General features: G+C 32.2%; 22 protein-coding genes across 25 annotated transcripts; 13 read left to right on the top strand and 9 right to left on the bottom strand.

The window, feature by feature from the left end:
* Nucleotides 1-1404: 1404 nt before the first annotated feature.
* On the top strand, nucleotides 1405-7059 carry LOC25484488 (damage-control phosphatase At2g17340). Of its 3 annotated transcripts, none has more exons than XM_039828719.1 (14): nucleotides 1406-1629; nucleotides 1940-2097; nucleotides 3407-3593; nucleotides 3676-3741; nucleotides 3829-3895; nucleotides 4007-4075; nucleotides 4362-4502; nucleotides 4795-4926; nucleotides 5019-5105; nucleotides 5287-5361; nucleotides 5436-5513; nucleotides 5663-5740; nucleotides 6716-6778; nucleotides 6886-7059. In XM_039828719.1, the coding sequence occupies exons 3-14, from the start codon at nucleotides 3418-3420 to the stop codon at nucleotides 6958-6960; spliced, it is 1107 nt and encodes a 368-aa protein (XP_039684653.1). In that variant the 5' UTR covers nucleotides 1406-1629; nucleotides 1940-2097; nucleotides 3407-3417; the 3' UTR covers nucleotides 6961-7059. The 3 variants fall into 3 exon arrangements, with proteins under 3 accessions (XP_039684659.1, XP_039684653.1, XP_024629497.1); XM_024773729.2 differs by having other exon boundaries at nucleotides 2027-2097; XM_039828725.1 differs by lacking the exon at nucleotides 1940-2097 and having other exon boundaries at nucleotides 1405-1629.
* Nucleotides 7060-19549: 12490 nt separating this feature from the next.
* Nucleotides 19550-20828, top strand: LOC25484493 (uncharacterized). The gene is made up of 2 exons (XM_013613336.3): nucleotides 19550-19781; nucleotides 19894-20828. The coding sequence occupies exons 1-2, from the start codon at nucleotides 19725-19727 to the stop codon at nucleotides 20503-20505; spliced, it is 669 nt and encodes a 222-aa protein (XP_013468790.1). The 5' UTR covers nucleotides 19550-19724; the 3' UTR covers nucleotides 20506-20828.
* A 4158-nt stretch (nucleotides 20829-24986) lies between these two features.
* On the top strand, nucleotides 24987-25892 carry LOC112418618 (F-box protein At3g49450). The gene has a single exon (XM_024775050.1). The coding sequence runs from the start codon at nucleotides 24987-24989 to the stop codon at nucleotides 25890-25892; it is 906 nt and encodes a 301-aa protein (XP_024630818.1).
* A 490-nt stretch (nucleotides 25893-26382) lies between these two features.
* On the top strand, nucleotides 26383-30955 carry LOC25484494 (uncharacterized protein ycf45). The gene is made up of 9 exons (XM_024781249.2): nucleotides 26383-26588; nucleotides 26673-26735; nucleotides 26934-27011; nucleotides 27139-27359; nucleotides 28104-28176; nucleotides 28273-28557; nucleotides 29032-29175; nucleotides 29836-29886; nucleotides 30727-30955. The coding sequence occupies exons 1-9, from the start codon at nucleotides 26433-26435 to the stop codon at nucleotides 30796-30798; spliced, it is 1143 nt and encodes a 380-aa protein (XP_024637017.1). The 5' UTR covers nucleotides 26383-26432; the 3' UTR covers nucleotides 30799-30955.
* Nucleotides 30956-33243: 2288 nt separating this feature from the next.
* LOC25484495 (reticuline oxidase) lies at nucleotides 33244-35369 on the top strand. The gene has a single exon (XM_013613338.3). It carries the CDS (start codon nucleotides 33630-33632, stop codon nucleotides 35274-35276), a length of 1647 nt encoding a protein of 548 aa, XP_013468792.1. The 5' UTR covers nucleotides 33244-33629; the 3' UTR covers nucleotides 35277-35369.
* A 2023-nt stretch (nucleotides 35370-37392) lies between these two features.
* Nucleotides 37393-38504, top strand: LOC25484496 (uncharacterized). Its single transcript, XM_013613339.3, has 2 exons — nucleotides 37393-37722; nucleotides 38169-38504. The coding sequence occupies exons 1-2, from the start codon at nucleotides 37529-37531 to the stop codon at nucleotides 38371-38373; spliced, it is 399 nt and encodes a 132-aa protein (XP_013468793.1). The 5' UTR covers nucleotides 37393-37528; the 3' UTR covers nucleotides 38374-38504.
* A 146-nt stretch (nucleotides 38505-38650) lies between these two features.
* LOC25484497 (probable fructokinase-5) lies at nucleotides 38651-41467 on the top strand. The gene is made up of 5 exons (XM_039828737.1): nucleotides 38651-39194; nucleotides 39774-40184; nucleotides 40352-40486; nucleotides 40943-41059; nucleotides 41172-41467. Exons 1-5 carry the CDS (start codon nucleotides 39012-39014, stop codon nucleotides 41307-41309), a joined length of 984 nt encoding a protein of 327 aa, XP_039684671.1. The 5' UTR covers nucleotides 38651-39011; the 3' UTR covers nucleotides 41310-41467.
* A 174-nt stretch (nucleotides 41468-41641) lies between these two features.
* LOC25484498 (22.7 kDa class IV heat shock protein) lies at nucleotides 41642-42678 on the bottom strand. The gene has a single exon (XM_013613341.3). The coding sequence runs from the start codon at nucleotides 42555-42557 to the stop codon at nucleotides 41973-41975; it is 585 nt and encodes a 194-aa protein (XP_013468795.1). The 5' UTR covers nucleotides 42558-42678; the 3' UTR covers nucleotides 41642-41972.
* Nucleotides 42679-46883: 4205 nt separating this feature from the next.
* Nucleotides 46884-47300, bottom strand: LOC25484499 (F-box protein PP2-B10). Its single transcript, XM_013613342.1, has one exon. It carries the CDS (start codon nucleotides 47298-47300, stop codon nucleotides 46884-46886), a length of 417 nt encoding a protein of 138 aa, XP_013468796.1.
* Nucleotides 47301-48953: 1653 nt separating this feature from the next.
* Nucleotides 48954-49954, top strand: LOC25484500 (22.7 kDa class IV heat shock protein). The gene has a single exon (XM_013613343.3). It carries the CDS (start codon nucleotides 49180-49182, stop codon nucleotides 49759-49761), a length of 582 nt encoding a protein of 193 aa, XP_013468797.1. The 5' UTR covers nucleotides 48954-49179; the 3' UTR covers nucleotides 49762-49954.
* Nucleotides 49955-51485: 1531 nt separating this feature from the next.
* On the top strand, nucleotides 51486-52408 carry LOC25484501 (22.7 kDa class IV heat shock protein). The gene has a single exon (XM_013613344.3). It carries the CDS (start codon nucleotides 51639-51641, stop codon nucleotides 52224-52226), a length of 588 nt encoding a protein of 195 aa, XP_013468798.1. The 5' UTR covers nucleotides 51486-51638; the 3' UTR covers nucleotides 52227-52408.
* Nucleotides 52409-54312: 1904 nt separating this feature from the next.
* On the bottom strand, nucleotides 54313-55255 carry LOC25484502 (22.7 kDa class IV heat shock protein). The gene has a single exon (XM_013613345.3). The coding sequence runs from the start codon at nucleotides 55055-55057 to the stop codon at nucleotides 54560-54562; it is 498 nt and encodes a 165-aa protein (XP_013468799.1). The 5' UTR covers nucleotides 55058-55255; the 3' UTR covers nucleotides 54313-54559.
* Nucleotides 55256-59972: 4717 nt separating this feature from the next.
* On the bottom strand, nucleotides 59973-60830 carry LOC25484503 (22.7 kDa class IV heat shock protein). The gene has a single exon (XM_013613346.3). It carries the CDS (start codon nucleotides 60754-60756, stop codon nucleotides 60166-60168), a length of 591 nt encoding a protein of 196 aa, XP_013468800.1. The 5' UTR covers nucleotides 60757-60830; the 3' UTR covers nucleotides 59973-60165.
* A 1643-nt stretch (nucleotides 60831-62473) lies between these two features.
* LOC25484504 (pheophytinase, chloroplastic) lies at nucleotides 62474-65290 on the bottom strand. The gene is made up of 6 exons (XM_013613347.3): nucleotides 64802-65290; nucleotides 63879-63990; nucleotides 63518-63618; nucleotides 63245-63433; nucleotides 63095-63164; nucleotides 62474-62917 (listed from the first exon to the last, which is right to left on the bottom strand). Exons 1-6 carry the CDS (start codon nucleotides 65197-65199, stop codon nucleotides 62615-62617), a joined length of 1173 nt encoding a protein of 390 aa, XP_013468801.1. The 5' UTR covers nucleotides 65200-65290; the 3' UTR covers nucleotides 62474-62614.
* A 2541-nt stretch (nucleotides 65291-67831) lies between these two features.
* Nucleotides 67832-71303, top strand: LOC25484505 (isoflavone 7-O-methyltransferase). Its single transcript, XM_013613348.3, has 2 exons — nucleotides 67832-68653; nucleotides 70815-71303. Exons 1-2 carry the CDS (start codon nucleotides 67874-67876, stop codon nucleotides 71115-71117), a joined length of 1083 nt encoding a protein of 360 aa, XP_013468802.2. The 5' UTR covers nucleotides 67832-67873; the 3' UTR covers nucleotides 71118-71303.
* A 9134-nt stretch (nucleotides 71304-80437) lies between these two features.
* LOC25484506 (isoflavone-7-O-methyltransferase 9) lies at nucleotides 80438-82376 on the top strand. Its single transcript, XM_013613349.3, has 2 exons — nucleotides 80438-81260; nucleotides 81851-82376. Exons 1-2 carry the CDS (start codon nucleotides 80475-80477, stop codon nucleotides 82148-82150), a joined length of 1086 nt encoding a protein of 361 aa, XP_013468803.1. The 5' UTR covers nucleotides 80438-80474; the 3' UTR covers nucleotides 82151-82376.
* Nucleotides 82377-88706: 6330 nt separating this feature from the next.
* Nucleotides 88707-90475, bottom strand: LOC112418619 (uncharacterized). The gene is made up of 3 exons (XM_024775051.1): nucleotides 90426-90475; nucleotides 90147-90316; nucleotides 88707-89134 (listed from the first exon to the last, which is right to left on the bottom strand). Exons 1-3 carry the CDS (start codon nucleotides 90473-90475, stop codon nucleotides 88707-88709), a joined length of 648 nt encoding a protein of 215 aa, XP_024630819.1.
* A 507-nt stretch (nucleotides 90476-90982) lies between these two features.
* On the top strand, nucleotides 90983-96942 carry LOC25484507 (PHD finger protein At1g33420). The gene is made up of 5 exons (XM_013613352.3): nucleotides 90983-91618; nucleotides 92805-92931; nucleotides 93693-93908; nucleotides 94326-94940; nucleotides 95787-96942. Exons 1-5 carry the CDS (start codon nucleotides 91282-91284, stop codon nucleotides 96613-96615), a joined length of 2124 nt encoding a protein of 707 aa, XP_013468806.1. The 5' UTR covers nucleotides 90983-91281; the 3' UTR covers nucleotides 96616-96942.
* Nucleotides 96943-103191: 6249 nt separating this feature from the next.
* On the top strand, nucleotides 103192-105444 carry LOC25484508 (peroxidase 47). The gene is made up of 4 exons (XM_013613353.3): nucleotides 103192-103527; nucleotides 104154-104342; nucleotides 104567-104729; nucleotides 104834-105444. The coding sequence occupies exons 1-4, from the start codon at nucleotides 103276-103278 to the stop codon at nucleotides 105211-105213; spliced, it is 984 nt and encodes a 327-aa protein (XP_013468807.1). The 5' UTR covers nucleotides 103192-103275; the 3' UTR covers nucleotides 105214-105444.
* A 2690-nt stretch (nucleotides 105445-108134) lies between these two features.
* LOC25484510 (zinc-finger homeodomain protein 4) lies at nucleotides 108135-109025 on the bottom strand. Its single transcript, XM_013613355.3, has one exon. It carries the CDS (start codon nucleotides 108899-108901, stop codon nucleotides 108326-108328), a length of 576 nt encoding a protein of 191 aa, XP_013468809.1. The 5' UTR covers nucleotides 108902-109025; the 3' UTR covers nucleotides 108135-108325.
* Nucleotides 109026-111207: 2182 nt separating this feature from the next.
* Nucleotides 111208-113005, bottom strand: LOC25484511 (extradiol ring-cleavage dioxygenase). The gene is made up of 3 exons (XM_013613356.3): nucleotides 112696-113005; nucleotides 111756-112126; nucleotides 111208-111535 (listed from the first exon to the last, which is right to left on the bottom strand). Exons 1-3 carry the CDS (start codon nucleotides 112996-112998, stop codon nucleotides 111340-111342), a joined length of 870 nt encoding a protein of 289 aa, XP_013468810.2. The 5' UTR covers nucleotides 112999-113005; the 3' UTR covers nucleotides 111208-111339.
* Nucleotides 113006-114140: 1135 nt separating this feature from the next.
* LOC25484512 (ribosomal lysine N-methyltransferase 3) lies at nucleotides 114141-118731 on the bottom strand. Of its 2 annotated transcripts, XM_013613358.3 has the most exons (5): nucleotides 118665-118731; nucleotides 118195-118567; nucleotides 117132-117328; nucleotides 115269-115503; nucleotides 114141-115027 (listed from the first exon to the last, which is right to left on the bottom strand). In XM_013613358.3, the coding sequence occupies exons 1-5, from the start codon at nucleotides 118673-118675 to the stop codon at nucleotides 114350-114352; spliced, it is 1494 nt and encodes a 497-aa protein (XP_013468812.1). In that variant the 5' UTR covers nucleotides 118676-118731; the 3' UTR covers nucleotides 114141-114349. The 2 variants fall into 2 exon arrangements, with proteins under 2 accessions (XP_013468812.1, XP_024637052.1); XM_024781284.2 differs by lacking the exon at nucleotides 118665-118731 and having other exon boundaries at nucleotides 117132-117332; nucleotides 118195-118472.
* Between the last annotated feature and the right edge of the window lie 9670 nt (nucleotides 118732-128401).

Raw genomic sequence — 128401 nt, forward strand, 5'->3', positions numbered from 1 at the left:
AAACTTAGTGAAACTCTCCTTGGAAGTGCAAGGGGGACAAGACTGACTTCCGGTTTGTGGAAGGAACCTGTATAATTGCCTGTGTCCTTCTTTCTTCTCTCTTTACTCTGTTTTACTCCGCTGTGCATCTGAATCTGAACTGCACATCAGAAGCATTTCAACAGCTTCTGAAGTGACCTCAGAAGAAGATTTTAATCTGGGAAAAAGAAAACACAATTCAACCCTCCCTTCTTGTGTTTTTCTCACCTTCAATTATGTCAAACGAAAAGGACAAAAAATGGTATTTGACCTAATTTAAAAGGCAAATTCTATGGTACACCCAACAATTTGAGTGTATCGGTACACCAAATTATTAAATTAATAATTAAACGAGTTATTTTCGTTAGAAAAAGAGCTGTTTTCTATCATTGATAATTACAATAATTAATAAGATATATATTATGCATGAGAGCTATTCATATTTAGAATGCTGGTATGAATCTAAAAAAAGTAGAAGATGCCTTCAATAAGAATTTGGGTCCAATAGAGACATTTTCAAAGTAAAATTGCAGGCAGCAAGAATATTGTTACAATTTTATTATTTTGTTACACAATTGATATTGTTATTTAAGTAACAAATGAAACATTTTAAGGTGTATGTAAATGGATTGTTTTTGGTGAAAAAGAAGGGCAATCCTCAAACAAAGAAACGAACAAGAAGAAAAAAATACAAGCATCTAATGAGATAAAATCAGGGGAAACAACAAAACCAGCAATGAGACCCATCAAGAGATGGTTTGAATCTCTGAAACGAAATAAATATTCATTAAAACTTAAATGAAATGGTACCATTGAACCAGAATCGATCGGTTTCTTGATTGGTTTTAAGATGTCTTTATCTAAAAAGACTTTTATTTTATTTTCTCCTTTGTCTAAAAAATTATACATAACAACTTCTCATTTAAAGTTGTTTTTTTGATGTTTTTTATAGTCTGATTTTTGTAAAAAAAAAAGAAAAAAACTATAACAAACGTATGTATTACTTTTAAAAATGATTATATTTTTTCAAAATAACTTATAACAAAGCGGGTTCTTAATCAAAGTACTATATTTGATTAATGATACAAACTCGTCTCTCTTTTAGAAAATACTCTTTTATATTATCTAAACAAATTTTAAAAAAATTGATAAAAATTAGAGAAATGTTAAAACTTAAAAGAACACAATCATCAATACTCACTCACACCACAGCTTTGTATGGATGTCAACAATAGTCACGTTGATATTGAGCTCGCATCGGTTTTTGTGCATGACCCACACACCATGTCTCATCTTTGTTGTTGGATACGATGTCGACAATTCCTGTGTTAAAATAGCACAACTTCTTTGGCTTCAAGGTGCACCCAAGAGCCTAATGAATGCCATGAAGAAGAGTGTAGAAATAATGGTGCCCAACCCCACACGCATAATGCATTAGATACTAATTAACGTCATTCTAAAGGCCTCTATAGATAGACCTAACTTCTAAGGTCAGGCATTGCCAAACAAAAACTCCCCATTTTCATTTTACACTACAAGCAAGCAAGCACTCCGTCTTTTCCAAGTGAACTACAAACCTCCATCAACATTGAGAACTAGATAGGTATTAAGGTATGCCACTCAAACTTGATATTAAATATCATATCATTCATTGTTCCAAGATTAGTTGATAGCTATGAAACACATACACTTTTTGGATTAGACGTGTCATGGTACACGTGTCATGTTGGACACCGAACAAAACCGACATATATAATTACACTAAATTATGTGATTTTATTAAATTATTAACGGTGTCGACGTGTCAATATCCGTATCATGTCCGATGTCTATGTCCATGTCCATGTTTCATAGGTTGATAGCTTCATTTCAATGGAGGAAGTTAAACATTTATTATTTTATCACCAACTCAAACTCATAGGTGCTGCAACCATTGGAATTATATTGGCTCATCATCATCATCATTTCATTCCCATTTTGTTTCTTTTACTCTTTCAACAACCTACAGGGTTAACTCTCTCTCCCAACAACATTGCATTCATCAATCAGCACTAGTCAATCATCATTCCCAAACACTAGGTATCCCTTACATCATTAATGTTGTTATCATGGTTACATTATATGATTAATGTTATCATGGTTTTGTTTATGCAAGTGTGTTTGATTGTTGTTGTTCTTGATAGTGGTGAAAGTGTAGTGATGAGATGATATTGATGATGATGACGACGGCGACGATTATGTGTTTTATGGTTGTTGTTGTTTCTGGATTTTTTTCCTTTGAATTTTTTATGAATGTCGATGAAGGTGGTGTTAAAGATGATGAAGATAAAGATGAAGAAGAAATAGAAGGAAGATGATGAAGAAAAAGAAAGAAAAATCAATGTTGGTGGTTTACCGTTAGATTCAATGGTTTTGCATGATCAAAGGGTCGGTTTTGTTTCAAAATGATAATAAAGGTTAAAATTAAATAAATTAATAAGGTTTATGGTGGACCGCATACAATGTTGGTCCACCTTAGATATTTTAGGTTAAAATTAATAGAGCGAGATCAAATTAGATGACAGAAACATATTTGAGCGACCAAAACGGAATTTTTATAATCAAAGGACCAAAACAAAATTTAATAATTATTCAGGGATAGTTTTTTTTTTGAGGGATCCAATTAAGTCTTTTTAACCTGTTTTGATTAATTCTATTGAAAAAATATTTTCAATAGAATTAAAAAGAAAGACATTCAAATAAGCCTAGTTAGTGCCATATAAATATATTTCTTTTTAACTCGTTTTGGTTAATTCTATTAAAATATTTTTACAAAACCTTTTGATTGAATGAATCTTCTCCAATAAAAAAAAAGACATCCAAATAATTAAAGGTGCACACTTTATTGTTTCGCACATGACATCAAAAATCTTAGTACCGACTTTATACACGTGCCTTTGATTTTGCAGCCACAAAAAATGATTTTAGTTAATAACAAGTTGAATATAAAATGATTTATATTTGAATACATTAATATAAAAATGAGTTTGAAGTATAAATTCCACGCTAAAAATCACATTTAGAGGCAACAACTCCAAGTTAGAATAAATTCTCGACTCTGAAATAAATTCTACTCGAGAATAATCAAACGTGTTGAAATAAATTCTACACCACTGTAATTTTCTCTCTTTTAAAAGTGAAACCAAACAACACTTCAATCTACATATGTTCGTATGTATGTATGAATAAAATGTCATAAAAAGTGACAACTTGGTAATGTTACTTAAGGATAATATAGTATGTTCAGTCAATCAGTTGCACTTAATTATTTGCAGCCTCTTATTAGGACTCTTACTTTATGAGTAAACTACATTGTGACTGAACTGAAAGTGAAATGTATATTTATCAGAAGAAGAAGCAATGACAATTAGTACACCACAGTTGGTGAGATTCCCTTTGTTGATGGATGATAGTGACACTACCAATTATTCAGCATGCACCATTCCTTGGAGGCTCCCTTCTGATGATCCAAAAGTCCCCACTCCCACTGAGTTATCTTGGATTAATCTCTTTTGCAGTGGTATCCCCTCTTACAAGTATGTTCTCTCAGAACAAGGATTTTATTATTTCAATGTTTCTTGTTTATTTATATTAATTTGAAGCTTTTATTTGGTACAGGAAGCGTGCTGCGAGTGATACTTCTGTTCCTGATGCTGCAAATAAAGCCGAAATTTATGCTCAAAGGTTGTAATGTCTGTTTTTATCCTAAGCAATTCAAATTGTTGTTAATTGTAATATTGAATCTTATTTTGGTTCATTTCTTTCAAAAAGGTATGCTAAAATACTTGAAGATATGAAGGAAGATCCTGCAAGTCATGGAAATCCTCTTGATATCCTTGTATGTTCTTAAACAGAACTTCGTACGCAAAAAATACAATATTTGATATAGCCTGATTTCCCCTTCTGTGTTTTCCCTCATTTCTCTTTATTCTTTTGGTTTTTGTTCTAGCTTCTATGCAGACTTCGTGAGGAACTCCTTAAAGAACTAGGGTTCAGAGATATCTTCAAGAAAGTCAAGGTAAGTTCTATATGATAAATGCCTAATGCTATTCGGCTAAAGTGTGGAAGAATGGTATGTGTATATCTGGTTATTGTGGTTGAAGCAATTTAAGATCTTAAAGCAAGAATATGTGGAAGTTTAACTGCAATCTTTTCACAATTTTGATGGCCAAAGTTGAATAAATTTAACATTGTTACTTATCAATCTCGTTAAGATTAGGGATGGAGTGGACTATCAATAAATTATGTAGTTTCATTTTGGCCAAGAGTTGTAATAATTCATATATATGATTTGAAAGCAACAGAATGAAGAGAATGCAAAGGCCATCTCCCTATTTGAGAATGTTGTTCGTCTTAATGATGCCATTGAAGATGAAGGCAAGCGACTTGAGAATTTAGTTAGAGGAATTTTTGCAGGGAATGTATTTGATCTTGGTTCTCCCCAGGTAGTATGATTTTTTCCATGTAATTTTGTTCACTTCTGGAGTTATGCTAGCTAACACTTTCTTAAAAATATAAACAAAATCGCGTTGCAAAATAATTCTCACCAAGCTATAAGAATAGGTTATTCGGCACAACCATAAGCTGACAATTTTTATGGAAACCTTACCTCAAAATAAATTTATTTGCTCACTAGAAAACAGTTATTTATTACAATCATTGTGCCAATGTTTGAAGGATTATATATAAGTAGCTGTAGTTTATGTGTTATCTTTTTCTTCCCTCAATTTCTTGAAGCTTGCAGAAGCTTTCTCTAGGGATGGGGGAATGTCGTTTTCAGCTACTTGTGAAAATCTCCAACCTCGACCATGGATTATCGATGACCTTGACACTTTGAAAATGAGATGGAGCAAGAAGTCCTGGAAGAAGGCAAGTGTTATATGGCGAAAGAAATATCTTTATGTCTTCTGATTTATTTTATCATAGGGTGGTGTCATAAATCAATTTCTTTTTTATGGCAGGTTATCATATTTGTTGATAACTCAGGTGCAGATATAATTTTAGGTATTTTGCCATTTGCAAGGGAGCTCCTTCGGCGTGGGAATCAGGTTCGCACACTTAAATTTATTTGTTGATTTCATTTTGCTTTATATAGAACTTAGAGAAACTTCAAATTTTATAATTTGTTTTAAGAACTTTAATTAGATCCACTGAACACTTATTTGTAGAAGACATGATTCATAGTTCACTTTTGAACTTTTTTAAAATTTTGAATTGCTTTGAATGCAGGTTATTTTGGCTGCTAATGACTTACCTTCTATCAATGATGTAACTTACTCTGAGCTAATTGAAATTATATCACAGGTATCAAAAATTAATTTCAACAAATTTTTGGTATAACCAAAGTTCTTTCCTAACTCTGTCAAGTTGGTTACCAGTTAAAGGATGAAGAAGGACGTCTGTTAGGTGTCAGCACTTCAAATCTTTTGATTGCCAACTCTGGAAGTGATTTACCTGTATGATTTATTTTAGAAACATTTTGTTTGTTATGTTAGGAAATTCTGGTTTCTTTATAGTAGTTTATGGCCTGTACTGTCAAATCATTGACTTGTATGATGATTAAATAATTGCATGTTTGTTTGTTGTTTTGTTCAATGGGTTGCAGGCTATTGATCTTACAAAGGTGTCACAAGAGCTTGCTTGCCTTGCCACTGATGTAGATCTTGTCATTTTAGAAGGAATGGTACAAGTTCTTTCTTTTACATTGTATGTTTTTTCTCTTGGGGTTAGACAATGTAGCATTCTCCTATTTACTCCCTTCGTTCCTTTTTTGTTTTTTTTGGTTCGAAATGTTAAATGAGTTTGGATATCATCTCTAAATGTTAAATGAACATGTTAAAAGAATGAGGGTGTCCAAACACTTTTATACATCCAACGATTTGAGAATTTAAGCAATGTAGGACTCCAATATAACTTAAATATCCACCTTCATGCCTAGCGTGAATCCCAGGTCCAATTTTACATTACAATCCTTCGGCTTTCATACCATGTTTAATGAACTTGAATCTCATTCCATAAATTAGTTCAAAATATGTGGATGTTCAAACACATTTATACATTCAACAACTTGAAAACTAGAGCAATGTGAGACTCCAATACAACTTTAATACTAAAGAGCATAACAACGAAGTTCACACATCCCTTCATTGTTCTTTAGTTTTCGCTTTCATAAACTGAAAATTTGTTTAAATTAATTTGTCGTTTTCAAAGTTTAATGTAATATTAAGTTATTAACAATTGTGTTGTCAACAATACCATTAACTATTTACTATTCAGAGAGAAATATGTGGATGATGAAACGATAAATATAGTATAATTGAATAAATACAAATAATTCCATCAAAAACATAATGTTTATTGATTTTCTTAGTACGTGTAAATAAACTTAACCAACAACTAAAAAGAAACGGAAAGAATGGTTGTTAGAACAAGTTGTAACTAAGCTCTATTGTTCATATTGAGATTTAGTGACTTTAAGATGGAAAAGTTGCGATGACTTTAGTGTAAGAGAAATTGGATTTTAATATTTATTGTTGATTTTTATGGTCTTTAGTTAATTTTCCCCAATGAGGCCTATTCTAATACAGTTATGCGCTAAATATAGTCAGAAATTGGTTTGCCTGGTGAAATTTAAACGCTGACACATTTCTTATGACAGGGTCGCGGAATAGAAACAAATCTTTATGCTCAATTTAGATGTGATTCTATGAAGATTGCAATGGTAATTCTTTTTACCATTTTTCAACTTGCTTCTTAAAATACGAGAAATTTGATACTGATGATGTTATTTTTTTTTAAATTTTCTTTCTTTGCGTTTTTCTTTTACAGGTGAAAAATACTGGGGTTGCAAAATTTCTCAAGTCACGGATGTATGACTGTGTAATCAAATATGATGCAGTTTAGAGTTTATAGTTAATATTATTGTTTTTGAAATTCCTTCGTTTTTGCGATCTTGCTGTCTATTGGATTCTACAAAATCAATTGTGTATAATCTTTTGATTTTGACTGCGGTTTTAAGTTTTGCAATCTTGCTATTCTCTTTGGATCTGAAGCTAAATCTCGTTTTAACAATCTTGTTAAGACTGATTCTTGCACAAGACACACTTTTAATTAAGAGTTTGTCCTCTGATGCCATTTGATCATATACAAATTAGTGTTTTTAAATTGAATTAAGAATTTCATGGCCGTTAAGAATTAACTATTTGAGATATGTTATCTTAGGAATAAGAGGATTCTTGAATGTGTATATATGAGTTGTATGTGTTTCTTCATTCTTTTGATGAATTTGTTTGATTATCAACGTGTTGACAAATAATATTTTCTTAATTATATATATTTTTGGTCTCCATATTTTTTATCTCAATTTTTTTTTTCTTTTTTATTTTGAATTATTAACTTATAAGTGTGTTTTTAATTGAGATTAACTACCGACGCAAATGGTAGTCGAAGTATGGTAGTTAATCCTGTATTTTCTTTGCATATATTATGTATTCTCCCTACTAACTAAGCTAAGCTCACGGGGACATCTCAAAATTTAAACTAGACAAAATGTTAAAGTTATAAATTGAGGACTATAATAATGAATTTAAAAACGAGGGGGATCAAAATTCCGTAAAGAAACCAGAGAGGATCAACACTGCAATTAAATGGACACTTTGTCTAGTAACACCGAAAAAAAGGTTTGGTTACACCCAAATCAATTTAAAATTTAATCATAATAACAAAATTTCCCTTCTTTATATAATAACTCCAACTTGCTGGATCATGTAGACTGAGTTTTTTTACTACCCATCAATTCATTCACATCCATATTTTTACAATTGAATCAAATTCCAATTGCTCTTCATATTTATAATTCAAAATTCTTCTTAAAAAAAAATAATTCAAAATTCTTCAATTGTTCAATAACTAATCGAGATTATTATTAGCCGGTTATATACTTGTACAAACTCATAAACTCACACAAAATGATCAACTTCAATTTGAAGAGATCAAATCCAAATCACCAACAGAAAAGAAAATCAAAGTAAATAAGGGTTTGTTAATTTAATGGGGTTTATTACATTTGAAATGTGACAAAAATTGCTTCATGGAGATAATATAATATTGACGAGGATGTGAAAATGAAGCAAAGTAGGAAGAGAGGATAAACAGAGGAGAGGAGAGAATACAATGGGAGACGTAGAACGTGAAGAGGAAGAGAAAAATATGTCAAAGGTTTGATTTTGTAAACTTAATTTCATAATAACATAAGTATTGTTTGTCTTAGAAATTATGGACCTAATACAACCCCACAAAATCGGCTTATGAGATGAGGATTGTCCTCCACTTATTGCCGCTCACTTATAAATACATTGTCAGATCATCTCTTATCTGATGTGAGATTCTTAACACACCCCCTCACGACCAGCACTATTGTGCTTGGTTCGTCGATATAAATGGTGGTTGACCCGATAGCGGAAACCTGATAGCATGTGGTTTAATGGATCTTTAGAGAGACTTAGAAATCGTGGTTGGACCTAGCACAACTCTACAAAACTGACTTGTGAGATGTGGATTATCCCCACTTATAAACACATTGTCAGACCGTCTCCTATCTCATGTGTGACTCTTCCATTTTGGTGATTTTAGGTTTAACTAGATACTCAAAAGGTGTTACTAGAAGAAAAAAATCGTACAATACTCTAATACTTAATAAACACATGACAATACAACTTGTTTAATCTTTAAACAATATACGACATATTACTGGTCAATTTGTTGGAGCCAACTCTAGAACTATTTTTTTTACAAGAGGCTACTCTAATACTTAACTCTACCAAATCATGAGTTAAATTGCACATAAATTATGAGAACCTTCAATCTGTACTCCTATCAAATCACAAATTATTTCTATGATTTCTCTGCCTATTTTTTTTTTTACTTGGGGTTTTTGAGCAAACATCTTAAGTTCATTCTTGCCCCATCCCAGAATATTTATCAGGTGGTTTCAGTGGGAACCATGAGGGAGCCTAATCATGGGAAGTGGATCATCATTTTGGCTCGAGGCAGTGTTTTAGGTGGAGGACGCACCATCGGAGAAGGAGCTACAATATTAACACTTTTCATTTTTTGTTTGTGATTCTGTTATATTTTGCAGGTAAGTGTAAAGACTAATTCTCTGATCATGGTAAAACTGCAATTGATAGGACTTTTCACTTTCCTGTCAGTTAATAGATTTAGCTGCTGCATTCCTTTTAGAAAAACAATCGGCAAATGAAATTGTTTTTAGTTATCTATCAAAATTATTTTGACGTTTATCCTTAAATTCAATTAAAAACTAATACCAACATATAGTCTCGCTAAGATCCATTTGGATTGGTTTATTTTAAATAAATAAATATTAATGTATTATTTATAAATTTGTTAAGGTAGTTTATGAAAAAACAACTTATGAATAGACAAATTTTGTTAATAAGATCTTATAAATTAACATTAAAACTTATTTATTTGTATAAGCTTAAAATAAACTCAATCCAAACACGCAGAATTAAAACCAAAAGAAAGTAAAATTAAAAATGTCTTGCAATCTACCAACTACACTAAGAGACACCTCAAAAAAAAATTATTGAATGAGTTTGGTCGGAAATTAAGTAAAATATAGCCAATAATTATTTTCACTTGAAACTAATTACAAACCTGTGCTTCGCACGGGTTGAATATCGTATATTGTAAAAAAATTGTTTCAAAGAAAAAATGAGCAAATTAAGGAATATTTCACAAACATTAGAAATATTTATCATTTGTGTCTTATCAAAGCCTTACCAGGTATTGATTCATGAAAAGAGCATATATTTTGTTCATGAGATCAAGAACACAACATAATAATTAAGATTAAACTAATTGGAACCAATAAAGGAACCAATGATGTCCAAATTACGATTACATTCGCAAGACACAAAATGAACCAAAGAAACAATATTTCCAAGTTAAGATGGTTTTGGATTTGAGTTCAGGGTAAGTCCAAAGTATTATACATTCAAGTACCATACAGGCTAGAGTATATGAGTTCATGAAGAACAAAATGAGTAGTAGTCAAGTAGGAAAATAAAAGTATATGTAAATCGACAATGATGAAACTTATTACCATATTCGTAAACTCTTTTTTCAAACAAAGAAAAACAAAAAGAAAAATTAAAACCCTCAAAACTCTACCCATCATCTCTTCACTTCATATCATATTTTTCTTCTTTCTAATATTCCCTTTTTCTTCTTGCTTGAAAATTAGTCTTAACTACTTCCTAGCTCTCCAAGTTGTTGTTGAAAACAAAGATTTGTCCTGCCAGCAAGTTACTACACAACCATTTTCTTCTCTCCAACAGAGTTACACTTGATTTTAGCGTTAAGTCCTGATAATTTACTTCGTTAGGATCTAAATTTTGAACGGGTACAAGACTGGATGTTGTCAGCACAGAATCTAAAGACCCTGCTATTTCCTGAAACCTGAGGCAATTGAAGATATGAGATCCATATAACTAATAATTCAGGTATTCTTAGAAAGTTATGACCATCTTAAAGATAAGAATCACCGCTAAGCAAAATACTCTCCAAGTTTCCAATTCCATTGCTTCATGAACTCGGTATAGATTGCTTCAGATCGAAATTTAGCAACAACATATCTGGATATACAGTAGTCTTGCATGTAATTAAATGTAGCCTTGCATGTAATTAAATGATATATATATATATATATATATATATATATATATTAGTGAATATATACTCTTAGACATGTGGAGATCGGTGTGTTCGATGGCGAGGTCGACGGCGGTGAGAGATGAGTGTTGCGATGTGATTTAGAGAGAATGTCACTACACCACTACAACAACTATATCGTGAAATAGGAAATATATAACAAAATGCAGATGACGTGGCAACAAATAAATCTCAAAGGGTTATTGGATTACAAAATTGCCCTCCAGAAGGGCAAAATTGGAAAACCACCTGTCATATTTTTTATTGTTAGTTAGTAGATAGTAAGAATGATGCGCGACTTGTTTTCAATAATAGGTCGCAACTGTATACTCACTGCCTGCAAAAATAATGACAATGCAATTGATCCTATAACAAAAATAAAGACATAAAACATGCAGTAACACGCTTTCAACTTGAATCATGCGAATTTTGTTGAGTTACATCATCATTTTTCTTTGAAACAAAAGAATAAAATAATATGAAAAAACATAAACAAATATTAATCATTTTGCATATTTGGCTTATTAACATATAAAACAAATTATGAGGTGAAATAATAGAGACAATTTTTATAGTATCAAAATCAAAATACAGTAAAAAAGAAATTAAATTCTTTAAACCTACAAATTTCACTAAGAAGCAAATATGATACATCATGAGAGAAAAAGGTAGGAAGACGAATAAAATAAATTTTGAAATTTGAAATCGAATTTGAAAGTGAAAAAGAAGAGAAATGGAGGGAATAATACCTTGAACTTTGACATATGAATCCTGACAACTATCTGGTACATATCTATGCAAAGTGAATTTAGTTATTTTAGTGTTCTTGTACTTTATTTTCTCAATATTTCCTCTTTAATTGTCTATTCCAATTACTAACATTCTTTACAGAGGTTATTTTTATCAACTTCAAAATAGATATATACACTCTAAAATATATATATATATATATATATATATATATATATATATATATATATATATATATATATATATATATATATATATATATATATATATATATGGGGTTTGCTACAATAGACCCACTCCATTTTATCAAGGTCTATTTTAGCAAGCAACACCTTTTCACTTGGACACAAAAACCCTTGCTTTTATTTTTTGGGCAAATTAAATATAAAGGGCACAAATGTACTTTTTGTTTAAATGTTAGATTTTTTATTTATTTTTTTCACAGAAACTCTTCAGGTCCCTCTCGTTCTCTTTCTTCCTTCCTTCCGTTCCCTTCTCTTTGAGTTTCATTTCCGGGGCCGACGCCACCATAGGATGTTTCAGTTCTACCTCCGATCAGAAACGCGATTGTCTTCCTTTACACCTCAAAAATGCGAATTTCTTTAACCTTCCTAGAAATGCGTCATAGCATCAACCGGTGTCGGCACCGGTGCCGCTGCGGCATGATTCACCTCCGCCTCCTATTAGAAACGCGCATAGCTCAATTCTTTCTTTATTTCTTTTGGTATTGGCACTCTAATACAGTCAGTTGATTTTTCTCGGTGAGAACGGTGTCGGTATGCTATTTATTTTTCTGTGTGCTATTTGTTTGCGTTGCCCATCTTAGTTTGCAGGGAGGACTAGTTGTTGGTCTTTCTCAAATCAACTGTCTTTTCATTTGCATTTTTTACTTGAATTTACCCTTAGCAAGATAACATAATTAATGGCTATGTTTGCATCAATTATACTTGTCACAAGCTGCCAATTGTGAACAAGTTTTGTTGCATTTTGATCCAATGTTTTGGCAAATTGATTCCAAAACTTGCTCCTCCACCTCCTCTAATAGCTCAAAACATGAGTGGAAGTGAGTTTTAGTTTTATTGGATTGAGATTCAATTGATTGTGACATAGATAAAAAGAGGCACAATAGAAAGGAGTATACCTTTTCTTCAATACAAGATTTGCTGCATATGATTTCACAGTAGAAACACAACGTAAATCCATGGAATGTGATGAGTGGCAAACACAAGAAAATAAGAGAACAGAGAAGGAAGAAAGAAAGAGAATGAGAGGGACATAAAGAGTTTCTCATAAAAGAATAAAGAAAGAAAATCTAACCTTTAAACGGAAATAACATTTGTGCCCTTCTGATTTAATTTGTCCAAAAAATAAAAACAAGGGTCTTTGTGTCCAAATGAAAAGGTGTTGCTTGCTAAAATAGACCTTCATAAAATGGAATGGGTCTATTGTAGCAAACCCCTATATATATATATATATATATATATATATACACACAAAAACATGTTGAAGTTATGAAAGTATTAAATGAGATCACAAAGGACCTATGTGAAGCTTGAGTATGAAGATTCCATGAAGGTTTGATGAAGTTTGACATGATTAAGGTGGTGGGGGTGAGAGTTGAATTTTTGGTGTAGGAGGAGAAATAGAGAAAGAATTGGGCTTGGCCCATTAAAAAATGTTGGGTGGAATTTTTTTTGGTGAGTTGGCATTCACCTAAGTCTAAAATTAGTAAATTAAATTGCCCCTAATGAGGGCAAAAATGTAAAAACATGAATCATTTCTTTTAATAGATAGTAAATAGATTTTTTTGGTGAGGTGACATTCACCTAAGTCTAAAATTAGTAAATTACTAAATTGTCCCTAATGAGGGCAAAAATGTAAAAACATGAATCATTTCATTTAATAGATAGTAAATAGATAGATTGAGTTTGGGTTCGTTTTTATCGAAAATATATTATAGAAGCTCATTAATCAATTGAATCCAATAACTTATTTTTTTCATCTTATTTTATAGATTGTGCTAATAATAATATGATATAAACTTTTCTACCAAAAAAATATGATATAAACTTTTAAAAAGTCAAATAATTAAGACAAAATATTTTAATTATGACAAAATATTATTAATTAATTCTATTATAAAATCATATTACTTTACCCCTTGATTAAAGCAAAATATTTTAACTATGAAAAAATAAAATATGTTAATTAAATAATATTGCAGTAATGTTCAATGTCTTTCATCATGAAATAGAAGAATAGATCACCTATAAACATAAAATATTTTTAAGAACTTATTTTGAAATTATTATAATCTGCATTGCCACTAAAAGATGAGTTTTTCTATTTACACCCCATGTTTTTCTGGTTACATCCAAATTTTCTTAAATTTTTTTTATAATACCAAAATTGCCCTTTTATATAAATTTTCTTAAAACCCTAATTTTATTCATTGTCAGTGAGTTTCACCCTCTTTCACCCCACAAAGCGATCGATCAAACAATTTGATGTTCAATATCAATCTCCATGAAAATTAAAGAGTGAATCAAATTTTTTTTCATCCATACTCAATTGGATATAAGTAAGTGAATTTCTTCTTCTATTTGCTAGTTTCAATTTTTTTTCCTTCAACTGCAGTGATGCACTGTACGATTACGGTTTTAATTTACATTGACAAGGTTAACTTAAATTCAGTTTAAGTAGGTTCATGTAAACTAAGTTTACATGAACCTACTTAAACTGAGTTTACATGAACCTACTTAAACTGAGTTTACATGAACCTACTTAAATTGAGTTAACATGAACCTACTTAAACTGAGTTTACAAAATCGCAGAACTGTGAATCGCAGAACAAGGAAAACACAAAATCAGAACTGAGAACCCATAACAAGAAAAACACAATCGATTGAAGAACAACACTTGCTAACCTGATTTGCTTCGAATTTTCTTTGAAATCATGAATGGACGTGAGAAAGTATGGTTTTTAAAATCTTCGCAGAACACAATCGATCGATTGGAGAATTATGGTTTTGGAAGAAGGGTTTTGGGGTGTAACCAAAAAAGAAGGAATAGGCTTTTTGAAAATCAAATTTTATGAAAGGATAATCTTGTCATTTTGGGGTGCAACCATGATTAACTAGGGTGCAAGTAGAAAAACTCCTAAAAGATTGCCCTAAGTGCTGTTTATGGAATTTAAAATGAGATAAAAATTAAAAATCAACTTAGAATTTCGAAGGAAAACATAAACATAATTAATTTTAATTCTTAACTTTAATTTTTATACATAATATTTTTTTTGCGGCAATACACAATTATTGTTTTTTTAGATAGACGAAATGATAAATAACCGTTGAAACTCACACACAAGTGGAGAGGTTGAGGTACGAACCCCGATCACGACGTTCGGCCTAACAATTTCGTCATTTTTACTAGTTGAGCTAGTACTTATGGACAATGCATATTTTTTTTTTTTTGACAATACAAATAAATTGATTAACTTAATTTAATTTAATTTTTCTAAGTTTTTTTTTAACTAATTATAACTATCCTCTAACTCATTTAAATTTTTTCCAAGTCACCACTATTCATTCAAAGATACAATCAAATGTATATACTAGATTTTTTTAATTCTAAATAACCTAACGACGAAACTCACACGTACTACATGTTATGAAGTAGGTTTCTTCAAAAAAGAAATGCTAAGAAGTAGGTAATTGCAGATTTAAACTCACACTTCAACATATCAAATGTCTGTGCAGTCTTTTAAGATGAAAAAGATTCTGAAACTTAATATAAGAGAAATTATACTATCAGTCTGTAGTAGTTCTTAAATTCTTTATTATAACTCTTTTCCTAAATATATGGTATAAATTAGCATAAAACCTCATAACGACCTTAACTTATTCTTAATTTCTGGTTTATTTAGTGTCAAAACTCAAGACAAAGATATAAGACACTATATCTTTCTCTCTGAAAAAATTCAACAACTATAAAAACATAATTTTTTCCTTATCTTAAATAACATCTTAAAATCTACATTTTCAACTTTTTTAAATATCCAAATGTCATCCCCGTGAGCTAAAACATAATTTTTTCCTTATCTTAAAATCTACATTTTCAACTTTTTTAAATATCCAAATGTCATCCCCGTGAGTTTAGCTCAGCTGGTAGGGATATTACATATTATATGCAGGGTTCATAATTCGAACCCTGGACAGAACCCTGGACACTCCACTTCTAAACAATTTAATTGTGTGAGCTCTAACCACAAGACTACTTGACTAAATATCCAAATGTCTCAATCGGCAAAACAATATCAAAATGTGTCGATCGAATAGCGTTTATTCTTTCTTGCTGCCCATAATGTCTCAAAATGAAGACACTATAGATACATGCATCCCATAAATACACGACAATGGTACCAGACAAGGTACCATACTTAGCTTATAAATGAGGTATACTCACCCATACAATCACGTTCCTTTCATGCAATACACCCAAAAACAATTGAAACCACAGTTTCTATAGACCCATAACTTGTTTCTATTTTTAGTTAAATGCTACAATTTTTTTACATAAATGTTGAATTGACCTTCATTTTTTTCTCTAATTTTTGTCACATTCTCAGGACCACATTCTTATATAGTCATGTTCACTTCTATTTGCATTTTTTTTAATCTTAGTAGATTCTTTGAATTCAATTTGGAACGAACCAGGAAAACAAAGAAATTCATCTTAACTAAACAATTAATATAAGGTCCACGTCCACCAATTATTTCCATCATCATCCCCTTATAGAATGAGACAGATGATGAGCATCTTGCGCTGCAAAGATGCCAGAGACAAGTGGACAGACAATTACTCATGAATTAGCAATGTTCTTGGTAGGGGGAACAACACAGCTGGATATGTTTTAGATCTTTGTTTGCTTTCCATATTGCATAAAGAATCAATCAACATTTCTTAAATTACCATAGCCAGCTTAATCTATCTTCTAAATATAGTATTGTTTGGTGTTGGCATGTCTCGAGGATTCCGTATCAATTTCATAATTTGTTTACATGTGCATGTTTTTCTTTAATATAAATGTGTAGATTTTGCTAATAAAAAGTTGGTGTTTATGTTTGATAATGTTATGAGGTCGTGACGATGCTTTGTAGTAGCTACTAGCTCGATATAATATGGATTATAGATGATAACATAATTACTCTAACGTGTGTATGAACCCTAAGCTTTTGGTTCGATTTGTCACATTTAAGTTTCTCAATATATTGGATACAACTCGACCGGGGTATATGATCTATTTGGTGAAGATGGTTGAGTGGTGATGGTGGCTGAAAGTGTTTCGGTACGGTGGCGAGGAGTCTTTGCGGTGGGACGAAAGGTACCTGCAAGCACGTTAGCACTCCAATGCTCAAGTCAGTAACGGAACTGAGAAAGAGTGTGTAGAAAGTGTTGTGTAAAGTGACTCATACCTTGAGGGTGAAGCAATGTCGCCCTTATATAGGTGTGCTTGGGAATAACCGCCTCCAGGTTTTGCGGCGTGCGGTTAGGAACGGTTAGAGGACATGTGTAGCATGATCCTCGCGCATGATAGTGCTTGTATGCGATGTGGTTCATTAAAGTTGGCGTGTTTCTTCAGGCGCGGGGCCTTAAGGTGATGTAAGTTTGGATCACGTGTCAGCGTGAGATTGTCTTCTGACTGGTCAAGAACAAAAATATATAAAAAATACTGTTGATGATTTTATGTTATAAGTAAGCGCAACAAGTAATAAAAACCTAAGTAATCCCTAATGCATATGGAGTTGTTGAATTTATAATAAATCAACTTATATCACTTAATGAAAAAAAAGAACAATTGTTAATAAAGAATTGAAATTTTCATAAATAAAATCAAATAAACTTTTTATTAACTCATTATGGAAAAGTTGGGGCCTTGAGTTGGCGGAGGTTGCAGAGTTTCTTGGGCTGGAGAGGATATGCATGATGGAAAACTCCCACCCAAATGCAATTACTATTAGTAAGATAGCTACTTACTCCAAAAATTAATAAATATCGCATTCAATTATCCACTATCTTCCAATCTATTCAACTACAAATACATTCGATTTAACAATTTTTTTCGAAGCCAAAATCATAATGACATCAAACAGAATAGTATTCTCTAACAAGGTTGACACCTCTTAGTATTCTCTAATCCTCTGTCAAGTGTTCATATATTTAAATAAAAGAAGAAAAAAATGTGTGTGTGTGTGTGGGTTTAGTGTAAGATTTCCTTAATCAAGTTACAGAAAATGGGGCCAAAAGTAAAGCGAGCAAGCACATGAAGAAAGAAGTTCCGGTCCAAATTATTAAAATCCTTTCTGAAATTAATTTTAAGAGTCAAATTACTAGAAAATCTCTTTTTGTTTATAACATTAATGGCCTTAGAAACCACAATACAATCAGAGATTTGTCTTTCTTGAATAAAAACCTCTTTGCTGCTCAGACACAATTTTGGAGGCATGCAGTAATAGTTAACCTGTCTGCAAGCACTTTAGTGATAATTTTAAACTGGAAATTAGCTAAGGCATTCTGCCGCAAGTTACCCATCTCATCAACACCTAGAATATTTGAGATCCAATTTATCACTTTATTTTAAAGGAAATTGATAGCTTTTATATAAAAATAAAATAGCACTGGTTGTGTCATTTAAATACAACTTGATCGATAACTATAAGAACAAAAATATGTAGAAGACTAAATTCGAACTATGATTTTCCACTTCTCCATATTTTAAGCGTGTGAGTATGGTCACTTAAAAATTACCACTAATGACCACTACCACCTCTGTCCACCACCTGCAACTACCACCACTTCCAACATTTATTAAAATTATTAATAAATAAATTATATATTTAAATATTTAATTTTTAAAATAATAAAAGTTATTATTTTCAATATAATTTTATGAATTAGATGAATATTCATCTATTAAAAAGAGGAAAATGGATATATTGGATGTTTTTATGTTTAATGGATGAATTATATTGGATTATTTAATTTTTTTAAAGAACTTTGTAGTAGGTTAGAAATAAATTTATGAATTATTTACCAACAATAGATTGGTCTGACCAGTAAGAGACTTAGGCCCCTTAAACATGTAGTAGACGTTCATTTCTGATTCATGTGCAGCGAAAAAATTCGGTTGAAAGAGAAGAGTCCACCTTATGTGTCACACGGGTTCCGCAACGGAGAATAATCACTTATAAACAGAGTGAAAACTTCATATCAAATCATAGAAAAAAAATTATGAATTATTTTATCCATCTATTACAATTCAGTCTAATTTAAATTAATCCATTTTGGCATCCTTGTCCCAGCACAAAATGAAAATAGATTATGAAATTACCCACCTATTTGCTTAATAAATAGGAATAAGGAATATTGTACTCCTAAAGAATCATACAATGTCTATCATTAATTATTTATAAATAATTATAAACCACACTTGTAATCAATTATTATTTGTCTTTGGCCATTATCCAGGAAGCTAACCTAAGTTACATTTTTGGTCAACAAAGAGATTGATGAAATCAACTGGTACTAGTATATATATATATATATATATATATATATATATATATATATATATATATATATATATATATATATATATATATATATATATATATATATATACCTGCTTTGTTTCCGTTTGGCATGAACAAAAGAATCTAATATACGTGTCACACTCATGTGTGCATTGTCATTATTTCCAAATCTCAGATCTTATTTAACAAAGAAGGGAATAACTTGTACTATTATTTATTGAAAATTGAAACCTAATAAAAAAAATATTGAATATACCTACCCATGTTGGTGTATGTTTTATATACACACCATCATACAAAAAAAAATGTTTTATATACACATGTCACATGGAACCGTGGAAGCTTTTATTTTTCGGTATATAGATATAGATATTATTTTGCATTACTATATATTTTTCTATAGTCTAAGCTAGTTGGAATGACACATGACCCACCATAACTAGCAAGAGCCCCTAGTTGCCTCTCTCTATATATATATAAGCTCAAGAACCAAAACCAAACCATTCATCATTTGTATCAACTCTCTGAAAATCCTCTGCCATCTAAAAATAACCTTAAAGGAACCAAAAAAAAAAACCAAGAAACTGAACTATGGCTTGTTGGTCTGCAGAAAATGCCACGAAGGCCTATCTTAGCACTTTGAAAATGGTGAGTAATATTAACATGTCTCAAATATTTTCTAGCCATCTTATTGAATATGTTTAGAATTTAATTTTAACATAATATTTTTTAATCTAATTTTTTGTGTTATTTTCTTCAGGGTCAAAAAGCCAAAGAACCAAATGTAGCTGAATTTATATCAGCCCTAGCTGCAGGAAACAATGCACAAATGATGATTGTTGCATGTGCTAATGTAGCAGATTCTACCACACTAGCTTTAATTGCTGCTGCCAATCAAACTGGCGGACAAGTAATTTGTATTGTCCCTAACCATAAAGATCTAATTGCATCCAAACATGTCTTAGGAATTGCTTCACATCAAGTCCAATTCATGGTTGGAAAAGCTCAAGAAGTACTTATGTTAGACCAATATGAAGCAGCTGATTTTTTGCTCATTGATTGTAACATTAAGAATCATGAAGAGATTCTCAAAACAATTCAAGAGGGTAGAAATGTAAATGTTGTGGGGTACAATGGATTTAGTTGCAAAGGGTCTTGGTTATCATGTGGATCAAAGACTCAACTTTTGCCAATTGGAGAAGGGCTTTTGGTGACAAGATTTGGAATAAGTGAGAATAATAGTCCAAGATATGGAACAAGTAGATCAATGGGAAAGATTAAAAGTCGTTGGGTTGTTAAGGTTGATAAATGCACTGGTGAGGAACATGTGTTTAGGGTTAGATTTCCTCACGGGAAAGTTATTCAAGCTTAATTAATTTTGTGGTTCATTTTGTACAAATTAGTAAAACTAAGATTAGATTCAGGATTTTAAATAGTAGTCGCAACTGTAATTTTATCGCGATCTTTGATTTTTCGAAGAGTCATAGATTTCGATAAGATAAAAAATTGTTATAATGCAGCTTAGATCGCAGTTTCAGATCTTTAATTAAGACCCTGATTAGATTATTATCCGTTAGACTCTATCTCCATTTTATTACTTGGCAAAATGGGGTACTAAATTTTGCTTTAATTTAAAATTACTTGGAGTGAGTCATATTTTATCTTGTAAATACCAAATTATTTTTCTCTGTCTTATATAAATTGATTTTAAGATATGTTGTGTTTTGGATATGTTCTAATGAAGAGGCCACGTATAATACAAATTATAGAATCTTGGTCAAGTCAAATTTACTTTATGCATGTAATTCATGGACTGGTCATAGTCATAACTATATACCGTGCCAAAAGTTCAAGTTCAAGACATGAAAGAACGCGTGATCAATCTTAAAAAACCCCTATTTGATTTTGTTAGACTTTGAATATAAAACCCACAAATATTGGAGGAGGAGATCCAATTATTTCATGAGTGAATAGTTTCAATTTTTATTCGATTTAGTTTTATCCAATGAAAAAGAATACGAATTTTACAATTTAAACTATTATTCACTTCTGTCAAAAAAAAACTATTATTCACTCAAAAAACAAATTAAACTATTAATTGGAAGTTCTAATTAGATAGATCAATGATGTGTTTGACCTATTAAAAAATAAAGACAAGACATAACAACTTTAGCTGGATAATGTTTGATTTCTATAACTATTTAAGGGATGGGATAACCTCAAAGCAAGGAATGACAAAAATTGAAATTATTGTCTTTCAATAAACCACAACACAACTTTTTATCTCACGTACAAGTTATATATAAAATATCAAAATAGTCTTTTGTCCATAAAAAATCGTACAAGGCAAAAACTTATTCAATACCATAAAAGTTTGTCTTGTGTTGTTCTCCCATATATTGTGATGTTTCTATATTGTGATATTTTGTACGGTACTTCCTGTTTAATGGATAAAACACCCCAAGTTAATGTTAATATTGTCACTCTTTTATTGTCTTATTATCGCTTCGCATATAACACTCAATTGGTGGCTTAGTTAGTTAAGCATCGTTGAGTTTATGGTGGAAGATCAAAGCTCGATACCCGCATACCACATTATTGAGAAGGGAGGAAAACTTTTAAATATATCCTAAATACTTGAACGAAGATTAGTTTCATAATCCGTCTAAAGAAGAATATTTTGTGAAGCCGTTCAGAGGTCAAATACCCTAATTATGTTGATTTACTACCAAAAAGAATTTATATTTATATATAAAACCACTCAAGTCTTTATGCGTCATTCTTCCTTTCAAATTTATGATTATTTCTCCCCGTTCAAACTGGATCTGAAAGAAATTATAAGTGATGGAAGGAAATCCCTTACTATTTCCAACTGATTTAGAGACAAAAATGTATATATGATGAAACTCAAATCGACAACGAAATTTGTGATGCATTTGTCACATGATTTCCGCCACATATTTTGTTACGAATTGATAATAGTAAATTCAATTTTCTATGCAAAAATTTTTTGCGAGGAATTTTTAATAAATTACCACGAATTTTTACCCTCTCTAATTTTTATTTTTTTTTTAGTAGTGAATGAGTTGCTTAATATACCACATACAATTATTTCTTTTTTAATTTTTTTTTTGCAGTGAGTGACTGCACCTTATTGCTTCATGTCATAGGGACCTTCAATTTCATTATCAACTTATCTATGCAAAAATTGTACTTCTTTTTCTTATAATTTGTAGTATAAATATTTGAATATTTGATCAATTTGTGTTATTATATATAATAACACCATTGAGCAGAGTATCCACGTGAAAGAAAATAAAACCAAAAGACAACAGGCTGTATAATCGTAAGAGTACAATAAACTTACTGTATTAAACTAAAACCACCTTGATCAGTCTGCTACTATACCTCTAACGTGGGTCATTTGTGGGTTTGTCTATGTAATTGCAGCAGAAACCTTGAATAGTGCTGGTTGCTTAGTTGTATTATATAGCATCATGTAAGAGTGTAATAATTCATTAGCAAACACAACAGTTTTAATTAGCACTCAAAAACAGCTAATTGTTGCATACATGTTATAGGAATCACTGTCACAAGCATTAACGTTGCATGTGAGCTTCACAAGTATTGTCTTCAAATACTGTAACAATTGCTTCTTATAATAATCTGCATCTAGAATTATAATAAATTGTGTATATATATATATAGTTACTAATTTTACGTACCACTAGTACAAACATTATCAAGTCTTCCAACATTAATCTGTTCATGTACGGAGACAAACATGTTGGAGTGTTGGTTTGGTTGAATTTGAAGCATCTTAGAAAGTGTACCACATTGTCTAATATTGCAAAAGATCAGAGGGAGAATAATGCTATATATATATATCGACTCTAATTAGAGAGAGGGAGATAGAATTCATATAAAATGATCTAAGTTTGATTAAATGTAATGGAAATTGAAATATTGTCAATTGTAGGTAAAACTATAACTTGTACAGGACACAAATTCAACAGACAAAGGAAGAAACAATTTATCTAAGACTTTGTTTGGGAGTAATTTGGATGGGAGGGGAAAGGAAGGATTTGGAGGGTTGGAGATATAGAGGGTAATGGTAAAACTTTCACATTTTTTGAAAGCTTAATTTTTTAAAATATAATAAATTAAAGCTTATAATTAATATTATTTTTTTAATTTTAAAAATATCATTACTACATAGATTAAATTTGAAGAGTTCATGTAAGCCTCCAAAGCCCTCAAAATCTTCCTCCAATACAATTTTTTAGTTCTCCAAACGATGAGAATTGTATAGTAATATGTAGTATATATACAAGGGTTGGGTTCGAACTCCAAATTTCTCACTTATTACTCAAAATATGAATTTCTAACCACTAAACAAATTGACTAAAAACATTAAATGCGGACTAAAATAAAATTAAAGGTGGTTTAATGAGCCATAAGTTTGATAGTTTTGTTGTTTTAATTCATTTTTAGTTTTCTACACTTAAAATATATATTTTTTTTTTAAAAAAAGGAAGATTTAAATCCATGCTTTAATCTCCCTCAAAAAAAAAAAAAATCCATGCTTTAATCGAAGACATCATATAATTTGCGTCTATGTAATGTATTGGATGGGGAAAAGCTTCCCAAAACTTTAGATTCTGATTTCTTTTCCCACCCCTACCAAAATTCATGCCAACTTGTGTGAGTCAATGAATTTTATGTAATGGGCTCATAGTTGTCTGCTCTTTTGAAGTTTATGTTGGTTCATAGAAAATTGCTTTTCTCACCAAAGCAATTGCTCACAGGCACTAGGAAAAGACTACTATAATGGCCCCAACTGCAATTAATTGTCAATGGTTAATCGGCGGTGGTTGACTACCATTGTGGCTTATTCCAAAACCTCCACACCCGTTCTCGGGCTTGTAAAACACCCATTGACATCAAACATTTTTTTAGATGAAATGAAATGACCTTTATACAACTCATGATAATAAACAATATAAAAAAACGATAAAAGTATTTCAAGATGTTGTTTTTGAGCTAGATCACGCTGCTTTGACAACTAAGATATTTTTAATGGCAAGACAACAAGATCTAGTTCGTAACAAACTATTCATGTTTGAATTTGGCGCATAATTTTTCACAGTTCTTTGTTGAGTTTTTAAGATGAGTGATGATGAAAGAGAATGTGTTCATAACAACGATGTTGGAATACCTACCTCCACCATCACTGTTCTTATAACCAACAACCGGTGGAGAAATTTTATGAGTTTTTTTATGAGTATTGTAGATGCTATAAGTAATGAAATTTCCACCACCATTTAACCGTAATTAATATTCTCTACAACAATTTATACGACACACAAAGTGGATTATGCCATCTATATCAAATTTTCTTTATACGCAACTGTCAAAGATCAAACGATTGACTACTTGCCTTTTACCTTTGTACCTATCCATTGTTGCATAAGATTTTATTTTATTATTTGACATTTTTTTTTAAAAACACTTTTATAAAGTTAAATAATAAATACCTAAGATCAATTTGATGAGATTGTAATGAATCTTTTCTAACTTAACCAAAGAGTTAAGTTCGCATTCGATCCTCGGAATGTAACAGTGTGAAATTTCAAAAGAGTTTTGTCATCCATCATAGTTACACTCAATTCAAGAAAAACTAAATTTTTACAGTTATTTTCGGTTAGGAAGTTAAATAATGAATACTTATCAAACCAATAATATTTAATCTATATGAAAACCAAAATACCTAAAGTATTAAGCGGAACAGTCCGCGTACTATATATATGCTGAAGATTTTTAGTGTCGGCAAAGCTTGAGTGGAGTTTAGAGATGGAGAAATTAGGGGTTGCCACAAGTACAACGGACAGGGTTAGCGATCACATATGTGATGATGTTGCTTTGGTTATTCTCTCAAAATTACCTCTCAAATCTATCTTTCGATTTTGTTGCATACGCAAATCATGGTCTCCATTGTTTGAAAACCCTTATTTCATGAACATCTTTCGAAGAAATTTCTTATCCAATGATCATTCATATTACAACGATACATCTCTCCTCTTACATACCTCGCATGTCAATTGGAATTATGAACCTGTGTTGTATTCTCTTTCTAGTGAGAGGTTTGATAATAAGGTCAAATTAGATTGGCCAAATCGATTTGAGGAGGAGTTTGAAGTTGGTATTTATGGTTCTGTTATTGTTAATGGAATTCTTTGTTTTGCAGCATGGAGAGTTGAGGAAGAAATTCAGAGAGTTGTATTGTGGAATCCGGCTACCAGTGAATTCCAAGTTGCTCCTCTACATCGTTTAGCATATGAAAGTCCTAATCATATATTCGTGATTCGTCTTCGTGGATTTGGTTATGACAAAGATAGAGATGATTATAAGGTGATTCAACATGTATCATTTCATCCTATAATAAGGGATGAAGATGGTGGACGTTACCCTTTTTGGGAGATATATTGTCTAAAAAATAACTATTGGAGACAACTTGATCTTGATCATATGCCTACACAATATAATAATGACGTGGGAGTTCAAGTATACACGGATGTAGGGGGTGGCAAAAAAATCCGTACCCGCGGGTATCCACGGATAAAATCTGTCATGGGCACGGAGCGGGTAGCTAAACGGGTACCCGCGGGTATAATAAACGGGTATTTAGCTACCTGTTACTTTATGGACACGGACACAGATTTGATGATATCTGTGCCCGCGGGTATCCATACCCGTTAATAATTTAAGTAAATTACTAAAATATCCATGTGTATATATAAAATGGCTTGGAATGCATATGAATTTTTGGATGTTTATTTTGATTTTATTCTTTTCTAGCTTTTATTTGAAGGTTATTATGCTTTTTGGAGGTTTATTTAGATGTTGGATGTTTTCATCCTTTTATTTTACTTCAAGAATCCGTATGGGTTATGTAAGAATTATATGCGTATGATGAATTTGCTTGGGATTATGTAAGAATCATGATTTTTGTTGGATTATGGTATGAACTATGAAATTTGAATGAGATATATTATGTATGGATCTTTAAAAGTTGAAGTTTGTAGATAATTAAAAAAGTATTTTGTCAATTTTTTATTTATTAAAATAGCCTCTAACATTAAAATAATCAGTTATTATTGACATTAAATATTCATGTAGAGAATGATATGATAATAACTACATATTTATAGGGACTGATAAAATAAGTATTAGCCTATAAAAAAATAAATAAAAAGGGAACGGGGGATAAGGGTGGGGAAGAGAGAATGATAGCTGCAAATGCAAATTGCAATGGCATGTTCCTCATGTTTGATTGCAGCGACATCAACATGGAAATTGAAGTCACCACCGACCCTCAAATTCAAATGCTATGCGACTCAGTCACAGTCACAGTGTTCTCTTGTGCACAACGACGACCTTCAAGCTCTCTTACAGGTACTTCTCGTTCCATTCCCCAACCTTCTTCATGTTCAATCATTTCCTTTCTTACATTTCTCTCTTTTTTTTTTTTTTTTGCAGATTCTTCCCTCCGATTTGCATCACAATCTCCTCAACCAACCTAACCGCCCTCAACTTTTGGAGGTAGGTCCCTATTATTTATCTCCCTTCATTAATTATGTCATAATACAAATTATCTAAAGAGTTTACAATAATGCGTTGCTATGTCAATTAATGAATATGAAATGAAAACACAACCTAGCAACACATCATTAGATGCATGTATTGTACAAAAGAGTATACTATACTAATTATTGAAATTGAACCTTCATTCTTCATCAGGTTATATTGGATTTGGGCCGTTTTCCTGAAGCGCGCTATCTAGGCAAAAACGGGAACCATTATTTAAGGAATTCCGAGGTAAAGTAGGCCAGATTGGAGTTCATAGAAACAGATTTATTTCCCACTTTTCTTAGAATTCCAAGAAAAAAACAAGAATGTTTTGTTCAAAGGTATTTTTGTGATATGATCTCATATGTGTAGCTAGGTAACGGTGAGAGAGTTGGAATATGCTGAAGGAGCAGTTGGAAATTTTGGGAAGGATAATAGAGCTGGTATTGAAGGTACTTTGCACAGAATATCTGCAATAAGAAGTAGGAATGGTGGCATTGTTGGTTTGACATGCCGGATTGGGAGGGCTGTCACCGGCCATATTGACATGGTTTATGATCTTCTTCACTATGGCAAGAGCATTTTATTTCTCGGAAGGTATATATAGCTGAGCACCATTCATGCTTTAATTTCTAAAGCAAGTTTTGAGTTTATAAATTACTATAACATTTCAAGTTCTAACATGCTCCTTCAAATGCGGTTTGATTCTACATATTAGATAAAAACTAATTCTCTTATCAATTTTATCATCATATATTTGGCCTAAATATTGGATATTTTTTTAGTGTAAAATACTTGGTCAGTGCCATGTTTGGAGCTGTTAATTGTAATATATATGTTCTGTTTGGATAAACATCTTATTTGCAATTTACAGCATAAACGCTTATTATGATAAGCGCTTATATATAAACTACTGTACCGCAAGATAAAATAAAGTTAATTTTATTTTGTATAAGCTATAAGCTGTTTTCATAAGCTATCTTGAAGAACTTATGAAAATAAGCTGAAAACAACTTATGAATATGTCATAAGCTTTTTTAATAAATTCTCCCAAATAGTTTCACAATGCCTATGCAAGTAGAAAAGTTCAATTAGTCAATCTAAACAGGCCCAGGATCTATTATAAATGGTAAAAGGACTTATCATTGTGTGTTTCTTTCTTAATCCAACAACAAAATAGAATCATAAATGATAAAAAGGACTTACCATTGTTTGTTGCTTTCTTAATTCAACAACATAATAGAATCCTACTCTTAGATTTACCATGCACAATTTCTGTACTAAATTTCGATAATGTATTTTTTTTCTTTCTTGCATCTCTTACAATTTGGATTCTTCCAGACCTGGGGTTGGCAAGACTACTGTTATGAGAGAGATTGCTCGTGTTCTGTCAGATGAATTTCACAAAAGAGTGGTAAACTTATTTTTCAGCATCTCACTGCATGTTTTCTTCGTAAAAGCAGCATTATAGATCAGTTCATGATAGAAGGAATTCTTGCAAATTGGGTAGGTGATTGTTGATACCAGTAATGAAATTGGAGGCGATGGCAATATTCCTCATGCAGCAATAGGTGGTGCACGTAGAATGCAGGTATCCGAGCCATCAATGCAACATAGTGTGATGATTGAGGCAGTAGAAAATCATATGCCTGAGGTGATTATAGTAGATGAAATTGGCACAGAAGCTGAAGCTCATGCATGCCGGTCAATTGCTGAGCGAGGCATCATGCTTATAGGGACTGCTCATGGACAGCAAATTGAAAATGTCATGAAGAATCCTACACTCTCTGACCTGGTTCGTTTTGATTTTCATATTGATTTGCCAATAATCTATAATATATTTTTCCCCTTTTTAAAAAGTTGAGATCTCTAGCTTCATTGAGTCATTTACCTGACAATCATTCATATCACTTTCTTTGACTGTTAACTTCAACTGTGTTTTAAATAAAATAAAAAAAGCTGTGAAAGTCAATATGTTGCTTATTTCAGGGTCTTTAGTAATTTATTATGGTTTAGACATACTATTTCATTGATGAATTTAATAACTCTACTCAGAGGATGCTGGTAACTATATCTTATTTTATGGTGTACTAGAAATTTCATCAGAATGTCTGAAGTATCCTGAAAATTTGTTTCACTAATTCAGTTGAGGTAGAGATTGAGTAGAACGATATTTGATGTTAAAGAGATGCCTGATGTGTGGAACTGTGTCATTATGTAATCTAATAAACTTTAATATTCAAAATTTCCCCTCCATTTGCTTTATCAGATTGGTGGAATTGAAAGCGTTACATTGGGAGACTACGAAGCCAGAGCAAGAAAATGTCAGAAGACTATTCTTGAGAGGAAAGCTCCTCCAACATTTGATTTCTTGATCGAGATGAGAGATAGACACTACTGGATTACACATCAGGTATGATAACTGAGCTTTTATTACTTTCATAACCAGAGATTTCTAAATTCAATCAGTTGATAATTAAATAAACAAAGAGACGGTAATGAATAATTCCTTTTTTACTGTCTGATAGTCCATTTTCAGTTTGACATACATTTGGTGAATGCTTCTGGTAATAGCTAGTGAAGGTCACACATCATCACATTTTGAATTTTATTATTGTAACAGGCTTCTAGTTTTTTGTTTTTGAGATGTCATTAATTTTTTATTTTTTTTAAATAGACTGTAGCACCATCCATCATATTGTTATTTGGCGGATTTTTTTTCTATATCATCACACCATTTTCTGTTAATAACATTGTCTATACCCTGATAATTGTACTAATTTAAAAAAAAAAAAAGTGCTGCTACAATGGTTTGTCATCAATATCGCGCCAGTAAAAAGATGTAAATATGTCATTGGTTTAAAGCTCAATGTGGATTTAAATCTCCTGCATCATATTTTAGACGATTAGTTTTGTTGATTGTTTGATTTCATCGCTTAAAGATTTAGTCTAGTGGAATTGTTTTGGTCCTGAACTAAAAAGTGAGGGTACTTTCTGTTAATGAGATGTTTATAAGCCAAAATATGAGTTGGTTTCAAGTTTAACTTGTTTATTTCATGTTATCTTTTTGTAGACCGACAAAAGCGTAGATATTTTGCTTCGAGGCAAGACCCCACAGGTTGAGGTAATTCTTCAGTGTTATACTTCTCATTAGTATATTTCGTTAGAAGTCCTTATTTTCAAGAATGATATGCTTTTCTATTTCTGTTATTATTTGTTGTTTGTGTTTGTAATACTTTTTGATTTATTTCGGTTGTGGCTTGACATTATGCACAGTTTATTACAATAGATTTTTCCAAATGCGACTATTTGATTTTTGGTTGAGGTTAGGTGAAAAGATATCTTTATTCAGTTTCTTCACTATTTTCAGAAAATAGTTAGTACCACAGAAGTATAAGTTTATACCTAGCGTGGTTCGTCTTTTTCTCACGGGCTTTTTCCCCAATTCTCATTCTTCCAGTACTAGGATTACATTAGTGTGTGGCACAATGAATGTCCATCTATATTTCCTAGAATCCCAAATTTGCAATGACTTTAAAAGTTTTCTTCAGATATGAATTTTGCCACAAAACTTATTCCCTGATTTTACAGAAGTTACATATAACAATACACTTTTCTAGACCAAAACATACAACACGCGATGTATCATGTATGCTTTCATTAACTTCACATTAGGTTGCAAATGTATGGAGTAACTTCCTATAATATGAAGGTTTATGCTCAAAGGTTTAGAGTTGGCGTGTGATAAATCAGCGTATGGATATTATTTCTCTTTTACATTTGGTTCATGAATATCCTCTGGTCACATGGTGCACATTACTTGCCTCCTATCATAATATACCCAGAAAATAGGCCCTAGAAAGTTAAAATTATACTTGTTTGCCCAATGTATTAATGATCAATTCAAGGTCACTCATGTTAATGTTTCTTATTATGACTCATGATGTCTCGTAATTTTTTGCAGGTAAGAAAAAGAGATGAGAAATGCAAGGTTGTAATCGAAAAATCTAAAGCATATGATCAATGCCAAAGTTGATTTTCCTCCCTTTCCATTATATAATTCACTTTACGAAAAATTTGATGTTTTAAATTTATAAACCCATTCATTTTGTAAATTGTGTTTTGTTGACATTACTATGTATATCTGTGTATATCTCTCACTTTATTTATTTTTTGACAAAATTTATCTCTCACTTTATGTTCCATATATAAACAATTTAAAACATGATGACATCTAGTTAGAGCATACCATTACCATACTAACGCCCAGGTTTGTCGGGACAAACAATTGTCTTCAATCTGTTTCGTCAAAATGCATCTCATAAAACTGTACCTTTGTGTGTGCATTATCTCTCTTCCTTCTGATTCTGAGACCATTAACTTCTCTTGATTGAGGATTATGATTGCAATGTAGCTTGGTAGTGTATATCCTAGTCTAGATGCATAATATCAATAGTTCTATCTAATTTGTGTTGTTGTCCGGATGTTCTAACCTTGGTTTGAAAATGCCTCTATCGGCCCCTACAATGCTGAAAAAAGTCCCCCATATATCGGAAGATAATTTCCGATAGCACAAGCATATCGGAATGAACCTTCCAATCAGCCTTTTTTTCCACTAAAATCTATGGGATTCTACTTTCAGATAGACCTTTATCCAGCTTGGGCCTATGGAGCAATAGCATAACATATGAATACTATCTAAACGCAAGCTCGTGCGGCTTCTAGCCCCACTCATGAATGTTGGTTGACAGTTAGATTTTAATCAAGTGTCAAAATCATGGTACTTTACTAAGCAGTAAGAGATTTCGGTTCAGTATTCCCTGACAGAGGCTTTGGTTTTATGAGGTGCTCAAGTTTAACATAAATGAGATGATTGGTGGAGTATTTAAGTGGCTTGATTCTTCCTGTTAATGACTAGCTTTTGATGTATAGTTTTCCAAATACTTAGATATTTGTTCGTTGGTATCAAGCCCCACACCGAATAGTATGAGATATTTAGTTTTCAGGGTGGTGTTATGATACAGGGATTTGAATATGATGTTCAAGACCTACATCGATTAGTATGAGATGTTTGGTGAAGTATTTAAGCAGCTTGATTCTTGGTTCTACCCTATCATACCCTAATTTTTGATCCAAGATACCATTGACACGTGTCCTTTAACCCCGACCGGTCTTAGCTTTTCAGGAAAAATTCGGCAGGGAGGTATTTTAAAATACGTTCTTCTCTTTGTGTTGGTTGATGGTTGTATTTATAGGCCAGGATTGAAATATGGATTTTGTTAAAGGACGGACAAAGTTTGCCTTGGCTTGGGAACAAGGGGACAGGACAGGCTGTGTTGAGCTGTTAGACTTTGATAAAATAATAAAATAAAAAAACTAAAAATAAAATTCAAATGAGATAAAATTAAAAAATGAATTGAAATTAATTGACTAAAAGGAATTTAACTAAAAGATAGAGACTAAAAAAAATGAAAATTGAGAGAAGAGGGCCCGAAGAAACTTAAATAGATACCCCTTAGTAGCAAGGGAGTGTTCTTCAAGTGCTTAGGTACTTATCATTCCCTTTGCATGGCCTAAACATGAAGATAGTTTGGGTTTCTTTGACTGTGCTATTCTTTTTTAAACAAATTTATAAAACTATTTCCAGAGGAAAAAATAGTAGTATTATTTGAAGAGTTTTTGAGACGTAATGAAAAGGTTTGATAAATTTGGTTTCAGATTATTTTTTTTTTAAAGTGGAGTAAGGGTTCAGAGGACTATATGGGACCGCGTTGGGGCATCAGTAGTGGGTGGCAGTGGTGATAACGAAGGGTGTCTAGCATCCACGGTTGTGGTAGTGTTGTATAACAACACTGGTTATGGAGATTGTTAAATTATGGCAACATTGGTGGAAAGTACTAGGACATAATGGCGGCGGCAATGGAGGGTGTCATTTCGTGGTGGTGATCATGACAATGGTTGAGCTTGAAGGTATCGTATCGTATAGCATTGGTGATTGTGCAGTATCAGGTGGACGTGGTAGTACTGGTGTGGTGATAGATGGTGATGACAACAATGATTGGAAGTAAAGGATTTTTTATGGTAGTGGTGGGACTGGGAATTGTGGAGGGTGTTGGGTTATGGTGAGTTGTGACGATGCAGAGTCTTACAATCATTGTGTAGTACTTAACTTCGTTGATCAAATACTATTTTTTGACACCATCAAGAAGCAAACCTGAGAGCACTAGGTCGACTCCAGAGTCTTACAATCACTAGGCCAAGAAGTTTGGTCGTTGATGGATCTCATTTTACACTTAACAGCAGGAACTATTACTGTTAACAGTCAAAACAAAATAGGGTGAAAAGTTCAAAACTAAAATGTAAGGACTAGAATCAAAAGCAAATGTATTTGAAGTGGCTAAAAACAAATTTAAGCCTTGTAATAATATTATCTTATCTTATCTTAGTATTATCAGTAATAGTAATAATTTATGTAATAATATTAGATAATATCGATTAGTATTAACTTATATTACTTAGCCGGCAACTCTTCTTTATATCCACATATGTAGAGCTACTTCTCCCACTCAAATTGCCACACTTCAATTTTTTTTACTAAATGCAGGTGTTCTATAGTTTATGTGTTTCTATTTTTGTCTGTTTTCTATGGGAGGTGATTCCATGACAGTGTTCAACTTCACTCTTCCAACCTTCCAAACTCCAATATTAAACTATGGCCGGCTACAATTATGCATGGTTTCTACGTATCTCCATCCTTTTTGTCTTAAACATTTTGGAGTCACTCTCCAATCTTAATGAACTTAAACATGTCTTATACCAATCAAAAACCACCATGCTCCTCACTCTTCACATTCACAACCATAAACCATGTTCAACTTCTTCAAAAGATTATGCCTTCTAATATTTTTCCTCTTGCTATCCTTTGATGTTTCTGTGTGTTTATCTTCTTCACTTGGGAACTTCAAGTTTTGTTTGGATAATAACAAAATAAAAAACTTTACTGTTTTCCCTTACAAAGAACATGATCAATCCTATGCTAATGACTACTACAAAATTCTCAATTTTTCAGTTCAAAACCTTCGGTTCACGGAACCAAATATTCCTAAGCCAATAGCAATTGTCCTTCCAAAGACTTTGGTGCAGCTACAGAACAGTGTAGCATGCTGTAGAGAATTCTCTTTGGAAATAAGAGTGAGAAGTGGTGGACATAGCTATGAAGGAACTTCCTCTGTTGCTGATGATGGAACTCTTTTTGTCATCATTGACATGATGAATTTGAACCATGTTTGGGTGAATATGGAGACAAAAATAGCATGGGTTGAAGGTGGTGCCACATTGGGAGAAACTTACTATGCTATCTCTCAGGCTAGTGATGCATATGGATTCTCAGCTGGGTCATGTCCAACTGTAGGAGTTGGCGGACATATCGGTGGTGGTGGATTTGGTTTATTGTCTAGAAAATATGGACTTGCAGCCGATAATGTGGTCGATGCCCTTCTTGTTGATGCTGATGGACGAGTATTAGAACGTGCAACCATGGGAGAAGATGTGTTTTGGGCTATCAGAGGAGGAGGTGGTGGTCTTTGGGGAATTGTATATGCCTGGAAAATTCAATTGTTGAAAGTGCCACAAGTTGTAACCAGTTTCATTGCATCCAGAACAGGCACAAAAAATCATATTGCAAAGCTAGTGAACAAATGGCAACATGTGGCACCAAATTTGGAAGATGAGTTCTACTTGTCATGCTTTGTTGGTGCTGGTTTGCCTGAAGCTAAAAGAATAGGCTTATCAACAACATTTAAAGGGTTTTATCTTGGTCCCATGTCCAAGGCCATATCTATCTTGAATCAGGATTTTCCTGAATTGGATGTTGTAGATGAAGAATGTAGAGAAATGAGTTGGATTGAGTCAGTTGTTTTTTTCTCTGGACTAAATGATGGAGCTTCTGTTTCTGACTTGAGGAATAGGTATATGCAAGATAAAGAATATTTCAAGGCAAAATCAGATTTTGTAAGGAGCTATGTTCCTCTTGTAGGTATAAAAACTGCATTGGATATTCTAGAAAAGGAGCCTAAAGGGTTTGTTATTTTAGACCCTTATGGTGGGATGATGCATAATATAAGCAGTGAATCCATTGCTTTTCCCCACAGAAAAGGAAATATTTTTACAATTCAGTACCTGATATATTGGAAAGAAGCAGACAATGACAAAGGTAGTGATTATATTGATTGGATAAGAGGATTCTATTCTTCTATGACTCCTTTTGTTTCATATGGTCCAAGGGCTGCATATATTAATTACATGGATTTTGACCTTGGAGTAATGGAGCTAATTAGTTTTGATGATGATTTGGTGAAAGCAAGGGTTTGGGGTGAAAAGTACTTCTTGAGTAACTATGATAGACTTGTTAGGGCGAAGACTTTGATTGATCCTGACAATGTTTTCACCAATCAACAAGGCATTCTTCCTATGTCATTTGCTAGTTCCAATGCCAAAGAACTACTTAGTTCATAAATGATCCATATTTGTAAAAGGGTTTACTGTGTTCATTTGAATAATATGGCTTCAAAAGAAAACTAATGCATTACAGTTTGAATTGAGCTTAAATTTCAGTTTGTAATCACATCACTCTAGCATTTAACCAGATTGAAAGTTGAATATGCATATGCAAACACAATAAACTAGCTAATGATTCAGTTTATAAACAATTGTGAGGGGCTGTTAATACATGAAATTAAATTGTTCTTATACCTTTTATTTAGGTTAGAGCAAGGTTTGCCATAAGCCGGCAAATTGCTTCATTGTCAATCAACTAAATGAGTATAATATGAAGAAGTTTAGTTGAAGACAGAATACTTAAGCTACTGCATACTTTCTTCTATCTCAATAATTTTTATATCGGACCGGACATAAATCAATTTAATAGTAAGTTCATGTTAACCTTTTCTGTTTGACAAGTAGTTCATGTTAACCTGTTCCTTTTGTTTTGGCGGAGCTAACTACCAAGTTATACAAGTCTGATGTAGACAAAGTTTAAGGTATTTATTTATTTGAGTTAAGGATCAGATATTGATCCATGAACGTAGTTTAATTGACAAGGCCTATGAAACACCGATACAGACACGTACACCAGACACGACACGGAAACTGACACACCGACACCACTAATAATTTGAGAAAATCACATAATTCAGTGTAATTATACGTATCCGACACCGAGATACGCCTATTCCGAAAAATGTCCGTACTTCATAGCAGAGGATTAAGGTTCGAACCCTAAATTTCCCACTTATTCACCTTTAAATATATAGGAGCGGATTGAAGAACAATTTCTTGCTTTGGGATATAGTGAATCATCTTCATTTACGACATATTCGACTCATATATGCTACTCCATGTCTATAGGAAAGACAACAAACAAGAATGTAGCCTTTTATGGAAAAATATGGACGAAGGAGTTTTTTTCCCACCTCAAAATCACTTGAAATGTATGATTTTTTTTTTTAACTGGGTATTCTTTGTGAGCAATTATAAAGACAATTTTTCAAACAGAGCAGGTAGGACTGCAATGGGTGACAAAACTCTATCTCAAAGTTGGTCTTCAGATTTTTTGTGCCCTGGGCGAATCAAAAAAGGTGTGCAATTAGTTATTCGAACGTCTTTCTTCTTACGTTTTTTGCTGGAAAAGATTTATTCATAATCAAGTTCTTTAAAAATATATGTTCAATAGAATTAAGTACAACAAGTTAAAAAAAAATATATTTATCTATATCGTATTAACTACTAAGGAAAAATAACAATTTTAGTGCCCTTAAAAGAATGGTGTCCTGGGCTGCCGCCCCTCGAGCCCACCCTCAGGGTCACCCCTACTCTATCTCAAAAAGATTTAACACTGTTGTATTTTCATGGATGAATTTGAATCCAGAACCTCTATTAAGTTGAAAGTGAACCCTTACCATATCATTCAAGTGTTTTTGGATGAATATTTGAATTTTATATCATTTAATTTTTTTTTTTTATATAGGTCAACACTTTAAAACTTTTTTACACATGCATTCATTCAAATCATATCATATCATACAGAATTTTGTAAAGGTATTTTAGGAATCAATTTATAAAAGTGGCATTATGATATAATTTGATTGAATGTATGTGTAAAAAAAATTTGACCAATCAATTCATAAAAATAAATCTCTTAAAAAAATTCACGTCTGGGTAAAACATGTCACCTAAAAATATTTTGAAAAAGTATGTATAGCTTTTAAAAAATGTAGGATGAATTTATCAAAAAAAAAGTAGGTTGAAGAAAGTTGCTCCCAAATATGGATCACTCATGATGATTATTTTTGGTTGGATAAATTGTCAATATTTTAAATTTCCTAGTTAATAAAATAAAAATTAGTGAATAAAACCAATTATTTTTAAACATACTGGATGATTTCTTTAATAATAATTTATATGTTTTTCTTTAAATATACTCAATGAATAAAAGAAGTAATAAGATTTAAAACTTTACTTCTATGTGACCAAAAAAAACAAAATCTTCTTGCATAAAATAAGTGACCTGAATGGAAATTTATTTACTTCCTCCCCCTAGAACATTCTTTAATTTGTTTGCCTTGATTAATTTGTCTAGACTCTAGAAAGGACAAAAGATGAGAAATGAGTGAACCAAAAGAAAAGATAAACTTAACATATCAGTTGTTATATTTCTATCTAGCTCCAAATCCAAGTTTAACAAATTATTCATTCTGTTGAAATTTACAATGGCATCATCATGTGTAGGAACTCTATTTTCCTCACAAACCAAACATTTGACTGCTACCAAGGTAAGTGTAACTTTGCATTCAACAAAGAGAAGAGTTGTAAGAGCAGCTGTCACAGAAAAACTTGGAATCAAGATTGAGAGCAACCCTCCTGAGTCCAAGCTCACTCAACTTGGTGTTAGACAATGGCCCAAGTAAAAACCACATTTCTTCATTATCTTGTTACTTTTTACCTTATCAGGTTTATTATTCTAATGAAACTTTTTTCTTAAATTTTTTCTCATGCTGGTTAGATTATGATTTTTATTTTAATGAAAAAAGTAAATTTTTTTTTTTAATTTATGATTCATGCTATGTGCCTATGCTAGTTGCTCTTCTAGTCAATGAGATTAATACACTGTCGGTGTTAAAAAATTACGCCGCCAACAAATTACACTGAACCATATATGTGACTTTAAAAATAGTTAGGAGAAAATTCAAACGTTTTATTTTTATCTTTATGATTTGACGGTTATGATTGATTAACGACATAAATAATCTTTGACGGTGTGCATGAATTAAATCATATAATATTAATTTGCTCTATACTTGTAAGTTGTTAATGACTGTGTACACACATTTTTGGTGTAAATGGGAACAGATGGGGATGCCCTCCAAGTAATTTCCCATGGACATATGATGCAACAGAGACATGCTATCTTTTGGAAGGAAAAGTGAAGGTCACTCCTAGTGGGGCTAATGAGGCAGTTGAAATTTCTGCTGGTGATTTGGTTGTTTTCCCAAAAGGAATGAGTTGTACTTGGGATGTTTCTGTTGGTGTGGATAAGCACTATAAATTTGAATAAAATCTCATATGCCTAATGTATGAAGATGGAGGACTTTGATTAATTGAATAAATAGGTCTCATTTTATTTGTAATAGTGTATGTATGTATGTTAATCAAATAAAATTTATTGCACAAGGTTCATGTTAATTATATAATTCCTTTAAAAAAAACTGTAAGTTATATTCTTGTACTTATTTTACTATTTTAAGACCATAAAAATAGGTTTCCTAAATAAGTGGGACCAGTGTGAACCCAAATTTAAGGTATCACTGGATAAGTTTTTGTGGTGTTTTTACTGTTCCCTTTCAAAAGCATTCATTCTCGGATCAAGCATTGTTCTAAAAAAAAAAATTGTGGTGTCTCTGCTTTTTCTAATCCATGAGACCAAGCAGCGCAATTTTTGGTCAAGGACTATTACATACCTTATAATTATATTTCAAATATACGTCCAATTATAAGCTTCTTGTCACATCATAATATTATGCTTAGAATTTGTTTACACTAGTAGAGATTTTGAAACAATACACTAGCAACTATTATAACAAACACAAATATATAACATTGCTGATTTTTATCCTTAAACTATATTTGTGAGACACAAGACATCATTAACAACAACAAAAACAACAGTAACAGAAAAGGAAGAAGAAGAATAAGATGTCAGGCTCAAAAGATCCATTAGTGATATCATTCGGCGAGATGCTCATAGATTTTGTTCCTGATACATCTGGTGTATCCTTGGCTGAATCTTATGCTTTCATCAAAGCCCCTGGTGGTGCCCCTGCCAATGTGGCTTGTGCTGTGTCCAAACTTGGTGGAAATGCTGCCTTCATCGGCAAGGTTCTTAATTACAAGCATTTCCCATTTTACTATCATGTTTATCGATTATTTTCTTTATCATATATACTTAAAATGAATGCGGATGGGAGTTGACAAATCTAGTTAGACCTTCCGCTTGCCTTAGCTGCGATTTAGGTTCAAGTTTCCCCATTGATAGACTATACGTAAATATTCACTGAGGTTATGGTTTTCTGTGATATTATATGAGGACGTGTCTAATCTAAAGTACATTTTTCTGAGTAAATATCCAATATGGTCATTGAAATTTATAGGACAACATCAACTTAGACTCAACATCGTCAATATTCCAAAATGATTTCTAGAATTGTAAAATGTTAATTAGTATTATAATTCTTGATAGAACTCATAATTGTGATTTGTCCCTCAGTTGTAATCTGTTATCAAATCTATCTCGGATTGACCTTATTGACTCAATTTCAAATACATCCTTACATTATCAATGGCTCAACAAATTTGATTACCGTCTTGCAATTTCAAATATCAGATGGACCAGATCGATACGTGATATCTACTCAAATATTTCCTAACAAAATTAATGCAATGATTGCAATGTGACAGGTAGGAGATGATGAGTTTGGAAGGATGCTAGCTGACATCCTGAAGAAAAATGGGGTGAATACAGATGGTGTTCTTTTTGACACAGAGGCAAGAACTGCATTGGCTTTTGTGACATTGAGGAAAGATGGAGAGAGGGAGTTCATGTTTTATAGAAACCCTAGTGCTGATATGTTACTGAAAGAATCTGAATTGAAGATGGATATGATTAAGAGTACAAAGATATTCCATTATGGATCCATTAGTCTTATTTCAGAGCCATGCAGATCTGCTCATATGGCTGCCATGAAAGCTGCTAGAGAAGGCGGTGCTTTGTTGTCCTATGATCCAAATGTGAGGCTCCCTTTGTGGCCTTCTGCTGATGCTGCTAGGTCTGGAATCAAAAGCATTTGGAATGAGGCTGATTTCATCAAGGTACAATAATTGGTTTGAAAATTTCACAACAAGTACTTATGGAAAAACACAATAAGAAAATCAACTTGTAATTCCTTATGGTAATTTTTCTTGTAAAAGAATGCACATTTTTTTTGCCAGAATCTGTAAAAGTGGTTGTATTAAAAAACTGACCATTTTCTATATAGGTAAGTGATGATGAAGTTCAATTTCTTACACAAAAAGATCCTGAGAATGAAGAAGTTGTCATGTCTCTGTGGCATGACAAGTTGAAGCTGCTTATTATCACTGATGGAGAGAAGGGTTGTAGATATGTCACTAAGGTATTGTCCATCCAATCCATATTTTGAAATATTCCTTTTTTAGGTTAAATCAATTCAATAAAGCATTTAGTTAATTGATCATTAGTGGTTGATTTATGCACCTTAATGATGTTGACTATACTTTTGTTATCCCATTCAAGAAGATTATTTTTATCTATTCACAAATAGGGCATATTTGAATTGACTTGTTTGAGCTTATCTACCGACATAAGCCCTTGTAAGACTGTTTCGGACAATTTATATAAACAACTTACTAGATGTTCTTAAGTTGCTTTCATCTTATTTTCGTAAGTTCTTCATAGTAGCTTATGAAACAGTTTATAACTAGCTTCACAAAAGCTTATACTAAAAGTGCTTACTTAAACTGTATATTGAAATGTGGCCGATATTTGAGCTACAATTCCTATTGTAATCTTAAACTATTCATCCATCATTGGAAATATTGTTTGAATGCAGAATTTTAAAGGAAGGGTAAGTGGATTCTCAGTGAAGGCAATTGACACAACTGGTGCTGGTGATTCTTTTGTTGGTGCACTTCTCAGAGATGTGGCAAGAGACACTTCTATATTTGAGGTATAGTTTCTCTCTCTAGTGACAAAAAAAATACTAATTTTGAGTCTAGGCTTTGTAAAAATTATTCTAATTTTTTGACATTTTTCTTTGCTTGATTGAATTCAACATGAAGGATGAACCAAAATTGAGAGAGACATTGACATTTGCAAATGCCTGTGGAGCAATGTGTACAACACAGAAGGGAGCCATTCCTGCACTTCCAACTGCTGAAGAGGCTCAGAAATTTATTTCCAGCTCTAAAGCCAAATAAGAACTTGCAAATGCTTTGAAATTTGATGATGGTCCAGAGGACTAGCTATATTCATTTTCATTTGAGAGTTTTTTCCTTTAATAAGACCTTCATACAATGACTTATAAAGTGTTGTTTCTATTTATGAATAATAATAAACAACTTATTTTTGTTTCTTATCATAGTTAGCACTAATAACATAAAATATTTTATTATATTGTGCAAGTTAATGAAACAGGTTAGAGCCTAATATATATAAAATAAAACAGGTTAGAGTTCGTGTGGAAAATCTTGACATTATAACACAACACAGAAGACAATATTCAATGACAATATAATACTTTCAACAAATATCAAACATAAAAAGAGAAGTTTTATAGAGACACAAAAAACCATTACAATACCCATTACAACACTAGACACACTAAAAAAAAAAAATCTAGACACACTAGAAGAGTGAAGACTATATCCATCACAACAACAACAACAACAGTAGCAACAAAAAGACCCATTATGACACCGACACACTTAAAAGAAAACTAGACACACTCATTCATCATCGAACAAGTGACTACATCCATCACAACAACAAAAACAACCAAGATTTTGATGAAATCTCTTTATTCAAACAAACACGGAATTAAAAAGCAATTTTCTTTCTATGACAACAATATTGATGATATTTCAAAGCTCATTGTTATTAGCCCCATCATTGTTGACCTTGGGTGATTTCTCATTCTCCTCATCAATGCTAACAACTCTAGTACTTTTAATCTGATCATGAGACAACTTATTAAGTGTCAAAGTAAGAACACCATTTTCTATCTTAGCCTTCACAGAATCCAAATCAGCATTTTCAGGCAATCTAAATTGCCTCCAAAATTTTCCATATGATCTTTCAGCTCTATGCCAACGATCACCTTTCTTCTCCACTTCTTTCTTCCTTTCTCCAATAACTCTCAGCACGCTGTTCTCTTCCACTTCTATCTTTATCTCATCTTTTCTCAACCCTGGCACGTCCATCGTTATGACATGTCCTTCTGGAGTTTCCTTCCAGTCTACTTTAACCGGTGACAGTGTCATTGCTGGTTGGTCTTTCTCAACTCCAAAGGAGGTTTGTTTCATGACGCAAAATGGATCTGGGAAATGATCGGATAAGAGAGGGATGGGGGAATCCATGGATGGTATTGGTGAACCTTTGGTTTTGGTACCAGTAAGAACAAGCAAGAAAAATGGTACTAGTAACATGTTGAGTTGTTGTAGCCTCATTTCTAGTATATTAAGGTACTGATGTTTGTTTCTTCAATTTGGTCTTGTTGCATATATAGGTTGTAATGTGGCATTGTTCATAGGCAGTTGCAACTGCTAGATAGACAAGTAAGAAGGTTGATGTGAGTTGAAATTCATGCAAAATTACTGAGTAGAAGTGGTAGTTTGGTACCACATACAATAAAAGAGGCATGTCAAGCATACGAAAATGGTGAGTTGAGTTGAGAGGCACATATTAACACACTACTTTGTACTAACTTTGTACTCCCCTTACATTTTTGGTTTCATGTATGTACTCCCCTAAGAAATAATTTAACACGGTACATATTTATTTATTTTATCTAATTAAAAAAATACGTAACACCGAAAATAAGATTACAGTCTTTTTATTTTTTTGAAAGAAGATTATTGTTAAAAGTTATTTTTTGAGCAAAATATAGTTAAAAGTTAAAACCCGTGAAATTGAAATCAAAATGTCGCGAATTGGGTATTTTGTTTTTGTGCAAATTGGGTGTTTTTTTATTAGGCTTTTCTTTTAGGAGTTTTTTTTTTTTTTTTTTTTTTTTTTTTTTTTTTTTGTCTTAAATGAAGTGGTAATCCAATGAAATTAAACTTACAAACAACTGTGAAGTCCGTCACGACGTCCGGCCTTGAAATTTTGACATTTATCGGTTGAGCTAGGACTTTTAGACGTTATTAGGAGTTGTTTTATTAGGTGTTATTAATATTTTATTTCTTAAATTTATAAAATATTTTTAAAGGTCCGCTTGGTTCAAGAGTTTTGGATGGGAGGGGAGGAAATATTTTTAATTTGATGTTTTGGTTCAATTTTTAGAAGGGTTGTGAGGGGAGCAAAATTCCTTCAAGATCCACTTGCTTCCCCCAAAATCGGAGTTTTTTTGGAGGGGAGAAAATCTCATTAAAATTTTATTGCATCGAAAAAATTATTTTTAAATTAAATTAAAATCTCAATATTATCGTTGTAACAACTTTTATTATTATTATTGGGTAATAATATTTTGTAATAAATTTTATTATTATTAGGTTATATTATGCTTGTAACAACTTTTATTATTATTAGGTTATATTATACTTGTAATAACTTTTATTATTATGTTATCTATTAAGTTATATGATCTAGCAACAACTTTTATTATTATTATGTTATCTATCACTCTTATTTGTTATTTTTTTTTTAGTGTCATAAGTAATAAGCAATATAACTTATTCCACCACAAAAAATAAAATAAAAGAAATATATATATATATATATATATATATATATATATATATATATATATATATATATATATATGGGGTAGGATACACCAACTAGTTTTTATTAAAGTGTGTTTTAACAAAGATATAATTAAAAAGTTGCTAAATACACCTTAAGGTGAATATTGCTAAAACACTCATTCTAAAAAATAAGTGAGTGTATGTTAGCAACTCCTATAGGCATTTGCTAGAATACACTCACCCACTTATTTTTTAGAAGTTGTGCTTTAGCAAGTTATAACTAAAAAGTAGTTAAATACACCTTAAGGTGTAGCTTCCTGAAACACTCCGACATAAAAACTAGCATCATTCAAACCAATTTTTAATTGACGGGTAGTTTTGTAAGTTTATTTAATTGATTAAGAAAAATAAAAAATCCCTTCAAATAAATTTCTTATTTGTTACCTAATTATACATAAACAAGTTACGGCCTTCAATAGCAAATTAATCTTCTACAATTTTGATTCAGAATTGAGCATGAAATTAACTTGTTAACGTTTATGAGAATTTTCTTTTTATGACTATTGAACCCCGTTCATAAAACACAAGTCTGATTCCAAATTTTAGAAAATAAAATACAAGCTTCCAGTGAATTTTTTTTGAGAGAAGCTTCCAGTGGATTTAAAAGTGTTGAATTTCAGACCCGTTTCTAGAGTTTTACAGGCCTTAGGCACAATATGAAAAAAAGGCCCTTACATAATGGATCATAATTTTTTTAACTCATTGTTGTGTTTTTTTGCTTTTCATTTCGTTTTTTTATTTTGCTTTTCACTACAAAATAAAGGAAAAAGATAGGTAGACACCTTTTTTCATACACCTCTTATGTACACTCCCATGTGTTAGGGGTATTTTAGTAATTTTACATCATATCATCACCCTTTTTCATATCTTCTTTCAATGTTTTTGCCACGTGTCACAAATGTGTGTGGATGTAAAAGGGTGTATGCCACCTAAGGTGGTTTATGTATAAGAGCTCCAAAATAAATGTTTTTTTTAGACAACATCTGAAAATAAATTAAATATTCTATATACACCAAAACAAAATAAAAATATCGTAGAAGTAGAGAAAAATAGCACATGTGAAGTAGAATGAAATTTTGGCACCCTATTTTCAACTAAAATAGAATTTGCTTTGTTACGAAAATTATCCCAATTTCTTGAATAATAAATATCGTCGATATTTTTAATATTAGTGAAGCACATTATTAGGAGTAAAGGGCCCAAAAAAATATCACCAATTTCTTCGATAATAAATTTTTGAGCATATTATCAAGAACAACCAATTTTTTTTATAGGAGGGTGTATATAGAAAATTTTGTGTTACATGGGATATATATAGCAAATCTCACTAAAAGAGCCAAAAATACTAACAGATGTCAGCCCATTCCTTTATCATGTCAAAGTTTGGACCTTTGAAGAGAATTCTTCTATATATACCCCCCGAAATCCAAATATTTCTATATGCACCCCCTTACCTTAAATTTTTTTTTTGGGCCCCCTAACGGCATGGGCCCTAGGCCGTCGCACTCGCGGCCTATGCCTAGGGCCGGCCATGGTGAATTTATTAGGTAAAAAAACGTGACCATCGCTGCTATTTAGTACAGAAGATTGAGTACGAAATTTGACGAAAATAGCTTTCTTAACTAATATTACAATTATTACAAGAGTCCCACTTTCCACAATACATGGGGTGGTTGGTTAATATTAATTTTTAATAAAAATAATAATCATACAACAGTGCTGCTTAATGGAATACATGGTTTGTATGGTTAAAAGCAATCTATTAACATATTTGTTAGTATCCGTCTTCAATTTTTCCGTACTACTAAGCATTACTCAAAACGTGAAATAGCTTCAGTGCTGTGCAAAAAATAAAAAGGGACTAAAAATTAATAGGGATTAAAAACTTAATTAACCCTTTTGGGTTAATTAACCCAAATTTACACAATTAGCCTTTACTTGAAACTATTTTAAAATTGTAACAAATGATTTTTTTAGTAATAAAAGAAGTGAGAGTAGGCTTGCTAACTTACTCCTTTACTTGAAACTATTTTAAAATTGTAACAAATAATTTTAGCAGCCCCCTTATATATATATATATATATATATAGAGAGAGAGACAGGATCCGTTGACACCAGGTGTCAACGTATTCGTTGACACCAAATTTCAACCGTTGATTTTATTTGATCAAAGGATAATAATAAAGTCCATATTCTATTTACTGTACATCCTTTTTCTCAATCACACACTAACAAAGACCATCTCTTCCATGGACAATTCTTTGCTACTGGTCACTTGAGATCGTCATCCACAAACTTAAAAGAATCAAATAAGTTCCACAACATTGGATCCTTTCAAACTTAAATTATAACTTTCAAACTTTATATTCCGTAAAAAAAAAGACTTTCAAACTTTATATATATACATTGATTGATTGGTCAATAGATCTTACAAGAAAAGCTCTCAAATATTGAATTTTAATGGAGTAATTATCTCAGTGGTTGAATACACGTTGGGGAATTTTAGTCACAAATATATGCGTTGATACCAATGGATTATTAAGATGAAACGGAGGTAGGCACATGTATTTAGAAAAGCAAAATCAGCTCTATCTTAATTGATTTATGAATTTATTCTTTCAGCGGCATCGTGATTTCTAGAAAATTGGAAACATGTTCATATCAAACTTATGAGTTTTAATAAAATTGAACCCTGTAACCTAGATTAAATTGCTTACAGAAAAATCAAGATTTGTTCTTTTGGATATTAATAGCGGCGATTATGTTTCTATAATTAAGAAGAAGATTGAAAGAAATGATACATAATAAATAGAAATGTGGCATTATTATTGGCCTTTGATTAAATAAAATCAACGGTTGAGATTTGGTGTCAACGAATCCGTTGACACCTGGTGTCAACGGATCCTGTCTCACATATATATATATATATATATATATATATATATATATAATATGATACGTTGAAAAGTTCATACTTCAAATCTTGAAGCGGTATTCTTCCATCCAAGACACAAGACCTTCCTTAGTTCACTCAAATTTCTCGACAACGCTCATTTGGATTTCTTCATCTTCAAGGCTTGAATTGAAGAACTCTCCCATCTCAATCTCCAACCATCCATCACTTCTTACATTAGGACGTTGCAATCCTAATACTTTGTTACGTGGCCTCCTCGCACGATGGGGGCACCAGCCATAACATTTACAAAAAAATTGCCTGACACGATGTTTCACGTTCGGATCCAAACAGACAGATTTAGTGCTGCTATGTCCACCTTCAACACCAACGGATAAATCCATAGGTTCATTATCAAATCCGTATGCATTAATCATCTTGAACACGAGATAAGCCGCATACTGAGTATTTGGGGACAAGGAAAGAGTGTTAATCATCCCACGAATTTCAAGCGAGTACACAAGACAAAGCTTAGCAACTTCAGGAAACATGTAAAAATTGCAAAGACAAAGAATACAAGAACTGTGAAAAAAAAGTTGAAAGTGATTCATATTATCACATATGAAGTATATTTATACAAGTGTAGATATAATAATGCATATTCATCAAGTAAAGTTTGGAAGCTGTAAACAAAGCATAACTAAATTATTTCAAGCGTAACTTTGATTATGATAAACTTATTAGGTTTACTGCAGCTTTGTCCTTAAGTAATTTCCTCGCCTGTTTTAAATTTTCACCTCCTATAAATACTGATCCTTAATGTTAGTAATGTTCTTTTTTTTACATTTTACGACTCATTTTAAAACTAATAATGTTGCGAGATTTGGCGTGGAGAATCTCTTTTTCCATACCTTGTCTGATTTGAAGGAAGATATAAAATGAGGTTTGTAACTGATTTTCATCGATATGAAAGGTTAACGAAAGAGTCCTCAGCAGATGTTGAATAGTTTTAGACATATCTCTTTGTTGAAATTTTTTTAGCTCTTATCCTTCAAAATTTATATCTTTTATTATTTGACTCAACGAGTTGAGTTTGAAAACAAAGAAATAAATTTATCTAAATAAAAATTAGAGACTAATGAAATCCATAAATGTGTATGATAATGTCAACTATAACTTGTTTGTAGATTTATTTCATCTCAAACTTATTTATAACCATTTTTTTTAGTTTATTTTAGTAGTTAAAAATTTAGGTGAGTTGGACTCCAAAGGCTTATCAAAATTAAGTCTTAAGACTCAAAACTCAAAATATTTACAGAAATATTTATCATCCACTAAAAATATTTTCACATCTACACCACAATCTTATGAATGAATCAACTCCTCACCAATTAAACCAACTTTCATTAACTTAAGTTTTTATATTTAATTGATTGAATTTAATCAAATCAATATTAACTAGTTCATGAACCTTTAAAAATAAAACTAGTTCACGGCTTCATGCACTTTTAGCTTATATGACAAGTTAAAGCTAAGTTGAGTGAGCTCCCTATATGTGTGCTTGTGAACTTTATAAAGCAATTTTATTTTTGAGTTATCTTTAACAGGATACATTAGTCGAAAAATGAATCAGACTTTAAATAAATGCAAGTAAATTCAGATAAGATAAAAGTGTATTTGTATGAAAGAATTTTTAAGTTAATTTATGTGTAGAGTGTATTTCTATATACATTTTATTGTTTGAATGATAAATTTTTGAAAGTTCATAAATTTAGTCCCACAAAATTTAAGAATGAACCATTTTATTAACCTATTTAAACATAAATTTAGAAATAAAAGAAATTCATATGAAACATTTAAACTTCTTAAAATTTATATTTTTCAATAATTTTAAAAGAGGTTAATGTCTATGTATGGCACTTGGCAGAACCATGTTTGTTATAAGAAAATGTTTCATTCACACCATTTTCTCCATACACATAATGTACCACCCTCACGTGAGAGTGCGTGAGAGACAAAAAAATTATTATTTTTTTTTTTTTTTTATGAGTCGAGACCACGTGATACGTGTCATAACTGTGTGTGGATGTACAAGTGGTACATGCCACCTACCTATAGGTATCAATGTATCATTGCTCATTCTTATAACACACGAAGCCTCTGGAAGAGCTTGGAGAATTCTTGCACTTAGAACCAACCACCATTCTCTTCTCCAAAACACCATACTAATCTCGAACATTCTCAATCTATCTACGATTATGTCACTCCCATTTCACTCTTTACCATCCATATGTCATTTATATGAATCTTCAAGAACCATGCATGCAACTTTTTACAACCTATAAATATAACATACCAGCAACTTAAAAAAAAAAAAAACATCAATACCACAAAATATACTCCATCATTTTCTTCCCTAAGCAACACAACATGAGGCTAGAACAACTCAACATGTTACTCGTACCATTTCTCTTGCTTATTCTTGTTGGTTATTTTCCTTCTAATGCAAAAGGGTCACTATTACCATTCATAGATTCTCCCAACACTCTCTTATCCGATCTCTGGTCTGATCGTTTCCCCGATCCATTTCGTGTCTTAGAACAAATCCCCTTTGGAGTTGAAAAAAACGAACCATCCATGTCACTGTCACCAGCTAGAGTAGACTGGAAGGAAACTCCAGAGGGACATGTTATAATGTTCGACGTGCCAGGGATAAGAAAAGATGAGATAAAGATAGAAGTGGAAGAGAACAGGGTGTTGAGAGTGAGTGGTGAAAGGAAGAAAGAAGAAGAGAAACAAGGTGATCATTGGCACAGAGTTGAAAGATCTTATGGAAAATTCTGGAGGCAATTTAGATTGCCAGAAAATGTTGATTTGGACTCAGTTAAGGCTAAAATGGAAAATGGTGTACTTACTTTGACACTTAATAAGTTGTCACAAGATAAGACTAAAGGTCCTAGAATGGTTAGCATTGCTGAGGAGAGTGAGCACCCATCTAAACAAGAGCTTTGAAATAGTCATGTGATTGTGATATTATAGTATTGTAGCAGTAAAATTGCTTTTTAATTACGTGTTTGATTAGTGATAAAGGGTTTCACATGTGGTCGTGTTTGTTTTGAGTCGGTTCTTGATAATGAGCCACTTCCAGTGTTGTTAAAGGCTTTATTATCTCTTAATGAATGAAACTAGTTGACTTGTGTGTCAATAGGCATCGAACATGAATTAGTTTATTTGTGTTTATTTACTGTGACCGTCAATAATCGTGGATGTTTCAACCATTTAACATCATATTAATTAAATAGGTATCCTCATTGCAGAGTATAATATTTGGATGTCAATAGAGAATGATGGCTATGGAAGCACCTTCTCTTTACTTTTTGTGAACTTCATTCAATAAATCATAATGAAATAAAGAAAATTTTGTTGAAATGTAACGATATAGAATGATTTGTATGACATATTGTTAGATTGGATGTTCAAAACACTGGATTCGATAAGAAATATTGTTTTAAGTTGGTACTGATATGTGATTACGTTCAATGATGGTTTGACGGATTGTGTTAAGCATTTGGCATAATAGAGATTTCAAAATCATTCAGTTTCGATAGAATAAATTCAAATTGTCTATGAAAAGGTAAGATCAAAGGTTGAAGACACGTGAGAGCATATTAAGACATATGTCGAAGACTTTTAATTTATGGTTGTTATTTACGGTTACTTATTAATTATCTATATATAGAAGTTTTGAATAGGAAAAATAAGGGTCACAAATTAGAATACTGTAATCTTTAAGCTCAAAGTATCTAAGTTACGAGTGCATATCTTCTAGTGAAACTTTTAATGGAGAAAGTGATATGAACATTAGTACCATTCAATTAGTTCAACGTTGAGGCCCTGCATGGAGTGATGGAAAATAAATGACTTAGATTTTATTGGACTCTTCAATTATAGAAGAGAATCTGCTCCACTAAGTTACATTGAGAATGTATGTATGATTTGATGTATTAGTCTACATTTATGTAATTATAATGCTTTTTTTGTTTTATTTTATTTTTTGGTACAATTCTTTTAATTTGTTTTACTTTCATTTCTTATATTGTATTTCTTTTAATTCTGAAAACCTGGATGTTAATTAAATAATTTTATAAAATGAGTGATGTAGATAAAGGGTACCATTCAAACTGTCAAAGTGTGGTGCTATGTCGGGATGGTATAACATAAATATTTGTGAAGGTAGAAAGAGTCACACATCAATAAATGGGTTAAGAGGTAATATATGATTCCAATCTCGATGCCATTATTACTTTTGGCTTAAACATATTTTTTATCTCCTAACTCTTTAAAAAAAACCACATTCGAGCTCCTAACTTTACCCCTTTAATATACCGTGACTTTTCCATATAAATTTATTTGAATAATAACACATGATGCGTCCAACTCATTCAGATAAGGGGCCACATGGACGATGATCTGGTCAAAATCAAAGAGAACTTCAAAGTTGCAAAAAGGATAAAGTTATGCAATACAAACTTATTATAAAAAATAAAATGAAAAACTTATTATATAAAAAAAAAAAAAAAAGGCGAGTACAAATAAATGCATGATCGAGCTTGGTATAGAGTGCTAATATTTGTGTCTCAACCAAACACTCACAATCATTTTGTGTTCTGGCCACTCCTCTTGTGTGTGGTACCAACACAAACACTGCATAGTAATTTAGCATGATCAATCTCAACTCACAAAAATCTTCTTCTTACTCGTCAATCCAGCAGTTGCAAGTTGCAACTTCCTATGAACCATGCCACATTACAACCTATATATGCAACAAGACCACCAATTCTGTTCCACCAAATTGAACAAACAAACATCACCACCTTAATATACTAGAAATGAGGCTACAACAACTCAACATGTTACTAGTACCATTTTTCTTGCTTGTTCTTACTGGTGGTTTTCCTACCAAAGCAAAAGGTTTGCTACCACCTTCCATGGATTCTCCCAATCCTCTCTTAGCTGATCATTTCCCAGACCGATTTTGCGTCACGGAACAAATCCCCTATGGAGTTGAGATAGACCAATCAGCCATGACATCTATAGTAGATTGGAAGGAAACTTCAGATGAACATGTTATAATGATTGATGTGCCAGGATTTAGAAAAGATGAGATCAAGATAGAAGTGGTAGGGAACAGCGTGCTGAGTGTGATTGGAGAAAGGAAGAAAGAAGTGGAGAAGAAAGGTGATCGTTGGCATAGAGCTGAAAGGATGTATGGAAAATTCTGGAGACAGCTTAGATTGCCGGAGAATGCTGATTTTGATTCCGTGAAGGCTAAGGTGGAAAATGGTGTTCTTATTTTGACACTTAATAAGCTGTCCCATGAATATCAGATTAAAAGTATTAGAGTTGTTAGCATTGATAAGGAGAATGAGAAATCAGGCAAGCTTAATAATGATGGGGCTAATACCACTGAACTTTGAAATAAGCTTTTTAATTCTATGTTTGGTTTGAATAAAGGGATTTCACCTAGGATTTGGTTGTTAGTGTGATGAAATTAATCACTTGTTTGATGGTTAGTGTTGTAGAGGGTTTAGTTGTGTTTTGTAGCTTTATCTTTTATGTTTGATACTTCTTGAATTGAATGGTATTTTTTTTTTGTCAAGGAATATCGTCTTTATCCTATAACTCTTTGAATTATGATATTATTTGTCGTTTTGTCTTCATTATTTTTTATATATATATGATCGATGATCATATTAGCTCCAAGGTGATGTTCCACAAATCATATTTACAAATTAATATTTTTTGGGTAGTAATCTTCACCCATTAACTGATAGAGTCGTTGTCTTAACTAATTTTATTTGTCGTACATTTTTACACATTGATATGCAGAAATTAAAAGCAACAACCAGTTATTGATATTTTTATACTTTAATGGTTTTGAATTACTCTGAAACACTCTTTAAACATTCTAAATTAACTAATTACTTCTCAAAAATGTCAAATAGTTTAATTTTTAATGCACTAAAAAGTGTCTTAAAGACACTCGTTGCATTTTCCAATAGTTTAATTGGAATCTCAAACCACTGATCAAAACTGTCACATATATTCCATGATCATCCGTATAGATTATGTTGCTTACAACTTGTTTGCATTCATTTACACCACCAAGTCTCCTACAAGATATGTTATGTTAAAAACCCTTGGAAAGTCATGGTGAGACAACTTACATTTGAAACACATTTTATATAAAATCCCAAATATACTCTATCAAAAAGCCTCGCTACTTTTTCTTTCTTACTTTTACTCTGTTACCTCAAACCTCCACTGGAAGGATATGTTGAATCATAGAGATTGCACACATTTAAGTGGTTAAATTTGAAATGTGTTCTCATCTATGAAGCACGGATACGGATATGGACACGACACGGATACTGACATGCCGACACAGCTAAATTTTTTAAAAAACTACATAATTCGGTGTAATTATATGTGTCGGTATCGTATCGGTGTCGAACACGACACATGTCTAATACGTTGACACGTCTTATCTGAGGAGTCTCCGTGTTTCATAGGTTCTCACAGACCTCTAGAGCTTTACGTGATCACTTGCTGTTTCTCACTGTCTTTAAATTATATATAGTAAGCCAATGTTTGGATCTATGCTAGCATTGCCTTTCTGGTGTCCCAATGTCCCTATAGTCCATATATATGCAAATCCATCATATTGGTTATTAACATCCTGATAACTTGGATTGGTTTGATGAACTTTTTTTTTTTTGTCAAGAATTGATGAATTTTATATACTTTATGCTAATTATATATTTTAGAAATTAAATTAGAGAGATCGTGATAATTTAAGGACTAAATTAATGATTTATTCCTTATTTATTTTGAAAGTTTAATCACATATTCTCATTCTTTGTTTTTCTCTTGTTGTGTTGCCAAATAGATTTCACAAATAAAAAGTTTTCAACAAATGTTAATAGAGTGGTTTGATTTGGTTTCAAAGAATGCGGTTTGGATGTTAATAGACTATATTGACAGAATGTTAATAGACTAGATTAGTGGTTTTCGAAGAATGTTTTCTCCGATACCTTAAAAACAACCCTGGATTTGGTCTTCTGTTTCCTAGAAATTCAGTATTTATGAAAAATTGTATATTTAGTGCATTAAAAATTAAACTATTTAACTCTTTTGAAAAGTAATTAGTTACTTAAAATGCCTATAGTTAAAGGGTGTTCGGCGTTAGCAAGACCATTAAAGTATAAAAGTATCAACAATTGGTTGCTAAAGTGTAAAAATGTACGACAAATAAAATTGGGTTACAACAACAACTCTATCAATTAATGTGTGAAGGTTACCACTTACCTCCCAAAAAAAAATTACGTGTAAAGGTAGTTTCTATAAAAGTATTGAGAATGATTTGTGGAACATCACCTCTTAGAGTTAATATGATTATGGGTCATATAAAAAATAATGAAGACAAAATGACAAATAATATCATAATTTAAAGAGACATAGAGTAAAGACAATATTCCTTACCAAAAAAAAAAACCATTCAATTCAAGGAGCATCAAACATACAAAATAAAGCTACAGAGACATAAAACCTAACTAGCTATAGAGATTTCTAAACCCTCTACAACACTAATCATCAAACAAGTGATTAATTTCATCACACTAACAACTAAATCTTAGGTAAAATCCCTTTATTCAAACCAAACATAGATTTAAAAAGCTTATTTCAAAGTTCAGTGCTACTATCCCCATTATTATTGATCTTGCCTGATTTCTCATCCTCCTCATCCTTGCTAACAAGAACCTTTGATCTTACCATGCGACAACTTATTAAATGTCAAAGTAAGAACTCCATTTTCCTTATTAGCCTTAATTGAATCCAAATCAGCATTCTCTGGCAATCTTAACTGTCTCCAGAATTTTCCGTACACCCTTTCAACTTTGTGCCAACGATCACCTTTTTTCTCAGCTTCTTTCTTCCTTTCTCCAATAATTCTCAGCATGCCGTTCTCTGCCACTCCGATCTTTATCTCACCTTTTCTCAACCCCGGCACGTCCATCATTATAACATGTTCATCTGAAGTTTCCTTCCAATCTACTGATTGGTCTTTCTCAACTCCAAAGGGGATTTCTTCCATGACGCAATATTGGTCTGGGAAATGATCAGCTAAGAGAGGATTGGGAGAATCCATGGAAGGTGGCACTGGACCTTTTGCTTTGGTTGGAAAACTACCAGCAAGAACAATCAAGAAAAAAAGTACTAGTAACATGTTGAGTTGTTGTAGCCTCATTTCTAGTATATTAAGGTACTGATGTTTATTTCTTCAATTTGGTCTTGTTGCATATATAGATTGTAATGTGGCATTGTTCATAGGCAGTTGCAACTGCTGAATAGACGAGTAAGAAGAAGATTGTTGTGAGTTGAAATTCAAGCAAAATTACTGAGTAGAAGTGTTTCATTTTGGTACCACACACAAAGGAGTGGCCAACACATAAAATGATTGTGAGTGTTTAGTTGAACACTGTTGGAACACTAGTGTATATTGGAAAAACTTGGAGTATACTAGTGAGTTTGTGGAGCCTTTGGAATGTAAACACAAGGATGGAGAAACTAGTGTAAAGTGTGAATTGAAAATTTTATGTCCCACATCGGGTAGATCACACACTCTAGTAGAAATCCTCCTTATAAATTGAGAGCTCGGGAATAGTATTCTTCACTCCAAAACTGAGAATCGAATACTCTTCTCTGGTTTTCTGCCCTTCTCATCTCCCGCGATTTGTGTTGACGAATCGTTCTTTTCCTCCTCCTCTTTCTGTGGGCTTCGGAAAATTGTGGGCTTCGGAAGAGTGGTCTAAGTACCATATCGAGGTGTGAGGTGTCATTTTCGAGCGATTTCTGGCAGTGCAGCCTTTAATCGTACAGTAAGAATTTGGGCTGTTTTATCCTGGAGACGGCGCGGTTGCTAGTCTACCTTGCACAATTCAGGTAGTGCCGCGAAACGTCTTAAAGAGAGCGACTTGGTCGTGACTCATCCCGGTAATAGTTTCAAAAGCTCCATCGTATATTTTCAAATTACAAAAACAACCAAATATATTAGCACAGGCTTTGTTTGGTAAGGCCACACAGTTAGCTTATAGCTTATAAGCTTGTTCGACAAAAAAAGCTCTGTTTGGTAATGGTTTTTCACCACGAGCTTATAGCTTATTTTACGAGCTTATAAGCTATTTTTCAGATGCTATTCCAAGTAGTGTTTGAGCTTATAGCTTATAGCTTATTGTTTTTTCTTCCACTTTTGCCCTTACTATTTTATCTAAAATCCCCTTTTACCCTTTATAATTTACCTTATAAACATCCATAGCCTTACCTTATAATTACTCGTTTTGATCTATTGCATTCTCTTGTATTCTCGGTGCAATTGCAATATAGCTCCAGTGCAATATATATTTTTTTTCATACATAAAATGACCATTGCCTTCAGTTTAAATAAATATTTTTTTATGAATTAAGTTTTTTTTTTCATAAAAAGGACACATTTAATTTTTTTTGGTTACGTTTAAATTCTTTTTGTTAGGCTTAAATTGTTTTTATGAAGGGTGTTAGGCTTAAGCTATTTTTCATGTATCATTTCACGTCTACATTTTTTTACGTCTAAATCATTTAAAACCCTAGTTAAAATAATCATATTTTAATACTTTTCTAGGCTTAAATTCACTAAACTCTTTATACTTTATTGACATGCTTATTTTATTTTTTAAAGAAATATACTTTTTTTTTTTTTGTCCAAATCTTTTACTCTTTATATTTTTTTCTGAGTAGATACTTTTTATATTTTTCCAATGATAATGCATAAAAAATATATTAAATTAATAAATTATAAACACTTAAATATTAATTAATATAAATATTACTATGAAATAAGAATGTCCTTTTATGTCATTTTACATTTATAAGTTAGTTGAACCACTAATTTTACCAAACACTTCAACTAGCTTATCAGCTATAAGTCATCAGCTATAAGCTATCAGCTAACTTATAAGCTATCCGCTATTTTTACCAAACAGAGCCTACTGGGTCTGTTTGGTAAACCCAAAAAAAGAGCTTTTAGCTCTTAGCTTATAGCTTATAAGCTCGTTTCACAAAAAAAGTTCTGTTTGGTAACACTTTTTGACCATGACCTTATAGCTTATTTCACGAGCTTATAAGCTATTTTTCAGAAGCTATTCCAAGTAGCGTTTGAGCTTATAGCTTATAACTTCTCATTTTTTGTCTCATTTTTACCCTTATCAATTTAACAAAAATTCATATCTACCCTTTGTAATAAATAACTACATTGAAGAAAAACATAGCACTTTTAATCCCAGATTTCACTTTAACTAAATATATATGCTCACGCTTTTATTTATTTTTACAAAATATTTGCTCATGTTTACAAAAATAAAAACTACATTTTTTCTTAAAAAAATATATGTTACGTTTGCCTAAATAAATCATATTACGTTAATGTTAATTTTGTTTTTAAATCTAAAAACAAAATTTTGTTTGCTTTTGGGTCAATACGTTTAATTTTGTTTTAGTGGGTAACAATTAATTTTTTTTTAAAGGTTTTGTTTAATTTTTTTATAAAGTCTAAAAACTGAAATAAAATTAATTTTAAATAAAACATTAGCCAATTTATGAATTTAAAAATAACATGAAAGACATATTAGATTAATATATTTAAATTATGAAATTTTAAATATCAATTGATACAAATTTTATAATGAATTAAAAATACCCTTTTATGTCATTTTACGTTTATAAGCTAGTTGAACTGCTAATTTTACCAAACACTTCAGTTAGCTTATCAGCTAAAAGCTATCAGCTAGCTTATAAGCTATCCGCTATTTTTACTATGTACCAAGCTCAATCATGCACTTATTTTTTTTACTCTCCTTTTTTTTATAATAAGGTTTGTATTGTGTTTTGTTTTTGGTTTCATATACACGTATTTTATCAGGATTGGTCTAAAAGAGTAAGACCATTAAAGCAATCGTTTTGGACCTTCAATTTCTTTTTTGAAATTTTACTTATAAAAATACCTCTTTTTGTGATGAAATAAGAAGACCTTATGCTATACCATTTTCAAAATTAAAATTAATTATAACATTTTATTTAAAATTACTATTGTCTCAACAATATTAAGATTAAATCAATTGACATTATTATCAATTTAAAATAAACAAATCGATTACATTTTTTTAAACAATTTTTATATAAACAAACTCATATATAGAATATTTAAACAAACTTCATATTATGAACTTTAAAAAGGTATCATCTTTAATTTCGTCTTAGACCTTCTAATGTGTTAGGTCTGCCCTTCATTTATTATTTATACACAAATAAAATGAAAATATTTCATGGTAGTTTTATAAAAATAAAAATAAATATATTTCATGGTAGTTTTATAAGAAAATAAAAAAAATTGACATTTGTTTTATAAATTATATTTCAACTTAAGAAAACAACTAAAAAGATAAGGTCTTTCAACAAAAAAAACCTAAGAAGATAAAGGGATTGCAATGGGTATCCAATGGGTAGAGTACTATAGTACCCTTCCCCATACCCGCGTTTGTAAAAAATGTATGTATCCGAGCCCATACCCTCGTGGGTAATAACTTTAGTGTCTTTCCCTATACCCTGTAGGCACCTAGTGTCCATATCCGTACACATTACCCGCACTTTAATTGTAAAAGGACAATAAAAAAACATCACAATTGAAAGAAAAAAAAAACCTATGATCCAAATTTTTTTTAAAGCAATTCATTAAATAGTAGAAATCATAATATTTAACCAAATAAAAAAACATCCAAAATATTCCTCAAAAATTAAAATAAAAACATTAAAAATACATATAAATAAGTGCATGCTAAAATAAACATCAAATTGATTTAAATCATGAATTTGTAGCTCGTGAGCTTATGAAGGTAAGGATGAAACGATTACCGTATTAATTTTGATGTTTAGGTTTATCTTTAAATAGCTAAATAAATTAAATAATTTTATACCAAAAATTAATAAAATATTTATTATATTATATAAATATGTATATGCAGGTTGCAGGACTAGGTAGTAGTATAATGTCCTTACCCGCATTCCTACCCATATAAGTTTGCGGGTAATTACCGGACCCAAGCCCATATCCATAAAAGCGGGATTTTACCCTATCCATTATGGATATTTTTTGCAGTGTCCATGGAGTCTAGGTCCAAATGCCATCGTTAGATAAATATAAAAATCCTCAAAATTGAAATTGAAGAGCTTCAAATCGGATGTTTTCAAGTGTTCACAAACATTTTAGGCGTTGCTAATATTTCATTTTTTAAAATTATGATATATTTTTTGAAATATTTAAGTTAAGAAAATCATTCAAATGATTTTTTTACATTGATATTTGTGAACATGTTTTGTAACTTATATGCACCAAAAACGTATACATTCAATTTAAATATCACCATGTTGATATTTTTGTGCATTTTTTTTATGAACTAAATTAACCCACCTAAATTGACGGGAATCAAACCTGAGACCTTGATGATGTTTTATAAAACAAAATATCATAGTAGTATTATAGTGCGATTTGATTAAATTCAAATGCAAAAGGTTACACATCATCAAAACATAACAAAACACAACAATCTAGATTTTCATTTTTAAAGTAATTTAATAAGATATTTAGTTTAGCTTTAACTATTTAATTATCCAATTTCATTATCTAAATTCATGTTTTAGGTGTAGCAAATTCAAAAATTAGTTTCATTCTTGAAATTATTCCTCTTAAGTCCGTGACAAAATCCGTAAAACCTAATTTTGATGAGAATGTTGATATTGTTGGATTGAATACATTCATTCAGATTCAAACCAGAATCTCATAGTTAAGCATTTTAGTTTTCAGATGACATTTCCCTCTTAATCCCTTTTGCAAAATGCGCAATTCTTTCTACATGTTTTTTAAGTTCACACCAGCAGCATTTCCACTTCCATACAATCCTCATTTCTGCTCCTAGTTCCACGTAATTGCTAGATATGTTAGTAAATTAAAATATGATATGATTTTTTCACAATTCAAACAAGCAGTTATATATAAAGAACATTTGTATGCCTTGATTACAAGATTATTATATGCAAAGAATCAAGATATTAGTAATTAAACTAAAAATGTCGTATAGACACAAAAGTCAACTAGTTTCATTCATTAAGAGATAATAAGGTCCTTACAACACTAGAATTGACTCATCATCAAGAAGTTACTCACACAAACAAGACCTCGTGTGAAATCCCTTTATTCACTAATCAAACACATGATTTAAAAAGGCATTTTTACTACAATGATCATGATCACAATCACACATGACTATTTCAAAGCTCCTGCTTAGATGGTTTCTCATCCTCCTCAGCAATGCTAACCATTCTAGGACCTTTGATCTTATCATGTGACAACTTATTAAGTGTCAAAGTAAGTACACCATTTTCCATCTTAGCCTTCACTGAATCCAAATCAACATTTTCAGGCAATCTAAATTGCCTCCAGAATTTCCCATAAGATCTTTCAACTCTATGCCAATGATCACCTTGTTTCTCTTCTTCTTTCTTCCTTTCACCACTCACTCTTAACACCCTATTTTCTTCAACTTCTATCTTTATCTCATCTTTTCTTATCCCTGGAACATCCAACATTATAACATGTCCATCTGGAGTTTCCTTCCAGTCTACTCTAGCTGGTGACATTGTCATGGATGGTTCAGTTTTTTCGACTCCAAATGGAATTTGTTCTAAGACACGAAATGGATCTGGAAAACGATCAGACAAGAGATCGGACAAGAGTGTGTTGGGTGAATCCATGAATGGTAGCAATAACCCTTTTGCATTGGAAGGAAAATTACCAACAAGAAGAATAATCAAGAGAATTGGTATAAGCGACATGTTGAGTTGTTGTAGCCTCATTTTCATTACACTTTGAATTGAAAATATGTGTGTAGTTTATGATTTGAAACTTGAGGAAGAAAAGTTGTAAAATATATATTTTTTTCTTCAATTTGGTGGAAGTAGAAATGCTGATGTGTTGTATTTATAGGTTTAAAATGTTGCATGCATAATTCTTGAAGATTCTATAAATGACATATGGATGGTAGAGAGTGAAATGGAAGTGACATAATTGTCGATAGATTAGAATGTTCTGGATTATTATAGTGTTTTGGAGAAAGGAAAGGTGGTTGGTTCTAAGTGCAAGAATTCTCCAAGCTCTTCCAGAGACTTCGTGTGTTATAACAAACGTGGTTCTGCCAAGTGCCATATATAGACATTAACCTTTTTAAAATAATTGAAAAATTGAAGTTTTAAGAAGTTTAAACGTATAATATGAATTTCTTTTGTTTCAAAATTTATGTTTAAATAGGTTAATAAAATTGTTCATTCTTAAATTTTGTGGGACTAAATTTATATATCAACTTTCAAAAATTTATCATTCAAACAATAAAATATACATAGAAATACCCTCTAAACATAAATTAACTTACAAATTCTTTCATACAAATACACTCTTATCTTATCTAAATTTTACTTGAATTTATTTAAAGTCTAATTCATTTTTCGACTAATGTATCCGGTTAAAGATAACTTAAAAATGAAATTGCTTTATAAAGTTCACAAGCACACAGCTCACTCAACTTAGCTTAACTTGTCTTATAAGCTAAATGTGCATGAAGCCATGAACTAGTTTTATTTTTAAAGGGTCATGAACAAGTTAATGTTGATTTGATTAAATTCAATTGATTAAACATAAAAACTTAAGCTAATAAAAGTTGGCTTAGTTGGTACAAAGTTGACTCATTCACAAGATTATAATATAGGTGTGAGGATCTCTTTGGTGGTTGATATGTAAATAATTTCGTAAACACTCTTTGAGCTTTGAGGGCTGACTTTGGTAAGCCTCCAAAGTCCCACTCACCTAAATTTTTATCTATCAAATAAACTAAAAAAATGATTATGATTGATGTTAAAAAATAAGTTCCGGATGAGTAAATCTACAAGCAATTTATTGTTGACATTATCATACACATTAAAATGAAATTATGGATTTCATTAGTCTCTGATTTTCATTTCGATAAATTTATTTCTCTGTTTTCAAAGCCGACTAGTTCAGTGAAATAACAATAAGAAAAACTCAACTTTATATTTAAAAAAATTAATAAAACAACCATGCAAAAACATTTTTTTTTTAGAGAACCATTCAAAAACATTTGAAAATCACATGAAATATAAGAATGACCGTAAGCTTATAAAGAGCGATGTTGATATATCACCAGAAAAGAGAAGGAAAAAAAAAATAAAAAATCAACGTCACTCTTTAGAAATTTAAGCTAATAGTCATTCTTGTTTTTATAAGTGAAATGGTGACATGATTGGGGTGAAAAACACCAAAGCAAAGAGAAATGAATGAACTAATGTAGTATCAAGTAGTTTTTAAATGTTGTTCTATTGTGGACAATCAATCAAATGATCATTCTTTATAGACCATTTTTTAAACATTTTTGTTTATAGGCTCTTTATCCTTTGATAATCATTGTTAGGCTTCTTGATACAACGTATTTTGGGATTTAATATAAAATGTTTTAAATGTAAGTTCTCTCACCATGCTTGATCATAGCCTATCTTCCTTCCAAGAGACTTGGGGTTGTAAATGAATACAAACAATTTATAAACAACATAATCTATACATATGGAATATATGTGACAATTTATGAGGTTTGAGTCACCAATTATAAACTATAAAAGGTTTGTATAGTACTGCATGTGTTTCCTATGAATTTTAAAGAGTGGCCAACCATGGAAGCAATTTTTCATGGACTAATTCAGGCCTGTCATCATGAGGACAATGTCCAACCCCTTCAAGCATGAAAAGTTGAACATTTTCTTGTTGAGAAGGCAATGAAGAAAAGTACTTTCCAACAGGTCCATCAATTGGAGTAAAGGGATCTTCATCTCCCCATAAAAGTAAAATAGGCAATGTGATTTTTGGCACCAATTGCACTGGATTAGGCCCTGGTGGCCCTGTTACAATCGATACAAATGCATCTAAGGCTCCTTCAGCATTCGCCGGTTCCCTAATGATCTTCAGAATCAAGATATGAACTCTTATAAGTAAATGTTGTTTAAGAAGAAAAAACTAATACTCCTTCTGGTGATTCCATTGAACTTTGAAAACGACAAATAAATAACAATTTTTGTCTACAAAAGCAACAGTTAAAAAGAAACGGAGTAGTAAACAGCAATCATAGCCTTAATTTACCTCCACAAGTTCATCATCCACAGACTCTTTATTTCCATACACTGAACTCAAGATGTTCCTCAAATTCTCTCTGCATTTAATTGATACAGTTTTATGTTTCCTATCCAAAAATTTAGGGAAACTATGGCCTAATCTAAAGAGAATACGTACCTTTGTTTAACACGCTCAAAAATTGCAGAGGCAATTCCCTTTTGATTCAATAAAAAATCAATCAGCCAAAGCAAGGGTAGGAGTAACTTGATCCTCCAATCATCAACAATTGCTTTGTTGTTCATGCCACCAGAACAATTTAATAGCACAATTCCTCTAACTAGAGTTTCACTTGAATCTGGTCGAATACTACATTATAAGAAGGAAAAAAATAAGAAGATTCAGAAATTTAAGATTACATCTTCAGCTACAAGTATATGGTAACAAACATACATGCCTGAAGCAGCAGCAATGACACAAGCAAGACTTCCAACAGAGTTTCCTATTAGTACTGTTGGCTTCTGAACAACTTCATCCAAGAAATCCAAGATCAACTGTTTGTATTGAAAATTATACCTCATAAGTTAAATTTGGTAAGCTAGAGTGTAAATAACAGTTCTTAATCGCAGTTGCGGTCTTAGTTGCAGTTGTTCTGCAAACCTTGATATTGAGGCAAAACGCGGCCGCAATTACAGTTACAATGCAGTTGCAGAAATCTCTAAAATAGTTACATTGCGGCTGCAGTTGTAGTTTGGACTGCAATTTGGAACTACGATTTTAATGATGTCGGACTAAAAGGTCGATAGATAAATACCTCGGCCCATGTTTCCATGGTATATGAAAAGCCTGGTGGCTTATCTGATGCTCCAAAACCAAGAAGATCAATAGCATAAACAGTATAATTCTCAGACAGTGTTTTGATATTCCTGAAAAATAAAAATTGTGATGCCTTTACAACCCAATTTGGCTTAAGAAAAATAGTTGAACTCAGTGATTAATATGTCATAGAGTAAAAAAATGTGACATTTTAGAGGCATTGGTTGTGAATATCAACATTGTTTTAACTACATGGACATGCATGATTGAGAAGAAAGGACATGTTTTTACACACCTTCTTCTCAATCATGTAAGGCCGTGTAGTTAAAATAATAACCTTGTTGAGAATATTGGATCTATATACTTTCACTTTCGATTTGAATTTATCGGTTTTTAATTTCACTTCAACTTAAAAACATAAGAGAATATAGATTTACTTTTACAATTTTTGAAACAAGTTTAGCATTTTTCAGAAATTTTGAAAATATCAAAGCATTGTTTTCATTGTTTCTAAAAATGCATTCTTTCAAATTTGTCTTTCATAGCCTCTCTATCATAAAACAATTTTTACTGCATGAGCTGTTCATCTTAGCAATTTAGAATAAATATAAATTTTGGAAAATGATAAATAAAAAGTAAACGGGTCCTAAATTTTCAAACCACTTTAAGCACTTTAACGCATGGAGTGATTATGCACCATTTAGGCACTAATTCATTTCCTAGTATAATTAACTACCATTTAGGCACTAAAATGCACATTATTATTTTTCATAATTTTTATGTGACAGCAACATAACACTATAGTCACACAAAAGAATATAAAGTGATAAACAAGGATAATGATATCTTTTAGCAAAAAAATGAGTGGATGAGAATTGAGAAAGAAAAAAAACTATGAGTTATTGACAGTGGCAAACATACCTGCGCCAGTGAGGAATGGAAGCACCAAAGCCATGGACAAGTAACAGAGGAGGGTTATTGGACTTTGCAGAATCTGAAGAAACAAAATAATTTATAGAATATTCACCCTTCCACTTCCACTTAAGACATTTCTGCTTTATCTTTTCAACTTCAGATAATGATCCTGAAGTTTCTATGGAAGCAGCAGAAGAAGAAGTTGAGTTGATGATCACACTTTTACTGTTTCTACCACCATTGTTTTTGGTGCTTAATTGGTTTGGATGAAGATAACAATGAAGAAGAGTGTTCTTTGGTGTAGTGGTTTTTGTGGATAGGAACAAGGGTCCATTATTGGTGCTGTTGAACCTTTCAAGTTGTTTGAGAAACCCAACTGAATGAACAGCACTTGTCACTTCCATTTCTTTCTACGATGTCTGTGTCTTGTCTTCCCTGTTTAGTTTTTCTTATACAATAGTAATAGTAACTCTTAGAAATTTCCTATTGTGTTTTTTCTTAAAAACACATGAAAAATATATAAATACCACGGCGATGGTTAACTACCATTGAAAGAAATACCGGTGGTAGTTAACTATCATTGTGTAGTTAATTACCGTAGCGATAGATCTTAACGGTAGTTAACTACCGTTGAGATATTTCCCTAAACCATTACAGACCCACACCCCTATCTCTTATTCATTCATCACCTTCCATCACCATACGTCAAAAAAAATATTCAAATAATTTTTCCCCCAAATCTTGGTTTCAAATCATTGGAGAAGGATTGCTAGCAGGTTTCCTCACACATTTGGCGTAACAAATAAGTAATGCATCTATTAACACGTTTACATTTGTTGATTTTTTTTTTTAGTTTTCTGACATGCAGCAAAGTAGTTAACTACCGCTAAGATTAGAATTCAGTTGTAGTTAACTACTACTACCGGTAGAACAGTAGTTAACTACTACTGGTAGAACGGTAGTTAACTACCGTGGTGGCCTTCAAATTTTCAAAAATGTGATCATTGCCTAATTTTTTTTTGTTCTAATTTTTTTTTTATATTAGATAGATATTAATTAAATGTATTTGCAATTATATGTTGATTATTTATAGTTATGGTTGTGATATGGTTGTGAATGTGGATGATGATCCGGTTGAGACAAAACCTAGTTTTATCGATTATTCCGTCGAGATCAAACCGCCTAAGGTTGAAGCATCGGTTGATGTAAAACCAAATACGGATGAAGCTTCCGTGAAAGTTGATGTTTAACATGTTAATTCTGGTGTGTCTGAACTTGGTGACAACGAAGTGGACACGGCTCAATTCTTTTCAAGCCAAGATACATGAAAAGATAAAGATGCCCAATCATTAAGAATATCAAACTTCCAAGCATTTAATTCCCTACTAACATATCCACGTACCTTGAACAAACAACCACATTTTCTTGATCTTGTTGCTTCATGCTTCAATTTTTTTCGGTACTTTGTGACCGCCACTTCTCTCAAAAACCAACTCCAACATTGGATTCCTTATTGCACTAGATCTTTTTATGACAACCGCAACTTTGCTTGTCAATGTACCCAACATGATGTCAAATCTTCCACACTATATTCCTCAAATATTTTTTCAACTTTCCATGAACCGATTCAACAATGTTGGTGGTTTTGCATCCTAGATGCAAGACTTTATTTGTTCATGCCCTCATAAATTTTTCCTTAACAGTGTTCAATATTGTAGTTTTAACATATGCGAGGAACTTTGAAAATGATTTGCATACATCTTTGAATCGCTTTACCCATAAACCACTTTATGCTGGTTCACCATTCTTTCACATTTTCCTGTCAATAATTAATTGTTAGAGACTGAGATTCTCGTTTCATTCAAATGGTAGCTAAAGTATCCCGTAGCTTTAAATTTCAAGCAACTTCTAGCTGTTTTAGAAGCAAGCCTGGGGTAACTCAACGCCACCACAAATTTTTCTTCTTCGTGTATGCATAATTTTTTTTCCACATCATGAATCCAACACGCAACATGTAACTCATGGTCCATTTATTATTTGTTAAAACAATAGTTTTCTTTTAGAAAATAAGAAACTCAAATTAATTATAAATATTACGATGAGACGGAAAGTTGGGCAAAAGGATTAAGTGAATATAAATTTTGTTAGGTTTATAGCTGATTTTTCATGTCAGATTCATTAATTTTATTGATGGTCATAAATTTAGTATTTTAGTTCGTGTTTTTTAGGTGACTTTTAGCTTACCCTGGTTTTAGCTTATTTTTGACCTAAAATCACTCTTCTAAATCATTTTTCCCTCTTCTTTCAATTTAAATAAATGGTTTTCACATATATTAATTTTTTGCTTTTGTGTTTTTTTTTTTATTTCGTCGTATATAATTAAGATTAATTAAAGACTCGTACATTTGCAATGATCGATCGTAACATTGCAGTAAATATGTGTTTTTTCCCCTTGAACAGCAATTTTTTTATAGACTATTTGTTTATTTTATATGTTAAACTATCGCTACACCCGCATTGCAAATTTTATACTCTTATGAATTCGGGTAAGAATCTTTTTGCGACCTCCATCTAGTAATTTTATAAAATAATTATTTCTTTTATATGCAAAATTCTTTAAACTTCCGTTCCACCTTTGTTGTAGATTTTATGTACTTGTATGATAATTGCAAATAAAATACTAATACAAAATAAAAGACATCCGAAAAGTCTTTATTCTTCAACAAATAAACTAAAGTCGTAAGCTTCCACCAAAAATATAACACCAAACCTAAAACAATGTTTTTTGTTGACAATGTTTTTTTAGTTTGTCAACGTAAACCTTTTTAGTTTGTACCAAACCCTTTTATTTGGTCAACGTAACTTAGTTTTATTATTATTTTTTTAAGAAGTCAACGTAATTTAGATGTTTTCTGATTATACGCTACAATGCATGGGATATAAAAATCAATGAGCCATGCGTCATCCTTAGAATATTCTGGTGTAAAAACACTATAAATAAGGCAAACTACATGCAACTCATAGAAACAAATCAAATCAAACCCTAGTTTAAAAATAACGCATATCAATTCTAGGACAATGGTATCAACAAATGACCAATTAGAAGCACTTGAACTCTTTCAAGGTCAATCTCTCTTATACACACACATGTATGCATCTCTAAAACCCATGTCTCTCAAATGTGCTGTTCAACTAAACATTCCAGAAATAATATATAACCATGGAAAACCCATTACTCTCCCTGACTTAGTTTCAACTCTAAAAGTTCCACTAGCTAAGTCTAGTCTTGTCAAAAGACTCATGCGATTTCTAGCACACATTGGAATCTTTGCAATCCATGGGAAAGGAGAAGATGATCATGATCAAACATATGCTTTGACTCCTGCATCAAAGCTCCTTTCAAAATCATGCAGCAAAGACCATTGTTTAACACCAATGGTTCTTATGTGTACTGATCCAATTTTTATGAGTTTATTTCATCAATTGGGTGATTTGATTCATGGGGAAGTTCCAAATTTATCTGAGGGAGCCTTAGGAGTAACTTTGTGGGAATTTTTGGAGGAAAAACCTGCATATAGTAGTCTCTTCAATGAAGCCATGGCAAGTAATTCTCAAATGGTAAGCTTGGCTTTGAAAAATTGTAGTGAGGTCTTTGAGGGGATAGAATCTATTGTGGATGTTGGTGGTGGAAATGGAACGACGGCTAAAATTATATGTGAGGCTTTTCCTAAGGTCAAATGTCTTGTTTTTGACGTTCCACATGTTGTCGCAAACTCATCATGTGAGAGTCAAAATGTAAGTTATGTTGGTGGGGACATCTTCAAATCTATCCCCAAAGCTGATGCAATTATGTTAAAGGTAGCATACATACTTCCTCTGTCTTAAAATAATTGTTTTTACAGAATTTTTTGTCTATTTTAAAAATAATTGTCATTTAGAATGTCAATATAGCATTTATTATTTCTTTCACCATTATGTCTTATTTATTCAATTTCATTTAATTTAATTACTTCACTAACTACAATTAAGGGTCCGTTTGTTTTAGATTTAAAAAAAAATAGATTTTTCTTTTATAAAAATGGATTTTTTTTAGAAATTTACTAAAAAATAGTAGAAATTATTTCAAACTCATTTAACATAAGTTAAAAATGAGATTTTAGCATTCACTAACTTAAATATTCATTGTTAGAGATTTTACATAGTAAAAATCACATATTTTTTCAAAATGACATCTTTTGAAAATGATTTTTATAAAAAACTATTTGAAATAGCTTTTTTTTAGAGATTTTTCAAAATTTTAGTATCTTAGAATTACATCTTAAGATAAACTATTTAAACAGATTTTTCATTAAAAAATTTCCTTAAAAAAAATTGTTAAAAAAATTTATAAGAAAAAGATATTACACTATAAAAATCTACTTTAAAAAAACTAAAACAAATGGGCCCTAATAAGAGTATTTTACTAAGTACTCTCTTCTTTTCTTTCTTTTTTTTTTGGGTCAAGACTAAGTACTCTCTTCTATTCCTATATAAATAAAAGTCTCTTTGTCTTTTTTCACATTTTTAAAAAAAATTGTTAGTACAACTAATGTGTCTATTTTGTGTGTGAGTAGTACTGAATTATCTTTTGTTTATATGTGTATTAAATTTGACTTTTCATATTTCAAGAGAAGTTAGTAATACTCCCTCCATCCCACAATAACTAATTAGTCATTTGCAATAAAACATTGTCCCAAAATAATTGACTCATTTCATTTTTAAATGTCATATTAACTACTTTTTCCAATTATACATTATAAGTAATACTATTTCTATCATTCCCAATTCAACATCCTCCATTTTGCATTTATGATAATGGTGAATGCACTAATACTTGATAAAGATACTAAAAATCACTTTTTTCTCTCTCTTTCACTTATACATTTTTCTTAATATGTGTGAAATGAACAAAAGACTCGGATATTATAGGACGGAGAAAGTATAAGGATATGTTTAAGAAAAAATAATAAACACATCTAGTGACTTGTATAAAGGCTTATATTTAGGGACAAAAAAACTTCTCAAAGTGCTTATAATAATGATATTAATTTTTTTTACTAATAAAATCAACACAATTAATTATTTTCTTAAAAATCTTACAGAAACCTTAAAAGACTACTCCCTCCAATCTTATATATAAGAAAACTTTGACTTTTTAGATTCATTGAGTAATTGATGTATTTTGTCTAGAATATAGACCAAATACATCATTTATCCAATGAATCAAAAAAGTCAAATGTTTCTTATAAATAGGACCAGAGGGGGTATTATTTTGGAAGCAAACACTTCATTCGCTCAAATCCGACGAATTTGACCTCCAATGTTTGGAAGCAAATTTGGAGTAATATATTGAAGGTCAAATTCGTCGGATTTGAGCGATTGAAATGTTTGCTTCCAAAATAATAGTCTTTCAAGATTTCCATAGGATTTTTAAGAAAAGTTCAGACTTGTCTCATATATTGATGATTTTGACCTCCAATGTTTATTATATGACTTTGACCAAAAAGAAAAGTTCAGACTTATCCCAATATAGTGATGATTTTTATTATTTGACTTTGACCAAAAAGAAAATTTGTCCTCCAATATATTTCATCCCTTTCTAAATATAAACAAAATTGACTTTTTAAGTTCATTCAATTAATGATGTATGTGGTTCATATTTAAATTAACCTAAAAAATCAATTTTACTTATATTTAAAAACAGAGCGAGTATTAAACTCCAATGTATGAATTTATGTCTAAGTCCGTCCAAAATGTCCATCTTTAATTTTATCACTTATGAGCTAAAAAAAAAGGTCTAAATTTGAGACAGTTATTTTGTCTCAACCTTTCACACTAGTTCATTTTTTTTAAACAATGTTGATTAGTTTGATAATTCAATATTTCATAACATGTATATACATGAAGACATATTATACTCCATAAAAAAAAAAATGAACACATACTATATAATATGACCCTCAGTTTAATCGTTTTGCAGTCAATTTTACATGACTGGAGTGATGAAAATTGCATAAAGATTCTGAAAACTTGTAAGGATTCTGTTTCAAGCAAGGGCAGAAAAGGAAAAGTGATTATTATAGATATACTAATAAATGAAAAGGATGATGAGAAAGATATTACTCAACAAAATCTGATTATGGATATAAGTATGATGGCATTTGATGGTGGAAAAGAGAGAACTGAAAAAGAATGGAAGCACCTCTTCATTGAAGCAGGGTTCAAAGACTACAAAATATTTCCATTATTTTCCTATGAATCTCTTATTGAAGTCTATCCTTAGGTGTACTCCCTTAGGAGTGCTGATATGATGATAAATAATAGTGATGGACTGCTGCATTCGCATATCTTAACAAATGTGTTACACAAATTCTCAAGTATATTTGACAACTTTACACTTTTAAAGAGCATTAAATTATAATCTACCTCATAAAAAAAATTACGCATCAACGTAAATGTTACATGCAATTGGTACACATCATAGTTATTGAGAATTTAGGATTTTGATTTTTGTGTTTTGAAAAAGATTTGAGATTAACATAACATAAATTCATGATATTTGAAGATATATTTGTGTATAAATATTTTTGATTGAAGGAATACACGATGAAGATTCAAACGAAGAAGATGGAGATTCAAACAAAAAAGATGAAGATGATTAACATGTTCATCTTATTTCTTGATTTTTTTATTTTTAATAGAAATATATTTTATAAAATAAAATAATGTATTTTTTAATAAAAAAAAATGAGAAAAAAAGGATTTATATGTGCTTTTATGAGATATAAAGGACCTAAATGGGAAAAATAAAAGATAAAGGACCAAAGTGTTACAAATAAATAAGATAAAAGACTACTAATATAATTTTGCCTAAAAGTTACCTTATGATTAAGATTAATTTTTTTACTTTTAAAAAAAATTGACTTATTTATTTGACATTTAATGTTGTCTATGTATATTATATATTTTTGACATTTAATTTTTTTTTACACTTGGCATGCGCACTGGCCAAGTGTTGTTCCCCCTGGGAATCGAACCCGGTATTCCCCGGATACGTCCTTGGAATGAGCTCCTTGCCACTAAAGCCTAAAGAACTTGATTTATATATATTATATTTTGATTGGTTGATATGATGAGAGAGTAATTACCTCTTAAATAAGAGAGGATAACATAGTCTTCACTGCTGCATGATCATGATTGTCTAATGGGTTCATGATAAAAGGAGTAAATTATTGGTTACGGACACATAAACTTATAACAATATCATGGCATAGAGGGAAATTAGAGGTAAAATCATGCCCGTGAAATTATCATATGATTTAGAAAAATGAAAGTCGTTTATTCAACAAGATTTTTTATATCAATGTTATTGTTTGATATTAAACCAATCAAAGTTTTTTCTTACAAAAATAAACGATATTCATTCATTCAAATTGAGTACATTGTCATAATACAAATTTAAAGTCCCTAAAAACAAAAAGGATAAATATGCGAACAAATTCACAATATTCTTTAATAGCATAAAACGGTATAATACTTATGCCTACAAATATGATTATATTCAAGTCTCCGGAATACTCGTGTTTTCATATTTGCAACGTTGATCACGACAAAGGCATTGATTAAATCTCCATTACTCAAAACTCTTCTTTCAACCTGAATCAAATAAACAATACACTAAGATGGAAAATGAAAAACACAACGCACAAAGATGAGAAATTAAAACAAACAGAGTCATGTAAAGATGATGAAATCACAAAAACAAACGAAATAAAATTGAAAATATGTATAAATCGCTTATTTAACAAAAAGAATGAAAGAAAAACCATTTGAATGAGGTAGAGGTAATTTTGAGTTAAAATTGACCATAAATCACTCCTCATCAGTATATCAAGAAGAAGAAAAGTGGTAATGGCTAGAGTTTAGGAAGGAGAAAAGAGAGAGATTATCTCATCACTCAAAGCTAGCAACGATTTTTTATATAAGGATTATTGCTTTGACAAGAGCAACGGAGGGTGACAGGACTTTGCAAAATCTGAAGAGACAAAAGAAACAAAATAATTTATGAAATATTCACCCTTCCAAAAGAACTAAATTAAGAAAATTGCTCTTCACGTAACAGGAATTAATCACTCCCATCCGAACTTTCTAAAATGTTCCACGTGACTTAACTCACGTAAGTGTATAATTTACGTGACTTAAGTACGTTGGAATACAACCGACGTGACTTAATTTACATTTGGTACATCCAACGTGAGTTAAGTCACGTGACGTGTATTTAAAGGTCATATAGTACCTCATTTTCTCTTTTTTTTTTTTTTTTTCTCATTTTATATCTAAAATCTCTAAAAATTCTCTCAAATTCCCAATTTCTTCAAGTTCAAATCAACCAACACTCCAATAACAAGTAAGTTTTCATAATCAAGTACCATTAACATTTTATGTTTATATGCTACATTTTTCCTCTTAAATTAGAAATTTTATAGTTTTAGGGTTTGTTTAAATTTTGTTCTTTTTTAAGAAATGATACAATGTTTACTTGTAAATGACTTATGTTGCTTAAATGTTTAGATGTTTGCATGTTTGTGTTGTAGTTTTTAATTTTAGGATTTATGTATAATTTGCACTCTAAGTGTTTGATGAAATGTTTGAATGAGTTTTTCATTGATTGTTTAATTTCTTATGTTGTAGATCTGAAACAATGGACAATTTGTTCAGCACTCAAGTGTGCTTCAACGGTGGAAATCTTTATTTGTTCAAAGTTCAGGACGATGTCACGTTAATTAAAATATCTAAAGGATCAACTGAATGAAATTAACCAAGTATACTTGTGATGCACATTTAAATTCTTTTGGATGAGGTCAACAAAAGCATAGTTTAATCAGATGGACACATCACCTACTTGAAGTAGTATCCCAACACAACGTTATCATGTTATAAATCCAAAATCTCAGCAAGAAGAACCCAAGGTCTACTAATTTTTTTCGAAGAAACCATGCAAAAAAGAACATGTATGATCACGGATAAGACCATCAAAATCCCAAGTTAGAATCGAAAAACACACTACCATCAATATTAATAGAAACTGAATCCATATTAGATCGTAGCCAAGTGACAATACAAGCAAGCTATTGAACAATGTGAGAGGTAGGATAAACAAAAGCTATCAAGACATGATACACAAGTGATAACACCTGAGTGCTAATTTCTTGGACATAATGCTTGATATCCTTAAAGATACATTTATTATGTGTGCTCCCCGATTTTCGGATATCAAACCATTGATTGATTTGAATCGTCAATCTTTGAACTCTCAATTTTTATTCGTGGGAAGGGAAAAAATGAGTAAAAACCCTTATCGAGACTTTGGATTCGGGGGTTGGTTTCGAATAGGGAAGGTGTTAAGCACCCTAAACGACTTCGGTACTCCGAAGGAACCGCTTACCTAGATTATCTTGTGCTAAATTCGTTTGGCTTACTTGAAAAAATTATTACCTAAAAATCTAAGTGAAAGAATGGAGGGAGAAGAAGTATGTTTTTGGTTATTTTTATTTGATTTGGAAGGACAAGTCCTCTGCCTACGTACCCTTTTTGGGAAAGGGATCAAAACCGACGTAGTTCCACTAAAAAATTCTTTGGTGGGTTAGGTTGATTTTAAGATTTTTTGAAAATGGTTTTAAGAAGAGAAAGAGGCCTCAAGGCATGAGATAAACGAAATGAGTGAGGTTAATTGAAAGTTTGATTAAGAAATAAAGGAAAAAAAGTTATTAAGAAAATGATTTTGAAGTTTTGCATATTTGATTTTTTTGAGAAAAATGATTTTTCTAAACAAACGGTGAAAACTAACGTAACGTCGTAAAAACGAGCGGAAAGCGGTAAATAAATTGTGGTAGTGTCGGTGCAAGTGTCGGTGCTTGTGTTACCTACATTATTACATCAATTCCTAAATACAACCCTAAGGCCTTTATGCCAAAATAAAAATGCAAGAAATAAAATTACATCAATTCCCTATTTATACACACTAAGTCAATGACGAAATAAGATGATGAGAAAATTAAATGTGCATGCTATGATTCAAGACAAAAATTAAATCGTTAGTAAGCATAAGAAATATCATGGTGAATGAGACATAAGAAATAAAAAGCAAGGAATAAAGACAAGCAACAATTAAGATCATCATATAAGAAATAAATAAAAAAAATTTAAAAGAAAACAAATAGGATGGATTTTAAAAATTAGAGAAAATTAAGATGATAAGAACAATATTTTTGGAATTTTTAAAAGCATAAAAATGTCAAAAAAAGTGTAAAAATTATTAAAAAATGATAAAGAACAATTAAAAAAAAAACAAAATTGGCTCAGCAGGATCTAATCTGGACCGTTGGATGAATCCAGAGGTCCAGATCTGAATCCCAAGATCTCATCACAGCCATAGGATCTAAGATCCAATGGTTAAAAAAAAAAGCTCAAAAGCAGAGAAATAACACAGGAAACACAGTGACCGTCAGATCATAGATCCGACGGTTTGAACAGAAAGCATACCAATGTTCACCCAAAGAGACACACACATGATTCAAAATCAAAACACACAGTAGCCATCAGATCAAGGAACGATCCAGATCTGATGGCTCACAACGCGAGGGAGCACCAAAGAGCATGTACGCGCGTATATATGATTGGACAAAAAACAAGTGTAGTATAAAAAGGGACTTCAACAAAAAAACAACACAAAACACAAAAAAAACTTCTCTCCTCTTTGAATTCTAGAGAGAGAGAGTCTGACCTCTCTCTAGAATTCCGGTCATCTTCTCCGATTGGTATCCAACTCCAGCGCGGCGGCCGGCCACCTTACGGTGGCGGCGCTGCCGCCGGAGTAAAAAAAATTGCTCCGATTCAGAAATTTTTTTGCACTTTTAAACATCCATTTTCCTGCTTTACGTGAATCCGAGCTTAGATTTTTGAAAACAAGTCCCAAACGGAGTAGATCTGAGTTTGAACTTAATTTTTTTTTTTACAAAGAAAGCACAAAAACATGAAAGAGAAAGTTTCTACATCTTTACCTCGAGTTGAATCCGTCACGATTTAACTCCTCTCAGTTGAATCGCGCTCCGATCTATGATTTTTGCTCTGGTCCGGTTCGCCTTCCTTTAGATCTGATTCGGTTCACTTCGTTTCCCTCTCCTTGATCTTGCTCGATCCGAGTTGTTGTTGATATGAGGAACAAATTAGTTCTTCTTCTCTTCAAGTTCGGTTTCGATTTGTTTGTGTTATGTGTTGATTTGAGTTGGTTTTGTGGATTTATGGTGTTTATGTTGATTTTTGGAAGGTGTTATGGAGAATGAATGTTCATGAGTTCTTGGTGATGTTCATATTTTTTTTGTGATTTTTTTTGTGTTTGATCTGTATTTTGTATGAGAGAGAAAGGATTAGGGTTTGTATTGATTGAGGGACTGATTTGACTCTGACGCAGCTACAGTGATTTTTCTGACCCTCTTCCCAATGATTAGACAGTGTATTTATAGTGACAAAATAGGGTTGGCTCTGGTACATATCAAAGACCAAAATACCCCTGTTGGAGACTTGGGGACAAAGACTTAACAAATAACAAATAAAAATGATAAGAAAAAAGAAAAGAAAGAAGAAAAAGAAGAAAAAAAAGAGGAAATAAGAAAGAAAGTCACGTGATTGACTTTCCTTTCTTTGTTTTTTTTTCAAAAAAAATAAAAAATAAAAAAAATAAAATAATAATAAACAAAAAAATAAAAAATGACAAATAAAATAAAAAAAAAATATATATTAATTAATAATAAAAAAAGTCCCTTTGAAATCTGACATGAGGTACTTCAAAGTATCCTCCCTGCCGAAATTTTATCTGAAATGATTAAAAAAACGCGACTTTTAAAATACAATTAGACCTTTTAAAAAAAGACTTGACCGTTACGACTAAAACTTTTAAAAATAAAATGCGTCTAAAAGTTATAAAAAAAACGGATGAAGTGATTTTAACTGTTGTAAAAAGCGAGCAGAGACTTAAATGCAAGATGACAGTTTTTTTTTTTAATAATTAAAGACGACACAAAAACGAGTTTTAAATGGTAAAAGAAACGGATAAAAGATTTCAAACGGGCCAAATTTGGGGTATGACATTATGAGAACACCAAATCTTCCACATGATAATGTGTCCGATGGGGCCAATATTTGAAATGAATTCTTTCATCCAATGGGGCCAAAATATCTTGATTTGGAGGATTGACCGACTGGTGGAGGCAAAAGGATCACACATCCTTAGCACACGGGCAGGAAAACAAAGCATGTACCATATATTCACTACCTTCATTCGAGATAGGGCATAAGTTAGAATAGATAAAGATTATGGGACAATAAAACGGACATGAAAGGAACAAAGTCGTGGCATAATTGTCAATAGAAGAAGTATATATTTGAAGGAACACATAGTCGCGAAATTCAATTCCAACTTTCTTCCCCGAGCAACGAAGTATGGGCTCCCATTAACCACTGGTAGTATGGAACATAGATGAGAAAGCTGCCAATCATTCCTATCAACGAGATCCTTGATACTCCCATTCATATCGAGGTAGTAAAAATAGAAAAATGTTACATAGACACCTTTTATTTTCAACACTCTTGTACACCCTATGCACTTGGAAGAGAGAAGAGAAGAGAAAAAAGAAACTGTGCTTATACGAGGTCCACGTGTCAGATTTTTGTGTGGCATCAACAGGTGTATTACCACCTAAGAGTGTCTATGTATCATAGCTTTAAAAATAAGGCACATGACTATAGAGAGGTTCCTTATCTACACAAAGGCTATACCAAAAACTAGAATTGTCATTCCCCAAATTGAGTTGAAACTCATCTTTAACGAGCACAATACTTCTAAAAATAGAGTTTGATGATTGGCATCCCCCAAGTAACTATTTCAATAAATCGATAATTCATAAGAATAATTTTGATTTTGTCAAAACAAAAAAAAAAAAAAAGGATATATTTTGATAAATGAAACTCTTTACGGGAATAAAATAACAAATGTTGTTTGTACAAACAAAAAAACAATTGTTGAATCTTTACACATTCTAACGAATCTATAATTTTTAATGTACACTACACATTACTTATTGACGAAATCATCGTCATGGAGCTTTAAAAAAAATATAGCCTACGACCTCAAATATCAAAACTATTTGAATTTAGGATTAATTAAGTAAATAGTTGCCGTAAGTATTTAGAATTTTGTTTTTAATTCCTATAAAATAAAATCATACTTTTTAGTCGCTATAAAATTTTTTATCACCATTTTTAGTCCTTATAAAATTTTTCAATCAAGATTTTTAGTCTCTCTAAAATAATTCCATCAACATTTTTGGTCCCTAAAATGCTTAAGGAAAATGTCACAAGGACTAAAAAGTGTGATTTTATTTTGTAGGGACTAAAAACAAAACTGTAAATATTTATAGGGACTGAAAACTTAATTAACCCTTGAATTTATAGATAAAGATATTCTTAAACTTACTCAAAAATATCTGAACCCTTAGAGGATGTTATAAAAATCGAATGAGCGTCGATACTTGAATTAGAGATAATTTAATTTGTTCCATAAGCTCTAGTTCAATTGGATAAAATATCAAAATTGTTAAGCCGGATGACAGAGGTTCGAACTCCAATACCTCTATTTTGTATGTGTGTATTTATAATTGCTTTGTCATTTTGTCTACCTATTAAAAAAAAAAATTAATATGTGTCGGTTCAACTATTTTAAACCCTTGAAGTGAGATAAAGATGTGATCAAAACACTCAAATTACTAACTATGAATAATGTTTATTCCCTGTTCAACTCATTGACCAATTTGGTTGTGATATGTTCTTTTCTATGGGAATTTGGGGATCATATTTGAGAGGGAGACATTCGACATCAATATCATACGTATGATGGAGGGTATGGACACTTTCTTTTTAACGCTCTTCTTAACATCATTTATTTATTGAATAAAATTAATGTATGATTCACCACTTTAAAATCAATATATAGTTTTCGACTTATATCTTTTCTTTCTTTTTCACCGATTTTAACATTACAAGTATTCAAATTGTATTTTATAGGATATTTGGTGCAAAAAATTTGTGTCTGATTTCTAAATACCATATCTCTTGCGTAAATTACTTGAACCCTTAAAACATCATGGTAGTTTTTTTTTTTTCTAAGAAACATCATTGTAGCTAAAAAGTCAAGAAATAAAAACCTTTGTTTAACGTTAAAGTTAAAATCGTCTATCTCGTTTCATGCCGCCCTCTTAATAAAACCAAGTTGATAGTAAAAAACTGAGCAACTAGAAAATATTCAATGTTAAAGAGAGATAAAAATATATATTTCCTAGTGTTTTGTGTTTTGATTGGAGGAACAGCAAAGAACTTGTAAAACGAACAAAACAAGCGATTTCCAGGTGATTTCATCATTTTGTCCTAACTTAGTTAAACTTTATAGATTATAGTAATCTTGCACATACAAGGCAATGGAGCAGTTTTTTAAATTTGTATATTTTCCGCGTGATGTCGGTGACTAATCCCGTGAGCTTTGTGGAAATAAATAGGTGACAAACCCTTTAAAAGAGTTTTTAACGTTGCTACATGTTTAAATTCAGATTCAAAGCTAAAATTTAGTTAAACTAAAAGAGGCGATATATTATTATGTCATCTCATCTAAGTGTTATTCGTACAACGTAGTAGTTTATTCTTTTAACTTGACTACAAATTTGAACATAAACATAGTATATATTGTGTGTGTTTTGGTACAATTGATCTTTGAATCAATGCGTTAAATAAGTTGTTGTTTAAGATATTGTGTGTTTTTGGACAATTGATTTTTGAATCAATACGTTGAATAAGTTGTTATTTAATAGAAACTTTTTTTTTCTTACTATTTAATAGAAACTATTTAATACTCCCTTCGTCTTAAACAAATTTTTTCTATTAAAAATATAAGAATTTTTGTTATAATTGCTATATTATTGTAGTCATTGAAAAAGATAAATATGATTTGTTGAGTTTATTACATTCGAAAGTCACGAATATATATATATATATATATATAATTTTAATTTTAATCTATATCAGAAAATTTATATAAAATATCGTTTGTAATTTACACGCAAAATTTATATAAAATATCGTTAATAATCTACACGCGTTAGTGCAATAAGAAGAGCATACGAGTGTTCTTCTATCCACTAGTTACTAATAATAGTGATATGTTGAATATTTTTTTAGAAAAAGTAGAAAATACAAATTAGCATAATATTTATAAACAATGGAATGATATTTTCTTATAAAATAATTGTTTTACGGTACCAAATTTACAAGTGACTCTTTAATTTACAACAGTCAACAGTACTCAATATATTAGTTTAAAAAAAAAAAATGAACCAAAACTCTTGAATTTTTCAATATATCATCATGCAAGCTTTTGTATATTTAACTAATATGGAAAGAAAAGTCAAAGAGCCATGATGCATCATCCTTAGAATATGCTAGTGCAAAAACACTATAAAGCAAAGCAAATGCAATCCATAGAAACAAACCAAATCTCAAACCAATTTAAACATAACTAAATATCAATTGTAGTATTATGGCTTCAACAAATAACCAGTTAGAAGCAACTGAACTTTTTGAAGGCCAATCTCTCTTATACATGCACATGTTTGGTTTTCTAAAATCCATGGCTCTTAAATGGGCTATTCAACTAAACATTCCAGACATAATCTACAACCATGGAAAACCTATTACTCTCTCTGACTTAGTTTCAACTCTACAAGTTCCAATATCTAAACAAAGTCTTGTGGAAAGACTCATGCGTTTTCTAGCACACAATGGAATATTTGTAATCCATGAGAAAGGTGAAAATGATGATGATGATGATCAAGCATATGCTTTGACTCCTGCATCAAAACTCCTTTCAAAATCATGTTGCAAAGACCATTGTTTAACACCAATGGTTCTTATGTCTACTGATCCAATTTTGATGGGTAAATTTCATCAATTGGGTGATTGGATTTGTGGAGAAATTCCAACTTTATATGAGGCAGCTTTAGGATCAACTGTGTGGGAATTTCTTGAGGGAAAACCTGAATATTTGAGTCTGTTTAATCAGGCTATGGCTAGTGATTCTCAAATGGTGAATTTGGCTTTGAAAAATTGTAGTAAGGTGTTTGAAGGGATTGATTCTATTGTGGATGTTGGTGGTGGAACTGGAACCACAGCTAGAATTATATGTGAGGCTTTTCCTAAGTTGAAATGTGTTGTTTATGATCTTCCACAGGTTGTAGCAAACTTGTCATCAGCATGTGATAATTTAAGTTACGTTGGTGGAGACATGTTCAAATCTATCCCTCAAGCTGATGCAATTATGCTAAAGGTACAAATATATATAGACTATAGAGAGGCTTGTTTTTTTAACTTAACTAGAAGGCTTGTTTGAGTAAATTAATATGAAAATATTTATCTTATTATTACTATTATCATATTTTTTTTAAAAGTCAAATATTTTAATTTCAACATAGAGGATGGGTATTGTTCTCCCTAAAAAAATAAGCTTTTTTACCGATCGACGACCACTCAAGCATGAGCCTTGTATATTTTTATACAAATTAAACCAATTTATTCAAAGTCTAAGTCAGTATTCACTCATGTTGTATATTCATTTTCACTACTAAATTCAATTGCATATGGAGATTAAATATTGGAAGAAAAAAAATCCATTTTATCACTTATGTGTAAAAAAATGTCTAAATTTAAGATCAATTCATTTCTTTTCTCAACTTTTCGTATTAATTAATTTTTTAAAAGACGGTTGATCAATTCGAATTATTTATTTTTTTAGAGGATAAATTCGATTGATGGGTCATGGAATTTAGTATTCATAAATATATATTTATACATGAAGAAATAGATAATATATATAACCCTCGTCAGTTTTATTGTTGTTGTATGTATGTCTTTTTGCAGTGGATTTTACATGACTGGACTGATGAAATATGCATAAAGATTCTAAAAACTTGTAAAGAGTCTGTTTCAAGCAACGGCAAAAAAGGAAAAGTGATTATTATGGATATAATAATAAATGAAGAGGATGATGAGAAAGATATGACTGAAACAAAGTTATGTTTGGATTTAATCATGATGGGGATTAATGGAAAAGAGAGAACTGGAAAAGAATGGAAGCACCTCTTCGTTGAAGCAGGGTTCAAAGACTATAAAATATTTCCATTATTTGGCTTTAGATCTCTTATTGAAGCTTATCCTTAATTAGGCATATTGATACGGTCGTATGGATTTGGTAGTTTTTACATGTTATGAATTGAATAATGTTTTTTGCCATTTGGTAACACTTTTATGTTTTTTACATGATACTTATAGCGACAATCTTTTTCACGAAGGATCACGAACAGTTATTTTTGTAACATAACACAAGTGCCATCATGTATTTCGTGAATTCTGAAATTAGAATAAATCAAACTGTCATGTCATGGCACTCCTATTTAACGTTAACACAAGGCATCGTGGGAATTTCAGGGAGAAAAAAATACGCTGCATATATATAGAAAGAGGGATTAAATGGGTCAATTTGGCATGTTCCAACCCATTTTACCTCCCCTTTTATCATGTTTTGAAAAATTAAGTGTGGTTTCATTTGGTGGGAAATCTATTGACCAACAACATGACATAGATCATTTTTACATGTAGAATTAATTATTTGTTAAATACTTGTTTTTTAGGGAAAAAAATGTATTTGAATTTTTCAAATACTTATCAACGATAAATAAATCAATCATCAATTATAAAAGTAAAAGATAAGTGATGCGAGCTATATAATTTAAGAGTACTTATACACATACCACTCTAGGTGGCATACCACTCCCATACCACCCTTGTGTGGCATTTTTTATAATAAATTTTTTTGACTTTGCCAAGTCATACCAAAAAGAAAAGAAAAATTAAGCTTTTCCCGTTTCTCTCTCTTATCCATTCTCATCTCCATCTCTCTTTCTCCCACCCCTTTACCATTTTCTTCTCAATCCTCGCCTGCCATACGATTTCCTCCGCCATTTTCGCCGTTGCCGTTTGTTGATCTCCTCCCCCTTTGCTTCTGTCATCGTTGTGTACTTACCTCAATGCGTCCATTTTTATCTCAATTGGTGTTGCTTCAACATTGAAGGTGAGTTTTTTTCTTGCTTCTTCAATGAGTGAGAACGGATTGTAAAAGAGATTGGATTTTATTTACATGGTTGTTGTAAAAGAGAAGAAGAGAAAACGAGAGATAGATCAGCCTAAGGAGAGAGAAGGAGCATAGAGAAAAGAAAAAATGCAGATTGGATTTGAGAGGAAGGAGAGAGTTCAGAGAGGGTGTGGAAAAAGGAACATGAAATATCATTTTTGCCCCTTGCTTTTTAATAAAATTACAGAATTGCCATCCACATCAGCAAGTGGTATGAGGTGTGTACAAAAGAGAGTGGTCCATCTATCATTTTCCATAATTTAAAGGTTAGTCCAAGTTTATTCTTGTATTAGATTCTATAATGAAATCCTTCAAAAAAAAAAATAATGAAATCCTACTTTGACTTCATTTTTATAAGAGTCTTTTTATAATATACAGGGCCCAATGAAATTTAACTCTAGTTGGGGGTTAGGTCGCGTCATCAGATAAGCCAGGTCAACATGTTATTTAACAATCCCATCAAAAACATTGTTTTATAACAATGAAATTTAGCTTTAGATTCCTCTAGTTATGTACAATATTTTTTAAATCGAATTCAACAAGAACATAGTTCAAAAACAACGAACTTAAATTGAACACAGAAAAAATTATGGATGAGTCAAACTTGTTGCATTCTTGCAAGTTGACATGCTTTTTTTTTACCGGGTTCAACCATGTACCCGTAATTTCTTCAAATATCCTAGGATGAATCAAGCTTGTTTGAATAACTATTGTCACGGTAACATCTAACTAATTGGTCCGTTGGAACTATATTGACTAAATATAGAGAACATGATTTTTAAATCGACGTGGTTTTGAAGTTGCATCTTGGTAAAACAAACACGACCATCTTAGCCGATTGACGGATGTTGTTAATCAACATTGATCACCCTTATCGTGTTGTCATAGTTGAGAAGACCATTCAGCTGGTCTATTTGGTCCTTCAAATCATGTATAACATCATCATTGATCCTGAACAAATTGAGTTTTCCCTTATTGTAATAAACTACTACCATGTTATAGTTTATTTTGATTGATTAAGGTGTTTCGTGCCAAGAATGAAAATGAATCAAGCACATCAATTTATACAAATTTTTGTGCATTGTAGACAATAGAAACTGTCATTGTCTTATAGTCCACACAAATTATATGTACTTTGTAGTCCATATATTAGTAATTAATGTGTTTTAAGTTAACTCATGTATCTTCAAAAAAAAAAAAATTAATGAGTTTTTGCGAGAATGATTAGAATATTATAAGAATATCTTTCAAGAAGTAGTTTTTTATATTAAAAAAAATACGTGAATTAAATATGAATTTTAAAGGATCAAAAACATAAAAATTCATATTTGATTCATGCTTTATTAAAAAAAAATTAATTTTTTTTAGATATTCGTATAATACTCTAAACATGATTGCGAATAGAAAAATCAAAATTTTCAATGATATACGTGAGGTGACTTAAAAGTATAGACCAAAAGAGGTGCTGAAACTTTTTGAGAACTAAAAGTCGAAGAAAAATGTTATGAGGACTAAAACGAAAAGTTAAAATATTTATAGGGAATAAAAAAAGAGTCTTGCTACTAGTGTCCTCATGGCAATAGTTAAAGAATCTATAAATATAAATTTTGTCTTGGAAATATAAGATATTCCCTCCGTCCCAAATTGTATGTCACTTTAGAAAAAATATTTGTCCCAAATTATATGTCGCTTTACAATACCAATGAAAAATTAATATTATTTTTCCTATTATATCCTTAACTATTTATTACTCTCTCTTCTTTCAATTCCTTCATTTATCTTTCTTATATCATTTATTGAGGATAATTTTGTAAAACAACTCATAATATCTCTTTCCCACACAATATTAATTACATTTCTTAATATGTGTGAAATGCCCAAAACGTCATACAATTTGGAACGGAGAGAGTATTACTTTTGATAAAGTAATGATTACACAACTTTTTCATAAAGATTTACTTGTTTTGGATGCTTAATCATTGCCCTTGGGGCACCGGTTAACATTTTACAAAAAAAAATGTTTAACCCTTGTACTTTGTTCTATAATACACAAAGTTAAATTCTTTGATGTTTAAACATGAGTCGCATGATCGTGATGTGAAAGTTTAGATTGAAGATTATGTGTAACGAATCCAATTATTTAAAAGTTATGCATCTCAAATATTTTTAACGGTTTTTGTTTTGTTCGAGAACGAGATTATATTGAGAAAGATAGTGAAACTCACATTGCAGATGGATCGGTAGAAGAATGCGTTCTATTGGCAAAGAATTTGCCAAAAACCATGGATGAAGCCTCATAGCCGGTGGAACGGAGGGGGGGTGTACCTGAACAAATGCTCTGACGCCCAAATCGGAAGAAAAATGAGGAGGTTGAGAGGTTTGGAGAGAAAGGATGGAATTACCTTGTTCGGAAGAGGAGCTCTCCTTATATAGGTGTAAGGAAGAGTGTTGGGGTTGGCGCCTTATTGGGCCTTACCTTGTAATTGGGCTTTTCCATGTGGATTTGACCAAGAGTCCGGTCTGAAACAATTTTAGGTTTTCGTTCCCTAACATTTCAACGAATTTTGGTTTTTGTCTCTTAATTTTTTGTTCTTCAATTTTGTCCCATATTTAAGATTCTCGTTGTTTTAGTCTATTTTCATTTGTCTCATCGAATTTAGAACATGTGGCGTGTTGACAAGGTGCACCACATCATATTTTGGTGCCATGTCGCACCAAATAGCCACATCATTAGTGTCATGTCATCATCTAGCGGGTGATAGACATGTGGCTAGGATGAAATTCTGATCGGCATAATTTTTCATCATTGTAAAATAATGAACTTTTTGGTCCATCTTCGCTCTTCTTATTCTTTTCTTCTCCTTTTCTATATAAAATATCTTTAAGTTGTCTTCTTTATCTTAATTGTCAATACTACTCACAAAAGTATGATATTATTGGTATTCAAATGTGGTGGTGAAATATGAGTACTAGGGACAACCAGTTATGATTTAAGATTTTTTGAATTACATGTTCACATGTGAGAAAGAGGATGAATAAACAAAGATAAGTTCTCTTTAATTTAGAGCATTTATTTTGATCTAATTACTAATTGATGTGTTGGTATCTTTCTTGGTGTTATTAGGGTGAATCTTCAAATGGTAGTTTGTATACTACCGAAGTGTTGCTTGAGGGTTGTACCTCTTTGTCTTAACTTGGAAATCGACCAAGGAGCTATAGTAAATATGATCCGGTGGACATTGACGTGCAAGGACTTTAAGAGAGAGATGATCGTCCGCGATATGCCATATTGTGATTTGATAGTTGCAAGGTGTTCTTATTTTTTTCTTCAATACTCATGATATATGTGATGTTAAAGAAAGATGTGATGTTGTCCATAAATGTTTGAAATGCTCCAAATTCCATGTCTCAAAAAACAAACACAATTATATTAGTATATTATAGTATGATATACAATAAAGATAAAATCAATTAAATTATTACCTCTAGTAAGGTCATATAATCGCTGATTGAAGTCTCATCGAAAGTGGTAGCCTCAAATAGATAATGGTAAAGATAGCTAAATCACATCCCACCCCATGACAACTCACTCATTGTGTTAAAGTCACTCCCTTATCAAGCGATATAATGTCAATGTGCTTGTTGATATTGTCGATGAATATAGTAAAACAAATCAAATAAAGCAAGAAAGCTCTCACACACCATTGTATCGGATTATTTCCCTCATTCTCCCACTAAGTTGCCATATTGAGGTGCTCCTCGCGTATTCTCTTTAGGAAGGGAATATTTGAAAAAGCACCAAACTAGTTAGCTCTCTCATCAATCGCAGTATGCTCGACAACACCAAACAAGTCAATCGTCAACTGGATACCCGTCTCCTGAGAGATCTTTTTCTCGTGATCCATCATTTTCCCTTCAACGGGGATGTATAAAAGACACGTCAAATCATCCAGCGTAGCGGTCATCTCCACAACAGGCAGATGAAAGTCGTTATCTTATCCCAAATCCTGCATATGTGCTGATGGGTGTAAAAGTGTGGTTATCTTATTCACATGCTTGATGGCCTTACACACATTGCGACTTTCAAATACAAAAACAAAAAAAAAAGTTAAATATACATAGCCATAACAAATATTTAAATGATAAAGCAATATAGTTGTACTTACATCAACGTCATTCCAAATCATGTAAGCAACATGATTAGCGATGACGACAATAAAGATATATCAGAAGGGCTCCCAGGAAAAACATCAAGGGTCGGTGGTAATGTTAGTGCATCATGTTGTTCAAGTTGCTCATGCTTCTCATGATGTCGCTTAACCTGGTAACACTGCTTTTGAGTAGGGTCGTGGCAGTGTTCCTCAATAGGATCATAGTACTGCTTTAGTGACATGATATTGATCATTTGTAAGGTCAACCACCTAGGACACACCCGTTTGTGAGGTCCCCTCCCCATTATTACTTCACCCTCGTGTCCTTTTAGGAGGAGTGTTCTCTCTCTCTCTCTGGGTTGTCAGTCATATCTACACAACTCATTGAGTCATTTGATCGAACACTCGGTGTATACATTATAGATCCCGATCGTTAAGTTTAACCCCAAATGATGTCTATGGTGGATCAACCTTAAGAGTGGTCCACCATAGACCATATATATATATATATATATATATATATATTAATTTAAACTGTTTGATGTTTTTTCTAAAGAGGATAGTTGGATTACGCAAGTGTATTTAATCTTATGGTGAGTCAACAACAACTAATTAATTTTCACTTTCTTCTTCTTCTTCCTCACTCTTGTTTATCATTTTCATCATTTTTTTCCAAAAAAATCAGAAACATCAACAATCATCAACAACAACCCATATTAAATTTGATTTCAATTAAAAATCTAAATGAAAAACTGAATTGAAGTTTTACAAAAGGATTTAATGAAGTGAAAATAATTCATGAATTGAAGTTTTCAACCATATTTAACAGCACAATATTCTCAGCAACACCTCCACAACATTATCCACAGGGAAAATAAAATAAAATCTGTCATGAATAGGTTCGATTATGTAACATCACCCAAGAGAAATTATGTAACCTCTCCAACCTGTACCAGAAACGTAAAAACAGAAGGAAGAAAACGCATAAGATCCGAAAACGTGAAACCCATAACAGGAGGAAAAAACACATAAGATCTGGAAGAAGCAACTCTGAAGAAGAGGAAAACAGGATAAAACGAGGAAGAAAACGCGATCCAGAACCAAACCCTCCATCGAGTGAAACGCGATCCAAACCAATGAGGAGATTGGAGGTGATTTCAATGTGGATTTGGTGGATTTGGGGGGGTTTTGGGTTTTGAGATGCAAATTGATTTTGTATTTGAGAGTGGGAGAAGGAGAAGAGAGGAAAAGTTTTGATAGAGAGAGAATGGAGAAGAGATGCTACAGTAACTAGGTTTGTATTTGCTTTCCTCTTGTTCTTGCTGAATCTGTTAACGTGTGCTCCTTGATTTCAAGCAATGGAAGAGTTTTTTTTTTTTTGTTACAAAGCAAATTAGAAAACAGAATAACAGGAAAAGAAACAAAGAAGAAAACACTAGCGCCTAATAAAAATAGAACCTATCTCATCTGTTCTCAACAGAGGAATAAGTAACTCCGGAGGCGAAGAGTGAACCGTGAAAGCAACATCAGTCGAAGCTCCAAATTTGGCCATATAATTCGCGCATTGGTTACCTTCTCTAAGCGAATGTTCAAGAGAGAAATTTCTAGAGCTTGGTAGGTCTTTGATGTTTTGAATGATAACCGCGTAAACATGGTACTGACAGATATCTTGCTTGATGAGATTGACGGTGAGGAGAGAATCTGAATAGCAGGCCACTTCCTCAAAATTTAAGTTGATAGCTAACCTTAATCCTTGATAAAGGGCCATAAGTTCCGCGAACAGAATGTCTGAAGGGCTGTTTATATAACCTGAAAAGCCTGATATGTAGGTGTCGGAATGGTTGCGCAATACTCCACCAAAACCTGTTCGATAAATTATAAATTGGTTAAATTGGTGAAAATAACAACATATACGATAAAAAAAATCTGGGTATTTTTTTTTATAAAAATGATGATGAGGTAAAGAAAAAGATAAAGGAAGAAGATGAAAAAAAAGGTAAAATAAATTAAGTATTGGTGGTTCACAGGAAGATACAATATTCTTGCATGATCCAACGGTCGTCTTTCTTAAAAAAAGACCAAAGGGTTAAAATTAGAAATATTAATAAGGTTTATGGTGGACCACTCTTAAGTTGGTCCACCATAGACTCTTAAGTTTAACCATCAGGATTTTTTGACAAACGTAGGAAAAAGTGAGGGACCAAAAGGTACATTTTATTAATTGTGGGACCAAAATGAAAACTTAAAATTATTTAAGGGACTATTGGATCAAATAAGCCTACAATATACATTCTTGGTTCATCGTGTTACAGAAGGTTTAAACTACCACATTGAATTTAAATCTAATTTAAACACCATTGATAGCGTAAAAATGCAAACATTTGATTATTTACTAACAAAAAAAATCAAAAATTATATAAACTCTAAACATTAACATATCACCATTATTATTATTTTAAAAATCAAACATGTAAAACTAAGAACGTCAATATCAAGGGATTTAAACACTTACTTGTTATCGGAAAGATGAGTAGCTTGTGTTTGAAGAAATTAAATAGAGATTGGTATTTAAGATTTTGGAGGAAGTTTGATTGTGTTTTGAAGAAGTGGGGGTTGTTGTTGCAATTCTGGTTTAAGACCAGAGCACAACGACAATTAAATATTGTTGAAATATTAGCGAATGATAGTTTTTTTTTTAAGACATAAAAATGGAATATATCAACAACGGCAGTGAAACACCTAAGTACAAGATGTACTAAAAGTGTCACCCCTAAAAACAGTCAGACATACAATGAAGAGTCAAAGCGAATGTCAGTCCATTGCCACCTGTCATAAATATCAGACTGCAAAACGACACCATTAGTTAATTGCCTACACTCCTCTAGCATCTCCTCCTCCCACACCCTCAACCTACGCCTCCAGCCCCACGCCTCTCCGTCAACCTCCCCACCAAGGGCAACCATATTAGCTACTGTGCTCAGCTTATTAGACGCTAAGTCAAATAGGCGACGCAACCTGATACAAAAAGGAACATCACCAAGCCACCTGTCATATCAAAAGAAAGTACTAGTGCAATCTCCTACCTTTTTCGACACCCTCTCTGCAAACCAACCCCCCTCTACATCGCCTACCCCATCCCTAATCTTCACCATACCGCGCTACCAAAACCCTATACCATAACCCGCCTCTATCCACCAACACCATTTACCTAACAAAGCACTATTAAATTCCTGCAACTTCCTCACCCCTAATAGTTAACTGTCGTTGTCGGCTGAACAATAGTTAACTGTCATTAGTGACATTTTGGTATTTTCGGGATGGTTGAAAGAAAAATGAAAGTATAGAGAGCAATTTTCATTCATATGTGCAATGTGGGTTTGGATTGTGCATGCCCCGTTATTTATTCGAGTTGGACCGTTTAAGCCCTCGTTACAACAAAAGATTAGTCTGCATACAAACTTGTACGTGGAGCATACTACTCTATATGGAAAGATAATTGAGTGAACATAAACTAATGTATTTATAGATATTATAAACAATATACATCAACATTTTTAAAAAAAATATACATTAATTTTTGTTGACTCGTTTGTCTTTTATAAAAAGGATTAAAAATAATATATATATTTTTTTTAGAAAGAATTTTGCGTGCTACCAATGAACCTTTTGTTTGCGAAAATAAAGAAGCCCGGTCTAATTTGCCTTGACATTTATGGCGGTAAACTCGCTTAACGGCTAAGACTTGTTCGATCCTTAAAAATCTCTCCACTCTCCTCTATTTCTCCCCCACATACAAGAATATTTCTCTTTTTCTTTTTATCACTTTCTTCCTTAATTATTTATTCTTCTATATATAAAATGTTCATCCCAGATTAATCCAACGACAACCATCAAACACAATAACCAAACCCTAATCCTCTCTTCCCTCTCTTTCAGATCCACAACTCTCCACCGAGATCTCACCTCACGCGCCACCGAAACTGGACCACGCGCCTGTAACCTCTTCTATCATGGTCGTTAGCGGCGGCAAATCCTTAAAACGTATGAAAAGAAGAGTCACCGCCGATTACCACGATTTCTTTTCATTTCCTTCACCATCCCTCGCTGCATCAGAGAGTTTCTCCGGCGGACCTTTTCGTTCTAATGTTCACTCTTTTCTCACCAAGTACGCGCTTCTTCCACCGCCTTCGGCGTTGTTTCCGCACTTGCTGACGTGGCAGATCCTCTTCCGTGTCGGTGAGATCACCGAAGGGGGTGAATCGGGTCCGGCGGTGATTTGCCTTGACGTTGTGGAAGAGGATGTTGCTAGATCCAGATCTGTGTATTGTGATCAGTGCCGAGTTTTCGGTGAGTTGACTCGGTTCGGTTTTACGTGAATCACTTTGGTTTCATCGGTTTTTCTTCCGGTTTCTATCCGGTTGCCGGTTTTCTATTACCTACTCTTTTGCTTTAGTTAATATGATGATGATAATAATAAAATATGCAAATTAAAATTGAAATTGGATTTTTATGAGTTTTTGAAATTATCATGTTTATTTCACGAGATGATTACATTATCCATTATAATAATTTGCAATAATACTAATAATATCATAAATGTTATTATGATTATGATGTGTATAGTTTTTGACAAATTTATTTTAAGTGAGTGATAATATTAAGTTAATGAATTATTAGTAAATTAAAAGAGTGATAAATTAGTGAACTGCGAGTTATTATTGACGATAAAATGGAGAGATATTAGGACCAGGAGAAGAGAATAAAAACGGTATTCGGGTGGGTGGGTGGTGGGTCCCTTAAGAAGGAGACATGTGGAAGAGTAATGGAGTGACACGTGGTTTTGCTTTTTGGATACGGTGTGTTTTTTGTTGCGTGACAGTTATGATTATTGTGTGAAGTAGTAGTTGTTTGTCGTTATCATTGTGCTAAAAGTTATGCTTGGCATTGTTGTGTTGTGTGCAACTTTTCTTTTTTTCATTTGGATATTTTTTCTGGAATATTCTCCATTTGGATTTTGCTTAGTTGTCATTGACGTGTTTCGCACGCAATTTCTACCTATAGATCATGCTTTTGCTTAGTTAATTAATTGATTTTGTGTACCCAAAAAAAAATTGACTATTGTTTGTGTTTTTAAAGAGTTGTTCTTGTTTTCATTTCATGGTTCTTTTTTGCAACACTGGATTTCCTTTGAACAAGATTGAAACATTTTGATGACTAAACTATTCTTTTTGTTATATATATAAAACTAAAACATTAGAGTTTTGTGTACTAAATGTTATGAAAGTATCAATTATAAAGCATTTAGATTTAGATATATATTTTATTTTTATGTTAAGTGGCGTAGTGGCTAGACTATCACACTTTTTAAATGTGAACAAGTGGGGTGTGGTGAGTTCGAACTTTTGCCCCGTGCAAATGGATGTCCACCAATTGAGCTATGTTTTGCTTAACTTTTGTTTTCTTGGTAGTGTCCTATTAAAACTATTGTTTTCCTGATAGTGCCCTGTTGATTTTTATTATTTTTTGAACTTAGGTTGCAGCGGAAATCCTGTGTGCAGTAAGCGTTACCATTTTATAATCAAAACTGATGGGAGATCCATTGGTGGATACCATAAACCGTGTATGTGCTGTGGAGATATTTTGCATTTGTCAGAATCCAAGTGAGTAATTCTTCTGCCACAAGCAGGATTTTTCTCTATTTGTGCAATTGTCATCCTTCGGATATTCTTCTTATCAATTGACTGTTACTTTGTTAGGCCATCTCCAATGGGGAAATATTATACCCAACTATCCCTCAATGGGGAGGAATCTTGTAGGAATAGGGTGCTAATCTAAACACTAATGTTTATATCTGAATTGAGGGCTAGGGTGCAATTAATTAATATTTTGTTTATGAAATATAAGAATGAGAGGTTGTTAGTATACAATTCTGTGTACTTGAGAGCCTCGATACAAGTGTAAGGGTTGATGATGCTCTTATCATATGAGCGTTTGATGCACAACCTAAGTCGTTTATTACTACTAATTCACATACCGTTTCCTTAATTGTAGATTGAAATTTGGAAACCAAATTCTTGAAAATTAGTCATTCTTCATTTCCTATGTCAATGCATTGTAGTTACCGAGTCTTTTCAAAGTTGATGTAATTGATTGCTGAAATAGAATGTTTGTTAGTCTGGGGTGTGGGTCTTTTTAAACCTCTCCCTTGGTTTATTCAATTTACAGCTAGTGAAGAAGCAGTTCTTTTAGTATAAACTTCTCCTCATGCTACATGAGAGGGTAGTTTCCTTTTGTTTTTCTTAATGCATGTCTGGATTATCTTACTCTGAAAAAATAAAGCATAATCAAAATGATTTTAGAAATAGTTTGTGTTGGATGTAGTACCTGATCGTACTTTCTGGTTGATCTGTTTTATCTTCAGGTGCAAGTCATGTAACCATGTGACAACCAGTGATGATGTTGAAGACTGGGTGTACCACCAACTAGAGAACACAAGTCATCTTTTACATGGTGTAGTCCATGCCAATGGTTATGGGCACCTTCTTCGGGTTAATGGCAGAGAAGGGGGATCTAGATTTCTTTCTGGTTGCCATATTATGGATTTCTGGGATCGCCTATGCAAGACACTTGGAGCTAGGTTAGGATTCATGATTGCTGTCAGTAATTGAAATAGTTAAAATAGGGTTCTTTATTGTAGTCAGTAACTGTCATTTTTGCTGACCTAATACTTCTGTTAAGTAGTGGAGTAATTTCTGATCTAAATACTTTTAGTATGAAATTTATCAAGTTTATGAAACCTGTCCGGCTGTCACTAACTTGCGGTGAAATAGTGAAGATTGGTATTGAAGTGTTTCTTAAAAAACTAATGATCATTCAAATTAAACATGATGTCACAGAAGAATATATTCAGTACATTAGACTTAGGAGTTGGATATCATGAAGAGAAGTACATTCACTTTCTTGAAACAAGAGAATATTATTTAGGTTATTTGTGTTTATATGGATATGGATTTGAGTTAAATTCTTCTGTTTGTTCCCATTTGTACATTGGCAGAAAAGTTAGTGTGATGGATGTTTCGAAGAAATATGGGCTAGAGTATCGCTTGCTCCATGCCATTATGAAGGGAAATCCGTGGTATGGTGAGTGGGGATATAATTTTGGCTCTGGTAGCTATTGTCTCACACAGGAAGCATACAAGTCTGCTGTTGAAAGCCTATCCAATCTACCCTTGTCCATCTTCCTCTCCCAGGAACAGAAGCCGCATTCACGTGTGCAGGATATGATTTTGTATTACCGGTCTTTGTCAGAGCATGAGCTTGTAAATATGAGGGACCTATTTTGTTTTTTGATGGGTATGTTACATGATGCTCGCAAGACAGCCTCTAAGTCTGATGACATAACCTGCAAGAAGCGGCGGATCAATGCTTCTGGATTATCAAGTTCTTGGGAAAAGAATGACGTTGAACGTGTGGAGGAAGCCATGCTCAGAGTGCTGCGGGCAGTGTCTGGGTCTAATTGGGTGAGTGGCCGAGCTCTTAGGGGTGCTGTTTGCAAGTTGGCCTGTCCAGAGCTTCTTGATTATTGCCTTGCTGAACTGGGAGGAAAAGTGGTCTATGGTGGGATTGTTAATAGCAGATGCAATCCTCAAACTGGAGTGAATGAATTCAGGTTAGACTTCAATGCGATTCTTTGTTTGTTTCTCTTCTGTACTTTTAAGTTTAACTGCTTAAAAGGAGGTCATGCGTGCTCGCTCAAACTGAAGCCTTGTTATAAATGTGATGTGTAACAAGTTATTTAGTTATTACTACATTGCTTAGTTTTACACTTTTCAAGTCATGATGAATCGAAACTTGATTTTGGAATCACCTTTCATGAGGGTAGATCAAGAATAATGTTTAAGTTTTAGATCTGCCCCTTGTTCGTTTCTGGCAGGTTCTCATTTTGGACTATTACAAGAACTAGATAGGAACCCATTTGCTTATATTTAAATTAGATCGATGAACCTTTTTAAATTTTTTGAAAATATAACAAATTAATTAGGGGTCTGTTTGCTGGACAGTATAAGAGGGATATTGAATAAACTATCATATCACGTATCAGTCTGATGTTTGATGAATCATCATGTGACATTGTCTTAGGGTACAATAAGTTGATCATGTCACATTATCTTACCTTGTTTCTCTATTAAATTTAAAATTCTTACACTGGACAAATACCTGTATAAATTATAATGTATATGGATAAATATATTTAAAAAGGTATATGCATGTTCATATCCTATCATATCCTTTTCCAACTTTCTTACGCTAGATGTATGCATGTGACACTCTTGATGTCATTTCTAATACTGAGGTTGAGCCCTGAAATAGTGGATGTTCTTCTCAAAAAGCATTGTTGATATTATCTCTTGGTGTTCTTTGGAAGATTCTTTTCCTGATGCTTTTAATTCTTTGGAATGTTGAGATCCTTATACGATTTCAAATCAGTTCTGATATTGTGTTCTATTTGTTTCAGGATTGATGCTACAAATGTTTTTATGGCCAACCATAATTCTTCAGGCTCAAAGCGCCCTTCTGAAGAGAATCTCCTGCAATGCTTGAGATATTTATACGACTCTCTGCTTCATCCTCGGATGATGCTAAACTATGTTGATGAAGAGACAAGAACTCTTGCAATGAGCTCGGCTCAGAAGCTTCTTGACTGCAAGCAATTAGTAAAAGATTATTGCTCTGAGATGCTGCCAGTGTCTGATTTGTATAAACTACGTATCTCATGTCAGGTTGAATTAGTTGACCAATCTGAAGATACTGAAGCCAAAATTCCACCAGAAATAATTGTGCTGCCCATGAACGCCACGGTGTCTGACCTAAAGATTGAAGCAGCAAAAGCTTTTCAAGAAGTATATCTAATGTTTAGAAAATTTCAAGTTGACGAACTAGTTGGCTACGGCGGTGTAGAAGATTCCACCCAGGTCAAGCAATTGTTGGGATCAAATGAAGTGGTTTGTGTCCGAGGAAAATACTCCGGGAAGAATGGGTTGAGCAAGTTTCGAATGGAACGTGGACTTGAGAGGTGGACTGTCGAGTGCAGCTGTGGTGCTAAGGATGATGATGGAGAGAGAATGATGGCTTGTGATATGTGTGGTGTGTGGCGGCACACTAGGTGTTTTGGCATTCCTGATACTGCTCCTGTTCCAGCCCGTTTTGTTTGTTCGAGATGCCAAAACTGTGACTCAAAGCTTAAATCCGGTGGGCACTGTAAAGATGAGACTGTGGCTAGTGTTACTACAACTAGTGGTAGTTACATGGGAAACAGCTTTTCAGTGCCTTCTAATATTCGTTAAGGTATTTACTGATTAGATGTGTATATAAAGCTTTGATTTTATTTTGCCTGAAATAGCCTGTAAATAACAGATAGGCATTGGTGGGACAGGGCATGTCTTGTTCATATTTCAGGTTCTACTTTTGTTCGTTTCTTCTGTACATACAAACAAATGGGGGAAAAAAAATCTAACTTAAATGGCCTAGTAACTTCTCTCTGCTGCTGTATTTGAAATAATTATATATCAACAAAACCTCAACAAGATATTTGTGAGACGATGGATTGGATCTTTGTAAGATAAGAAATGTCCCTTTAGCAAATAATATATGTGGGGAAAAGTGCTACAAAATTATGGAAATAATGAACAATATGTTTGGGATGTTTCAATGTTTTAAAACCCGGATCAAATTGGCTGGTTGAACTGATCTGACCGGGAACCAGAGGGGTGTTCTGTTTGGTTACAAGACTGGATATGCAATCAACCTGGCAAAACCTAGAGTGACCCGGATGGGTCAACAGTCCAACCAATGAACCGTTTTATCCTGTATCAGACCGAACTTGTTTGATGCTTAAAAGAAATTTTGCAAAAAATACCAAATTTTTGCCTAAAGAGGAAATCAAACTTGGGACGACTAATGAAATACTTACCCATACCACTCGACGATATTTTAGTCATTTTGTGTTTGGGATAAAAGTTACGGATAGTACGGTGCACTTATGAACCTGGTAGTGGCCTTGCCATCTTAATTGTATATACAAACAAGTAAAGGAACATGTTTTATAGAGAGTGCAGTTGATCTTCTGCACGCAAGGTGTTAATAACTCAGTAATATTGTTAGCTTAATTTTATAGAGTGCAGGCAGTTTCCTACTGTTGTTTTCTGCAATTACGTTAACAAAAATTAAGGACAATCACTTAAGCAAATTGGTATATATTTTTGGATTAACAGGTCTTTATCTCCAGTAACATAGATCATTTCCAGTTTTTCCCCTGTAAAATATTTGTTTTGATTTACCCCTCTAATAGGCCAAACAAAAACAAATTTTATTTTATTTTTTCAAGAAATTTTCATTTTTGTTTGGCGTAAATCAAAATAAAAATATTTTACAGGGGGTAAATAAAAAAAAGTTACAGAGGGAAATTGGAAATGACCTATATTACAGGGAGGTAAAGACCTATTAACCCTATATTTTTCATAGTCAGTCATCTCATATCAACTGTACATTACAGTTTCAAGAATTACGTCAAAAAATGATTTTGAAAATTTTGTTGACAGATAAAAATGATGATTGCATTGATACTACTACTACCAATGTCGTATACAATAGAAATTTTTCACAATGTATGAACATTGAAAATGCTCTTCAAAAGATAATATTAGTGTCATTTTTGTCAACTTTTTTGGTTGTGTATTATGTGTGATACTACATTTTAAATGGCCTAGTATATATGTACTAGTATTTAAATGGCCTAGCATTTTACATCATCATGTTGGGTGTCTGCTTCTATGTCATTTTTGTCAACTTTTTTGGAAGTTGATAAATACCTCTAGAAGATAAATGATGCACATAAATTGACATAAAAGCAGAGATAAAACATGATGATGTAAAACTTTTGGAGAAGCAAAAAGTAGAAGAATTTTTTTAGAGGAATTAAAATAAAAAAGTTAAAATATTTCTATTTATAAAAACAGCATATGCCAATTTTAACCATCCAATATTGATATCTAAACGTTCAAACATCTGTAAATGAAAAAAATTGTGTCCATAGAGCACTTTCTCTTAGCAAAAATGACTCAAAAGGTTTTAAATTGAAACTACCAAATGTCCATAAAAGACTTTCTCTTAGCACAAATGACTCAAAAGGTTTCAAAATGAAACTACCAAAACTTGGGGTGAATGTGCACATCATAAGAGTTCAAGGACCTATTTTTAGAAGAAAAAAAATAATGAGGACTAATTTGTCACAATGAAATGACATAAAAAACAACGTAGGTAAATTTAGTTTAATTTTTTTTTATTAGGTTTTACTTTATATTAATTGTCGAGTTAAAGTTCTTATAAAATAAATAAAATATGTGAGCTTAAGAATTTTTGCTATAATAGAACCACTTATTTTTATGAAGGTTTATTTTAGCAACCAACGCCTTTTGACTTGGACAAGAAGAGTATGTTTTTGTTTTTTGGGAAAACTAAAACGAAATTTAGTATCCGATACGATTCAAATATAATTATACTTAATTTTTTTAGAGTTACCATGATATTGATACGAAGTTTCCACTGCCACTTAATAATGACTAATCTCTGTCGAAGAACTTGTGGTGCACACGCGGTGGGTTCTCCTCTCCCAATTGAATTCTTTCCATATACTTGAGTCACGGATCAACCCCTAACCAGATGATTGAGAGACACAAATCTTTACCACTTGAACCAATCCATTGTTGGTCAATTATAAATAATACCATTTATGCCGATTAATATGCATATGTTTGTGTTATTTAAGGAGTGTCTATTTCATTTACTCTGTTCATTTCAAATTAATTGTCAATTTTTAATCGGTATTGATATTTAATTGGGCGAATGAAAAAAATATATTGAGAGATGTTATTCTTTTGAATTAATTTCAGTTATCTCGAGATATTGATATTTACGGTTTCATATAGAGATGACAATGGCCCCAATGGATAGGTATTATAGTGTATGTCCTCATATCCGTGTTTGTAAAAAGAATGTCTGCACCAGAGTTCATGCCCTCGCGGACAACTTTACTATCGGACCCCATGTCCTATGAGCATCTAATTGTTCATACTCGCACCCATTACCTATACTTTTACACCGAAAAGACAATAAAAAACAACAACAACAACAACAACCGTAATAACTGAGATATAATTTAGAGATGATTCAACTGTTCGAATTTGGAATCACATGTATCATAGTGACTAACTATAAAATCAAGACAACAACAAAAAATGAATGCACAAAAGAAGAAGAGATGATGATCCATAGTTTAGGAGAAAGAAGTAGCAGCATCAATGATTGTTTAAGTTTAGGTTTAAACAATTCTAACCAAAGGTTTACGTCTAAACAATTCTAACCAAATGATTTAATATTATAAACACACATGCATGTGAAGATGGATTGATGTATATTTGCCAAATAATATTCTTTATACACACAAATGATTTAGAAGTATACTGCTGCCGCCCAGCACTCTTCTTTGTATGGTAGCAAATGCTTTGCAAGTTAGAATTTAGATGTAGTGGTGAGTGAGACCACTACCTACATGCTACATATAATATAAGCGTGTATACAGCACTTGCAAAATCAAGGTTGTAGAAAATTTATGGCTCATGCTTAGTATCCTATATAACTTTTTCATCAAGTTAGTTTTGTCCCACTTCCACATAAAGGTATATAGGACAGCACTCAAATAATAATGTTGTATACTAACTTTACTTTAATTTGTCTCTCAAAAGTCTTAAGTGGCAACCAGCTAGCTCATCAAGCACTTCACCATGCCCGAGTTGAACCTTCTCACTTAATTTTTGACTTCCATTAGACACAAATTCACATTTTTAACCTATTGCATTAGAGTACCATGCCTAAGTTGAACCAAAATTAAACATAAGATTTTGGAGTTAATTAAGTTCTGAAAGTTCAATGTATAAGGTACTGATTTGTTTGTAAGCCTTGTATAATGTTAGAACACTTCCTGGTAGTCAACGTGAGGGGAATCCATTTGGAGAACACTACATGGGCTCATCTTGACTTCATTGCACGCCAAGTTCAATTTTAAAAAACTAAATATATCATCACATTAAAAGTGGTCCATTATATGCACTAACTGTTAAAAAATATATATAATTATCTACCAATATATATATATAATTAAAATAATTTAATATGGGTATGGTATGCTTTAGTCCTTTGATTCCATTAATAACAACAGTATATTTAGACATTTGAACATATGTTTAATTGCTTCTTAAAAAAAAACATATGTTTAATTGCTTAAGTTAGCAGTTAGTGTTTTCCATGTCAAAACATTACTTATTTGAATTTTTAAATTTGGTAGTATTTAAGATTTTGATTATTATTATATCTTTTGCTTTCATTATTATTCACGTTTCTCATTGCAGTATTTTTTTTTAGATAAAGGATAATGTTGTGCAAAGGCATCACTAATGAAAAAAAAGAGGAAATTGGGGGCCTAATCCAAAATCCAAATAAACAATAGCCACCTCGATTGGAAATTGCATTTACCACAAGAACTAGCAGGGACACTTTCCCGCCAAATAGCGAACCGACCTTTAGCAAACAATTCACCAAAAGAGTTCCCTGATTGAGTTGAAAAGACCATCACACTGGATCGGTTTAAAGATAAGGCTCTTAAAACTCGCTTTAGGCCTTCCAACAAAAATAATATTTTTTTATTAAATTTTATAAATAAAAATGCTTCATATATTAAAATTTATTTTAGATCACACCTACAAATAATTTTTTGGATCGTCCTGCCATCACATGAGACATAATCAAGAAAACCTCTAATTGCTCTTGCACCATTCGAGTTCACTTTAATCTAGTACCCACACTTCGGAGAAGTACTTCCTTAATGTTACAGCCTTTTTAAAAAAAAAAATGTTTTTTTAGTGTTTTTATATTTTGTTATAACTTTTTTAATAAAGAATTTTTCAAAGAAAGCTTCAAAGGAGAAATTGGTTTAAAAAGCTTATCTTAAAAGTCATGTTAAATATTTCATCATTTTACAACGAATTTTTTTTGGAAAATAAAATATCAAAAAAGCTTAAAATGAGAGGATATTTAAAATAACTTATTATAAAAATCATTTTTGTGATGTATGATTTTGAAAAAATAAGAGATTTTAATTATATTAAATCTTTTTAACAATAAATGTCTAAGTTATTGAATGTTGTGTCAAAAAAAGTTATTGAATATCAAAATCACTCTTTTAGTTTATAACAAATGAGTCTGAAACAACATCTATTATTTTGAATAAAGATAGGTTGACACCATTAATATGCACATCTATTTGTACCACTCTGGAAAATTTAAGTTAACTAAATATATGGTCTGTGTGACCATATTTTTCAGTTGCGTGGCCATATTTAGAAGCTGAAACATGTGGTCACACAACTAAAATGAACGTGACCACAATTTTTTCACTTAGTTAACCAAAAAAATTCTGGAAAAATAATGGTCACACAACTAAAGAATGTGATTACACAGAGCATATATTTGATTAACTTAAATTTTTCAGAGTAGTACAAAGGGATGTACACGTTAAATGTGTCAACCAATCATTGCTGATTATTTTTTAGTAAATTTTCAAAATAATCATTTTGCTCTATACGGTGGGTGTTGTTGTGTGCAAGTGTGAGTTATATGTCTCACATCGGATAAAATAGTAAAGGTTGAACACCTTATAAGTAAGAGGATCCGTAAACCCATAGCCTTAAGGTTTTGGGTAAGAGTGTGATGTCTCTCTCGCTTATGCGGTTGCTCTAGCCTCGATGTGGATGGTTCCCTGAGCTCCCCCAGTGACCCAACAGTGGTATCAGAGCCCCGGTTCGACGAAGGGTACGACCCAGACAGCCGGTCCGTTTGTGCAGAAAGCAGCAACGGCGATACAAGTAGTGTCGGTCCGTTAACCAACAACGGTGATACAAGCACATCGATCCGTTTGCGGAAAAACCAGCAACAGCGACACAAGCAAGTAAGAGCTTCCGATTGAGGGGGAGCATGATGAAAAAGATGGACTCACACTTGAGGGGGAGTGTTGTTGTGTGCAAGTGTGAGTTATATGTCACACATCGGATAAAATAATAAAGGTTGAACACCTTATAAGTAAGAGGACCCATAAACCCATAGCCTTAAGGTTTTGGGTAAGAGTGTGGTGTCTCTCTCGCTTATGCAGTTGCTCTAACCTCGATGTGGATGGTTCCCTGAGCTTCCGGTGACCCAACAGTGGGAGATACACTTTGCTTTATTTTAATAATTGTTGACCTCACCTAAGTTTATGTCCACCACAAAAACTACTTTGCAAGATGTCTGATACGGTGTTGGAAAACTTGTGATCAAATAGCAGTGCTCCTCTTTTTTTACTGGTCACTTTCTTCCCACCTTATCTCAAGAGTTACACTTCTAGCTAGCTAACTAGGTTTCACCACAAGGAAATTCAAATTTTTCATCATTTTACACAATTCAAGTCAATTCCAACTACACATATATGAATGTATATGGATTAATTGATCTGGCAAATACATATTCGACAATCATCCAAGGTGAAATTTCTTACGTGTCAACTTTCATGCAATCAGACATTTATTTAATCAGTTTTACTATAATTAATTCAAACCACATTGATTATTGACTAGCTAGTGTGATTAGGTAAGACTCGAAAAGAAATTATATTTATAGTGCATGGCCAATAGATAAAGTATACACCACTATCTCAAACTTCTTTTTTTAATAATTTCTATTTTTATTTTTTGGTCAGCTCCTTTTACAATCATTTACATTTTTATTCATAATATATAGTACCGTCTCACCACTTTCTTGCATTTTGCCAACTATTCCCCACTATATATACAAGTTCTAAGTTCTTAGGTCTCATAAACCAAACTTTATATTCCTTAATAAATACCCTTAATTGTTTGAAGATGATGTATACATCATCTATGAAGTCATTGAAAATGGTAATGGTTAAATTGATGACATTTTTTATGCTAATAGAGGTGATTACATGCCAATTCGGGTTCGGATTCGGGGGAGGGTTAAACATGAACTACTATTTGATGAGTTGCCCTTTTGTTGAACCAGTTGTTAAGAACATAGTGAATAGAGCTTTGGACAATGATCCCACCCTTGCAGCTGCTCTTATAAGAATGCACTTCCATGACTGCTTCATACAGGTTCTCTCTCTTTCTCTCCCTCTCTCTCTACATTCTAGCATGAGACACTCAAACACATGGTGGATGCATGATGATGTTGCATGCGTACATGCATGGTCCACTTGGAAATTAATGTTTTATAGTATACATTCAAATTAGTTGTAATGCAAGTTTTGATAAATTTTTGATAGATCTGATGCCATCTTATAATTTTGGATTAGGTTTAATTGAGTGAAGATTAGGTCTGCACTTTTTTTTTTGGTGTCCAGGGTTCAAACCTCAGACCTTGCATATGTTATGCACTGTCTTTATCAACTGAACTAAGCTCAAAGGGACGATTAGGTCTGCACTTATAAACATATATTCATATCATAAAGTGCAAAGTATCATTCATCTTTCAAATATTGTTAATATCATTAATTTCTTAGAACGTGAGTAGCCATGTCAATACGACGTCAGTGGTTGCTCAACTATTTATTGTCGCAAAAATGTCCACCGTATGTGGTGTCGTGCAATATTATGTCATCAATCAACTACAACTATAGGACAAACAAACTTTATCAATGTATTGCTTCCATTTTCTACATTATATAGTTTATTCACGTTAACATATGTGACATTAATATTTGTTTATTTTTGTCCACTAGGGATGTGATGGGTCAATTCTGCTTGATTCCACTAAGGATAATACAGCAGAAAAGGATTCACCAGCAAATTTGAGCCTAAGAGGATATGAAGTCATTGATGATATCAAAGACGAGCTTGAAAACCGATGCCCTGGCGTGGTTTCATGTGCTGATATTCTTGCTATGGCTGCCACCGAAGCAGTTTTCTACGTAAGATATATAATTACTTGTCTTAATGGATTAAATATATTTTTCGTCTCTACAAATATATACAGTTTCGTTTTTAGTTCCTACAAAATAAATTGTTCAAATTTTAGTCCTTGATAACTATAACGCCATGTCTGCCTGGCAAGTGTCATGTGATTGATTGATATAAAATTTGGCTTGAACATGAAATTGATTTTCATAAACAAATGAAACATTGAATATTGCAGGCTGGAGGTCCGGTCTATAACATACCTAAAGGTAGAAAGGATGGAAGAAGATCAAAAATAGAGGACACTAGAAATTTGCCATCCCCGTCTTTTAATGCATCCGAGCTCATCACGCAGTTTGGTCAACATGGTTTTTCTGCACAAGAGATGGTCGCTCTCTCCGGTAACAACATACTAACTATATACTCCGTTTGTAATTATAAACAAAAATGAGTCAAAAAAAGTCGATGTATTATATTGAGGTCCTGAATTGTATATTATATGCAGGGGCACATACACTAGGAGTGGCAAGGTGTTCTTCATTCAAGAACAGATTGAGCCAAGTGGATCCAGCTTTGGATACAGAATTTGCCAGGACACTATCAAGAACATGTACTTCTGGTGACAATGCAGAACAACCATTCGATGCAACAAGGAACGATTTTGACAATGTTTACTTCAACGCTTTGTTGAGGAAAAATGGTGTTTTGTTTTCAGATCAAACACTCTACTCTAGCCCTAGAACAAGGAACATTGTGAATGCTTATGCAATGAACCAAGCCATGTTCTTCCTAGATTTTCAACAAGCTATGGTGAAGATGGGTTTGCTTGATATTAAACAAGGTTCCAATGGTGAAGTGAGATCAAATTGCCGCAAAATAAACTAATCATTTTGTTATGGTTTTGTAATTTTGAAAACTCAAACTCTTCAAGCTTGTTATTAGTTAGCTAAAAATAATATTATAAGCATGTGATATATATAATGTAAACTAAACGTGTGTGTGTGTGTATTGTTTGCTCTAAATTGTTTATGTTGGGTGGGAAGTATTTTCTGTAATATTATAGTGGTAATATTTCTTATCAATATATATTATAAGCATCACATATTGGCTGTGTTTCATCTTTGTTTTTCACTTTTAAAATATATGTCTTCTTTATATATAAAAAATATGTCCTTTTTAATATAAAGGTTATTTGAATATTATTCCATATTATATTACTCCTCACGTTTCATATTAATTGACACAGTTTAACTATGTATATTATTCGTCCAACTTACTTTAATCATATTTTTTTACCAACATATAAATACAAATGTTAATATATAGGACTAGAGATGTTCGCGGTGCGATTTGGATTGATTTTGAGGCAAAATATATATGTATATTATTCACATAACTTAACTTTGATCAAAACAATTTACTAACATATAAATACAAATATTAGTATATAAAATTAGGGGTGTTCGCGGTGCGATTTTGAGGCAAAAAATCGTCAAAATCAAAATAAAAATCACATGTTGTTTTATTAAGTTTGGATGACTATTTTGAAAAAAATCGATCTAAATATATGCAATTTAATTTAGATTGATTTTTGGATATCCGAAATGCAACATAAGATTTTTTTTTTTATTAATATTAATATTACTCATACACTGCAGAATAATAGATTTTATGCAAATATAATTTAAAATATTGATTAAGTTTGAAACATATGAAGTTGTAATTATATAGATTAAATTAATGCAGTATATAAGATTTAAAACAAAAAAAAAATAGATTAATGCAATATATACTAATAATAAAAGAATAAATAAGTATAAAATTTACTTTTACGGTTTAGTTCGTTTAATTTAGTTTTGTAAAGGTGATCCGAAATTTAATCCAATCTGAGCGGTTTTTACAAAATAAATTCAAACACATCCAAAAATATTTTATTTTTTTTGCGGTTTTTGATTTTTTTTTTATGGGTTTGCGGTTTTGTTTTGGATCAATTTAGATTGGTTAATCTTGACTCTTTCCATTTTCGATTGAGAAAGCCTCCAATAAGTTAGTGCACTAGAAGGGAGCCGAAGAGACGGTCAACCTGAGATCGGCTAAGATCGAAATTGGTTTACATCCGACAAAGAAAAGAGTCACAATTCTTTCAGGGTTGGTAAACAAACCAACGAAGCACATACATTTCTTACAAGTCTTTCCTAAGTGGATTTGTATCATTTCTTTCAAGGATAATTGCAATATAATTTTATTTTTTAAAAACATGAAATCTTGCGAGGAGCAACCTAAATGGGCCTAACTCTACAATATAATTATTCGATATTGCTACCACGAACTAATTCACTTTAACATCAATCAATATCATCTTATGCCGAAAACTAGAGAGGGAAATCAAGATTAGCCGCCAAGCAAGTGCACTAGCTACTCTATTAGGCATCAATTGCTGTGTGCTTTTCAAACATAAGGACCGTGGAAACATCAATAAGTGCCTATGATATCATAATTAAGACCTAATTAGTAATTGTATTTTAATCTCCTCATAGATTGGCATCCTAAGCTCTAAGCTAGACATTAATCTTTCTGGTTCTATCTACATTCAATACTATACACAAGGTTCAAATTTCAAAAGCTGATTACTTTCTGCGCACGCTCCCCACATCGATCAAAGTACATTATGATTCATGATTAGTGCTTGAAATATTGATAATAATTTGAGAAAATTGAATTGATTAAATATAACAGATATGTTGGTTTCGTGTTTGTATCATAACTATGCTAGATATGTCTTTATTCAGAAATGTCGGTGCATATAGGGCAAAAATTATGGTGCATAAGCCATTTTCTTATGCACCGTGCATAAACACTTCACAACCATCAGATTTCTTTCATTTTGTGTTTGTCATTTCTCTCTCTACTCTTTTGAAAAACAGATTTTCTCTCACTCTCTCTCTCTCTCTCTCTCTCTAAGAAACCGATCTGGGATGAAGCTTCATCTTCTACACACCTCCGGTGCGGTGGCCGGCCGCCCTAGGGCAGCGGCGCCGCCGCTGGAGTAGTAGGAAATGGCTCCAATTTCCAAAAAAAATCACTTTTAAAAATCCTTTTCGTTCTATAATCCAAATTCAGACTCGGTTTTCAGAGATAAACAACCAAACAGTGTAGATCTAGGTTTTAACTTTGTTCCCATTCCTTTCGTTTCCGTTCGGTTTCCTTCTTCTTCTGCTCCTTCGCCGCCGCTTTCTTCTCTGCTTTCTTTGCTTCCCATCTCTGTTGTCTCGCTAGCTTCTTCTTCGTGTTCTTGGGAAGTTCTGAAGTGGGTTGTGATGGTTCTGTGTTTGGAGGTGGAACTGTGGATTCAGGTTCGTGATTTTCACCATAACTGCACGAATTTCCGCACCCATGGGCTGAGATTTATGGCTGGGAAACTGCTGGAAACTATTAAGTACATCTAATGGTTTTGGAGTACAGCTGCTGGAAACCATTAAGTACATCTAATGGTTTTCCACAGCAAAATGGTTTTGGCATTCCGGTACGGTGATGATGATGATGAACGACGGTGTTGATGATGAGATTGAAGATTCCAGTGGTGATGATGATGAACGACGGTCATGATTCAGTTTTGGTTCGTTTTGTTTTGTTTCCTTTGGAGGTGTAGGAAGCAATTATGTTAGGATTTATGCACGGTGCATAAAACCATAACCGCTCCCTGCATATAGTCCTAAACAAATTTTCTCGCTCAATTGATAAGATTCTGAAGAAACATAAGAGCCAAGACAACTAAATCATGTATATAACATTAACATAACCCACAATTTTGTAACCATAAAGTTGGATACATCAAATCCTCTAAACCATATAACACCATACTCTCTAAAATTAAACAAAGAATGATCAAACACATGACCCAACAAAAATATTCAAATACATAAATCCCTTCAAAGTAAAATAAATGAAACAAAATAAAAAAAAAATAAAAAAATTAGGACCTCATTCTACATTATATCTAGCTTGTAGAAAGATTTCTCTTGGCAAAAGTGTTCTTGTTATTATGCATCCACACTTTGAGGATTCTTCTTTTGATTCCAATCTCTTGACAAAACTTCTGCACCACAGATTCCTCTAGCTTCTGAATCCTCCACTCTGCCTTTTCTGCAAAGCACAACATCTTCTCCTTCTGTTCTTTACTGAACTTAGTTCTAGACCTCTTCTTAAGTATCATCTTTTCGGTTCGATTTTCCACATCCTTAATAAAATCTTTCTCATAATAAGACTGATCAGAAGGACTAGTTGATTCACTTTTGTTGTTTGGAGAAAAATGAGCCAAGAAAGGTGCATTAATGTTATGATCAGGAATCAGTGAAAGATTAGCATAATGTTGAGAAGGGCTATTGAAATCAGACTCTATTTCTTTTCTGTGGAAGTTTCTATGGCAATTGCAAGCACAACATTTGAGAGCTTCAAGTGTGTCATTTTCTCCACTTGGCATGAATTCACCACATCCATCAATTGCATTGCCACCAATTGTAGCTGCATGGTTCTTGAGACACTCTTTATATTTCACTACTATCTTTTTCTCCATGTCTTTGAAAGCTTCTAAAAATGAATGACTGTGATCATGTGATAATGAACACAGAAAAATTAAACCTTCTATTTATAAAGATGATGGAACAAAACAAGCATGCAAAGTTTTGATTGTAAACTTTGCAAGTGAAGCAACAAATGGCATTGTATACTATATATATATATAATATTCATGAGGATAAAAGAGGGTAGGCAAAGTTTGTCCAAAATACTATTTTATTGATTACTTAGCTAGAAAATTACAGATACGAAGCACGGATACGAACATGGACACAACATGGACACTGACACCGCTAATAATTGAGAAAATCACATAATTCAGTGTAATTATATGTGTCGGTGTCGTGTTGGTGTCGGATACGACACGTGTCCAATATACCGAGACACGTCAAATCCAAAAAGTGTTTGTGCTTCATAGGCTCAGAGTTTATGGCTCAGATCTTATATGTTGTCTCTATGTGTAAAAGTGTACGAGTGAGATTAGAGTCCTTAATTACAATGAATAAAGAAATCAGAAAGATCATTAGATACAATTGAAAAGTTTAAAGTGCATTGATATTGCTTTGCTTCACATACACTGTTAAACACTAATTAAAAATAGGTGTCTTTTTTAAAAGTGTTTAGATTAAATTAATAAAAGGATTACCAAACAATAATAAGGTAAGAACAAAAGATTAAGCAAGAAGAATAGTTGTGGAGAACTGTCCACTTAGAAGAAAAGACTGTCCAATATATTGCTTTGCAATGAGTGCATTACTTTGAGTCTTGAGAGGGTTGGACTGTCCTAGATTTGGTGGTTGTCCCTACTACTCATTGGCATACCAACGTTCCAAAAGTATAATACAATTTACTTTAGGATGACCGGACCATATGTCTAGAGATTATTTTTTGTTGTTGTTAGAACAGCTACACTACAATGGTTCAAAAGTAAAAATATGAGAAAAATGTAATTAGATAACACGCGATATTTGATCACGGATCTGTCCAATTGTGCCTACTAGTCTACATCTCTGACTGCACAACGACTGTAGTACCCTTCTATTATTCAAGCTTAGGGTTTACAAAGTACAACTTGTATTTAAATACTACGATCCAGTTTACAAGATTATCCCTCGCTCTCCTGGAGCGACCTGCCAACTTATCAGTAAACTATGAGTCATACCCACCGATTATAGAAAGTTAGAAAGGACATGTTTTCATAAGTTATAACTAAACTTGTTATTTTGTTTATTTGACTAAAATGGATATATGTTAAGATTTTTTTTAAAAAAGAGGGGTCTATATTAGGATATATCCCCCATTAGTGTACAATGTTGAATACATTAATATGATATGAATGGACATATGTAAGCCTTTACTCCAAATCAATCAATTTGTGTTACTAAAGAAATAGTATAGTTTATCCTACAAATGCAAAGTAAGAAGTTAATTATGTTCACTTTCTGCTACTAAATGATGACATTCATATGACAATGAAATATATTTGAAGAAAGCAAACCTTAATGTAGGTATACTAATAAGTAGATTTTCACTCCTAACACTTTGTAAGTTACACGCATGATAATTCATAATCATAAAATAGTGCATATGATTCAATGCTTTTAGACAAATATGTAGCTGTTTTATAACAGTAATCAACATGAGCAAGAAGAAGCTGCTAATTGTCATTTATCATATTATTACTGCAACATCAATGATTAACCACTATGCACAAGTGTCAATTATAGGTTGCTGATAGCAAGACCTCTTTATGTGGCCATTTGATGCAACACCCCTAATAACTTGTTTATATTGGGTGGAGATATATACAATATTATATCATATAAGTCATTATATCTGTTATATGTCATGTTTTGGCTTCACTAAATTCAAAAAAATTGAAATTCCCCTGCATTTAGGTCATTATCCAGGTTTTTTTGTCATTACAATTTACAATATCAACTTTTTCTGGCTCCAATCCCAGCTTATGGAAGGAGGATTGGAATGACCTCTAGTTACAACACTACAAGAAGACCAACATCTTGTTTGTGGCCACATACATAATTAAGAACACTCAACAATAACTCAATTTTCAATTGCTTATTATCAATTATTCAATGTTAACAGAAGGACAGTGACCCTATTGTAGAGTTCAATACAAACCCTACTGAAATGGAGATTTCATGTGATACTGTGGGATAATCCGATCGACACTTCTTGTATTTGGCTAAACTGCAATTTCTTCGAGTTAGATTAGATAGACTTCTAAAAACACTTTTGAAACAGAAAATGTTATCATTTAATGTTTCAATGAGCAATTGCAGGTACATGTGAAAATTTTGGTAAAATTAATAAAATTCAGGCACATACATGTATTTTTAAATTAGATCATAAAATATCACTACATTATTTGATTATTACATAAGATACAACAGAACATGGAAGCAATGTGATATATCAACTAGAAGCTGCTGTGAAACCAAAAGAAGCATAAGAAAAAGCACCACCATCCCAACTCTCATGAATAACTTTGGCCTTTGAATTCTCACCAGCGGCTCCCATAGCCACATGCAATGGGAAGAAATGATCAGGCCATGGATGAGCCACTTTTGCATATGGTGCCTTCTCTTCGTAGTGGTTTATGTCCTCGTATCTGCAACATTGAGCACTTGTATTAGAAAATGTACAACTAATAAATTGCACAAATACGCTACAGCGCTATAGCACCACTAGCTGCAATTTGACAACATTTTGTACCAAATCGCGTATCATAGAACAATAGTAGTCTGTTCAAATTCCACTAAACTATACTTGCTATTTGGCAACATGGTTATTAATGCGACGTGAAATAAAGAAGGCAACACGACACATACCTTCCTTCGACGAGAGATTCTTTTAACCAGGAATCGAATGCCAGAGCCCAGGGAGGAGGAGGGCTTTCACGAGGACCAATTGCTCTCATATTATGAGTGGCACTTCCGGATCCGATTATTAGAACACCCTCATCTTTAAGAGGAGCTATTGCTTTTCCTAAGTTATAATGGTAAGTGCCATTTCTATTTGATGAAACAGAAAGTTGACATACTGGTATATCAGCCTCTGGATACATCAACATGAGAGGCACCCATGTTCCATGATCAAGACCACGCTTTTTATCTTCGTCGACTCGACTCAACCCGGATGCTTCGATCAGTTCCTTCACCCTCTTTGCTAACTTTGGAGCCCCTGGTGCTGGATACTTGAGCTGCAAATAAAGGAACAGGTTCAAACAGATAGATAGAAAACAAAAATTGACCATTGTGGAGAGATTGGAACAACATCAAATTAGAATTATTAGCTCTTCAATTGATACTTAGGATCAGCTTAAGTAACCAAAAACAAACGATACCTAAACTAGAGTCCATTCATTCGGTGGAACCAAAGTTCGGATTCTGACTTAAACAATTAGGCCAACTTTGTTTACCAAGATTAGTTATGATTCAATCGAAAATTTGAAATTCAACCAACCTATAATATGTGTAATGTATGCATATTATTACAATTTACAACCTCAATGTTTGTTTATCCAACCTATTGCTACAATTTTCTTAATTTTTCGGTTCTCAAACGGAGTTGGATTCTCTGCGAGCGTGCAACCAAGCTTTATTCCATTAAGTGGGATCGACTACATAGATCAAACGACATCACAATGTTCTATCATAAATTATCCACTCAAATTTCAAGATATAATTTAAAATTGATATCATAAAGTATAAATATAATTGAAATCATTGACATGAGACATACTGCAAAAGTACATAGAAACAAACAAACCTTGTACATGCTCCTAGGAAAACCACCGAAATCATGGATGGTTTCATTGTGATTAACAACGTTGACAGTTGGAACAGAAGTGTCCCAATGACCAGAGATAACAAGAATGGCAGATGGTCTCTCAGGAAACACCTCTTTCCATGATGTCAAGAATTTCCATGCAGGAATTGTTTCATCTATGGCTAGTGTTGGTGATCCATGTGATATGTAGAACGTTTCCTTCAATGCCATTTTTTGTATATTTTTGCTTATTGAATTCACTATTTCTCTTGTATTTTCGTTCCTTAGTGTTATGATATTCATATAATCTTAATATGGAATTCAATTTTATATAGTTTTTTAGAGTAGAAGGGAATAAAATAAAAGTGGTATGGTGACAGAATAGACTTTTTTGCATTATCTCAAATCTTACGCGTATATAAATGTGGACTTTGACCAAACTCTTTTGTGATTCGTTCTTTTTCTTTATTGGCCATTTTCCTTGTCCAATTCTAATATTCAAAGACATGATATATTCCATTTAGAAACTTCCATTATCCTATAATAAATCTCGTTATTGTTTATACTACATATTCTTTAGACTTTAACACCAATAGTAGAGTCATTTCAATTTCAATATTGTATATAAATGAAAATACTATTCCAGTTTTGAATTGACTCAGATCAATGCCAACTGCAACAAGGTTCGATTGGCCCAGATACCAATTTTTTTAATTTTTAAGTCATTTTTATAAAAGACGTATTAGTCAGTAAAAATTATTACTAAGGCCATCTTCATTGACAACTGAATCGAATGACCTATAGTAGTTGAGTTTTGACATCATTGATTAGCTATTCGGCCTAATATGAAATGTGACCAAGTAACATGCCAAGATAATTTTTCTATTTGTCATTATAAAAATTAGAGAAACTATTACTCCATTAAATAAAGGAAATTGCTAATAAGTAGTACTACCATGGAAGATGGAACATTGGTCAAGAAAATAAAACTAGAAATTTTATGTTAAAAAATGGTGTATTCAATTTTTTTAGAAATTTAAAAATTGTTATTTTCAATGTAATTTTTTTATATTTTGCATCTATAGTTTTACTTGTTAGGACGACCTTAAATAAATAAGAACCAATGTTGTGAATGTTATTGCAAAGATTGTCAACAAAAAAAACTGGCAATATTATTAGTGTAAAAAAAAAGCTGTCAATATTATTGAAAACTAAAAAATCTTGAGAAGGCAAGCTTGCATCTTCTAAGTCATGGATTCTTTGTTTAAGAAAACCAGACTCAAACCTAAAGATGCAAACATCTTCACAGTGAATTGCATCCTCATAATGCTTATTTTCTTTTGATACCATAATGCTGAGTGAACTAGAACAAAAAAAAACATTGAACTTGATCATTATTATCAAGTACAAGAATAAAATATACCAAACAAGAGCATACAAGAATGTAAATATAATGGCAAATCCCTCCTTAAAACATAACGAAACAATAAATGGTTTTAGCTTGCTGATCAAAATTCAAACAGTACAGGAAATATGAGATGCAGCTTTGCTACTTTTCATAGACTAGTGAATCAATGCACCAATGTATAAATAAATCATAAATGTTACAGCATCCCATTAAGAAGAAAAAAAACTAAAAGATAATCTTAGAAAATCAACTCTCCCTCTTTGTTGTCCTTTTCAACTTCTTCCCGGCAGAGCTAAGATTAGTAATCTTACACGACTTTGAAGCATAATTTCTGAGTTTTTGAAGAATCTTCCTTTCACTGATACGCAGAACCGAAGAATGATACAGCTTTCTATCTCTAACAAAACTAGACCTTTTCAATGCCTCAATATCATCTTCTAGTGATTTCAAACCATAGAGACTCTCCCTCATATCAGCCAGTGACAACAAAGCATCACAAACTTCTTTGGTCATCAAAGTTTTCTTGCTCATGTTAGACAGCTTCTTTAGAAAGATATTATCATTCAAAAAAGTGGTTTTTTCACTTGATTCATGAAAATTCTCAGCAACAGCTACTGATAAGTCTAATTTATGGTAAACATCATCTGGTAAAAATATGATGTATAATAAAATAAGGAGTTCCATCTGTGGTTCTCCATCAAATGATATCTCGAAATATTCAGAGTTTTCGGTGTCACTGGAATAGCCTAACCTTCTCCAAAGGGAGACTCTTGATCTGCTGCGGCGGTTAGAGAACAAAGAAGAACACCATTGAAGTACTAGTTCCAAATCAATGTTCACGATATCATAGGTGTTATCTTGCTCAGTAAATCCATATCTATGTAGCAAAGCGGCATTACCCAATATCCCATAAGTATTAAATACCTGTATCAAATGGAAGAATAAGAGGTTTCCATGTCAAAGAAAACTATAATATATTTTATCAAGAGTAGAAGAGTGACTATTGGAGATCATTGAACATTTAAAAACTATAAAATGGATATAAATAAACAAATACATATATGCTATCTGAGGTTTATTTCTATGAAATTACACAACACTGATCATCACTTTCGAGTGGAAGTTAAAAAACAAAAAAACACATAGATGAAAGGAATTTTCTTACCTCGGCTCCACTGCTAACATCTTTTATCATAACCATCTCCAGCATTGAAGTATCATCTTCAGTAATTGAAGAATACTCCATGTCGCTATCAACACCTTTCTCAGTTTTATCCATAGAGGAATTTTGAGCTAATGCTTCTTCATCAACAATTTCATCATCAGTGTCATCCTCAGATTCGTTGTTAGAAGACAATGCGGTGAAATGCACATCTTCCGCACCAGTTTTATGATTGAATCTGGAGAAGACGGTGTTATAGGCGACATTATTAGAAAAAAATATATAGACCACTGTTAGAATAAATCAGTAGGGCAGAATAAGGTAACAGTTAGTCTGTTATGTAGTATATTAGTCAGTTAGAGGGGATATAAATAGGGGGAAATCAAAATAGAGGATTTATTCTGTAATGACGTAACTTTTGTGTGAAAAGAGAAATCTTTTGCGAAGAGGAAATCCTTGGGGAGAATTCTATTCTCGATTTCTGTTCAGTTTTGATTCGGCAATAAAAGGTTCCTGCTTGTTTTTTCGATTTTTTTTTCTATTCTTTTGTTCTTAATTGTTGGTATGTAGCAATCACAAACCCTTAATCTCCCCGAATTATTTTTAGTATTACTCTGTCAGATTGAATTAGAATATTACAAGATATTGATGCACCATTGCAGTTTTTTTAATCCTATACAAACCACATGTACCATTACCTTCCAGATACAATAAATTTTGAAGTATGCATTAAACCACAAAATCCTCATACAAGACTTTCTTGATTCTTCCATGTAAACCACCAAGATAACTAATTGCAAGCTAACAGTTTTTCACTTCCATAACCTTTTTCTTGAAATCCCTAGAATACAAACACTTAAAATTCCAACAAAATAGTATACACCAGTAGTTAGCATAGTTTTAGAACGTATTGAAGTTGATTATCAAGCTACATTGATTGGTTGACCTTTGACAATCTAATAATATATAAACAAGGACCTCTGGTTTATCCGGATTTTAGAATCCGAACGTGTAAAAAATGGAAGATTTTTAGAATCTTTTTTACACGTTTGGTTTCTAAAATCCAAACAAGGACCTCTAGAAGTGTAGCGGTTGGGAAAAGAAATTCACATCTTCCATAATCTAAACTTTTATGTACCCAATTTTTTTTTATCAAAATGTTGGTAAAAATCAATCTTTGCGGTTTTTTTTTTTTTTTTAAAAAAAAAAAAAACATTTAACACTTTAATGAGTTTTTATGAGATTAATGAATATGGGCAAAAGCCCTTAAATATGACTAAAGTGATTATACATCACAAGCAAAATATATAGATGAGTGCATCATAAGGCAATCAGCTGGCAATATTCATTCTGGTATAGTTAAACTGTTGGCATGTATATAGTTTTATTTTAGGAAATCTTCTCCTGGTTTTTGTAAAAGTTATAAGCATTTTTTCTCCTAAAAGCTAAGCTTTTGAGAATAACTTCATGCTTTTTATAACAGCCAACTATGCACTATACATGAGCACTCTTAACCCTTTCACGTTTCTTACATGATCCAAAGAATGTATCGCAAAGTTGCATTAGAGTTTCACATTGCGTCTGGAAATGAACGGTTGGATGTGTATATTTACTTAGACGCAGGGACGGATCTACCTACAAAGGTATGTAGGCTTGTGCCTACACTAACTTTGTAGAATTTTACAAAGTTAGTCTTAGAAACAGAGTGATTGAAATGAACATCTTAATGACTTGAGTTCATCTACGGTTTAGTGTTTTCAACAATAACAATGGTAAGACAAAATTGAAAAAGTAATAACTAGCAAATGACTGGGTAATATTATGTGAGAAAAGAGAACCATAGTAATCACCAGAGGCTTCACTTACAGATCTGCCAGGGGAACCATGCCAAAACCATGGTAATCATCTATCTCGAAAGATCGAGAAGAAATAAGACTTTTGGCTGCAAAGTACTGTTCCACACCAAAGAATGCTGGGTTAAGCTTTGAAGGTTCTGAATCCAACAGGGGTAGAATATTCTCTCTCCAGTCCTCATAGACAAGAGCTTTATCTTCTTGCACTGTCTGCCTACAATTGTAAGAGATCAGAAAATGTTCATGAAAGGAAAAGCACACATTTTTGCATCTCACTATATCTGTTGAGTACCAACAGTCATGAAAATATCGTATAACTTAAAGTTTATGCCACTCAAAAGCAACCAGCATCATAAACTAATTAATATGAACCCTTGTCTCTCTTCTGAAATTTTGAAACTCCCTTTCAATGGACATCATTGTGAAATAAATAAATTATAATTCACGTTTCAGTGAACCCCAGGCATAGCAAATGAAAAGCAATAAGTAAACTAAAAAGTCATTTGACATTATTCAAGATACGAAAGCTTCACAGCGATTCTAGAATGCAAAAGTCAAATGAAATACAAGGCAATAAACGAAACCTGAAGACAAACTAACCAGCAAAAATTCAATCAAAAAACAAGCAGGATTCTCTAGCCATTTTCACCCAAGTATATTGCAGCAAAGAAAACTTTTAGTCTGTTTGGATAAACAGCTTCATTAAACACTTACAGTGCCATAACGCTTATCATAGAAGTGCTTAAGCATAAGCTATTTCTAAAACAAAAGATACAATAAAGTCAAACTGTTTGCATATACATTATATGTTGTTTTCGTAACTTATCATGTACAGCTTATTGAAATAAGCTGAAAACAGCTTATGGAAATGTCATAACCTGTTTCCGTAAGCTCTCTAAACCAGTCTCACAAATGTTTGTGTCAGTAAATACTAAATAAGCTCGAATAATCCAATACAAACAACCCTTTACCCGCAATCAACAAACACAGCCCTATTACATTGTCATAGTTCCAGTAGTCCAAATTTAAATCTCTCATATTGATTTCATCTCAATAATGCATAAGAATAAATATACCTGATGAAGCTCAGTACCACACAAAAGCTGGTCCACTTCTTCAACACTCCAAACCAAAGGCAAACATTCCTGCTGAGGCAAAAGCTGAAGATAACCCTCCCAAGGAGACTCCTCAGCCAAACTCCTCTCATACATAATAGCAACAGCTAAACCCAAATAACCACCCAAACAAGCATTCTCAATAATCTCACAAGCACCACTAGTCTTGATTGTAAGACAAGCTTTCTTTGGCATTTTCGCAACCACATCACCTGCATTGATTTCACACAATGCTTTAACGGATATTCCTTCTTCTGGGGTGTCCACAAATTGCAATGCGCTGCTCCATTCGAATCCATTGGACTTCATCCATCGCTTTAATGCACGTAAACGTCTGCATAGAGATTAAAGCATCGATTTTTAGCATACCCTTTTGATAAGGAAAAATGGGTTGTGGCGAAAATCGAGAGAGAAGGTGTAAACATGCGTACCTGGTGGCCATTGCCGGAGAGAGAGAGAGGAGTAGGGTTTAGAGGTGTAAATATGCGTAAAACAGATTTAATTTTTATTTTGTAATAGATAATAATAATAATAATAATAATAGATAAAATAGATAGCTTAAATCAGGACCGTCTAATCTTGATTGATCGATTAGGTTCACCGCAATCACTATTTCTAGAATTCGCACAATATACTACATGATAATAAGTCAAAATGAGATATGTTACGAACAACAGATTATCCTTAATAGCATAAGGTGTGCCAATAAGGATCTCAAAAATACATAGCGATCAAGTCACAAAAAAAGTGAAAAAACAATAAATTACATACATTGTATACTCTCTCCGTTTAATATTATAAACAAAGTTAATTTTAAAATTTATTGAATAACTGATGTATTTGGTATGTAACATAATTATTCAATGAACGAGAGAGTAAATGATGACAAAGTATCATATAGTATTTTAGGTTATGTTTTTATTAGTTTTATTTGCATTTGAAGGCAAATAAGATGTAATTTAGAGGAGTTGTTAATGGTTTGAAGAACATATTATATTGTTTTCATTCGAGTCGTTGTAATTCACTTCTATTCTAAATCACGCAACTTCATAGGTGTTTTGAGTATTTTGTATAGTGAAAAATAATGTAAATCGACAAATCAAAACATCACGTGAAAGATCAAGGATATGAAGTTTGAAGATCAATGGTTGTTATAAGGTTGTCGAAAAAAGTGGTTAACTATTAGTTACTAGCAATTATATAATGACCCTCGCTCTTACGCAATTAGCGAGTCCCACGGTTAAAATAAAAAATAAAGTATAAAAAGTTGGTCATATCATCTTAAGTTTACGATATTCTTTCTCTTTTCAATTTCTGTTTATTTATTTTATCAATGCACATGTTAAAGTACATATTAGTGGGCCTATTTAAAGACTCTTTTTAATTTAGTACCATTAGAGTCATTAAGTCTTTTATAGGTACATTTATTTAAAAAAATATAAATATATGGCATGTACATGTGGGACCTATTTAAAAGAAGTTTATGGATTTTTTTAAAAGAAGCTAAAATGGAGTTTCAATAACTAAGCATCTTTACTTGCCCCGCACAAGGTGTGCTCGAGAGAAGCAAAGAGAAAAATCAAGTTACATCAGAAACACTAAAGGAACAACTGAAAGGAAGTAGTGAATATTAGGGCTGGACAAAACATCATCGTCCAATCAAAACCGCCTAACCCAAACCATTGTAAACCGAGTCAGCGGGCTCAATCGGGTGGACGAGCTGCATGGGTAAACAAATTGGGTTGAGATGGATTCACATGGGTCGGTTCGGTCCAAAATTATTGGACCAACGGTAGCTATGCTAACCGACCCATACATATATATTAGTATTGTTATTCATTGGGTCTAGCTAACCAGTGCCCTTAAGGCAATGATTAAGAAAACTATAAATAAAAAATTTATCTTAAAAATATAAGTTTTAATTTTTGATTAAACAATAATTACACAACTTTTTATAAAAAGTTACTTGTTTTGATTGTTAAACCAATGTTCAGCCTTCTATGTAAAGCACCTTTTGTCAAAAAGTGTATGTAGACCAGCTGTAACGTATCCAAAGCTTACAAGATTCTTCTCTTTCTTCGATATCAGTAACAAAATTAATAGTATTAATGACTACTTTCATTTAGTTTGTTAAAAAATTCATTTTCATTTATCGTTCTACATTCTTCTTCTTTCTTAATTATAAAATGCTAAAATATGGTTTTAGTCCCTGCAAATATACCTCGTTTGGTTTTAGTCTCTGTAAAAAAAAAATTATTTTTGGTTCTTGCAAAATTTTTTGTTTTTGAAAATAGTCATTGACCCCACTTTTGTGATGATTTGCATACGTGACACATTATAACTTAACCAATTTTGTAGTTTTTGGTCCCTGCAAAATTTTTTGTTTTTGAAAATAGTCCCTGGAGGGACCAAAAATAAAATAAAATTACAGGGACTAAAACCAAAACAATACATATTTACAGGAACTAAAATCATATTTTAGCCATTATAAAACATCTTCTTTCTCTAGTTTCCTTTCAATCTACGGTTCAGTTCGCCTCCCTTGTTCCTACTTTTGTTTTTTTAAAAAAATACTCCTTTTTTCTTTAATCTTCAATTCATCTTCTTTCTGGATTCTTCTCCATGATTCAAGCTCTAATGTTTTTTTGTGATTCCAACACCATTGATTCAAACTCTAGATTTGTAACTAGAAGACATGAGAAGCATGATGTTGTTCTTCTGTTATGTGAAATATAAGGAAACATTTGAATTTTTATAAGCTCTTTTTCTTCTTATGTGTTTGAAACCCATTTCAAATTAACCGAACGAAACCACCCGTGCATCCACGTAAACCGATTAATCTGAATCCGACTAAATCAAAAGAGAAAACAGTCGGAATTGGGTTTATGATTCCCGTCCATGGGGTTGTTCGAATTTAGGTTTTGGGCCCGATTTTGACCTAAACCGACCGAATGTCTAGCCCTAGTGAATATTAAAGGATTAATACACCACAAATGATGGTCAAAAGCAAAAAAAATGTGTTTCGCTTTCAGCTAACCAAATGATTGTGCCTTTATCTTGTCAAGCAAGTGGTGAATATTATTTTGTGAATTCCAGAAGATTCTTGCATTTCTTTCTTTCCATGAAACTCAAGCTAAAGATAATCACACTAAATAAATAATGTCTTTCTTATGTTTAGAAAAGCCTCTGAATGAACCAAACTAAGCTAAATGATTAAGAATATTAAATGGCATAACCAATACAAAGACTAACCAATCGTACACAACAAACCAAATTTTAGAGAGAAAATTGCAATGAAAAAATAGATGAGCAGCGTTCTCTAAATTACCACATCCCCCACACATTGTTAAGAAGTATCTGGAAGCAGTCTTCTCTTTACCAAATTGTCGCTTGTCGGTAGACGATTGAGAAGTAGGCACCACACAAAAAGATTGAATTTGAGAGGGACATCTTTGTGCCATAAAATATGGAAGTCATCTTAATTGATATGTTGTTGAATAGAAGTTTGTTGAACAAAATTATAAGCATTGCTGACGGTGTAAGATTTTGAAGTGTGAAAATTCCACTGCCACCTGCCAGTAACATCATTTGGCAAAATAATAGAGTTCAAACAAACAATACACTCCCTCAGGTACTCCTCCTCCCACGCTCGTAAAGGCATGCGCCACTTCCAAGCCTCACCTCCCCCCCCACCACCCTAAGTGCTCCATTTCAACCACCGTAGTTATCTTGTTATCAGAAAGCTCAAAAAGGTGACTTAACCTATATTTCAAAGCCACGCCTTCCATCCACGGATCCCACCAAAATAAAAAGGAATTACCATCAAAAGAGCTATAAATTAAAATTAACCTTGAGGCCAGAAATTGCCTGAAAAAGCAAAAGATCAGCTTTCAATGAACGAACATTAGCTCAACTTTTGACTCAAACCAAAAGAGTGTCATCCGCGAATTGTAAGTGAGAGATATTAGCTGACTGGCCGACAAAATACCCAGTGAATAGACCATCCACAATTGTTGCTTTCATGAAAACATTAATATTTTCGGCAACTATTAAGAAAAGAAACGGTGACAAAGGGTCGCTTTGACGAAGACCTCTTTCAAATTTGAGCTCATTGGTTGGACTCTCGTTAACCAGAACACAAGTGGGAGTTGTAGTCACATATTACATTATCCATTTTCGCAAGAGGGTATGAAAATTCATCTTAACCATCATTGCTTCTAAATAATGTCAGTCAACTGAATCAAAAGTTTTCTCAAAATCAATTTCAAATAACAACAATTCTTTCTTTATGAAATTTTTTACAAGGACTAAAATGTTCACGTAAATTTTTATAAGGACTCAAAAGTGGGATTTTCTTCATAAGGACTAAAAACAAAATTTTGAATATTTATAATGATTGATTACTTAATTAACCCTTTATTTTATAAGCATGAATCTATAAGGTATGTGTACTGAGCCATTTGTGTATTTTATGTGCTTATATATGCACAAACAAATTTTTATCCTGATATGATGAAATTTCAAAAACTCGTGAATATTTTCAAAATACCAACATTAACGTAGTGTTTCCAAAATACCAACATTTGTACGAAAGGCCAATGTTGAAACAATGACATCATAAACGACTCGCAAGAAATCTATGAAGTAAAAGTAGAAAATGTAAGTTGCAACGAGAAATTGTGAAAATAAGTGGATATTTATAGTCATAATGCATACATAAATTGTAACAATAATTAAAGGAAGTCTAAACATGTGGTCAAACATGGAATTCAATCAAAAAACACATGAGAAACACATGGAACCAACTAACCTTGTTGGCCAATCTCCAATCCAGATTTTAAACTAATTCAGTTTCTACATTCTGAAACCATTTCCAGATTATATAATATAATACGTGCAAAGATTGCGTAAAAAAATTTCATTTATAGGGTTTGAAACGTTTTACATTATATAATATGAATTAATCAAGTATAGGATTTTTGTGTGATTCACATTGCATCGATAATTTATGTTGATTTCAATGCTCAAACCTTCTATAAGTTTATGTGTTTGGTTCATTTGCAAACCACACAACATAAACACTAAGGTCCACATTAATGTCGCATTATATAATTTGAAGGCCGAGTTGAAACAAATTAATGATCGTCTCAGCTATAAAGTCACAATAATGGTGGACAGTGTTAAGTATTGTCGTATGTAGGCAGTGGCGTTGCCAGGATCTTAGGTTAGGGGGTTCGAACTTTTGAATTTTAATAAATAATTATAATTATCTTATACCTATATGTAAAAGAAAAAAATTTCATTTTTACCGTTCATTTAAACTATTTTATCCTTTTTATATTATTATTTAAAATATTGTAGGAACCAACCCCGCTAAAATATAAACGATATCTTCTATTTTGTACAATTCAATAGAAAATGATGAACACACTAAAAAAACTATTTTAATCTTATTGATATCTATATAATTAAGCGCGATAGAAAAAGGGATTGACGAACACACTGGTGTCCGTCATTCCAATAGTGTGTGTATGTGTGTATATATATATGAGATTTGCTAGAATACATCCACTAGTTTTTATGTGGGAGTGTTTTAGCAAGTTATAATAGTGTCACAAAAAATTTGGTTACAAGTAATTGATAGCTAGAATTGAATCCGGAGAATTAATTTTGGTTAAAAATAATTGTCACAAAAATAATTTATGTTTTGACAATTTTATGTAAAAGAAAGTTGAAACATAAATTTGTAGGGGTGGGCAAAAAGAACCATAAACCGAACCGAACCGAACCAATATAATGGTTCATGAACCGAACCGTTAATTTATTAACAGTTCTTGAACCATAACCGAACCGTTTGAACCGAACCGAACCACTTGAACTTTTATTTTTTATTTTTTTAAGGAAACCACTTGAACTCTTTGTTGGATCTTTCCAAAAAAACAACTTATTTAAAATAGCTTATTTTAAAAAGCTTTTTTACGCAAAACACCTTATTTTAAAAATAGCTTATTTTATGAAAACAACTTATTTAAAAAAAACAACTTATTTGAAAAACAGCTTATTTTATGCAAAATAGCTTATTTTAAAAAAAAAACTTATTCAAAACAGCTTATTTTATGCAAAACACCTTATTTTAAAAAGCAACTTATTCAAAACAGCTTATTTTATGAAAACAACTTATTTTTAAAAAAAAACAGCTAATTTTATGCAAAATAGCTTATTTGAAAAACAACTTATTTTAAAAAAACAACTTAATTTATGAAAAACACCTTATTTTAAAAACAGCTTATTCAAAATAGCTTATTTTCAAAAAACAACTTATGTTTTGAATAAAATAAGTTGTTTTAAATAAGCTGTTTTAAAATAAGTTGTTTTCATAAAATAAGTTGTTTGAATAAGCTGTTTTTTAAAATAAGGTGTTTTGCATAAAATAAGCAATTTTAAATAAGCTGTTTTTTATAATAAGTTGTTTTGCTTAAAATAAGCTGTTTTGAATAAGTTGTTTTTAGAAAGAGATCGAAACAAGCTATTTTTAATAAAATAAGCTTTTTTGAATAAGCTGTTTTTCCATAAAAGAAGCTGTTTTCAAAAATAAGTTGTTTTTCATAAAATAAGCTGTTTTTTATAATAAGGTGTTTTGCATAAAATAAGTTGTTTTGAATAAGTTGTTTTTCAGAAAATAAGTTGTTTATCAAATAAGTTGTTTATCAAATAAGCTATTTTGAAAAGGATAAAAAAACAATTAAATTCACAAAAGGATAAAAAAATGCATTTCGGTTCAAAATATTGGTTTTGGTTCGGTTCAGTTCATAGGTAAGAAAACGGTTAACCGAACCATAACTTTGGTTCAGTTCGGTTAGCTCCATACCTGAAACGGTTCGGTTCGGTTTTCCCAAACCATTTCAAAATTTCGGTTCGATTTTTTAGGTTAACCGAACCATGCCCACCCCTATAAATTTGTGTGTGAAAATCAATTATAGAATCAAAAGCTGCAATTCCCAACTTCAAGTAAAATCAATTATGAAGACAAGATCATTTCTACTCAACAACAACAAAAAATGTCAGAATCAATTATACACCTTAAAAAAAATCAATTTTGATCCTTTAGAACTGAAAAAAGAAAAACTAAATAATCTACAAATTATATATTAATTTGCATGATTTTGGCTCAGCTGCCAAGTTTGTGATTATATGCCTCGCCGCAATGGGTTCCATTCCTTATAAAGCCATTTTATGTAAATTTTTAAGTATTCCATCTTTGTAATATGCTACCATCATATAAAATCTATGTTGAGTCAAACTTTATAGTTTTTATGTAGCTTTAATTTGAGAGAAGAAACAGAGTTGGTGCAATAGTCAATAATAAGGTGCAAGAGTTAATTTTGAGGAGGTTCAAAATAACAAAACATTAAAAAATTGGTATAGATTGCAAGAGTTGAGGGGATGCATGTGCATCCCCTAAGTACAACGTGGCTCCGCCACTGTATGTAGGTAGACTCAGATGGAAATCTCTTGTTCTACCAAATGAAACTCTGCAACAATGACGACATGAGAATCATGTTATCTATATTTAGTCAGCATAGTTTGAAGGGACTAATTGCGTTATACACTTTCTTGGTCAAATATATAAAAGATATTCGGGAAAGCTTATTTTGGCCCAAGACCTACAAAGAAATTAGAGTTGCATGGATAGACCAGATAAAGATTTAAGTTTGATGGATTCATGATCGTGTGTGTCTTTTATTATATTGTTTTACGTTGTGGAAATTGTTATGTTTAATGTATGTTGTTGTTGTAGAATTTTATTTAATGCCATTTTTTTCTTTCAATTTTCCGTGTTCTAAACATGCTCCAAACCGTGTCAAACCCTCCAAATCTCAAGTTTTAACGCAATATGGGATTGTTTCGGAGTGTATAATCTGAAATATTATGAAAATGAATTCATATTATATTATATGAATCAATCCATAATATGGAATCATGGCGTTAGAAGCAATTCATGTGGTATTTAATGCATTTTTTTATCGGTCTGGACATTTTTAAATGTTTGCTTTGATCGTAGTTACAATTTAGAAACTTTATGTGGTTATAATTTTCAACATTTTCACTCATTATTCACTTTTCATTCTTTCTTCACATTTTTTTCTTAATTTTTCATTTGGAAGTGTGTTATGATACCATGTTCACTGCTGAGCACTATTGGTCATCCAAAAATTGTTTTGAATTTTTGTATAGGGATGAGCACTATTGGCCCACCGGATTTAAAAAAGTTAAAAAATGAGAATGAATTGTCTCATTTGCATGTTGTTGATTGATAAAAATCGTTTCTTTCACAAACACCTCACACAAAGTCACACAACTCTCTTAATCCCTTCGATTTGGTCAAATCCAATGGACTCCTCTAATTACTTGGATTTGGTCAAAGAGTTCAAGACTTACACGACCAAATCCCGTCTTCCCCCAAGTTGTGCCATAAGAATTTTGGATCACAACATATTCTTGTCCTTTGGCGCTTCCACATCCAACTATCATGGCACAATGTTGAGGTTGCTTAGATGCGACCTGTGGAGAGAGGTGATATATCTTAAGAGTAGATGTGTATGCATGAAATTTATGATCGTTGCATTTAAATGTCCCGAGGAGACATCCATATTTCTTCAAAATTCTTTTGAGACGACGGGTTGTCCAGTTATCCTCTGGAACTCTGAACGGACCAATAACTCTTTCACCCGGAGCAAAGTCATACTATTTGTCTTCATTATTGTAGTATCCTAGCCAAGGATAGAAATTCTCCAACCCTATCCCTTTATGTTGAGCAATCTTCAATGCCAAGAATGTGCTTTGGACGTAGTGGTGTCTGAGTAGTTCTAGGACTATCTAGTTTTGCCACTTAACTTCTCTTCTTCTAGCTTGACGAGGTAACCGTCGATCAAAGACTGAAGTAACAATACTGGTTTCTTCTCTCCATTAAGAAAGGAAGAAACAACTCTGGGAAATTGAGGGGTGCTCATAGCCCAACAAAAAAACTGTGTTTTCCTGATCTCTGACATCAGGTAGCCAAACTTTGTCTTGGTTGCTAAACTCAAAATCTCTCACATCTCCTTCATCTCGGTTTCATCTTCGGATTCAACCCCTTCTTCCACCATTACCAGATTATCGAAATTCTTACCTGTTATTTTCCCAGCGGGCTTTGGTTATGGGTATTCAGATGTTGGTTTCTTTCTTTGTTTTTTTTCTTTACCTTTTTTCTTTTTGTACATATGATGTTTGTGAAGTTGTGTTGGCTCTGAGAGAATATCGAGGGGTTGATTGCCATAACTTACTTCCTTCTCCTTTTGATTTGTTGTTTCCTTCTCCTTTAGATATGTTGTCTCCTGCTTGCCCTAGCTTACTCTATTCTTCTTTAGATTTGTTGTTTCCTTCTCCTTTTGATTTGTTGTCTCCTGCTTGCTATAGCTTACTTCCGTCTCCTTTTGATTTGTTATCTTTCTTGCTTGCACCGTCTTCTCCTTGCCCTAGCTTACTTTGTTCTTGTTTTGATTTGTTGTTTTTCTTGCTTGCACCCTCTCCTGCTTCTGGTTGTGCCGCCTTTCCTTCTACTTACGATTTCTGGTCTTTCTTGCTTGCACTGTCTCCTACCATGGTTGCTTTTTATATAATGGTTTAATTGGATAAGTTTAATTGAACACCATTGAACAAACAAAAATCAATTTGAATAATAATCCAACATGAAGAAAATAATAATCCAAACAAAAATCAATGACAAAATAATAATCAAAACAAGTACACAAATGTTTCAAAGACAAAATAATAATCCAATTTAAATGTATTAATGTTTCAACAAGTACCCAAATGAAATAAGTGACCTAAAACCACAAGAACAACAACAATAACAAATATTTCTATGACATAAATCAATGTTTTAGTTTCTAAGTTTCAATTTAAATGTTTCAAAACCTAAAACCACATATATTCTACGATGTTTCAATAATGAACAAGATGAAAATGCAATGTACAACAAAGAATGACAATCCCTTGAGATGTGTTCATGATAAGTTATACCACCCATTGTGATGTGTTCATGATAAGTTAATTCATATATAATAATTCTTAATCATGTTGTCGGTAAGAATGTCTTAAGTAAAGGAGGAGGCCCTTTGAGACATTC

This window comes from Medicago truncatula, chromosome 1, assembly GCF_003473485.1.
Source record: "Medicago truncatula cultivar Jemalong A17 chromosome 1, MtrunA17r5.0-ANR, whole genome shotgun sequence".
NCBI classification, from domain to species: domain Eukaryota; kingdom Viridiplantae; phylum Streptophyta; class Magnoliopsida; order Fabales; family Fabaceae; genus Medicago; species Medicago truncatula.

Bases quoted from the DNA above. Each gene is read 5' to 3' on its own strand.
- LOC25484498 (XM_013613341.3), bottom strand. From the start codon at position 42,557: ATGAGGCTACAACAACTCAACATGTTACTAGTACCATTTTTCTTGCTT.
- LOC25484494 (XM_024781249.2), top strand. From the start codon at position 26,433: ATGCAAATTGCAATGGCATGTTCCTCATGTTTGATTGCAGCGACATCA. The intron at 26,736-26,933 runs GTAGGTCCCTAT...ATTCTTCATCAG, and splicing joins ACCGCCCTCAACTTTTGGAG to GTTATATTGGATTTGGGCCG. The intron at 27,360-28,103 runs GTATATATAGCT...GGATTCTTCCAG, and splicing joins AGCATTTTATTTCTCGGAAG to ACCTGGGGTTGGCAAGACTA.
- LOC25484499 (XM_013613342.1), bottom strand. From the start codon at position 47,300: ATGTTTCCTGAAGTTGCTAAGCTTTGTCTTGTGTACTCGCTTGAAATT.
- LOC25484503 (XM_013613346.3), bottom strand. From the start codon at position 60,756: ATGAAAATGAGGCTACAACAACTCAACATGTCGCTTATACCAATTCTC.
- LOC25484506 (XM_013613349.3), top strand. From the start codon at position 80,475: ATGGCTTCAACAAATAACCAGTTAGAAGCAACTGAACTTTTTGAAGGC. The intron at 81,261-81,850 runs GTACAAATATAT...GTCTTTTTGCAG, and splicing joins CTGATGCAATTATGCTAAAG to TGGATTTTACATGACTGGAC.
- LOC25484505 (XM_013613348.3), top strand. From the start codon at position 67,874: ATGGTATCAACAAATGACCAATTAGAAGCACTTGAACTCTTTCAAGGT. The intron at 68,654-70,814 runs GTAGCATACATA...ATCGTTTTGCAG, and splicing joins CTGATGCAATTATGTTAAAG to TCAATTTTACATGACTGGAG.
- LOC112418619 (XM_024775051.1), bottom strand. From the start codon at position 90,475: ATGGTGTTGGTGGATAGAGGCGGGTTATGGTATAGGGTTTTGGTAGCG. The intron at 90,317-90,425 runs GTATGGTGAAGA...TTGATATGACAG, and splicing joins TATAGGGTTTTGGTAGCGCG to GTGGCTTGGTGATGTTCCTT. The intron at 89,135-90,146 runs GTAGGCAATTAA...TTTATCGAACAG, and splicing joins GGAGGAGATGCTAGAGGAGT to GTTTTGGTGGAGTATTGCGC.
- LOC25484504 (XM_013613347.3), bottom strand. From the start codon at position 65,199: ATGGAAGTGACAAGTGCTGTTCATTCAGTTGGGTTTCTCAAACAACTT. The intron at 63,619-63,878 runs GTATTTATCTAT...CAATACAAACAG, and splicing joins CCATGGAAACATGGGCCGAG to TTGATCTTGGATTTCTTGGA. The intron at 62,918-63,094 runs GTAAATTAAGGC...TTGATTCTGAAG, and splicing joins TGGATGATGAACTTGTGGAG to ATCATTAGGGAACCGGCGAA.
- LOC25484502 (XM_013613345.3), bottom strand. From the start codon at position 55,057: ATGAGGCTACAACAACTCAACATGTTACTAGTACTTTTTTTCTTGATT.
- LOC25484512 (XM_013613358.3), bottom strand. The intron at 117,329-118,194 runs GTATATTTATTC...AATTGTAGGCAG, and splicing joins GTGGTACTGAGCTTCATCAG to ACAGTGCAAGAAGATAAAGC. The intron at 115,028-115,268 runs GTAAGAAAATTC...CATTTGATACAG, and splicing joins ATGTTAGCAGTGGAGCCGAG to GTATTTAATACTTATGGGAT.
- LOC25484507 (XM_013613352.3), top strand. From the start codon at position 91,282: ATGGTCGTTAGCGGCGGCAAATCCTTAAAACGTATGAAAAGAAGAGTC. The intron at 92,932-93,692 runs GTGAGTAATTCT...TTTTATCTTCAG, and splicing joins TTGCATTTGTCAGAATCCAA to GTGCAAGTCATGTAACCATG. The intron at 94,941-95,786 runs GTTAGACTTCAA...TATTTGTTTCAG, and splicing joins ACTGGAGTGAATGAATTCAG to GATTGATGCTACAAATGTTT.
- LOC25484511 (XM_013613356.3), bottom strand. From the start codon at position 112,998: ATGAATATCATAACACTAAGGAACGAAAATACAAGAGAAATAGTGAAT. The intron at 112,127-112,695 runs GTTTGTTTGTTT...CTTTATTTGCAG, and splicing joins TTCCTAGGAGCATGTACAAG to CTCAAGTATCCAGCACCAGG. The intron at 111,536-111,755 runs GTATGTGTCGTG...TCAATGTTGCAG, and splicing joins GAATCTCTCGTCGAAGGAAG to ATACGAGGACATAAACCACT.
- LOC25484496 (XM_013613339.3), top strand. From the start codon at position 37,529: ATGGCATCATCATGTGTAGGAACTCTATTTTCCTCACAAACCAAACAT. The intron at 37,723-38,168 runs GTAAAAACCACA...AAATGGGAACAG, and splicing joins GGTGTTAGACAATGGCCCAA to ATGGGGATGCCCTCCAAGTA.
- LOC25484508 (XM_013613353.3), top strand. From the start codon at position 103,276: ATGATGTATACATCATCTATGAAGTCATTGAAAATGGTAATGGTTAAA. The intron at 103,528-104,153 runs GTTCTCTCTCTT...TTTGTCCACTAG, and splicing joins TCCATGACTGCTTCATACAG to GGATGTGATGGGTCAATTCT. The intron at 104,730-104,833 runs GTAACAACATAC...TATTATATGCAG, and splicing joins AGAGATGGTCGCTCTCTCCG to GGGCACATACACTAGGAGTG.
- LOC25484501 (XM_013613344.3), top strand. From the start codon at position 51,639: ATGAGGCTACAACAACTCAACATGTTACTAGTACCATTTTTCTTGCTT.
- LOC25484488 (XM_039828725.1), top strand. From the start codon at position 3,418: ATGACAATTAGTACACCACAGTTGGTGAGATTCCCTTTGTTGATGGAT. The intron at 5,514-5,662 runs GTATGATTTATT...AATGGGTTGCAG, and splicing joins ACTCTGGAAGTGATTTACCT to GCTATTGATCTTACAAAGGT. The intron at 5,741-6,715 runs GTACAAGTTCTT...TTCTTATGACAG, and splicing joins TTGTCATTTTAGAAGGAATG to GGTCGCGGAATAGAAACAAA.
- LOC25484510 (XM_013613355.3), bottom strand. From the start codon at position 108,901: ATGGAGAAAAAGATAGTAGTGAAATATAAAGAGTGTCTCAAGAACCAT.
- LOC25484497 (XM_039828737.1), top strand. From the start codon at position 39,012: ATGTCAGGCTCAAAAGATCCATTAGTGATATCATTCGGCGAGATGCTC. The intron at 39,195-39,773 runs GTTCTTAATTAC...GCAATGTGACAG, and splicing joins ATGCTGCCTTCATCGGCAAG to GTAGGAGATGATGAGTTTGG. The intron at 40,487-40,942 runs GTATTGTCCATC...GTTTGAATGCAG, and splicing joins GTTGTAGATATGTCACTAAG to AATTTTAAAGGAAGGGTAAG.
- LOC25484495 (XM_013613338.3), top strand. From the start codon at position 33,630: ATGTTCAACTTCTTCAAAAGATTATGCCTTCTAATATTTTTCCTCTTG.
- LOC25484500 (XM_013613343.3), top strand. From the start codon at position 49,180: ATGAGGCTAGAACAACTCAACATGTTACTCGTACCATTTCTCTTGCTT.
- LOC25484493 (XM_013613336.3), top strand. From the start codon at position 19,725: ATGGCTTGTTGGTCTGCAGAAAATGCCACGAAGGCCTATCTTAGCACT. The intron at 19,782-19,893 runs GTGAGTAATATT...TATTTTCTTCAG, and splicing joins ATCTTAGCACTTTGAAAATG to GGTCAAAAAGCCAAAGAACC.
- LOC112418618 (XM_024775050.1), top strand. From the start codon at position 24,987: ATGGAGAAATTAGGGGTTGCCACAAGTACAACGGACAGGGTTAGCGAT.